The following is a 144,179-nucleotide window of genomic DNA, read 5'->3' on the forward strand; positions in this document are numbered from 1 at the left end:
TCCAAGTCAGTCAGAAGTTTAGGGGGTGGCTCTGGTACAAGAAACATTGTCCAAACAGGGATGGTGATGGCTCAACAGACTCTTGCTCTTTTTGAGAATTTGACTATGAGACATATGTGGAGAGAATTCAGTTCCCGACCACTCTAATGATGATTCTGTTGTGAAACTAGAGATGGCCTGATACCAAACACGGTAGCCTCCGCTTGGTATCTGCAGTGTGGCTGTGTGAGTGGCTCCTGAAAGCCTAATCTTGAGCTTACTTTTCCCCTCCCAATGACTGGATAAGCCGCCTAATATCTGCAGGAAATCCTTTCTAGCTTGAACCGGTTGGAGTGGATTCTGTTCTTTGAAATGGAGCCTTGACTGATACAAATGTAATTTCTGCATTCAAGGCATGCAGCCTTTGGAGGAGATGGGTGCGTGAATGAGTCCCAGAGGATATTTCTATAATTCAAGTGCTTACAGAGGACCTTGGGTACATAGGGAAGCAAATATCTAAGCTTGTGTGTGAAGGAATGACTCACAGGGATGAAATTTGAAATATGTCTAGGAGGTTAGCGGAAGTACAGGAGAGGAGAGCTCACTGAGAAAATGGTGAAGATACAGATGATAGAGTTGAGGGACAAGGATAATGAGAGAAGGGGCTGGTCAGGTTGCAGGCACACGCGTGTTAGAGCTATAAGAAGCTTTAGGCATGTTCTAGTGCCCTCCGTTTGTTTACATATCCAAAAACTGAAGCCAGAGAGGTGACACGACCAGCTGCAGATCAAATCTAGCTTCATTGTCCATGCTAGAGCACAGGTCTCCTGACTCCCAGGTCAGTGTCCTTCCAGGTAATATACACAGACCCTGAATGTATTCTTTGGTGGTGAATGTTGTAAAGAACAGAATAGAGAAAGTGGGTGAGTGACAAAATGTCCAGAGAGCTGAGAAGGGTGAGGCTGGGATACCCTGAGCCAAAGAGGCAGGAACTGCCTGATTTCACTCCTCCATGTAGCGCACAGCCCCTCGCAGGGGACCCCTTTGGCACATTCCTATTGATCAGCCCCTGTCTACCACATGTTTCCAGTGGTCCCATGTGGGTCAATCATCTTGGCTCTGTTCTGTAAACCAAAGACCCCTTGTCACCAGATATAAAGGAAGAAGAAGGGAGAGACTGTTGGTAGAATGGCTCAAATGTGTGCTCAGAACTGCTTCTGGAAAAGCATTGTGGGGATCACACTCTCTCCTTCATCCCCTACATTGAAAATTCACTTATCAATTTCTTTACCATCCATCCAACCGCCCATCTATTTCTCTGTCTATTCTCTCATCCCTTCACTCATCTGTCCTTCCCACCACTTATCTGTTAGTATTTCTACATATCTATTTATTTGTCTATCTAACAGCTACAATGTCAAATATTTCCCCAGTGCTTCCCCTATGTGAGGTCGTGCACTTTATATGAATTAATTCAGTTCCCACGATCTTCACATCCCTGGGATACATTCTTTTTATCTACATCTTACAGTTGAGGAAATTAGACACTGAGAGGTTAAGTAACTTGCTCAAGGTCACACAACTTAGATCTATCTGTCTACCTTCTTTCATGTTTCCATCCCTTCTCCTTCCTTGACGGGTGACTCATCCCGCTGATCACAGACTTTGTTGTTTTTCTTTCTTAGTTACCTCTCAACCTGTCTCCTTCTAAGTTAGTCCTGGCCAGCTCCTGATTTTGGATGACTGCAATAGCGTTCCTGTGAGTCACTCTGATTTCAACCTTTACTTCCTACATCACACATTTCCCCCAGCAGAGGTAGAGTGATGGCTGTGAACAAGCGTTTCTCCTGAGCATTGAGGGATGTCTGGTAGGCCTGGGCTCCAACCACTAAGTTAACAGAGACATCCCTCAGTCATTGTGAGAAAAGAAATGCCCCTGGACATGTTCAAACATCAGAACTGAGAATCTCTGTTAGAAACCCTACATAAGATCATCTTTCTTAAACTTACTGAAAACCCTAAGGTGGGTTTTAACAAACAAATATTTAACAACTATGTGTTAATCTCTTCCCATGTTGGGTTCTGGCTTAGGTGGTGGAGACGTAAGCAGTGAACAAGCCAGACATGGCTCATCCTCATGAAGCACACTGTCTAGAGGGGATGCCGGATGTTGAGCAGAGATGTGTTCAGTGCTACACAAGAGAAGTGCAGGCAGGGGGCACCAGGGGCCCGAGGGACCAGGAAATGTTCCCTGAAGGATATAAGATTTCAGCTACAACCCAAAGGGTTAGCAGGAGGCAACTGGGCAACTCACCACAGCAGGGAGTGGGTGAGACCTTCAGGGTAAAAGAAGAACCACATGGGAACAGTCCTTAAGGACGAGAAAGGCATGTCGAGTCCTGCAAGCAGAAGAAGCCTGGCAAGGCCAGGGCAGAGTGGTTTGGAGAGATTGTTCACCAGTGTGGAGACAAACAATGGATTCAGTGTTTGGCCCAATGACTGGGAGGCGCCATATGCTATGGAGAGGAGATGAGGATAGACGAGTGGCCAAAGATGGGTAAAGGGTCAAGGAAAGACTTGTTTCATTTATACATTTATTTTCTGCCTTTATTTATTTGTTTGAGCAGAGCAAAATATTTCCTTTCTGCTCCCAGCCATCTGCCTTTTGTCCAAGGAGAGTGTAGTCAAACTCGGATGGGTGCCTGGAAGTGGCGCAGAGTGAGACAGCATGTTTTCCATAGGAGTGAAGGAACCAGAAAAGAGGAGGAGGCTGAAGAAGACACAGGAGTGAGGGGAGTCACGGGGGTGTGTGAGATGGGAGAGTGAGAGCACCAATCCTCAGCAAGGCCTCAGGTCCTTGCAGGCTCCGGGGGACAGAATTGGCAGGAAAGTCTCACCAGAGAGATGAGTTGTGCCAATTATTCAATGGCCTGCAATCATGAAACACTGGTATGATAGTTGGTACCTGCAGAGGAGGCTCAGGGGAGGCTGTAATTCAAAAATGAGATCGATTAGTTGAGCTCTTTGATGAGAATCTGATTGACCTCTCCCTCCATTCAGCCGAGCCCTGATCACCCTATAAGTCACCTTTCAGGAAAATTGATTTCACTTGCAATTGAAGGACTTTCAACAGGGAAGGCACAGCCTGCGAGTGCAGAGCTGACGGTGAGGAGCCCTCTTCCCTGCAGGAGAAAAGTCTTTTCTGCCTCCTCCTTCTGCTCCTGACAACTGCTGATCCCAAGGACAGCTTATGGGGCTGTTCTCTTCCTTCCAACGGTGGGAGGAGCACCAGATCCCCAATGCTTCTGTTCCTATTACAGAATAGCTCCGCCAACTTCAGTATATTACACTGTGGACGAGTGTATGTTCTAGACACATAATTATGCAGATGCTGTCAACATGTTAGACACTGAATTCTCTTTCAAAAGGGAATGATGGTAGCTTCTCTATGTCTCACAGCCCTTTGCTGATCTACTTGTTATAAAGCTAATCATATTTCACTTATTTCTCTCTTTTTTTTAAAAGATCTTATTTATTTATTCATGAGACACACAGAGGGAGAGGCAGAGACACAGGCAGAGGGAGAAGCAGGCTCCCTGCAGGACTCGATCCTGAATCTCCAGGATCATGACCTGAGCCGAAGGCAGGCACTCAACCACTGAGCCATCCAGGCATCTCTACTGAGTTCTCTTCTTTCCCTTTTTTTTATCATCCCCAACATTCTGTAAATTTTCCAAGAGCATAATTTTTTCCGAGATGAAATTCTTGACTCCTCCTTTCCCTTTATTTCCATATTCCATCAGTCACCAAGTGCTATGAATTTTATCCCTCCTCTTTTGTGTCTTTATGCCAGGGTGACACTCTGTGTCTTTTATCCCTGCTAACAGATAAAGTTCGGCCAGAATGAGGATTGCAAGTAAGACGAAGTGAGCAAAGTGATGCAAAAATTTTAAGGGAATGCCCCCCCCACCCCTTCAGCCATCAAGATAAATAGTATTTTAATGCAATATCTTTTTAAAAATCAATATTATGCAAAAAAAGTCTATTATGAACAAATGCCAAATTTTAAATAAAGGAGTGCCTTGCTGAGTCACATTAGAGCCTGAGGCAAAAGGGAAATTCAATAACAACCAATACTATCTTTATTTAAGATTTTGTGTTAATAAAAAGAAAAAAAAAGAAAAATAAATAATTAAAATTTTGTGTTAAAATGCTATCTTGGTGACTGACGCTTTGACACCCCTTTAAATTTTGCACCCAAGATAACTAACTTAACAGCCTGGTCCTAGGCCTGGCTCTGGCTGGAAAACTCCTAGACTGTTTAGGACAGCATCCCCGATTTGCTTTTAGGTTTAGCAAATGCCGAGGACCGTAATCTTCTGTCTAGAACACCATCCTTGCCCCTTTTCCATCTCCTCTTTTACAGAATGCTTTAGTCAGACTAAACCATCGGGAAGTCCCACATATTCTTTGCCTTTTCATACCTCTCTCTGGTGTATATGTTAACATACACCTGCTGCTTGGAATGCTCTTCTGCCACTTCATAAATTCCTAGTCATTCACCTGACCCAATGGAACCATCACCTCTCTGAGCCTTCTTTTACATCTCTAATAAGAATTTACTATTTACTTCCTCCTTCCACTTATATTATAGCACCAAAGACACTGCATGGCTGCTATTTATTTATTTATTGGTGTATTTTTTTAATTGGTGTATTAAGAACAAATGCTTGTCTTAAATTGGTTCTAGATTGCCCTTAGGGAGAGAATTGTCTTTACATCCTCTCAGAGGGTGCAAGCCATTTTTACTTAGATATTAAAGGTGAGGTGACTCTGTAACGTTGGACAATCTGGCGATAGACATATTTTCATTTCCCAAAGGACCACGAGTTCTCTGAAGACAGGGACCATGTCTTTTTTTATCCTCTAGTAGGCATGTGGTGAGCTTTCAATAACATTCGACTAGAATTTGGGCTCAGTGTGCTAACACTGCTTCTATCACCCCAATCCTACTGGTTGTTGGTGGTAGATGTACATGAACGGAACAGAAGAAACAAAACATTACTATTAAGAGCTGTTCAAAAGACAATTTCTCTCTTTCTTCAGATTTTTAAAAAAATGTATTTGAGAGTTAAGAGACTAGGGCAGCCCGGGTGGCTCAGCGATTCAGCGTTGCCTTCACCCCACGTGTGACCCTGGAGACCCGAGATTGAGTCCCACGTCGGGGTTCCCTGCATGGAGCCTGCTTCTCCCTCTGCCTGTGTCTCTGTCTTTGTCTCTATCTCTCTCTGTGTCTTTCATGAATAAACAAATAAAATCTTTTAAAAAAGAGAGACAGGGAGAGAGAGAGAGAGAATGAGTGAGAGAGAGAGAGAGAGAGAGAGAGAATGAGCGCATTAGTAGGGGGAGGAGCAGAGGGAGAAGCAGACTCCCCACTGAGCAGGGAGCCCTGAAGTGTGGCCTTGATCCCAGACCCCGGGATCATGACCTGAACCACAGGCAATCACCCAACTGACTGAGCCACCCGGACTCTGCAAAAGACAAATTCTTTTTTCAAAAACTAAGACCTATGTGGAAAAATAAACAAATGTGAACTTGTGGTGGAAGTATAGTTAGTGATAAGGTATATAAACCTTGCAGCAGAGCGGGAGGTCTGGAAGCCAAAGAGACAAGAGGCTGGTTAAGAAGAGGCTACCAGTCTGTGCTCTCTCTCTACAGAGGCAGAGTTAATTTGAGGTGAAAGGCTTTTGGGGTGTAGGAAAATAATCACTGCACTGCTTTCAGTGGAATTCTTAGGACCACAAACCTATTCTTTGGAGGAAGGAAAGGGTTTGCAGCTGACTATTCTCTTTTCCCCTTAGAAGCCACTGGAAAGAAAGAAAAAAAGGAAGGAAAATGAAGTCAGGTGACTCAATCAAATCTCCTTGTAAACAAACATACTAATGATTCGCCTCCTGGAAAGGAAACAAATGGATACTTATTAGTGAGAGAGCACTTACCTGTGAAAAACTTTTTAGCAGGATGTACCTGGTCAATCTAGGATGGCTTATGACAAATACAGGTGGAATGTAAGGATTTATGGGGCACAGCTCCCTGGAAAATGACACGTAAACAATGTAACTATGTGAGCATAAAACTGAGATGTTTTATGAGCCAAGTTGTTCTTTTTGCTTTAGTGATGACAATGCACATGATTTAGCGATCTCATATGTTAAATCTGGACGAGAGCAAATTCTAATGTAGCAAGAAAAGATCCAGAGAGCCTCTTTCATGGACCAGGGTCTCCAGGATTCACCTGTACCGCACAATTACCTGTATTCTCAAAATTATTAGTAACTCTTGTTACTGGACAAGATCTCTAGCTCCTGTGAGTCTGATTTGACAACCTAACCCTTTGTGTTATCTTATCTTCAATATCTAAGTCTAATACACAGTTTATATGTTTTTTATTTACCATAGTTTTTAGAAATATTGCTTTAGGTGAGATATTTATAAAGCCCTGGAGCCTGATACATACTAGAGCACTTAATAGCTACTAGTTTATCCTCCTTGTTCTGTAGACATGTAGGCTTCTCTCCATTATGCTGATAGAAAAATAGGAGAAAAAGAGGGCACCATGTGGTGGTGGCATTTGGGATAGAATTGAAAGATTTCATAAAAACACTCAAGATGAAGGACCTGTTGAGTATTTAAGCCTTCTTTTCCTTTTTGGAGATTTTTTTCTATCAGGAGCTCTTCTCTGCTTGTGCCTAGAGAAGTTCCAAAAAGAAGTCCAGGGAACACAGTCATGGTAAGGCTATAAAGGTCATCCGTGGAAGGTCGAGGCTCACTCAGGTAGGGTGCCTTTCCTCATTCCATGCCTCTCAGTATGGAGCACAGCTCTCAGATCCACAAGCTCAGATACCTGATTTGTTAGTGCCTCAAGACAGAATCCATCTTGAAGGGGCGGACTCACGTTAACCACGCAGAGGCTGAAATCTGCAAACACAAGCATGCATGTATTTATTTATTTGAAAAATAAAGGGAACAGGAGACATCCTTGTCTCTGGAAGGCACATTCTCTATAAGCAGTCTATTTGGAAAACTAGAGTCAGAAGGTCATTTGGTGAGTAGGCATTCATTCCAAAAAATTTATTTAGTCCCTACAAGGGATACCTGAAACCTTTGGGAACAGAGGTTACAACAGTCAACAATATTTACAAATCCCTGCCCATGGAGGGGGCACATTCCTAAGGCAGAGGAGCCAAGAAACAAACAATAGTTAAACCTATCTCCAGATAGAGATAAGTCCTATAGAGAAAATAAAACAAGCTGAGGAGATAGAGTATACTGGGTGACAAGGGGAAGGCATGGTAATTGGGAAAGTAAGACAAGAAAGAGCCAGCCACAAGAGCTGGAGAATTGGCAGGTGCTAAGGTCCTAACACAGACAGAGTTGGCCAGTTTGAGGAACAGAGAGAAGGCCAGTGTGGCAATAGGAAAGTGAGTGAGGGGCAGTGTGGTGGGTGACAAAGTAGAGAAGGAAGGTGGGCTTCAGAGGCTATGACTAGGAGTTCGAGCACTGTTCTATGTGCAGTTGGAAGCAACTGGATGATTTCAGGCAAAGGAGTGACTTTACAAACGACTGTTTGGCAGCTGAGTGGACAAAAAATGGGAGGGCAGAGAGAATGCAGGGAGACCAGTGAGGAGGCCATTGCAGTGGTCCCAATGGGGTTTGGGGTTTGGCGTAAGAGCCATGGTGAAGACAGATTCAAAAAACATTTTGGAGATGTTGTTGATAGGGCTGCTGGATGTATAGGAAAGGAGAGGATCAAGTATGCCTCCTGGGTTTGGATAGTCAGAGAAGGGGTATTAATGATGCATGTTTTGGGATCCCTGGGTGGCGCAGCGGTTTAGCGCCTGCCTTTGGCCCAGGGCGTGATCCTGGAGACCCGGGATCGAATCCCATGTCGGGCTCCCCGTGCATGGAGCCTGCTTCTCCCTCTGCCTGTGTCTCTGCCTCTCTCTCTCTCTCTCTCTGTGACTATCATAAATAAATAAAAAATTTTAAAAAATGATGCATGTTTTTATAGTGTAGAAACCTGCCACATTAGCCTGCTGAATCTCTCTTTATTTCTGCCTCCAAGACCAGGGAGATGAGCCAAGACTGTCCTTCTCTGGGCACAGTGGGGGTGAAGAGGCACTGCCAGTGTTGCCTTTTGATCCTCTTTCCTGTGCAGCCATTCAATTCATTCACCCAGTCCTAATTACTCACTTCCTGCATGGCTAACACTGTTTTAGGTCTCAGGACTATAGCAGCAGGGAAATAACGCCATCAAATATCGCCAGTGCTCTGGGAGAGTTTGTGCTCTGTGGAAGAGAGCTAATCCCTATCCTCTCTCCTCCTTACCTTTCCTTACAACCTCTCACTTCCATAGAGCTTCTAATAAAGCTTTCTTTGGGTCTTTCCTCCATCAATCTGCCCTCCCCTCCAACTCTTCCACCACCATCCTCCCTCCACACTGGGCAGAGCCTCAGCAGGCTTCTGTAGTTGGTTCCCCCATGAGCCCTCCTGGTTCTTCCCCTACCTCCCAGCTGTGGACATTCAGCTCTCATGAGTCTTCCCAGTCCAACCTGGCAAATCAAAGACTGATCATCTTGCAGATGGGGTGAGGCTGGGTTTTCTTCAGACATGATCTAGGAGATGAGCGGAGGGACTACAGGAAGCTGCTGAAATCACCATGAGTTCATGAAACCATGGGGATCCCAAAACACCTTTACTTCTGTGTCCTTAAAAAGCCCATCTCTCTCCTGCATCACATCAGAGCAGTGATTGATGTGATTAGCTCATTTTTAGAATGGGCTCTCCTAGGCACTTGTTCCCGCCCTCTTCTCATTCTCAATAAGAACAAGTCACTTTATATTTGTATAACATTTTGCAGGTTAAAATGTGCTTTACCTATTTGATAAGATCTCACTTCATCTTTAAACAACTGTGGGCAAGCAGATAGTGTAGATACTGACATGTCCTCTGAACATGTGAATGGCTTGTCTGAAGCCACAGAGCCTTTCAGTATAGTGATATATTTACTGTGGCCACATTACTCTTTTACTCAAAGCTTTAAAAAGAGCATGTTCTTTAACAATGCCCATATGTGATATCTCTAAATATGGAAAATACCCATAATCTGAATGTATGTTGCCCATGCTTGCTTTCTCAAAGATATATTCCTGGAAACTATCTGATAAAGTGGATCCAAGTTTCCCATAGAAAAAATGTAATCTCTGAGAATTATGTTGTCAGTGACCCAGTATCAACAGAGTCATAGATTAGAATCAGAGTGTGTAGGAAAAGTAGTTCTATCAAGTAGAAACTTCTAAAGCAATCTGATTCACCACTTAAGATGATAAATAATGGGGGTTTTAGAGCTAGAAGGAACTGTGAGGTCATCTAATGCAGTTCATTTATTTTGCAGATAAGGTCCTTGAGACCCATACAGGCAAAATGAATCCCACAAGGTTATGTACATATCTAAATCAGGGAAGGGACGAAGACCAGAAGGAAGTTTCTGGTTCTTGCCTGGTACTCTTTCCACCACTCCTCTTGTCTCCACTTTATTATTTTTTTTAAAGATTTATTTATTTATTCATGAGAGGCAGAGACATAGGCAGAAGGAGAAGCAGGCTCCTAGCAGGGAGCCCAACTCGGGATTCAATCCTGGATCCCAGAATCATGCCCAAACCAGAGGCAGGCGCTAAACTGCTGAGCCACTCAGGCATCCCTCGTCTCCACTTTAAAAGTCCTAATTCTACCCACATTCATTATTGGAAGAATCCCGGTGTGTGAGAGTGGCGATGGGGGAGGTTCTTGTCTCAATTCCTGGTTCTTTTTAAAAAAAAATTTTTTTTTAAGATTTATTTATTTATTTGAGAGAGAGAGGGAGAGAGAGAGTGCCCACATGAGAGGAAGAAGGGGCAGAGGGAGAGAGTACCCAAACAGACTGTGTAGCAAGTGCAGAGCCTGAGGCAGGGATTGATCTCAAAACCCAGGAGATCAGGACCTGAGCCAGAATCAAGAGTCAGACTCTTTAAGAGATCTAACCACCCAGGTGTCCCCTTTTTTCAAATCTTGGGATATCAGTTACATACAAAGGCTTTAAGTAGATGGTTAGATGAATTTTGACAAGTGTATACATCTTAAAAGACATTTCTAGGAGTTGAATTGGTGGGTAAAAGGATAGATATATAATATGAGAGTTTCAGTTTCTTCACGATCTCACTTGTATGCTCAGTCTTTTAAATTTTAACTATTCTAGGGATGTATAGTACTATCTCATTACAGTTTTAATTTATGTCCCTGATGATTTTCCATCTTATTATGATCAATTTACTATTGCATGTACATAGAATAATTTACACATTCAACCAAATGAATAAACAAGCTAAAGAGTAATAATTTTGTTAGTTTCCTTAGAATTGAGGGCTTCCACAGGAAAGCTTGGAAACCTTTTCTTTTCCTGAACTCTCTAGGCAAGATTCAACTGATGATTTCTTTTCGGTCAGCAAATTATTTGTAGCAAGCAGATAGATTCAAAAGCACACCATTAGTGATTCTTTCTAAAGTAGTTGTCCTAGCAGTTAAATATTTGATGATTTCAGTGAGGACATTAGTTATAAAAATTTAAGAGGGCATCAATGGAGTATAAGGAAAGTGTGGCCTTTGATGTTATAGAGAATTAGATGTTTTAAAGATTTTATTTATTTATTTATTTATTTATTTATTTATTTATTTATTCATGAGAGACACCGAAAGAAAGGCAAAGACATAGGCAGAGGGAGAAGCAGGATCCTCACTGGAGGCCTAATATGGGACCCGATCCCAGGACCCCGGGATCATGACCTGAGCCAAAGGCAGACACTCAACCACTGAGCCACCCAGGTGCCCTGAGAATTAGATTTTGATCCTGACTCAAGTTTCAGTTTTCCCACCCATAAATTGAAGACAAGGATACCTACTGTAGTTGTTTTTTAGGAATACTCTAACAAATTATACAAATGTGGTGGCTTAAAACAAATCTACATCTGTGGAGTTCAGAAGCCCCAAATGGGTCTCACAGAGTTAAAATGAAGATGGCAGCAGGGCTGCCTTCCGGCTTCTAGAAGCTGCCTACGTTCCTCAGCTGGCGACCACTTTCATTTTTATTCATGGCTGAACAAGTATTTTCCCAGGCTGAGGTCCTAGGAGCACAACTGGCTACAATAATAGCAATAAAACAGCATTTCTCTGGTGTCAGCCCCAGTCTGCAAAATTATAAGGCCTCCAAATCTGCCCCCTCCCCCCCACAAGAGGCTTTCCCTCCTCTGTTGATGTGCTGGCAGCCTCAGCAAAGCTGTTAACACTAAGGCCAAGTCCTGAGCCAAGTCTCTGTCAGACCCATGCACACCTAACCTTCTCTAGGTCTCCACTTCTGTTACCTGCTGGGGGTCCCAGGTTGGGGTTTCCACAGTCATGGCTACCACCCAAATGCCAGTTCTGCGTGATTGTGCAGCTCACCCAGGCCTGGTCTCCACTGAAGTCACTGAAGCCATACCTCACTATCCACCCCTCATCTACCCCTTTGACCACACTGCACATCTCCAGAACACAATTCTTCCCCCCACCACAGTACCTGTGCATGTCTATTACAACCTTCCAACAGATGGCAGTCTAGAGCCTTGAGGAAGGTTGTTTTGTTTTGTTTTGTTTTTAGTATAATTGACACACATTATATTTGTTTCAAGTGTACAACATAGGGACTCAACTTCTCTATACATTATGTTTATGGGAGTAGCCGCCATCTGTCACCATACAATGCTATTATAATACCATTGACTAGGGATGCCTTTTCTAAATCACAAAAAGATATTGGAAGGACTAGCAGCAGTGTACCTGCCACGGAAGAGCCTTGACAGCTTATTATCTCTCTCTTGCAACATGTGAGACAGATGCAGCCCTGCAGATCCTGTGCTTTCAAGCCTTGATATCAGCCCAAAGGATCCAGAGAGCAAGTGCTAACATCAATAAGCATGAAGGTGCCCAGCATGTACTTCCCCCCCAGGCTAAAGGAGAGGAGTACCACCTCCCAAGTGCCATCAACCCCTCTCTGTCCCTCTAGAAGAAGGAAGGCCTCTGGCTGGAATGCAGGCAGGATGACACTTCGTACTGTCGCTCTCTGCCCTGCCCCCAGCTGCCAAGGGCGCTGCCTCTCAGACGTATCCGGGTCAGAGGATGGTTTCCTTTGCTCAAGGGAGCAGAAGCTTCTCCCTTTCTACTCTGTGACTCCATAAGGCATGGCAACCAAGGGGAGCCTGTACAGGCCTTAAAAAATGACATTCAAGGGTCCCTCAGGTGGCCTTGAATGTGTTCAGAGTGAAACCAGAGGCCTTGAGAAAGCTCAGGCTGCCTATTTGGATAGAATGAGTCACACGGAGCAGAGGGTGTGAAATATTCAACAGCTCAGCCCGAAGCACTCTGATAGTTTAAATGCCAGTCACTGCCCCAGGAAGCAGCATGTGGGGGTGGCGGGAAGTCACAGACCCTAGGGCTCTGGTGGTCACCAGTTCTGTCAATTAGTGCTTGTGTGGGTGGTTGGAGCGGGTGACACCAGAGGAAGATGATTTCTGCGAAGGACCCAGTCTGTGGGGGGAATGAGCTGGTTTAGTGACTGATAAATAAATTAATGATGAAGTTAATGATGAAATTAGTGATGAACCAGCCATGAACCAGCAACTCAGCAAACATCAGCAAAGAGATTCCTACAATGGAAAAGCCTTCCAGAATTTCTTCCTCCTCCTTCTTCCCAGGACCAGGAGCTGATGAAGATTTGCAGATGGTTCATACACATGCACCTGCTCAATGGAAGTGAGGGGTCTGTGAGATCTCTGTCTTCTTATGTCATCTACACTGTTGTCAGAGAGCAGTTTTAGGAAGATGCCTGTGTTCTCGATTTTCTAGCTTTTACTCTGAAAAGGCTCAGCTATTTCACCACTTTCTAACCACTGCTTTCTGGAAAGATGAATAGCTATAACAGTGATATAAATAAGTATAATAATGGTAATAATGATATAGTAATATCATCTGACTTTCTGTAAATCTGACTTTCTTAAAATCTTTGCTATGCATCATCCCATCTGGAGCTATCTGAAGCATTAGGGTGCTGTGGAGAAACGTAAAGTACTTTGTAAATAATTAAATACCATTCATCGCAGTAGAATTCTTTAAAAACAACAACACTTTTTACATAAAAAACCCCACCATACTCTGAAATTTAAAATATATTTTTTAAGATTTTATTTATTTATTTATTCATGAGAGACACACAGAGAGAGGCAGAGACACAGGCAGAGGGAGAAGCAGGTTCCCTGTGGGTAGCCCGATGTGGGACTCCATCCCAGGACCCCGGGATCACTGTCTGAGCCAAAGGCAGATGCTCAACCACTGAGTCACCCAGGTGCCCCTGAAAATTACAATATTGTTAAGATAAACTGAGAAAACTTTAGTAAATAAGTGAAAATGCCTTATTCATGTTAACATACCATTTCTCTGCCAATTGATCGAGAGCCTGAACAGAATCCCAATCAAAATCTACAAACTGATTCTAAAAGTTATATGGAACTTCAAAGGATCTAGAAAAATGAAAATGACTTTGAAAAAAAAAGTTGAAGAGCTCAGATATTCTGATTTGAAGCTGTAATGTCAAGCTACAGTTGTCAGGATAGTAAGTGCATCACTGGCATATGGATTCATCCTGGTAGTAATTCCAAGGGAAAGTAGCCTCGGGCTATGTTAAGGGCTTTCACGGTAAATAAGCCACCATAAAATCTGTTAACACCAGTCCTCCCTTTAAATTGTCCTCTGTCTTTTAAAAAGGTTGTGCTAAACTGAAAGGAGCAGAGCAAACGTTTCAAAGCAGGTGGATCGAAAGGGCCCCTAACACACTCCTTAGGCAGCAACAAAGAGTGTAAGATTGACATTTAATTGCAGTAACTCCTTCACAGAGTCATTTTATGACAGTGGTCTTTCTCTTGACCTTTTAGCCCACACACAGTCATGCCCCACCACCCACCTCATGCCATCTCACCCCCTGGCAGGAAACTTTACCCAGGAGATTTTTTTCCCTTACCCTTTTAACAACTGTGTAATTAGTACATAATCTAAAAGGTTAAGAACCACCTACATTTTTTCTTTAAGATTTTATTTACTTATTCATGAGAGACACACAGAGAGAGGCAGAGACACAGGTAGAGGGAGAAGCAGGCTCCATGCAGGGAGCCCAATGTGGAACTTGATCCTGGGACTCCAGGATCACGCCCTGAGCCAAAGGTGGACACTCAACCACTAAGCCACCCAGCCATCCCATCACCTACATTTTTATTTACTTGTTTTCCAAAAGAACAAAGGAGGTACAATAGTTAATTTTTGCTGCTTGCCTTCTGGCTATGAGGTAATACTAAAGTTAAAGTTACACATTTGCAGGTTAATGGTGATTCACTCTCTTCAAACAAGTAAAAGTAGTTTGTACTTTTTGCCATTTTTGCTTTTTTTTTTTTTTTGCCTTATTTGGTATTGCCTAAAAACCACTGATGGTTATGTAATAATGGGCAAGTTCCCTTACCCTGAGGAAGGTCACATCCTTAGATATTGAAATGGGCTGTTGGGACTCCTGGGTGGCTCAGCAGTTGAGCATCTGCCTTCAGCTTGGGGGGTGATCCTGGGTATGGAATCAAGTCCCACATAAGGCCCTCTGCGAGAAGGCTGCTTCTCCCTCTATCTCTGTCTCTCATGAATAAATAAATAAAACCTTTGAAAGAAAGGAAGAAAAGAAAAAGAAAGAAAGAAAGAAGAAAGAAAGAAAGAAAGAAAGAAAGAAAGAAAGAAAGAAGAAAGAAAGAAAGAAAGAAAGAAAGAAAGAAAGAAAGAAAGAAAGAAAGAAAGAAGGAAAGAAAGAGAAAGCATTCCCCTAACTGTGGACCCTCAAGATGCATAGGTCAGGGTAGAAGAGATTCCTTAGGACATCCTGGGGCTGCAATCAATAACCTTCTGTGGACCTAGCCACCCTGGCCATGATGTGATGGCTTTCTCAGGGGAAAATGTGTGTGTTTCCGCCTCAGGAGCTATGCCATTAAAGGGCTCTAGTGTTGGCCTGGAGCATCTAGAGTAAACCAGGAGTCAGATACTTCTTCTTAGTGACCCAGGACCCAAAGCTCATTCATTAGTGGTTCAGCTCATCAAAGCCTTTTACGTGGATGGCTCAGACTATGGGGTCAAAAGATATCAGTGGTGAAATCTGCCTACGTCACCACAGATGATCTGACAGTGGGTGGAAAGAGGTTATCAGGTAACTGGCTGGCCCATTTGTAGGGATCATTTTTACCCCAGAGAGGAAGCTTTGAAAATGTTTCTGATGATAGTTTATGGATATTATCAGCAAGTTTGTAAACCATACCAAAAAGTTGTGAATTTATAAGAAAATCAATTAAAATTCTTTTCAATTGACTATTAGCAACAAGTAAATATTTAAAAGCAATAATTTCATCGATTTTGTAAGACTTGTGAGATGCTGTCGTAACCATGGATGCTGGTCAGCTGTTGGAAGTGTCAATCTGTGAGAGGATTTACATGTAGGAAGCATTGAGGGGCCTGGCTGGCTCAGTTGACTCAGTTGATTGGACATCCAACTCCTATTTTCAGTTCAGGTCATGATCCCAGGTTCTGGAATGGAGCCCTGGGATGGATGAGCTCCCACTCATCAGAGAGTCTATTCTCCCCTCCCTCTACCCCTCCCCTGCTCATGCTCTCTCACTCTCCCTGTCTCTCAAATAAATAAAACTTTAACAAAATAAAATAATGTTGGAAGCATGTGAGGTGCCTGGTTGGCTCAGTCGGGCTCTTGATGTCTGGCTTGTGAGATCTCTGGCTTTTGTGGCTCTATACCCCACTTTGGGTATAGAGATTACTTAAAAATAGAAAGAAGGAAGGAAGGAAGGAAGGAAGGAAGGAGGAGGAAGAAGACGGAAGAAGTGAAGAGAAAGAGAAAGAAAGAAAGAAAGAAAGAAAGAAAGAAAGAAAGAAATTAAGAAAGAAAGAAGAAAGAAAGAAAGAAGAAGAAGAAAGAAAAAAGAAGAAAGAAAGAAAGAAAGAAAGAAAGAAAGAAAGAAAGAAAGAAAGAAAGAAAGAAAGAAAGGCTGGAAGGATTTGTGAGTGGTGCTAAGAGAGTGCATGATGAATACATAAAATGACTGGCTGGCTTCAGAGGCCCAGGCACACAATATAGGTCACCACCAGGCAACACTCTGGTTAACATCCCAGATCAGTATATCCTGACAGAGCCTTAAATTCCAATTCCAACTGTCTGTCCCCACTTACAGCCAGCTGCCCTTCCATTCATTGCTGTGGTAAATGTCTATCCAGGGGTCTTTCTGTTTCAGCTATTGGCCTGGGTGCTGGAGACAGCCCTCAGCGAAGTCCTGGCTGATGTGGGAAACAAAGGCAGAAGAGAAATTATTAAATTTCCTTACTACCTACAGCCCATTGACAAGTCCTTGAAACGGGCAGAGTGACCTTCCTCTAGGGACTCAGCAGACTCCATGTGAATACTTTGCTAAGGGCAAAAGGCAATCTTAGCCCGACCAACCCTCCAGGATCCTGTAGGTCTATTTTAACATGTGGAAATTTCTTTGGAAGCTCCCCTTTTCTCCAAAATACATGTTAGGATCATCCTCCAAATATATGACCTACTAATATACATCTGAGGGGGTCTCATGACTGAGAGTTTACTGAACAATAACAAATGAGCTTTCCCAACAATAGCTAGCCCCCTCAGGGTCCTAGAATCTTGTTTCCAAAATACCTTAGAGGTTTGTTTTGTCCCTGACCCCCTCCTAACTTGAAAGTCTATATGGGCCACTCTCATGATCCCGGTGCAGCTCTTTCTGCCCACGGGTCCTGTTTCCTTGCTTTAATAAAACCACCTTTTTGCACCAAAGACATCTTAAGAATTCTTTCTCGGCCATCAGCTTCGAACCTCAACATCTTTCCTACACCACTGACCTCATGTAACTTCTATTTGTAGCAGAACAAAGCAAACAACAAGCAAATATAGTAACATATAACCTAATATCAGGAGGTGATGGGGCTATGGAGAGAAATAAAGCAGGGCAGTAGGGAGGGGCATGTCATCTTAGTATAATCAGAGGAGGCCTCCCTCATGAGGCCACCTGGAGACAGGCCCTGAATTGGTAAAAGGATTCTGAGCAGGAGTGGCCAGTGAAAGGCCCCATAGTGGCCCGGGGAGCTGTTAGGAAACCACTGTGACTGGAGTGAGGTGAGTGGATGAAAGAGCCCTGGGAGCTACAGTGGAAGAGATAACCAAGAGCAAGGTCAGGTAGGGCCTAGGCAGGCCATGGTGAGACACTTGGATGCTATCTCCAGTGAAGTGGAAGTCATTGGAACGTTTTGAACAGGAGAGTGACCTAATCTGTTTTACTTTGTTTTATCAGTTTTCTGGAAACAGTTCTCTCTGTTTGCCTTGAAAGAATGGCTCAAAAGTGGTGGGCGAGGTCAGGACAGGGGGTCTGGTAAGACAGTCGTGACATATCTTGTGGAAGTGTGAGAGTGGAGATGATGTAGGAAACAAGGCAGAAGGAAATGTAAATACAGTGAAATGTCCTTATACCTGCAGCCCATTGACAAATACTTAAGGCAGGCAAAGTATAATGTTCTTCCTGGAAACTCCCAACTCTCTTAATGTTAATGCCTTACTAGAGGGAAAAACAACCTTAGTTTGACAATAGCCAGGCCTCCGGTAACCTGTGAGTCTTCTTTAGCATATGAAAATCCTTTTGGGACTTTCCCCTGACCCCAAAGTATATCATCAGTTGCTCCTCATAATCCTGGGGCAGCCTGGGGGGGTGGGGGGGGCGCATCTCAATGCTTTAATAAAAACCACCATTTTGCACCAAAGACATTTCAAGAACTCTTTCTTGGCCTTTGGCTTTGGATCCCAACAACACTACTCAAAAAAAAAAAAAAAAAAACACATCAGAGATGATGAGAAAGTATCTGTTTTGAAGCTGAAGCCAATAGGAGTTGCTGTTGGGTTGGATTGGATTTGGTGATGGAATCTGGGAGAAAAAGTGTAGAATGAGTCTACAGTGTTTGACCCATAAATAAGCAACTGGTAAATACAGGAAATGGGTAGGGTTTGAGGAGAAGCAGGCTTTGAAGGCAAAGGTAAGAGTTATTGACAGGCTGAACTTGAGACAACTGTTAGATGACAAAGTGGAGATGTCAAACAGGCAGCTAGATGTGGAGGCTGGGGCTGGGGGAGAAATTAGGGATGAGATATTAATTTGGGAATCATAGTGTACGGATGGTATCCAAAGCCCCTGGGCTGGATGACATCACATAGGGAATGGGCTTGGCTACAGAAGATCATGGCCTAGCACTCCCCAGTGAGAGATCATGAAGGTGAGGGGGAGTCAGCTGAGATTAAGAAGGAGAGAGCAGGAAGGTCAGAGGCAAGTCAGGAGAATGCAATTCAGATGAGGGGGTTTCAGCAAGAAGCATGGTGTGACCAACCTTGGCAATTACAGGCGAGATGGATGAAGACTGTGAGTCTACTGAACAGTAGATTTGGCAACATGAGGGAAAAGAGTTTTTTCAGGGTACATAGTGGGAATAAAACCTGATGGGAGGGATCCCTGGATGGCGCAGCGGTTTGGCGCCTGCCTTTGGCCCAGGGCGCGATCCTGGAGACCCGGGATCGAATCCCACGTCGGGCTCCCGGTGCATGGAGCCTGCTTCTCCCTCTGCCTGTGTCTCTGCCTCTCTCTCTCTCTGTGACTATCACAAATAAATAAATACATACCTTAAAAAAAAAATTAAAAAAAAAAAAAAAAAAAAAAAAAAACCTGATGGGAAAGAAAATGGGATGGGATGAAGTAGAGACAGTGCGTATAATCAACTCTTGAACTTTCCTCTGACTAGAAGCAGAGAAATCAGACAAAAACTGGAAGTCAACTGGAGCCAAGAAAGGACACTTTGAAAAATGGGAGATGCTGTGGCATGTCTGTCTGCTGATAGGAATGATTCAGAAGGACAGAAAAAAAGTGATGATGCAAGAGTCCAGATGAATTCTAAAACAAATAACCCAGTTATTCAAAGCTTTTGGATTCCAGGATGTATGCTCTCTTCCTTCCTCGCTTGCTTCACTAACACCTGGGGTGTAAATTGGTAAGGGTCCCAGATGTAGAGTCAGGTAGGTGACGACAGTAGATAATACCTGTATCCAGATGTTCCAGTTTCTCTTGTAAATTATGACCTTATTATATCTTGACATTTAGCAACAGGATTTTACATTTATGTTTACATTCTTCAATCTATTATTTAAAAAAAGAATCTCTTAAAACAATGAGAAAAGGTGAATTGGACTGGTGCAGGGTGGATAACTCAGGTTTCAATAGTGACACCTAGTGGCAGTAAATAGCACTAGCTGAAAAGAATTGAATTCCTGACCGCCAGTTTCCTGGTTTTTAATTCCTCGGGTGGTAGTAACTGAGACGGACCCTTAGTATTAAATAAACGGCCCCAAAGTTTCTTGGAGTGGTCCGAGGAGGGAAAGCTCCAGAAAAGAGAAAAACCTATTTGCCTGGTGGATAGGATGGGGGTCGAGAGTCATAATTTAATTTGAGTAACAAGGATAAACTATTCATCTTCTGAGCTTAAATGCTGTTTGAGTAATTTGGGGGACTGAGTTCTCCCCTGACCTGAATTTTCTGAGGAGTGGTTTGGGCTGTTACTTACAATTTTTTTTTTGCTAAATAAACTGAAAGGAAGGTTAGAGTAGACTGGCCAACAGAAGGTCTCACCTTATAACTTTGAACTGTGGTGTAAGGGCAGCAGTCACAGGTGTTCACTTCCGGTGAATTTTGGTTGGCTCCTAATTTATAGCCAAGACCCCCAGAGCTACAGTCAATTTTATTTTATTTTATTTTTTTATGTTTATTTATTCAAGAGAGTGCGCTCGCTTGGAGGGCGGGGACAAATGGAGAGGGAATCTTAAGCAGGCTCTGCACCCAGGGTGGAGCTCTACTTGGGGCTCAATCCCAGGACTCTGAGATCATGACCTGAACCGAAAGAGTGGGTTGCTTAACTGACTGAGCCACCCGGGTGCCCCACAACAGTCAATTTAAAAGGCAGCTTTAAATTTCATCTTTTTTGCCAATAGCTCGATGCTGCAGAATGTCCTCAAGAATCTATAATTCCCCAGATGCGAGAGCCCATGCAATTTCATTAGTGTCACAGGCATATCATATTCTCAGTCTTTATTTTAAATAATGAAAAGAATAAACTGTGCAAATAGATGAAAACAAAGGGAGAAACTCACACAGCTGAAAAAAGGTTTCTACCCTGAAGTATTTACCATAATAATATCATAAAAGATCATGACACAGATGGGAATATTACAAGGATTAGGAGAGAAATAAAATTCATGGGTTGGGCTTGCAAATCAACTTCTTGTTTGGATTCTGAAGCAAAAACAACAACAAAAAACCATGAAGCAAAGCACCAGTAACTCTAAATTTGCAGTCATTTGGTTTTCAAGCACTTTGTGAAAGCAGATTTCTTCCCATCCTATTCCAGCCTGGTATTTATTTTCATGTTAGCTCTGTTCTTGGCACCTTTATTTATTTATTTTTTAAAAGATTTTTAAAATTTATTTATTCATAAGAGACACACACACACAGAGAGGCAGACACAGGCAGAGGGAGAAGCAGGCTCCATGCAGGGAGCCTGACATGGAACTCGATTCCGGGTCTCCAGGATCAGGCCCTGGGCTCAGCTAAACTGCTGAGCCACCCGAGCTGCCCTGTTCTTGGCACTTTTAATGTGTAAGGAAAAATTTATGTTTCCTTGGAAACTCTACATTGTTTATACAAATTCCATCCCATCTAGTAGAAGTTCAATTGACTTCCTTCTCCTACTTTTAAAAGGGGTCAGTTTTGCCTTTATTTGTACATTCATTTCAATATTCCTGCTCTTTAAATATTTCATTTTTCAACTTCTCCTTTAGACTGGTTGTAAAACTCTTCCCAGCTTCATGAATAGAATAACACCCTTTGGGGCACAACACAACACACTTTGGGGCAGCCCTGGTGGCTCAGCCTGGTGGCTCAGCGGTTTAGCGCCACCTTCAGTCTAGGGCCTGATCCTGGAGACCTGGGATCGAGTCCCATGTTGGGCTCCCTGCTTGGAGCCTGCTTCTCCCTCTGCCTGTGTCTCTGCCTCTCTCTCTCTCTCTCTCTCTCTCTCTCTCTTTCTGTGTCTCTCATGAATTAAGAAAAAGAAAAAAAAAGAATAACACCCTTTCACTTTATATCTGTATTTATGTCATGATGCTACTCTACTTAGAAAACATCATTTTTGAAATTACCAAGTTATTTTGAAAATAATCTTTTTGAAAATTATCAGTTCCTATCTTTTTTCTAAAAGTTCTTATGTTACTTCCTTTTTATATTGCCTTATTATATTTTATATAATTTTTTAAGTTGCCTTAAGTGCTTTATGAAATAAGTTAGGGTATAAATGAATAAAGAACAAGTGTTTAACAATCAAAATGTTGGTTTGCTTGTTTTTTTAACAAGCAAAATGTTTAGGTGCTCTTTAAAGTTCTTTCTTTGATATTCTATTCATTTGGGAATAGGAAGTTCAGGGTAAAGCTTTTTGCCTGATATGATTTTTTTTTTATTGTGACAAAATACATATATAACATACAAGTTACCATTTTATTTTATTTTATTTTATTTTATTTTATTTTATTTATTTTTTTAAAAGGTAATTCCAAGCTTTAACACATCTATAGTGATTTTATTTTTTTAAGATTTTATTTATTTATTCATGAGACACACACACACACACACACACACACACAGAGGCAGAGGCACAGGCAGAGGGAAAAGTAGGCTCCATGCAGGGAGCCCGATGTGGGACTTGATCCGGGGTCTCCAGGATCAGGCCCTGGGCTGAAGGCGGCGCTAAACCGCTGAGCTACCTGGGCTGCCCCACAAGTTACCATTTTAATCATCTTTTAAGGCATATGCTTTTTTAAAAGAAAGATATGATAGCTCCCTGAAAAAATACAGTTGATCTGGGGAACAATGATTCTTAGCCACGTCCCAAGTTCAGAATTTGATACCCCCTGATTTGCCATTGGGGTGCCCCCATTTTCATGATTTGGAACAAAGGGCTTTAATATCATGCTGTGGTTGGGAAGACAGCATTGGTTACACCACTTCCTATTGTCACTGCTGGAAACCACAAATGCTTGATTTAAATAAATTTTTGAAGACAGAATTCAGCTATGACATTTCTTGTAATAACTATGCTTCCTGTGACAATAGTTAGGGGAAAAAAACAGAGTAAAACTTCATGCAGGAAACATGTGATATATGCTGACTGTTGGCTTTGCTGAAGGAAGCTGGGAAAAAATGAGGGAAGGACTAGCTTGCCATTGGCCAGGGTTTAATCATTTGTGTAACTCAAGACAGAAAAAAAGTCTTACTGGTTTTAGAAAAGACTGTTTTATGATCTGTCAAAACTGAAGGTGTTTTCACTGCCTAGGACAGACCCTTCATCATTGTCATCATTGTCATTATTATTTATGAAGAAACTGAAGTGTCAGGACACTCTGAGACACAGGATGGACAAAGGATGCTACTATCCCTTTTTTCATTGACAAAATAGAAGACTGAACTTTATCCCAAGATCATCTGTACTGCTCCTGCACCTCTGCTTGAAGGAGAGTGTCTTAATTATCTGAATAGTCCAGAGCACCAGAATTTCAGGCATATGGGGGTCAGTCACATAGCGATGGGGCTGTCCCGACTCCAGGCTGCCAAAGTGAGCAGGAAACTGTTCCAAAAAGGAAAGGTGTTCTGAAAGCTTTCATTGCTTTCTTTGGGACAGAAAATGTGAACTAGAAGCACTCAATCATAACTCTCAAAGACAATGATGGATGAGATTTTTTCTTTTCCTTAAGAGAAATATTTTTTTTAAATAACCAGTGCAGAGGCACCTGGGTAGCTCAGTGGGCTAAACATCTGCCTTGGCTGAGGTCATGATCCCAGGGTCCTGGGATAGAGTCCTGCATCGGGCTCCCTGCTCAGCGGAAAGGCCTGCCTCTCCCTCTGTCTGCTTGTGCTCTCTCTCTCTCTCTCTCTCTCTCTGACAACTAAATAAATAAAATCTAAAAAAATAAATAATGAAAAATAAAAGAGCAGTTGTTCCTAAACCAGAAGAGGAGGCTGCATAGAAGAAAAAGATATCCCAGAAGAAACTGAAGAAACAAAAGCTTATGGCCACAGGAGTAAATTCTGCATAAAATACATGCAAATGAAAGTAAAAGAAACAACAAAGCAAAACAGAAACAACCAGAATACAGAAAACTTACAGTTTTCCTACCAACCCAAATTTTAAAATTTGGTCATTCCTAATATGAATTTTTCCCCTAATAGGATCTTTTTTTTAGTGGCTCAGTTTTATCACTGTAGGATAAGAATTCTATCCCAAAGAAGTAATTTTATTTATTTATTTATTTATTTATTTATTTATTTATTTATTTATATTTTATTTATTTATTCATGAGAGACAGAGAGAGAGAGAGAGAGAGAGAGAGAGGCAGAGACACAGGTAGAGGGAGAAGCAGGCTCCATGCAGGAAGCCTGACGTGGGACTTGATCCCAGGTATCCAGGATCACACTCTGGCTGAAGGTGGCGCTAAACCATTGAGCCACCCAGGCTGCCCCCAAAGAAGTAATTTTAAAGATGGGAAAGTTTATGCACTAAGATGCTCTATGCATTATCATCCATATTAATGAAAGAAAAATTAGCCTAGGTAAAAAATAATATTTCCCTATTCAAGAAAATACTAAAGGGTTATAAGAAATTTTTATATATATACAATGTCATAGTGCTTATAAAACAAGTGAAAAGAATATATAATTATAAATGGATTATTAAAATTATTTTAAAAACATGTTGAAGAATAACATAAAGGAATTAATTTCAATATTAATGGGAATGTGTTTATTAGAAATTTAAGTAACTTTTTCTTTTTTTAAAAGATTTTATTTATTTATTTATTTATTTGAGAGGGACAGAGCATGAGCTGGAGGAGGACCAGAGAGGAAGGGAGAAGCAGGCTCCCCACTAAGCAGGGAGCCCAAAGCACAATGATGTATGATGCATGAGGCTTGATCCCAAGACCCTGGGATCATGACCTGAACTAAAGGCAGATGTTTTACCAATTGAACCAACCGGGGGCTCCATGATTTATTTTCTTTCTCTTACCTTTATTTTCTTGTTTTCTTTGTGATAAAAATAAAATATTATTTAAAAAACTAACATCTTGGAGTGCCTGCCTGCCTGGCTCAGTTGGAAGAGCATGTGTCTCTTGATCTCTGGGCCATGAGTTCAAGCCCCATGTTGAGTATAGAAATTACTTAAATAAAAACAAAACTTCAAAAAAATTTAAAAGCTAACATTTTATCTTTGTTTACATTTTCTTGTTACAAACGTCTTCCATAAACTGCATATCCTACTTAGAAATGCAGTGATCCTATGTGATAAGCAGAGCATGAAATACTAGTCCCAATTTACAGAAGAGGAAATTGAAGCTCAATGATTTGTCCAATATTACACTTGTCCAAGTGTCTGCATAATGGATGCATGAAAGTAGATAATGGTTTTATTTGTTTGTTTGTTTGTTTGTTTGCTTATTTATTTATTTTTAAAGATTTTATTTATTTATTCATGAAAGACACACAGAAAGAGAGGCAGAGACAGAGGGAGAAGGAGGCTCCATGCAGGAAGCCCGATGTAGGACTCCATCCCAGGACTCCAGGATCGCACCCTGGGTGAAGGCAGGTGCTCAACCATGAGCCACCCAGGCATCCCTAGATAATGGTTTTAAATGTTCATGAAACTTCATTTCAAATTATGTCCATGAATTCCTTATGATTAAACCTGTCCATCAAGTTATTTGAATTATCATCAAACAGGAAATGGCAAGACTTATATGAACAAAGAGCAACCTCTTAACAAATAATTCAACATTGTGGGCTCTCATGTCTTATCTCATTTAATTATCACAACTTTATATGGTGGGTGTAATTATTCCCATTTAATAGGTAAGGAAGTTGAGTTGAGGCAGGTTAAAGAATTGCCCAAGTTTGTACAGCTAATAATTAGCAGCTGGAATTTGATGCTAGATCTTTTGACTCTAAGCTAAGAGGTTATTCTGTTACATGATAGCTACCCATCATAGCCACATGTCTTCTCCTCTCTTCTTCCAAAATACTAGTACTTGGGTTTCCATTATCCAGGCTTATTCCTCTCTATTGAGGGTGATTCCCCTAATCACTGAAGCTGACTCAGAGCCCAGGATGGTTCTGGCATTGGGAAAACATAGGTTAAGGAGAGTATGACCAGCAGTTCCTGCTGACCTGTTTGGTATGGGGCTTGAGGACCTGAACTTGTGGCTTCTAGAGCTACTACAGCCTTTCTCATGCTACCAGGACCTTTAGAGACTCTACTCATCTTTTTATCATCCATGACCTTATTCACTGGGGGCCTCACTTGTAGAGTATATCAGGACCTAAAAAATAATTTTTAATATATTTTAATTATTTAAAAATTACTAAGTACAGGTAATAAGGAATAATTGCTAATACTAATTTATAATTAAGTGCAAAATTTTAAAGTTTAATATAGTTATAAAAAGTAGTATTTATTTTTGAAAAATACAAGCCAAATGTATAAAAACAAATATTAATCCTCTCCAACTTTTCTCCATTCTTCACACTCGAGGTAACTGAAGTTAATAGCTGATATAGAATCTTATACATATACACAAATATGTATAGGCTAATTCATCGTTTGATATTTACAGATATAGGATCATAGTGTGCATATTCGTCAGCAATTTGTTTTTTTCACTTAATAATATTTCATATAGCTTTCTCCAGGTCAATGGATATATTTATTTGGATATAACTTTAGTTGCTATATCAAAGGGATTACAAAATACAGAAATTTAAATGAGACAAAGTTTTATTTACCTAGTCAACTTGATTGGACTAACACAGCTATTATAACTATGCCCTGTGAGCATAAACATGAGGTAAAGGTAAACATATTTGAAATATATATGGAAAGATCAAAGTCCTTAGCAGAGATATAGAAGCTGTATAAATTTTAGAATGAAAAAATAGTGATGCCTGGGTTGAACATTTGCCTTTGGCTCAGTGTGATCTCAGGGCCCAGGGATTGAGTCCTACATCGGGCTCCCTGCGGGGAGCCTGCTTCTCCCTCTGCCTATGTCTCTGCCTTCTCTCTGTGTCTCTCATGAATAAATAAATAAAATATTTTTTAAAAAACTAAAAAATAAAGTAGTATCTGAAATTGAAAACTCACTGGGTATGCTTACTGTCAGGATGGAGAAAAGAACCAGTAAACTTGAAAGTATATCAACAGAAATTATCTAAAGGACAGAGAAAAAAAAGAAGACTAAAGGAAAAAAAAAGCAGATTCAGAAATCTGTCAAAAGTTTGAAAACACATTTCATTGAAGTTCCAGAAGAGGTGAAAAATTTGGCTTAGACAAAAATTTTGAAGGAAAAAGATGGCTGAAAACTTCTAAGAATCGGTAAAAAGACATAAATTTAGAGATTCAACAAGATCAGCCATCCCCAAAAGGGATAAATTAACATATAACCATTCCTAGACATTGCCTACTCAAATTGCTGTGGAAAAAAAAAAAGGAAGAAATATCTTAACAGCAGCTAGAGAAAAAGGACACATTACATACTGGGGAATCACTATGGAATTCTCATCAGAAACCACGAAGGTTTTCTCATCAGAAACCACGGACAATGGAGGAACATATTTAAAGTGATAAAAGAAGACTTGTCAACCTAGAATTTTACAGCCTGAAAAAATTACCTTCCAGAATGAAGGTTAAATAAAAGACATTTGTGAAGGAAGAAAACAAATGGAATTTGTCTCCAGCAGCCCTACTCTAAAAGAAATGTGATAAGAAGTCCTTCAGGCTGAAGAGAAGGGAGCCTACAAGGAAATCTGTATCTTTAGGAGTAAAAAAAAGCAACAGAACTGGTAACTATCTGTTAATATAAATATGAAATATACTATATATAAACAAAAAAAATTTTTTTCTTCTGGAGTTCTTTAGAATATGTGTGACTGTTGAAAGCAAAAATTATAACATTATCTAGTGGGGTTTTCAGTAAATATGCATGCGTTACAAATGACAAGTATAACATGAAGGTCAGTGGAAGGGCAGTTAAAGGAAATATATACATGGTTGCAAGCCTTCTATGGTTTACTTAGTTTGGTAAATATTAACTCTAAGTTGTGTTAGTTTAGAAAAGTATACATAACTCTAGAGTAATTGTTAAAGGGGAAAAATATGAACAGATATAGTCAAAAAGCCAATAAACTAAAATCGAATATAAAAATGTTTCTAATAATCCAAAAGTAGGCAGAAAAGCGGAACACACAAATAGACAAAAACAGAAGGAAAAAAGAGATTATAATAAAATGATTTAATTAATAATTAATAATAAGTCTTAAAATAAAAGATTAAAATTTAAAAATCTTAAAATAAAAAAAAATCTTAAGATAAATAAATCTTAATAATTTAGATTTAAATCCAACCCTGTCAATAATTACATTAAACATAAATGGCCTGAACATGCTAATTAAAAGATAGACATTGTCAGACTGAATTAAAAAACATGGCCCAATTCTATGTTACTTATGAGAAACTCATTTTAAATATGACACATACACAGGTTAAAAGTAAAGGACAGATAAAGATACACCATGCAAACACTAATCAAAAGAAAGCTTGAGAACTTACACTAGTATCAGACAAAATAGATTTCAGATCAAGGGGTATTATGAAGGACAGAAATAGTATCATATACAATGATAAAAGATGAATTCACCAAGACAACAATCATAGCTGTCGATGTAGCTAATAAGGCTTCAAATTGCAGGAAGCAAGAATTGGCGGAATTACAAGGAGAGAAAAAACTCCCCCAACCCTAGCAGAATACATACATACTCTTTTCAACTACACAAGAAACATTCACCAAGATAAACCATTTTCTGGGCCAGAAAACAAATCTTAACACATATAGAAGAATTGAAATCATACCAAGTGTGCTTTCTGACCATTATGGAATTCAAGTAGAAATCAATAATAGGGGACGCCTAGGTGGCTCAGTAGTTGAGCCTTTGGCTCAGGGTGTGATCCCAGAGTTCCAGGATCGAGTTCCACATTGGGCTCCCTGCATGGAGCTTGCCCTTCTGCCTGTGTCTCTGCTTCTCTCTCTGTCTCTCATGAATAAATAAATAAATAAATAAATAAATAAATAAATAAATAAAATCTTAAAAAAAGAAAAAAAGAAATCAATAACAGAATGATATCTAGAAATCCAAAAATCTGTAATTGAAAATTTAATAAATATCACTTGAGTGTTTTCCCAAAGTTTTAACAAGCAAATGCCCATGTATAAGAGTGTTTGTCCTGGAGAGAACTTTTTTCTTCAAAGGTGGTTTGGAGGACAAATGAAATTCAGGAATGATCTCTGGTACAAATATCCTAGAAGAGGGAGTATATTAATAGAAATAGCATGAGGTCTGGGACTAACTGTGTGATATTAAGGAAAACACTTCTCCTCTGTCTCACTTCCTTGTAGTAGAGTCACTACTGAAGACTCTAATGTCTGAATATTGGACTTCCAATCGTGAGGCCATCACCTGCTCATGTGTAATCTTGGGCAAATTAATTGACTTCCCTCTGCTTCAGTTTCATCACTGGTGTAATAATAATAGTAATAACAATAATAGTAATAATAATTCAGGTCATTGTATGTCCTGATTTTTCTAAGACAGTCCTGGCTTATGTTTGTTATTTGGCTATAATTAGTAATAGGGTCCTGATTTTGGTGTTAAATTATATGCTCACTCTAACAATAGTACCTATATATTAGAGAGTTGTTGAGAGGATTGAGTTTGTCGTTATGCATAGTGTTTTATTTATTTTTATTTTAAAAAGATTTTTATTTATTTATTTGACAGAGAGAGAGAGAGCAGAGGGAGTAGCAGGGAGAGGGAGAGGGAGAAGCAGGCTCCCTGCTGAGCAGGGAACCTGATGCAGGGCTTGATCCCAGGACCCCAAGATCGCAATCCAAACCGAAGGCAGGTGTTTTGCCAACTGAGCCACCCAAGTGCCCCATGTGAGGTGTTTTAGAATGGTGCAGGTAGTCAGGCTCATATCCATCTTTTCAGTATATCTGAGTGCCTGCTGTGGTCCAGGTGCTTTCCTAGATGCTAGGCTATGGTGCAGACACCACACCAGAGTTGGGGGCCTGGCATAGTGGTGATTAAGTGCAGACTCTGATGCGAGACTACCTGAGTATGAATCCTGGCTCTGCTTTCTATTAGCTGTGTGATTTTGAGCAAGTAATTTTAGTTCACACCTGTCATATGACTTGTTTGAAGACTGAATGGGTTAATATTTACAAAGCACTTAGATCAATACCTGGTACATAGTAAGTATTTGTTAAATAGAACTTATATTACAAATGTTAGGAAGATTAAATGTGTTGGTATATGCAATGTTGATATGCATTTATACTGGATATTTACCTTTTATTACTAAAGTTTGTCTGTTCTGGTGTTTTTCTCAAGACAAAGGAAATCTCCAAAGGTGAATTGATGGCTCTTCCACTTCTAGAGACAGTAGACTTCCAGGAACTTTTAGAGGACTTTTTTTTTTTTTTTTTTTAGCTTAAGAAAAATATAGTCCTGTTATAGTCTCACAACAACTGTAGTGTTATTTATATGGTTTTTATAAGGAGACAGGCTCAAAGGCTCACCAAGGTCACGGAGCACTGTGTCTTTCTGATCAACTCTTTGGTCAAGCTGTTAAGGCGAGTGCTGCATTTCATTGTGTTTCTAGAGGACAGCAAGCAAGCTTCATTTGCTGAATGAGGCCAGAACAAGTTCAAGGAACACATTATCAAAACCAACATGAAGAAGCTAGATTGTTCCATTATCAGAGATAGAAAAGCCGTAATAATAAAACCTTAATATAAACACAGGCAGTCTAACTCCAGAGACCATATACAGAAAATTGCAGCAAGAGAAAAAGAAGAGATCCTGAAGTTGACGAGTGCTATAAATAGACTAGTCAGCCCTTCCCTGTCACAGGATAGGATAAACACACCCTCCCAAGTGCCACCTGCAGCCTAACTTTCTGCCGCAGTTTAGGGATCCTTCCCACCCATCAACTCTGAGACTTCGGGGGATTTCACCCAACACCGTTTCCGACATCCATATGCCCAGGGAGCACTTTATTTTCTGCTAAGAGACTCCGGACAATTCCAATGACTAATGCATGTGAGTCTAATTCAGGCTTTGCTGGCTGAAACCTGACTACAGTGACATTTATATGCCATAATATACGCAACCGATGCACTCAGCAATGCTCCTTCCTCACCCCCAGCCTCTTGGAATGTGCAAGATGTGCCTGTTAAGTATCATAATCCTTTTTACTTTGATTTCCTTTTCCCCTGGAGCCTTGCAAGTGCTCTCCGCTAATGGTCTATTTTTAAGGATCTCCTTGAGACAGGAGATGACACCCGGGCCTTACATCTAATGGCATCAGAGCCTGTCCCCGTTTCAAACATTTCTAATATGCTCAGAAAGCGGCCCTGAAAAATGGACTATCTTTACCCTTGGTTTCTCATGTGCCCTAGGGAAGTCCTGATTTAGAAGATGCCCCTCTCACTTAAGCTGCTACTGCTGATGGCATATCTGACTGTGAGCTGGTGTCTAATATCCCTGAAGTGGGCCATCAGCCTTTGACCCATGTCCTAGCCTCTTCTGGATAAATGTGTGGTTTTTCAGGGCTCTAAAAGGAGAACGATAAAGAGCACAGACTAAACATTTCAGAATTGTAAAAAAGAGGAAGAATCAGACATTTTATCTTCAAATATTAATCACTTTTATTTATTTTTTTAAAAGATTTTATTTGTTCATGAGAGGCACAAAGAGAGAGGCAGAGACACAGGCAGAGGGAGAAGCAGGCTTCATGCAGGGAGCCCAACATGGGACTCAATCCCAGGTCTCCAGGATCATGCCCTGGGCCAAAAGAAACGCTTAACTGTTGAGCCACCCAGGCATCCTAAATATTAATCATTTTTAAATGTGCAATTCGAAGGATGCATTTGTCCTGCTTGACAGGCCTTGCAAGGAAACCTCCTTTCCTTCCTTCTCTTCCTGGTTTCCCTTCCAGCTATTAGATCAAGCCAGAGGTGAAGCTCCATTGAGTGAAACTGCTAGAAAATCTTATGATTCACTCGGTGAGTGATTCTGAATTAATAGTTAATCTGGTGGTTGGTGTTAGTTTTTCTTTTTTTTAATTTTTTATTTATTTATGATAGTCACAGAGAGAGAGAGGCAGAGACATAGGCAGAGGGAGAAGCAGGCTCCATGCACCGGGAGGCCTGATGTGGGATTCGATCCCGGGTCTCCAGGATCGCGCCCCGGGCCAAAGGCAGGCGCCTAACCGCTGCGCCACCCGGGGATCCCTGGTGTTAGTTTTTCTACCGGGTTGTAAGTTTCTAACTCTTGAGATGCCAGGCAAAACCACTTGTGAGAGAAAGCAAAGGAGAAAAGGATGAAGAGTCTGAGATGTGCTTTCTGTGCTGGGGCCCTTTCTGTTTTCATACCACGGGAAACAGAAGAATCATCAAAAACCCATTTATGAAAATAGTGAAAGGGAATAAAGGGGAAAGGAGAAAAAATAAGTGGGAAATATCAGAAAGAGAGACAGAACATGAGAGACTCCTAACTCTGGGAAACGAACTAGTGGTGGTGGAAGGGGAGGTGGGCAGGGGGTGGGGGTGACTGGGTGGCAGGCACTGAAGTGGGCGCTTGATGGGATGAGCACTGGGTGTTATTCTGTATGTTGACAAATTGAACAGCAATAAAAAATAAATTTATTTAAAAAAAACATTTATGATTAGTGGTAGTGGAACCAGGAGCTTTGGGGGATATCAGTCCTGCACAAAGGCCAGGAGTGGCGAATCTCGATAAATTTTGCAAAAAAAAAAACCCACAGGATTTTAAAAAGTTGAAATACAGTGTCATATATTAGTTGCTAAACTCATATGGCCCTACTTAAGGTAATTTTAAAAAGTATATGTTAGGGACATCTGGGCAGCTCAGTCAGTTAAGCATCTGCTTTCAGCTCAGGTCATGATTCCAGGGTCCTGGGACTGAGTCCTACATAGGCTCCCTGCTCAGCGGGAACCCTGCGGCTCCCTCTGCCTGCCACGCCCCCTGCTTGTGCGAGCTCTCTCTTTCTCTCTCTGACAGATAAATAACAAATCTTAAGAGAAAGTAAATGTTATAAGGAAAAATTCCCTTTAAGTTTAAAAAGACTTATACATATGCAGGAATGAACTTTTTTTGGGGGGAAATTGCCAGAACCACAACATGTTACTGGTCCATGTTATGCTGATTAATGTCTGCTCAATGAGAGAAATTCAAGGGTAAGATATTCAGTGAACTGACCACATTGGACTCGAGGATTTCCCCCAGGACATTAAGTTCTTACTGTCACCTAAGGTAGCCACCCAGGAGAAACTTTTACTATCTGTGCTTCTTCACCAGGGGCAGAGAGGACCCAATGAGAGTACAGATTTCCCTAGCTATCTGAAACTAGAATGTTCTTATGAAACCTTCTGAAAGCAGGAATGGCATAAATTGAAGAAGCTATTACCATTAATTTACATGGTAAATTTATTGAGCATTCCCAGACCAAAAACATAACTTCTCTTGGGCTTTTCTGACACCTGAGAACACATCTTGCTAACAGATGCACAAAATAGATCAAGATAAAGCACAGATGCTCACAGACACCGTTGAAAGAGAGGCGGCTTGATACAGAGAGGTAGCTCCCAGGGAAGGAGCCTGGTGGGCCCTCTCCCTGCTAGGTGCATGCTGCTGCTACACGCCTCACTGCAAAACAAATGCTGAACACTATTTTCACCTTTCACCTTTTTTCCTAAAAGCAAAAATCCCCTCTCAATTACCTTCGATTAGCAAAAACCGGTACTTAACATAGCTCTTTCGTAAAAGTGGTGTGATGTGCACTTTCGAACAGCTGGCAATGCCTGTGTGACAGGAGTGGTGACAGGAGCAATACATGAAGGGGCTTGAGTGGAGCCGGCACGTGAACTCACACAGAAGCCTCCTCTGAGTTTTTTATTAGACTTGCCTTCCTCCTTTGCTCCAGCACATCCGTGATGCAATTTGGTTTCCCTCTTTCTGCAATGAGATCCATCCAAGTGGCCGCCAGGTGTTTATTGCATTTACTGCTCGAAAGCAGACAAATCAATCCATTTACCTGCTCTGCAAATACTGTGACTTAAGAGGTGCCTGGGGGGCTCAGTCAGTTCAGATCCAGCTCTTGATTTTGGCTCAGGTCTTGATCTCAGGGTTATGAATTTGCACCCCACAGTGGGGTCCACACTGGGCTTGGATTGGAACCTACTTAAAAAAAGATAACTGTGATTTAAGGTTGTGCTAATAGAACATGTAAATCTCGGGAGCTTCCTCGTATTCAGAAGCAGAGGAGAAAGTCATGCTATATTTAATAATCATGTTTTTATTATATAGCTCTATACTATTTACAACATTATTTTGGGGGGCTTGCTTTAGCAGTGCATAAATTAAATTTTTTTTTTTTTTACCAGCATCATATTAATTGGCAGGCAGCCTTGTTTGGTGGGGAAGACACGCTTTGGAGTAAAACAGACCTGTATTTTAATTCTGGTGCTTCTATCAGCAACTCTGGAACCTCACGAGCTGAACACTTTACCCCTCTAATCTCTGTCCCTCATTAGTAAATGTGGGTGATGCTACCCAACTATGAGGAGTGAAAGTGATACCACTTTCAAGTTCTCAGTAGAGTGGCTGGTCTGAGGAACACACTTTGAGAAACAGAGACCTAGTGACTATTATCATCATACTGTATTTTGTTTTCTTAAACAGGACATAAACCTCCCATTCACACTGATGTATCTTGCTTTTATTTTTTTATTACTACCAGAATTTAAAAATTACTTTCTTGACAAAATCTCCTGTCTTCAGTTATTAGTGTTTTTTTCTCCCTTATGAACAGAATTTTTATAAATTTTATAAGTTCTGGGATCCCTAGGTGGCGCAGCGGCTTAGCGCCTGCCTTTGGCCCGGGGCTCGATCCTGGAGACCCGGGATCGAATCCCACGTCGGGCTCCTGGTGCATGGAGCCTGCTTCTCCCTCTGCCTGTGTCTCTGCCTCTCTCTCTCTGTGTGTGACTATCATAAATAAATACAAATTTAAAAAATTTTTTAGAAATTCTAACTTGGTATAGCAATGCAGTTGATTTGTGTGGATGTTTCTTATATTCTGTAACTATCACTCATTTTTAATTTCCTCCATTTTGTTGTTGTGTTTGTTGACTTGCCTAAGTATATAAATAATAGTGTAACAGGTACATTAGCTGAAAGCAAGTACAATCAGAAAACAACTGTATCTTTTTCTCCCACCACCTTTTAATCACACTCTTTCCTTCTGTCCCTAGACAAAATCTGTGGCGGGCCTCAGGATTTCTCTGGTCTGTCTTCTGTGAGTGTGATATAAGTCCTTAACCATTGTTGGGGCATGGCCCCAAACCTATCAGGACTCAGACTGGCCCCAAGTGCTAGACCAGGCTTCTGGAGGTCCCCTGTGGGGCCAGGTGTGACCTCTTTAATTTCTGCATCTTGGAACCTATGGGGAGTTCTAGGAGAAGAGCCATGTTGTGTGTGTGTGTGTGTGTGTGTGTGTGTGTGTGACTGCATGTGCATGAGGGAGCTCAGGTTGGAATGTTTACCATCTGCTATAGGAATTCTTATGTATTTTGATGATTGAGTCAGCCATACTGCTGTAGATCGGCTCAGAATCAGCCTTATTCTTAAGTAATAAAAAAATCGACTCTTCATGTTTAATGTCAAGTCACTGATTAAAACTTTATCTGGTATATTAGGGAAAATGCTAAATTTAATTTAATATTAAAGCGTTTCTTCTTCCCCAATTGGGGAAAGAAGGGAAAATCAGCTTCTTTGTTTCCTTGCTATACCTTCTGTTCCCTTCTTTCCCAGTCCTTAGGATGACTCTGGCAACTTCATCATCGACAGGGTAGGGGCCCTGCGGAGGCAACTGATTAGGACCAGGGAAGGTGGAACTTCACAGACACAGATGTAATCTGGCGCTGGGGTCTTTGATGTTGGCAGTATAGAATACTGTCTGCAAAAAATAGATAGCTGCTGCCTATATTTCTAGGACTGTAACAAATCGGAGTGTGTGTTAATAGGGGCTGTGGTTATGAGGATATAGGTGGCAGTCAGGATCGAATGTTGATATTGCCACCAACTGGGCACAGAATGAAATGCAGCACTTTCTCAGAGCAAACTGGACAATATTCTATGCTTCTAAAAAAGACTGTTAAAAAAGGTGGCTGAGGCAACATGTACACACCTTTTAAAAATATTTGGTAAAATGATGAAGAGAGAACGAAGTGTAGCTAAAATGTATGTATGTGTATTTACAATTATCTTCAATGATCAAACATTACCAAGAAACGCAAAGCATATAGAAAAAAGAGAAGAAAACAGAATCCCTCCACCTTTTTATAGTTCAAATTTTGGTATATTTTCTTCTAGAGTTTTTCCTGTAACAATATTAATTACTGGGTAGGGGCACCTGGCTGGCTCACTCAGTGGAGCATGTGACTCTTGATGCTGGGGTTTTGAGTTCAAGCTTCATGTTGAATGTAGAGATTACTTTATAAAAATCCTTAAAAAATTACTAGGTGACATTTAGCAAGCTACATACAATACAAAAAAAGTATTATATGCCAAATATTTTTTAAAAAAAGATTTGATTTGATTTGATTTGATTTGATGGAGATAAAGACAGAGAGCATGACCAGGGCGAGAGGGAGAAGCATATTCCCCACTGAGCAGGGAGCGTGATGCAGCGATGGATCCTAGGTCCCTGAGATCATTCATGACCTGAGCCAAAGGCGGACACTTAGCAGACTGAGCTACCCAGGTGCTCCTATGCCAAATACTTTTAAAAATGCTTTTAAAATATTGTCTCCACAGGGACGCCTCAGTGGCACAGTAGATTAAGCATCCAACTCTTGGTTTCAGCTCAGGTCATGATCTCAGAGTCCTGAGATAGAGCCCCATGTAAGGCTCTGAGCTCAGCAGGGGGTCCGCTTGAGGTTCTTCCTCTCCCTCTGCCCCTCCCCTTCATGCTCTCTCTCTCTCTCTAAAAAATAGATCTTTGTCTCTTCAATAAATGGTGCTGGGAAAATTGGACATCCACATGCAGAAGAATGAAACTAGACCATTCTCTTACACCATACACAAAGATAAACTCAAAATGGATGAAAGATCTAAATGTGAGATAAGATTCCATCAAAGCCCTAGAGGAGAACACAGGCAACACCCTTTTTTGAACTCGGCCACAGTAACTTCTTGCAAGATACATCCGTGAAGGCAAGAGAAACAAAAGCAAACGTGAACTACTGGGACTTCATCAAGATAAGAAGCTTTTGTACAGCAAAAGAAACAGTCAACAACACTCAAAGACAACCTACAGAATGGGAGAAGATATTTGCAAATGACGTATCAGATAAAGGGCTAGTTTCCAAGATCTATAAAGAACTTATTAAACTCAACAGCAAAGAAACAAACAATCCAATCATGAAATGGGCAAAAGACATGAACAGAAATCTCACAGAGGAAGACATAGACATGGCCAACAAGCACATGAGAAAATGCTCTGCATCACTTGCCATCAGGGGAATACAAATCAAAACCACTATGAGATACCACCTCACACCAGTGAGAATGGGGAAAATTAACAAGGCAGGAAACAACAAATGTTGGAGAGGATGTGGAGAAAGGGGAGCCCTCTAGCACTGTTGGTGGGAATGTGAACTGGTGCAGCCACTCTGGAAAATTGTGTGGAGGTTCCTCAAAGAGTTAAAAATAGATCTGCCCTACAACCCAGCAATTGCACTGCTGGGGATTTACCCCAAAGATACAGATGCAGTGAAACGCCGGGACACCTGCACCCCAATGTTTCTAGCAGCAATGTCCACAATAGCCAAACTGTGGAAGGAGCCTCAGTGTCCATTGAAAGATGAATGGATAAAGAAGATGTGGTTTATGTATACAATGGAATATTCCTCAGCCATTAGAAACGACAAATACCCACCATTTGCTTCAACGTGGATGGAACTGGAGGGTATTATGCTGAGTGAAATAAGTCAATTGGAGAAGGACAAACATTATATGGTCTCATTCATTTGGGGAATATAAAAAATAGTGAAAGGGAATAAAGGGGAAAGGAGAAAAAATGAGTGGGAAATATCAGAAAGGGAGACAGAACATGAGAGACTCCTAACTCTGGGAAATGAACAAGGGGTGGTAGAAAAGGAGGTGGGCGGGGGGTGGGGGTGACTGGGTGATAGGCACTGAGGGGGGCACATGATGGAATGAGCACTGGGTGTTATGCTATATGTTGGCAAATTGAACTCCAATAAAAAAATAAAAAATAGATGTTTAAAAAACTAAAATATTCTCTCAACGAATGAATAAATGTGGTATATATATATTTAATGGAATATATTATATATATATAAAATGCAATATTATTCAGCCTTAAAAAGAAAATCTGACACATGCTATAACATAGATGAACCCTGAAAACATTATGCTAAGTGAAAGAAGCAGACACAAAAGGACAAACATCGAATGATTCCACTTATATGAGGCACTTGGGATAGGCAAAATCATAGAGAGAGAAAGTAGAATAAAGGTTGCCAGGGGTTGAGGGAGGGGGAATGGGCAGTTTTTGTTTAATGGGTGGAGATCTTGTTTGGAATGCTAAAAAAGTCTTGGAAACAGATGTGGTCATGGCTGCACAATAATGTGAATGATCCTAATGTACATTCAATTGTACATTTAAAAATGGTTAAAGGGTAAATTTTGTGTTATGTATATTTTACCACAAAAACATGTTCTCATTCAAATCTCTTTATAATACTGGAAGTGACATGATAGATGGATTTGACCCAGAAAATCTGATTACAGAACCTGGGTTCTTTGCCCATATTTTTAAAAAAGAGAATGGTATAAAGAAACCTCCATGTACACATCACTAGGCTTCAACAGTTACCTGTTTATGGCCAATCTTGTTTTGTCTCTTCCTTTCCAATTCCTGTTCCACCCCCTTAGCTAGTTTGATGGAGGTCCGGACATCATTTAATCTGCAAATGTTTCAGTGTATATCCTAAAAGAATAATTTTAAAAGGGCACCTGCCTTCGGCTCAGGTCATGAAGCGATCCCAGGACCTGGGATTGAGTCCCATATCAGGTTTCCCGTTCAGTAGGGAGTCTGCTTCTCCCTCTACCCCTTCCCCCTGCTCATGCTTTCTCTGAAATAAACAAACAAGTAAAAATATTAAAAAAAAATACACATCAGCATGGTAGCACCTAAAAAACCCCTAACAATTGTTTAGTATTGATTATACTGTTATTGTTCACATTTCTCCAATTGCCTTATAAATTAGGACCCAAATAAGACCCACACATCACAACTGGTTGAGGTTTCTAAGTTTTCTAACAATAACTTTCCCTCCATTTTTTGCTGTTGTTCCTGTATGTTTTGTTGTTGTTGTTGTTGTTGTTTGGTTGGTTAGTTGGTTTTGTTTTGCTTTGTTTTATTACGTGTATCATTTGGTTTGTGGAGTTTCCCACAGTTTGGATTTTGTTTATTGTATTTTTTGGAGTTGGTGAATGTGTTCCTTTGTCCCTTGTTCTATAAACTCATGGTTTGCTCTGGAGGCTTCACCAGTTTTAGGATCTGCTGTTTTGAGAAGTCATAGGTGGTGCTGTATACTCTTGTCAGGAGGCACAGAATATCCAGATGTCTGTTGCATTTTTGTGATGTTAGCTATCATTAATAATTATTGCCCAGATCCATTAATTCATGGAAGATTGAGAAATGATGGTGTTCTCTCTTAATATAATAGCTGGAATACGTTTATAAAGAAAAGTTTTCCTTTATCAACTTTTTGGTTCCCAAGGAACAGTTTGTACAGGAAGGTCAGGATGACTACTTGATCATTTCCCTTTATTTATCAGTCTTCAAAATACTGTGCCAGTTTCCTGGCAGTGAGCTCTGTTTGTCTTCAGATCACTTTGAACGTATGCATTTAAACATATTTGGTGTGTTTGAATCTGTTCTAAATAACTGTGGTAGGCCATGTGGCATGTCTATGTCCTGATCCCAGGAACCCGTGAATATGTTCCATTACATGGCAAAGAGAAATTAAAGTAGCAAATGGAATCAAGGTCACTAACCAGTTGGCCTTAAAATAGGGAGATATCCAAGGGCAGCTCCAGTGGTGCAGCGGTTTAGCACTGCCTGCAGCCCAGGGTGTGATCCTGGAGACCTGGGATCGAGTCCCATGTCAGGCTGTCAGTCTCCCTGCATGGAGCCTGCTTCTCCCTCTGCCTGTGTCTCTGCCTCTCTCTGTCTCTGTCTCTGTCTCTCTCTGTCTCTATGAATAAATAAATAAAATCTTAAAAAAAATAAAATAGGGAGATACCCTGGAATACTTGAGTGGAGCCTAATGTACACACAAGGTCCTTAAAAGTGGAAGAAGGAAGTAGAAAGAGGAAATCAAGAGTGATGGGATCTGAGGACTCTACCATTGCTAGCTTTGAAGATGGAAGAAGGTGATCATAAGTCAAGGACTGCTGGCAGTCCCCTTGCATTTATTTCTTGGTCATGCTGGGAAAGAAAGAAAGGAAACAGATTTTCCCCAAAGGTTTCCAGAAAGGAATACAGTTCTGCTGACATCTTGATTTTAGCTCAGGGAGACCCATGTTGGACTTCTAATCTATAGAACTGCAACTTTTGCAGTATTGATTTAACCAATTAAATTGTGGTAATTTGTTATAGCAATAATGGAGAACTAGTACAGTTAGTATCCTTATTGATATTCATGCTGATTCATCTTTGGCCAGTGTTATCCTTTTCAAACTGGTTTCCATATCCTTGAGTTTTCTTTCTTTCTGGTATGACAAGATGTTTCTGGCCTACCTACTGGTAAACTCTTGGAGTTTGGCTTCTACCTAAACTTACCTTGTTCTCCAGTCCTTACTGTTTGTGTCTTCTCTGTAGCACTTAACATTACTACTCCTTTCCTTGCCAAAAGACATCTATCCCTCCCTATGATATGACCACCGAATATTATCCCATTGCCCTTCTTGGGTCTTCCTTCCTAATCCCCTAAGGCTGTCCTCAGGCTTCATTTCTTCTTTCTCCACACTGGTCCTTAGTAATCCCATACATGGGATCCTATGCCAGAGGTTCCTAAATCTATATTTCTCTTCCTCGTCTTCTGGTACCAATACAGGACCTCATTTTCAACTGCTTGTTGTTGATTGCTGCTGTCACCCATACAAATGGCCTGTATCTCAAATTCAGTGGCAAAACTTTTACTGCTATAGTCTCCCATCTCTTTTCTATTTCTGCTAATGGTTGTCTCTGACACTCAGATTCAAATTCAGGGTGCTGTTTTAAAATCTTCCTTGTCTTGTGACCTTCCTAAAACAAGAAATGTAACTGCCACCAAATAATTATATCACTTTTGTTTTGCCATAAGAAATAAGAATTTTATTTTCTTTAAGATTTTATTTATTTATTCATGAGAGACACACAGAACTAGGCAGAGATATAGGCAGAGGGAGAAACAGGTTCCCTGTGGGGAACCTGATCCAGGACCCCAGGATCATGACCTGAGCCAAAGGCAGACACTCAACCACTGAGCCACCCAGGCATCCCAAGAAATAAGAATTTTTAAAGTTTGTTTTGCCCTTGAGCATCTGTTTATGGACACAGACCTCTCATGAGAAGCCAAGTAATCTCCAGAGATTGCTTTGTGAGCATGGAATTAGAGCACGAGGGTTAGATGGTTTGAAGGGTTAATGGTGTTCAGCTTGAATGGTGTGAGTAGATGGGTCTTCTCACGGGATTGCAACATTTGAAGTCTTTGTTTAGTCTCCCTCTTCACTGAGAAAGCTTGTGGGGGTGGGAGCGGTATGCCTGGGTGGCTCAGCGGTTGGGCGTCTGCCTTTGGCTCAGGGCATGATTCTGAATTTCTGTGATCCCTCTGCCTGTGTCTCTGCCTCTCTTTCTGTGTCTCTCTTGAATGAATGAATGAATGAATGAATGAATAAATAAATAAATAAATAAATAAATAAATAAATAAATAAATAAATATTTTTAAAAAGAAAGTACAAAAGCTTAGGGGGTTCCTACTAATACTTCTGCAATCTTTCTATGTCCCCTTTCCTGACCAACCTTCTTTTGATTTCCTTAGAAATATCAGTATCTTTCAGGCATAGAAAATTACAGAATTAACTGAGATGAGTGTCTACTAAACTAGAGGTAGATATAGCTAGAAGCCTCTGTTTAACACTTGATATAAAAAAAAAACACTTGATGTAACTGTTAAAAAAATATTTTAGGGAAAAAAATATTTTAAGGGAAGCAGCAGAGGGAGAGGGAGAAGCTGGCTCCCCACTGAGCAGGGAACCTGATGCAGGGCTCCATCTCAGAACCCTGGGATCATGACCTGACCTGAAGGCAGACGCTTAATAACAAACTGAGCCACCCAGGTGCCCTTCACTTGATGTAACTTGAGGGGCACCTGGGTGGCTCTGTTGGTTAAGAAGCTGACTCTTGATTTCGGCTCCCTACTCAACAGAGTCTGCTCAAGAATTCTCCCTCTCCTGCCCCTTCTCCTCCTAGCTCTCTCTCTCAAATCTGAGAGAGGGAGAAAGAGGAAGAGAGGAGGAGAGAGAAAAAGGAGGGAGAGGGAGGGAGAAATGGAGGGAGAGAGAGAGAGAGAGTGGGAGGGAGAGGGAAGGGAGAGGGGGAGAGGGAGAGGAAGGGAGAGAGGGACCGGGAGAGACTGGGAGACAGAGGAAGAGAGAGAGGGAGAGGGAGAGGAGGAGGAGAGGGAGAGGGAGGGAGAGGGAGAGAGGAGAGGGAGAGAGAGAATCACTTGAAAACTGCTATTTGTACCTATGCCACGATGCTAGTTGCGGCCCTTAGAAGCCTATGCATCATTGTGGAGCTTCGCGCCCTCTTGTGTTCACTATGAAGCCAAGCACAGTGGCTCTCCAGGATTTGCCAATCATATTTTGAACATTATTTTATGGGGAGTGTCTGAGTCTGGCTATCAGTTTTTAAAACGACCTGTCACCCTGAGAATCATATGTACACAGAGCCAGCTCTAGGAAAAACTCAGGACATACTGAGGAAAAACTGAGCTCCTTTATTCTCTCTTTCATCCTATTCTCTCTCCAACACTTTCTTTTGCCCCATTTTATTCCCTCCAGAACTCCCAGATCATATCAGATCTTGTGACTTATTAAGTCATCTAAATTTACATATTTTTAATGCTTCCAAGAAATATTTTCAATTGAGCACCAAACTATGTTATATAGATGGAACCAAAGAGAACTCAGCCGCATCAGATAATGAAGAGCGCTGGGGGAGTAAGGGGTGATGAGGAAGAGGGGAACTGGCAGGCAGTTCTACTTCTCTGTGACCCCAAATAGTGGCTTGTGTTCTGGAAGAGAAGAGAGTCTGGACAATTACTAGACGTAGGTGGGTGGAATGATCCGACAGCCATAGGCTTTAAACCTCCATTGCTATACTCACCAGCTATGCAAACTAACCTTCCTGAACTCTAATTTTCTTATCTGTAAAACAGTAATAATATCTACATCACAGGGCTGTTAGGAGGACTACATCAAATAATGTATGTAGCATATTAATAGTATATATATATAATGCATAAAAATCATGTTGAATTAAAAAAAAAACAGACATAAGGCAACTATAACACTCAAAGGCCAAATCAGGACAATGTGAAATTGCTTATTTTAGTCAAGTTTTGTACTGAATGATTTATAGAGAGAAAAGGACATATTGCTTTGGTAAATGGTTATTTAAAAATAAAGTGTCATAGCTCTAGGCTCCAATGGGAAAAACATTTAACCTCAGGAACAAGCTGGCTTTTTAGTAAAAGGCATGGAACCAACTGTGAAGAAAGGGACAGATTCACAAACTCTTCCGGAATCTCAAATCTCAAAACGGCAATGACAGCTACAAATCAAAGAATAGGACATTTGTACCCTAGCTCAATGTTAAGGTACAAATATCCAGGATACACTAAACAAGATTAAATTATACACAGTCATGAAATTCTTCTGGCTCTCACTTCAGATAACTTAAATAAACATTTATTTTGAACTCCGCGTAAGGCCCTTAACAGACATGCCAGTCACGAGGCCTGGCAGGTCCACTAGTTACTTCCTCCTTGAGAATCCTGAGCTAATTGAAGTGGGCTTTTGCTAGATCATTTGTGGATTAAGAGAAGACCACCAATTAGGACAGAGGTAGGTACCTGGAAACCTATGAAGCAGCTTGGCTTAAAAAGCTCTACATATCAGGGATAGTTAATAAAGTAATTGGATTTTTCCCCCTCAGGTAGTTGAATGGGAAAGTGTAGGCTAGTTGATAACAGGTGTAGACAGGACATAAAAGAGAAGCAATTAAAACCAGAAGTCCAGGGATCCCTGGGTGGCGCAGCGGTTTGGCACCTGCCTTTGGCCCGGGGCATGATCCTGGAGACCCGGGATCGAATCCCACGTCGGGCTCCCGATGCATGGAGCCTGCTTCTCCCTCTGCCTGTGTCTCTGCCTCTCTGTCTCCCTCTGTGTGACTATCATGAATAAATAAATAAAATCTTTAAAAAAAAAAATAAAACCAGAAGTCCTATTAATGGCAGCCTGTTAGGTTAGCAGCTTTAGATCCAACAGCTCTCGCTGGAGGAGCAAACGTGTTAATCTGGCCCTGAGAGCTGCCTTAGACTGAATGGTGCTATTCTTAGAAGCCGTATGATACCAGCCTCCCTCCTTGCAATGAGTTTTTTTTCCCCAATAAACCCCCACTACTTGAGATAGTGCGAGATCTCTGGTTCATGCAATCAAAAAATAGTAATTAACAACTGTGGGAGTTGAAATGAAAGGAGACAGTCTCTGCCATCATAGAACTTAAGCTGTTTTTGGGAAGATCATGCATTCATGCAATGTTAGTTTCCTACTGTGGAGTAGTGTATTAAGTGCTAAGGATACAAAGATATGTAGAACAAAGACCCTCTGTTCCAGGGACTCAGAGACTCCAAAGGGAGGTGGACAGTGTGAAGGGAATGCCCAGCATGTAAAGGAGTTGGGGAGGGGCAAGTTACAGATGGTTGTACCAAGAATCTGGATTTTTTTTTTTTTTTTTTTTTTTTAGAGATAAAAAGGTCCTTAAAGGCCTTCAATCTTCTTTATGTGTTCTCAGCCACTAACTAGTACTTAGGTGTAATATTCCTAAATTTTGTTATCAGCATCTGCAAATGTTCTGTGTGTCACTGCATTTTAGCTGTTCAGTCAGGGTGATGGACTGTTCTGTGTCATCCACAGTCTCACCAGGGGTGAGATGATGACTAGACTGGGCTGAAGTTAGAAAAACATTTTTTGGGATCCCTGGGTGGCGCAGCGGTTTGGCGCCTGCCTTTGGCCCAGGGCGCGATCTTGGAGACCCGGGATCGAATCCCACGTCAGGCTCTCAGTGCATGGAGCCTGCTTCTCCCTCTGCCTATGTCTCTGCCTCTCTCTCTCTCTCTCTGTGACTATCATAAATAAATAAAAAATTAAAAAAAAAAGAAAAAAATTTTTAAAAAGATTTCCTTTATTTATTTGACAGACACACAGAGAGGCAGAGACCTAAGCAGAAGGAGAAGCGGGCTCCGCACAGGGAGCCTGATGTGGGCCTCTATCCCAGGACCCTAGAGCACACCCTGAGCTGAAGGCAGATGCTCAACCACTGAGCCACCCAGGGGCCCTGAGGTTAGAAATTTTATGTGGCATCAAGACACTGAGAATTAGGGGGCAGAGGGCAGAACTGTATTAGAAAGAGTAAGGGCTTTGGACTCAGACTTGACTTTGAATCTTAGTTCTACCACTTACTAATGAGCAATGTAAAATCTCTCAGCTTCATTTCCTGATAAAGTGTATTTTTAACCCTGTCCTGTATAGGACTATTGTGTTAAATGAGACCAGGCATAGAAAATACCTGATACCCATGCAACTGGAGCACAAAATAGCAGAACTATAGAATAGCTACCATTATTTTTTTTTAATAGGGATCTTTGACCTTGCTTACCAACATAGTCACAAAGTGACTCATTTATAATTTATAGAAGAGAATGCAACCTACAAGAGAGGAGGATTTAGAAAGCAGGTAATCCTACTTATTAGAAAAAAACAAAAAACAAAAACAGAGAAAGCCTAAGTGTTATTCGCTCTGGCCTAGGATGCAGAGTAAAGCTGGTGTGGGTCGGGAACTAAACTGGAGTGAGGCACTGTTAGATTGTAGAGAAAGAGAGCGAACACCAGCCTTCTGTCATTAAAGCAGGGCTCAGATGCCAGGCAAATCCTTTACAGGGGCAGGTCACAGGATAGAGCCTGAGAACAGTTCCGAGGCCTGGTGGGCACCTCTCTCACACATGTGGAGCTACAATGAAGTAGATTGCATCTACTGCTCGAAGATAATGGAGAAGCAATCAGGTCTTGAAAAGATAAAATCTTGGAGAAGGGAGAATTTGCGGGAGAGGTGAACCCACAATGTGTAGCTGTGTTCTCTTTCTGGGTAATTACTTAGTTGGGTGTGGGTCAAAACCCCTAAGAATCCAAGGGAAGCGTTTGGGCAGAGGGCCTCTAACAAAAGGTAGAGAAACTTCTCGGGGATGAAGAAATGAAAAGTAGAGAATGGAAGGGTGAATGTCTCAGTAAGAAGGGGAAAAATGTGTACCCAACACCCTGCCCTTAAGCCATTTGCCAAATTTTCAAGCGGACAGTGTTAAGAAGCCAAGCAGACAGGCTCTGAAGAGCACAGCGGAGCTTGTGTCAGTCTAGTAGCGCTGAGCAGACGAGGGTAGAGCTCAAGATTCACCTTGGGATGAGCTCAGTCAACTCCCCACACTCGATCTTAGCTACAAAGCTGAGAAGTGATTTCCTGGTATCCTAAAAGGCTACACTTTAACATCAGGGTAAACCAGACGTAGAAAAAGCCTTTCCAGAATTTCAGCCCAGCCTCAAGACAGCTCAGTCTCTAAATGGATCAAGGTAATCAGCCTCCATTCTGACTACCCCGCAAAGAAAGGGTGAACTACTTCTGGAGAAAGATACATTCCAGAGCTACTATAATTTTTAATACTCCATGTCAGCCTTCAATTAAAAATTACTTGGCATGTCAAGAGAGATGTCAAAATGATTGAAAACTGAAGGGAATAAAAAGACAATAGATTTATAAGTGATCCAGATATTGACACTATTGGTCAAGGACTCTAAGTCTTACAATTAATAACAAAAAAGAGGTATATCTTGAAGATATAAAGTGAATATTGCAATAAAGTAAAATTTACAATGAAGCAAACGATGTTTTTGGTTTCCCAGTGCATATAAAAGTGATGTTTACATTATATTATAGTCAATTAAGTGTGAAATAGCCTTATGTCTTAAAAATATATACATACTTTAATTAAAAATACTTTATTGCTGGGGCGCCTGACTGGGTCAGTAGGTAGAGTGTTTGACTCTTGATCTTAGGGTGTGGATTCGAGCCCCATGTTGAGTATAGAGCTTACTTAAACATAAAACTTTAGGAGTGGCCTGGGTGGCTCAGTTAAATGTCTGCCTTCAGCTCAGATCATGATCCTGGGGTCCTGGCATTGAGCCCCATGTTGGGCTCTCTGCTTGGTGGGGAGCCTGCTTCACCCTCTTCCTCTGCCTGTTACTCCCCCTGCTTGTGCTCTCTGTCAAATAAATAAAATAAAATCTTGAAAAAATATTGCTAAAAAATGCTTCCAGTGAGTTGTAATCCTTTTGCTGGTACAAGGTCTTGCCTCCATGTTGATGGCTGCTGCCTGGACTAGTGGTTGCTGAAGGTCGGATGGCTGTGGCATTTCTTCAAGTAAGACAACAGTGAGGTTTGCTGCATCAACTGATTCTTCCTTTCATGATTTCTCTGTACTGTGGGATGCTGGTTGATGGCATTTTGTCCACTGTAGGACTTTTTTTTTTTTTAGGACTTTTTAAAGATTTTATTTACTCATCAGAGAGTCAGAGACATAGGCAGAGGGAGAAGCAGGCTCCCTGCAAGGAGCCTGATGCGGTACTCGATCCTAGGACCCCAGGATCATGAGATGCTCAACCACTGAGCCACCTAGGTTCCCCAAGGTTGTAGAACTTTCAAAATTGGAATCAGTCCTCTCAAACCCTCCCACTGCTTTCTCAACTAAGTTTAAATAATATTCTAAATCTTTTGTTGTTGTTTCAACAATCTTCACAGAATCTTCACCAGCAGTAGATTCCATCTCAAGCAACTACTTTCTTTGCTCATCCCTAAGAAGCAACTTATCTTTTCCTTTGCATTCATAACTTGGCTATTTGGCACAAGAGGCCCAGGTTTTGGCTTATCTCAACTTTAATGACATGCCTTGCTCACAATTTCAGTTATTTCTAGCTTTTGAATTAAAGGAAGAGACTGACTCTTACTTTCACTTAAATCTTTAGAGTCCGTTGTAGGGTTATTAATTGGCCTAACTTCAATACTGTTGTCTTGGGGAATAATGGGCCCAAGGAGAAGTAGAGAGACAGTGGAACATCCAGTGAAGCAGTCAGATTACAAACACTTCTCAATAAAGTTCTCCATCTTATATGGGTGTGGTTTCTGGTGCCTCAAAACAATAATAGTAACATCAAAGATCACTGATCACTGTAATAAATATGGTAAAAGTGTGAAATATTGCAAGAATTAACAAAAATGTGATACAGAGACACAAAGTGAACAAATGCTGTTGGAAAAATTGTGCCAATAGACTTGCTTGATGCAGGGTTGCCACAAACCTTCAGTTTGTAAAAAAAAAATGTAGTATCTGCAAAGTGCAATAAGATATGCCTGGAGATTTCATGAGGGAATTGGAAATTATAATGATCATGACTGGAGTGGTTTAATATAGGAGGGTAGAGAGACTAGTTTTAAGACTATGGCAGGCTTTCTCAACCTTAGCACTATTTTAGGCCAGAGAATTATTTGTTGTGGGGACTGTTCAATGTACTGTAGGAGGTTCAGTAGCATCCTTGGCCTCTACCCACTAGATGCCAGCTGACAGCACCCCTACACAGTGGTAACAACCAAAGATGCCTCCAGAACTTTGCCAAATGTCCTCCTCCCCTGCCCAAGGTGGCACATTTACCCCCAGTTGAGGACCATTGTGCTACCATAACTGTATGATGAAAGATAATGCGGACAAATTAGGAATTGATTTCAATGACAGTATATAGAAATGAAAATACAAGGTGATCAGTGAAGGATGACAGTGGGGCAAATCTAGGATATATGACTAATTTCACATATTTCATATTTTGGATGATATAATAATCAAGACAGGAAACATAAAAGGTTCAGGTTTTGGGGGAAAAGTTGATGAATTTATTTTGGGATATGTTAGGTTTGAGATGCCTGTATCAGTTTCCTATTGCTATTGTAACAAATTACCATAAACTTATTATCTTATAGTTCTGGAGCTCAGAATTCCAAAATGGGTCTCAGTCGGCTAAAAATCAAAGTGTTGGAAGGGCTGGTTCCTTCTGGAGATTCAAAAAGAGAATCAGTTCATCTTTCTTCTAGTTTCTGGAGGCTGCCAGCATTTCTTGGTGTGTGGCCACATCCCTCAATCTCTGCTTCCATCGTCACATAGTCTTCTTCTCTGACTAATCAAGCCCACCCGTATAAGCCGGGTTAAATTATCCATCTCAAAATCCTTAACTTGATCACATTTGCAGTCTCTTTTGCCATATAAGGTTGTGTTCATAGGTTCTAGGGATTAGAGCATAGACACACTTGGGTGGCCCTTTTTCAGCCTACCACAGTGCCTAGGGGGTAACCCAAAAAAAGATGTCCAATAGGCAGTGGAGTATATGGTTTTTGAGCTCAAGAGGGATTTGGACTGTAGATATAGATAAAGTCACCAGCATGTGTGTGGATATGCCAAAAGGAGAAAATGTAAAGAAAAATATCAAAGACATAATTGTGGGGAGCACTAATATTATATAAGGGGTGGGCATCAGTTAGGATTAGAATTAGCTGCATATAACAGAAACTTAAATTAATAATGGCTTAAATAAGAAGGAAGTTTATTAAACTATTAAAGAAGTCTGGGCTAGTATGGCAGTTTGACCATATCACAAATGTGCTAGTTCCTTCTATCTTTCTGTTGTGCCATCCTAAGGTGTATGGCTTTCATCTTCAATGATGCAAACAGTCCAAAATGGCTGCCAGAGTTTTGCCATCCCATCAAGTTTCTAGGCAGGCAGAGGAGAAAGGGTAAAAGGGCAGTCCTCTGGCTGAGTCAGATCTCTCTAGAGATTTCCTGTTAAGTCCCACCCAATTGACTTCCACTTGACCACTGACCACACCTAAGGAAGTTGGAGAGTATAATCTTTTATAGGTATATTACTACTGTTAAAAAAAAAAAAAAAGACCATCAACATTGTTACTAAAAATGAAGGGGGGATCCCTGGGTGGCGCAGCGGTTTGGCGCCTGCCTTTGGCCCAGGGCGCGATCCTGGAGACCCGGGATCGAATCCCACATCGGGCTCCCGGTGCATGGAGCCTGCTTGTGTCTCTGCCTCTCTCTCTCTCTCTCTCTCTCTCTGTGACTATCATAAATAAATTTAAAAAATTTAAAAAAAAAAGTTAAAAATGAAGGGGAGAATGGGTATCAAGTAGCCAAAAAGCAGTCTCTTTGATAATAGACAATACACACACATAACCAAAAAACTCCACAAATGAGGCTGAGAAGGAATGATCCATGAAAGAGGAAAGGAGCTAAGGGTGGGGAGTTTGGAGCTGGGTACTAAAGGGCAGTTCCCTGTCAGAGTAGTTGGATTCAGAAACTGCTCCTGTGTGTAGAAGGCCAAGGGTAAAGGTATTAGTTGCTTACTTTCAAAATATTCTGCTGGAGAACCAGCATGGGTAAAGAGGACAACTGCTCCAGCTGAGAGGGTCTCTTACGAAATCACACACCTTACCTGAATTCTCTTGTATCTTACAATAGAGAGGCCTCGGTTGTGAACCGCTTCATCAACTTCAGGATGGAGAATAGAAAGAAAGCTAACAGAATTTCAAGTAGGATATCTACAGTGAGAATTTGGCATACACAGGCCATGTTTGGTTTTGTTATGCTATAAAAGAGCACTGGAGTCTTTACCTTGATTTCTAATACTTTATCTTGAGAGAGATCATGTTGGGAAGGGGGCAAAATGAGCAGGTCCTTCCTACTTTTCCACTAAGCCTTGGTTCTTTAAAATTCCTTTCCCCTCTAATATCATGTATGTACCAAGAAACCAAGTATCTTAACCTACTCTGATTCAGGACACTCACAAATTAAAGATCTTTCCCACAGATCTCTTCCCATATGGTCTCTAACCTGGGCACATAAATGTTTGGCTAGTATAGTGATATTTTGTTACATCACACATGACCCATCTGAGAATTCTACAAGGTGCTGGTTTCCAGAATCAAAATTCTTTAAAAATACAACTACTGAATATTGCTCGTGACGTTTAGCAACCACTGTGCCAAGCTGGGAAACAGAAGCACTAGTTCTTCATAGGCAAGGCTCTTATAGGTGGTACCATAGTATGACCTGGATTTAGCCTCCAGATAAATCCTTCTGGGAGGTGAAACAGTGGAGGGCTGGAGTCAGACTCCTAAACTTTGCTCTCTAAGCTGCCTTTATTATTTGAGAGAGAGAGAGAGAGAGAATCTGAAGCAGATTGTGCTAAGTGCAACGAGGGGCTTGATCCCAGGACTGAAGATTATGACCTGAGCTGAAACCAAGAGTTGGATGCTAACCGACTGAGCCACCCAAGCATTCCTTTAAGCTGCCGTTAATGACATGGAACCACTTTGTCTTTCTTGATTAAAGATTCAGAGGTTGGCAGATTGGCATAATCCCAGTAAGTAGGGTACTAACAACTATGTCTGTCAGGATGCCAGAGAAACTGGATACCAGGGTATGAAAATTAGGTGCCCATTAAACTTTATTACATCTCAGATCTCCCTCCAAAAACCTTTCAAGGTAAATGGAATTGATGGATGTTGGACTTCATTGATTTTTTTTCCTGGTCACTAATAAGTATACATTACCGTTTGAGTTATCAAAATTATGGACCAGAGTCATAGATACAAACCTCTAATCCCAGGCACTTCTCATTATATCACTTCAGTTAGAAGTCTTCTTGGTCTCGCTTTTGTGCGATCTGTCCAGCTATTAACAAACTGTACTGCCCACCCAGTTCAAAATTAATGTTTGAGAGTGTTTAGAGTGCCAGGCAATGTGCCAAACACATTCTCTTGTTTAATCCTTACAACCTTCAGGGCTATTGTAATTAATGTCAAATTACAGATGAGTTAACTGTAGGCACAGAAACGTTACTGTGCAGGATTCCACTGAGCAGTGCCAGCAGAGCTCAGGTCCTACCAGTAAGAAATATAGTTTTATGTGACAATATATGTGCCAACTCAGTGCAAGGGACTTAGAAAACCTACAGATTTCCCATATCCTCCCCAAATTGTAATGATTTTTTTTTTCTTAGTCCAGATGTATTACCCAGGCCCAGCTACAATTTCATTATACTAAGAAAAGCTGTAATTTCCAGAACTTACAGTGTATTTGTTGTTGGGAGTATGGTTCCCAATGTTAAGTTCCTACATTGAAATGAAACCGTTTAGCTCTTTGAACTTCTATGGGAGAGGGAGGCAGAAGATAGGGTTGGAAATGGGTGTTATTGACCATGCTAGAGTGACATCTGGAGCTCTTGACATAATTGAACGTTCTGAACGATATCTTAATTAACAAGGTGGGGGATGGGAGACGACAAAACCCTTGCTTGAGAGTCAGGAATAATTCATCTCTGTAATGGGGGGCAAGGTCATTCATCTACTGTGAGAAGAGGGGAGAGAGGAGAGATAAGCTGGAGGAGCATGATTTTTTTAAAACTAACCATGAGGAAGACTAGGAAAAAATGGTTATATAAAAGAACAGTTGTGCAGGGTGTCTGCTGGTTCAGTTGAATCAGAGATTTATAACAGTGCTGCCATTTGGCTGATGTAGGAGATTTTCTCCAGTAATGATCAGATGGGGGTGTGGAAGTGGAGAAAGCAGACAGCTGGGCTACTCCCAGGCTGGGTGTGTGTAGAGTAGATGCCACAAAAAGGAACAGAGGTGACAAAAGTAGAGGGTGCAGGCAATACTGTGACTGAAAAGATACATGGAGAAGTTGGCTAAGGAAGGAATGCCACAAGGGAATGATCAGGAACTGGAATTCCAAGTTCAAGGAAATAGAACAGATTAAGACATGAGATAGTATAAGGTTGTATAACAGGATTTCAAATTTCAGTAGAGTAGTTCTACAGCCACAAGTCTAAGTAGCAACCATGGGAAAGAAGCACTAAGAATTAAAATCAAGTAAAAAATTTTGAAAATTGAACACCAATAAAAAATAAATTTATTATTAAAAATAGTAAAACATTTTGAGGTGATAGTGGTACTAAGGACAGGTCATTCGTTCATTTTTATGTAGCTGTTACCAGTTTAATTTTTTTTTAAGTTGGAACAGGGGCACCTCAGTGGCTCAATGGTGGAGTGTCTGTCTTTGGCTCAGGTCATGGTCCTAGGGGTCCTGGCATCAAGTCATGAATCAGGCTCCCCATGGGGAGCCTGCTTTTCCCTCTGCCTCTCATGAATAAATTAAATCTTAAAAAAAAAAGAATTGGAACAGAGTACATAAATTTTCAATAAATGTAGTGAAGGTCCACTAGTACAGAAAACTGCAAAGGATCCACAAAGATGTCATGAATCTCACACAAGTAGCTCTGCCCGTGTGAGGAAGAGCAGTGACCTGGAAAATGCCAAGACCACAACGGCCTCTGTTGTGGACAGTGGGGAAGGACAAGCAGGCTCTACTTACAAGGGCTGCAGAGGTTGAGAGGTCTGGAGAACATAGTCTTTAGCAAGAAAAGTCTGAGTTCTGTGAAGAGCCCAACAGATAACCAATTTATATGGAGTTTTAGAAGACAGTATAAAAAGGCAAGTCAGTTTATGTGATACTACTCCATAATGCCTGTGTGACCTTTGACAGCAACAACCCCTCTGAGCCTGTTTACTTTTGATATAAAAAGAGACAGTAATTGTTCCATACACCTTATAAGGCAGTGGAGATAAACTGCGAAGTGAATAAACTCTATAAAGCAATCTCAGTTATAGGGCTAGAATTTGGCCAAAATGTCATGTGAAAAAAATGTATTTGGATTGGCAGATTATAGCAACATGTGTAAGGATTCTATGACGCCTATGTGTTTTATTCCACATTGAGTATGAAGCTAACTTAAACCAAGGGAGAATAAAATAAGAAGTCAAGGGTGCCAAAAATCCTAGGGATCATCAGAGCTAATTGAGAAAAGAAAAAAAAGAACACTAGATATGACAATTCAGTTACTTCTTTCAGTTACTTCTTTCGAAGAATTTGATGTGGTTATAAAATGAAAAATATTCCAGTGCTCACCAGTTGAGTGCTTTCTGAGATATCAATGCTCTTACAGCCGTCTTATAGCCATTTATGGCTAAAATTTAGCCATGTTTCAAGGGCTTAATTGCCAAATGTGATTAGTGGCTACTGTATTGGACAGCACAAGTATAATCCATCATCACAGATTTTTCTAGGCAAAATCTAGAGTGTAGGTGGCACTTGGAAGAAACACTCCTTAAAAAAAACATCTGACTCATTTGTGACAGCACCAACCCACCTATAATGGAGCAGTAGGAATGAAGATGTGTTAGACAGAGCTTTTTTTCTTTTGGGCAGCCCGGGTGGCTTAGTGGTTTAGCGCTGCCTTCAGCCCAGGGTGTGATCCTGCAGTCCCGGGATCAAGTCCTACATCGGGCTTCCTGCATGGGGCCTGCTTTTCCCTCTGCCTGTGTCTCTGCCTCTTTCTGTGTCTCTCATGAATAAATAAATAAGTAAAATCTTTTAAAAAAAAGAGTGCTTTTTTTGTCTTCTTTTTTCTTGAGAGCGTATACACCTCAAAGCTGGGAATTTCACTTTTGAATTAACTGTAGGAGCACTTAATGTTATAAGTAACGCACCGGGGGCACTTAGTGAGTACAACTGGACTGGAACACAGCAGGTACTTAGTAATTATCTCTGCCAACACAGGCTTTAGTTAACGTAGGAGGCAGAGAAGTAAATCAATTTCCTGGTCTCCATATCTTCCCATGATCATCTACAATTCTTAGAAGGTAAATCGCTATACTGTCTCTGAATACCACTATCTTCTGCAGTTACCAAGTTCTCTGTTACAAAGGCTTTTCCCTGAATTACAACAGGTTTCCTGATTTCTTTGCTTACTTACAGTTCTCCAATGATTGAAAATAAGATTCACCAATTACAAACTGCTTTGTCAAGCCTTCACAAGCCACCTATTACCCTCATTACCTTTGGAAGCACTGACAAGGCCTTTTCCTGTCTCCTTCTTGTCCCAGGGTTGGCTCTCATCACCACAGGATTTCTTTCACTGAGAACCTCACCATCTCCATTAAAATTTCCAGGGCCTACTCTAAATCTTATGGCATGGACCATGTATGAAATAACTTGGTATATAAATCATACAGTTATATACCACAAAACAAGGACTAGAAGCACGTTATTCTATCTATATTTGGCATAAACACTCCACTCCTCATTCTGGCCAATAGAAATTCTAAAGATCAATGACTGAAGTGTTGTTCTAATTCGCACTGTCCTAGAGGACTAAGTAAACAATCAAGTACTATGGCTAGTAACACTGCTCCACCAGTGCTTAGGATCCTTGTACTCAAAATTTTGGCAGTCATTAAATCAAGCACATTAGAAAAATCATGATCTGTGACTTTGTTTTTAATTATCTTAAACCTTATCACATAATGTACAAATTTGTGCTGATGACGGATCTCCTCTATTTTAACCTTTCTAAGGAGTTGGCAAAAGCACCATTACCAATCATACATACATGGTTAATTCCACATTTGTGTCACTGAATAGCTGTTTAGAAGACAATCCTGAATAATAACGTAGTCTTAGTCAAGAATTCACAAGCCAAGTCTGCTGCTGTATCTCCTCACACTAAATTTTAAAAGCGTCTGACCTTACAGGTGTATAAAACCCAAGTGTTAAAATTTTAATATTACGCACAAACCACACTAAAATGCCTTTCAATTAGCAAAAGGCAACATTTTAGATGCAAAGAATTTTAATTAAATTGGCATAGTTAAGACCAAAAAGATAAAGTGGACACTGCCAGCTTATCTTCAGCCATTGCCTTTAACAGGCTAGGGAACACAACTTGAAACACAGCTGAGTCTTGCTGTTCTGAGAGTGAAGGGATTTCCTCAGTATTTAAATATATTAATATAACCCGTTATATAAATCTAAATATAAAACCAATCTATAAATTTAGAGGTGGCATTTACCATCTCTGTGAAAAGCTACACATCTCTAATCAATTCCAATCATATTTTTTAGAAGGGGAAAACAGTGAGAGCACTTGCTGAACCAGAATTACTATCAAAGTTCAAAAAACTGATCATATTCATTTAACCACAAGCCAATCTTATTTAAATCAGGACTGTCCAAGAGAAACCTTCTATCAGCCACTCATGATCTGAATTCTGGTCAATGAGATCAATTTAAATATGGTACACATAAAAAAAAAGTCATGAGACATTTTTGTTTTGTAATAAATAAGGCGATAGCCAACTATTACTCCTTAGTAGCTTTTTTGAGATAAGCTATTAAGTCTGCTCTTTCCCCTGTCTTCTTAATGCCAGCGAAGATCATTTTTGTTCCAGGGATGTACTTCTTGGGATTCTCCAAATACTCCATCAGGGTCTCCTCTCCCCAGGTGATGCCTAAACAAGGAGGGACGTATTGTTAAGTATCTTACACTCCTGATAAAGGGCTTACCATTGGTTATATTCATGAAATTGTGCTTCTGTTATTTAATAACTGATCCCCCACCTCCCAGACCCTTACCTTTGTTCTTGTTGGCATCCGTGTAAGAAAATCCAGGGGCCTGACCGGTCTTCCGCCCAAATAAACCGTGGAGGTTTGGCCCAGTCTTGTGCTTGCCTCCCTTTTCCACAGTATGGCACTGCGCACACTTCTGAACAAAAATCTTCTTGCCCTTCTCAACATCACCCATTTTTCAATCTAAAAATGAAAGACTCCATTACTTTTTTCCTCCGAGTAAAAATCCAGTGAAAACCAACCAGTGGTCGCTCCAGGGACTGAATTACTAACCCATTGCAAATCTAGAGTATTAATCACCAGGGCGAATCTGGTTTTACTTAGTGTGCTGGCGACTGGCTCTCTAGGTACCAAAAACCACTAGCTGGAACGACTTCCCTAAATACACATCTATGTGTATTCGAGTGATAGAACTAAAGCCCAAGTAAGCAAAGTGGGAACCTAGTTCAAAAACGGTTTCAAAAGTTTGAGGTCAAGGTCACAGAAAGTCACAAATCTGAGTCAAGTCGAAAACCATGATTACATTAAACCAAAACTACCAAACTACCAAAACTTTCAGCTTTTAAGAAAGCCTATTTAATCAGACTGCAATGTGAAGCCACCTCTGATCAGTGAAAATACATTTACAAAACCCAAGTCCTGTGGTTGCTAACAGCCTGCTCGGGCCGGTATAAACGGCCCTGCGGTGCGGGTGGGAGGTCTCCCATCCGTCCGTCCTCCAGCTCTGGGCTCTCTGGAGACGCCCACGAGGTCACCCAATCAGGCTTTCAAGGAGACGGAGGGCACCTGCCTTCCCGAGATGCCTAGGCAGGTTAAGGGGGGAAAAGCGACAAGTGACTCGGAAGAAAAAGGGCTCGTTTTTGCAGGAGCGGTAGTTCCGGCCGCCTCTGCAGGAGGCCGTGGGGCGCTGCGCAGCCCCCCACATTCCCGCCCTCATCCCGGGAAGTCTGTCACTTCCACAGCCCCTGGGCCCCGGCTACGAGACCCCCGGGCCTCGGTCTGGGTTGGATCAGCATCCAGGCGGCTTCCGGGCTTTAAGGGCCCTGATCGAGCCCACTCCCCGTCCCAGCCGGCGTGCCGCCCCGTCTCCAGCCGTAGCCCACCGGCTTCTGGCCGGCCCCAGGCGGGGCGGGGGGGGTCACCCCTGGCCTTCCCGCCCCAGGTGCGCCCCACTCGCCGAACCCGGGCGCCGGCCTCGGCCAGGGCGCGCACCCCTCGACACAGCCGCGCGTCCCCGTGCTGCGGCTTCCCGCCCGGCGCTCACCGCCTTTCTGTCGCGCGCGCGAAACGAAGAAGCCCGCTCGCAAGCCGGACGTCCCGCTCTCTAAGTCCAAGGACACGCCGCTCCGCACCTAAGTACCGGTGTCGGTGCAACCGAACTCGATCCGTCCCTTCGCCGCCCGCCCTGCGGCTGCGCGGCCTGCTACGCAGTGACGTCACCGCGCCTCATTGGCTTCAGTCTCCAGGGCCTGCGTTAACGACCGGCGCGGAGGCCGGCCAGCAGGGTAGGGTGTGCCGCGCGGGTGCCCTTCTGCTCTCCCGCCGGCAGTTACGACAGGCCCCTGGATGTACGACAACGAGGCGGTGCCGGGAAGGGCTGACGTCGCCGTCCTGCCTTTCTGCGCATGCGTATCCCCAAGGGGAGGGTGGAGCGGAGTCGCGTGGTGGATGGAGGGCGTTGTTGTGCTAAGGTAACTGCTCTTGGGCTTGTTGACGTAATGCGCTTTGGGCGGGGGCGGGGGGGGCGTTTTGCCTGCCGGGAGGGGAACGCCCCAACTCTGACGCACGTAGAGGCCTCCTGGCTGCTGTCCGTGCAGCTGGCGGCCTTTCCGCAGTCTCTGTCCTGCTTTCGCGGCTGCCGCCAGCCGCACCCCAAAGCATCGCCTGGAACCCGGAGTTGTGAGAGTTGGACCTGAGCTCCCGACGTACCGCTTCGCCTTCACTCTGCTACTTCGACATCCCCCCCTTGACGGACACCCCGGGTCTGCCGCAGGGAAGCTGCCGTAGCTGCGGCGGAAGCTGGATTGTAGCTCGGGCCCCACAGCTGCCGGCTTTTCCGCCGACACCCGTCTCCCTTGCGTTTCTGTGCGGAACAAGGAGGATGTGCAGGCGCTAGCGAGGAGCCTTGTCAAGGGGCTAGAGCATTGTTGGAAACCTAGAGAGGATTTGCATCTCCTCTAACCTAGGCCGAATGACCTGTTCAAGTAAGATGTAATGCGGTTGGGGTCATATGACAAAGGCAGGTTTGATAACCACAGCTTCCGGGGATCATCCTTTTCCTCCAGAACTAGCTCTCCTTCCAGACATGCTCGGTTCTGTCCCTGGCAAATATTTTTTCTGGACTCCCTTGCCCCCGCTAATTCAGCCCCCGAGTTGTGAATGGGTTTTCCCCCTCCTTTCTCGTGTTCTAGCACTGCCGTTATTCATTCACAAGTGTTTATTGAATGCATATTATTTACCTGGAGTAGATCGTGGAGGACTCTTTCTCTGGTGGAGCTTACATTCTAGCCATCTTCTTCCTACTCCCAAGTTAAGCAGTAAACTTAACTAGATTACCTTACACCCCTTCCAGACCACGGGTACCATGATTTCTGCTCCAGACCATCCATCTCTCTATACGACCGGATTATTTTTTTATTGTTTTCTACGTCCTGATTTCGAGTTTCCTCTAATTGCACACACTAGGGCCACAAAAGCATCCTGTGAAACAGAAATCACACCTATTATGTTTTATAATATCTATGTATTCAAGTTTGGAAGAGACACACAGTATTTGCAGTTTACTCACAATACCTGAGGGAATTAGTTGAGAACAATGATAATTCTGCAGTTCGGTTTTCTATTCTATTCTATTTATTTATTTTATCTTTTTTTTTCCCCCGGTTTTATGTTCTATGTTGCATCTGTTCCGTCTACCTCCATCTTATCCCGTAGGCTTGATAGTGGCTGGTAAGGGGTGTAACTATGACAAAGCAATGCCTTAGGTTTTTCCTTCTACCAACATTATTGATGCCGTATTTTTAAAGTCCCTTCTTTTTTTTTAATTTTTTTTTTTAATTTATGATAGTCACAGAGAGAGAGAGAGGGGCAGAGACACAGGCAGAGGGAGAAGCAGGCTCCATGCACCGGGAGCCCGACGTGGGACTCCATCCCGGGTCTCCAGGATCCCGCCCTGGGCCAAAGGCAGGCGCCAAACGGCTGCGCCACCCAGGGATCCCTTTAAAGACCCTTCTGATGAAAAAGACCTAATGATAAGATACCCTCTTCACCCAGACCAAAACACTTAATGAGGGTCATTAAGAAAGTAAGAGAAATCTGGTTGGAGGCAGGGGTGAGGTGGGGAACAAGAACTGAAAATGAACATGGTAAGCTTAGGAAGGTAACCACAGCCCTTGGATCCCTAGGGGGAAGGGAAGGTAACCACAGCCCTTGGATCCCTTTGTTGGGTGAGACTACTGCGTAATGCTGAAACCCTTGAATCCAAAGCGTAAAACACAGTCTCTTCACCGGCAGAGGGAATAACCAGGTTAGTCTTGTCTGGCTTGGCCTTGGGTACTGAGTAGAAGGAAGAAGTATCCTTTGAGAATTCATAACTGCAGGTGGGCTCTCATGCAGTGTTAGGGTTTGATTATACTTTACCTGCCCGTCTGGGAAACCTCTATCTGGAAAATTAACATAGTAGCTGTGGATGGGCAATGTGTTCTGGTGTCTGGCAGAAGTAAACATAAATATGCAGAGGAATATTTTAACCCAGGCCTTCAGGATTCCCACACTTAAGAAATGCCAAGCATGAGATCATTACGAAAAACACAAAGAGCGAAATTATACCCGCAAAGGGCCATAGGAGTTGGAATTATTAGATATCAATGGAGAAGTAAAAATCTTAGCAGGAAAGAGATGTCTCCTCACTTTACTATATTGCGAAAGTAAACTTGTTCATTATTGGGTAAGCACAATAAAGTGGTTGTATATAGGTAGTCTACAAGAAACTACCAAATCAGAATAAAGTCTCACACAATTTATACAGCTAAATTAATTATAATGCTTTTCTATCATACTGGTTTTAGTTAGCACGTAATAAACATGAGGCTTTATGATCAATAGTAGCCGATTTCCCTTTTGGCCACACAATTATTGCTTGTTATATGGATTAATGGTAACCATTAATGGCTACAGTTTTCTGTAGGAGGACTTGCCATTACAGTTTGTGGCCAGATCCTTCTCAGTTGAGTTTTTTTCACTTTCTTTTACCCTGAATTCCCTCAGGAATTGGGGTAGCCATTTGTTTAATTAGTTGTCCTCATCCAAAAGAATAATAAAACTTGTTTTCCTGAGAAATAAGTAGTTGTACCTACTTCAGGCTCCTGAGGTGAAGCTCTTGTCTTCCTAGGTTCCTAGGTGTTTACATACCAAAAGGGATAAAGCCCAGACCTCTGAGAAACATACATTCTTAAAGGCTAGAGTGAGGACTTTGGATTTTCACAGAAAACGTTCTTAAAAGGGGAAACAATGTCATTTTCCTTTATAAACAGAGAAAATTTTTATTTACCTTTCTAATGTATAATACGAAGACATTTAAAACATTTAGACACTGGAGGGTATTATGCTGAGTGAAGTAAGTCGGAGAAGGACAAACATTATATGTTCTCATTCATTTGGGGAATATAAATAATAGTGAAAGGGAATATAAAGGAAGGGAGAAGAAATGTGTGGGAAATATCAGAAAGGGAGACAGAACGTAAAGACTGCTAACTCTGGGAAACGGACTAGGGGTGGTAGAAGGGGAGGAGGGCGGGGGGTGGGAGTGAATGGGTGACGGGCACTGGGGGTTATTCTGTATGTTGGTAAATTGAACACCAATAAAAAATAAATTTAAAAAATTTAGACAAAGTAGAAAGCAAAAGCATTTGCAACAAACAAGAGACTATCAAAAAACAGATTTTTAAAAAGAGCCAAAGCTAATTTGTAGAAATAAAAATTATGATCACTGAAATACACTGCATATAGTATGATAAGCAGACGTATTACCTTACAGCTTCTGTGGAAGCAGCTTTGCTGGGTTTTGGTTCTGGCTCAGAGTCTCTTGTGAGTTTGCAGTCAAACTGTTGAAGAGATCCAGTTATCTGAGGGCTCAAGTAGACTAGAGAATCCAAGTCTGAGCTTACTCACATGGTTGTCAGGCCTCAGTTCCTTATTGGCTCCTAGCTGGAGGCCTGTGAATGGGACTGCTTACCACATGGAACTTGCTTCCCCAAGACAGAGAAGCTAAGACAGATGCCAGTCTTTTATAATCTTAGAAGTGATATACCATTACTTCTGTTACTAGTCACTGATCCTGGTACAATGTAGAAGGAACCTTCACAAGGGTGGAAATACAGCTGCAGGGATCATTGGACACACTATTTGTCTTTAGATATATAGATATCTGTATGTAGAAATGTATGTATTTCTATTTATAATATCAGGTCAGGACTTGCAGAGGTTGAGAACCTGGTACCTGGCAAACAACCCTTGCTTTCGGTCAGCATTTCAAAGAGCTGCAGGCTGGAAGTGAGGATAAACTGGAGGAAATACTGATCTTACAAGATCTGTGGCCTGATTTCTTTAGGGAAAATCTTAAATTTTGAACTTGGAATAGGAATTCTGTTGCCTTTAAGCATCTGGTAGAATCAAATGAAAATTCTCTCTGGAAGTAGGTAATATCAGCTTAAGTCTCAGATTATTACTACAAATAAAGTTTTTAAGGTGTTCAGCAAAGGGAGAAAGATCATTAGATCCACAATATGAGTGAGAACTAGCATAAGCAACAGTCAAGTAGTAGGGATTCCAGATTTTAAAATCATCAGATAAACTATGAAATATTTATTATGTTCTGTACATAAAAGCCAGGCTTGAACATTTTAGAAGGCGACTGGAAAGTATATATGTGTAAAATAACAGGGGGGTCTGGGTGGCTCAGTCAGTTGAGCATCTGTCTTTGGCTCAGGTCATGATCTCAGGGTCCTGGGATAGAGCCCCGCATAGGGCTCCCTGCTCGGGGGAATCTGCTTGTCCTTCCCCCTACCCCTGCTGTCTTTTTCTCACTCTCAAATACATAAAATCTTCAAAAAAAAAAAAATAACAGATTTGAACAAGAATCAAATAGACATTCTAAAACTGAAAAATAATCAAAAGAGGATACTGAGATAATGTATAATGTACTTTTAAGTGGAGCCCCAGAAGGAGAGAAGAGAGAATAGGGTAGAAACAATATTTGAGTGAAAGATACCAGTTCATAGATTTAAGAAAATCAGTCATTCCTAATACAATAAAAAAACTAACAATAAAGACAATGATAATGTAAAAGCAAAATGAGGAAAAATACTGATATTCAAAGAACTCTTGAACCGACCACTGAGTTCTCTACATCAACAGTGGAAGCCAGAGGACAGTATATGGATGTGCTGGAAGAAAATAACTGTCAAATTAAATTCTTTATCTGGCAAAATATTTCTTAAGAAAGGAAGACATTTCAAAAACTGAGTTTGTCACCAGCATATCCACAAGGAAGAAAATTCTAAAGGGTGTTCTTATACAAAAGAATTATTACAGATTAAGAGATCAAAGATAAAGGAAAAATCAAGAGCAACAACATAGATAAATATGTCATTGAATCTAAATGGACATTGTTCAAATAATGATAATGTTTTTTGTAGCTGATATATATACAAAGTGACACAAGATGGCAGCCACCACGGGCTCAGGAGTAAAAGTCCCTTGCAATTTTTGACTTGGAAGAACTAGAAGGAGGCCAGAAAGGAATAGGAGATGGCAGTTAGCTGGGTCTAGAAGATGATGAAGACATGACACTTATAAGATGGACAAGGATGATAATTAGGCCTCTAGGAACAATTTATGAAAATCTCATATACAGCCTTAAAATAGAATGTGGAGCTAAATACCCAGAAGATTCCCTTTTGTAAGATTTGTAACAAAAATTAATATGAATGGAGTTAATAGTTCTAATGGAGTGGTGGACCCAAGAACCATGCCAGTGCTAGCAAAATGGCAGGATTCATATAGCATTAAAGTTGTCCTGCAAGAGCTGTGGAGCCTGATGATGGCTAAAGAAAACATGAAACTCCCTCAGCCACCGGAAGGACAGTGTTATAGCAATTAATCAAAAAGAGAAACTACAGGACCTCTCCCCTCCAGCCTTTGATTTAAGCAGCCCTTATTTTCCATAGTAGTAAATTTTCTAGCTATGTCTTATAGACCTAGAAGTACTGGAAAGGAAGCTCCCCTTCAAAAGCAATTTAAGATACTGTAAATGATACTAATTTTTTGTCCATTTGAAACACATAAGTTGTGCTATAACAAATCCTGTCAAGTGTAATCACTGTCTACATAGTTGAACTTGTGGGATCAAGAAAGTATAAATAGATTGCCATCGTAACCAGTGGGGCACACCTAACTCAACTATGAAAAGACAAATCACACAGTCACCTTGCTGCTGATTACATGGCCTGGGGTCTCTGCCTTCTCCCCTTCTCGTCCCTCACCCCTCCCTCAATTCCTTTCTCCCTTCTTCCCTTCATCCCCCCTCCCTGCAACAGCCCTCTAGCTTGGGGTGGCTTGCTAGAGTAGGTGTGAAGGTTTTGGGTCACAGCCTGTGGGGCTATAGCTGGGTGTGTGTGGAGTACTCCATCTGCACTCCTGGTTTCTTTCTTTTTAGTCTTAAATGATGCCCTCCCACTTCCAAGCCATTGTCCTTTCTTCACTTCCCACTACCACCCTTGGCCAAAGCATAGATTGTGACCTCCTCTGCTCCCCTCTGAAGTTGGCCTTTGGTGAGGAATTCAGGGTTTTCTCCATAGCTTTCCCCCTACCTTAATGGTGCTGCTCTTTCCTTCCTTCTCCTCAAGTCCCTTTTTGTATACCATCATCACTTAGCACTTTCCATGACACTTCCTTGCTTTGGCTAAAAGCCATCAGGTAAGGTTGGAAAGAGTTTCTGACTTCCCTTATTTAGTTTTGGAATCAATTTACTCATTCTCCAGCAGCCTGGGAATGAATATTAGATCCTTAGCTCTGCCACTCTTTGCTGTCATCATCAGCTGATGGCAGTTTTTCAGCTCAGGTTTTGCTAAAATGAAAAGAACAGCCACCAGGGGCACTCAGACCTGCCAGCTCTCAAAGTTCTTGGTGGTAAAACACGAAGAAAGGCCACAGAAGACATTTGTAAGCACACGTAATTCCTCTAAATGAATTGTTTTCTTTTCCTGTAATTGCTTTTGCTTTTAAAACTTGAGGTTTTAAACAGAGTTCTCATTTGGTCATCTTGGAATCCACGTGGGTCTCGTTTGGAATCTGACAACTGGAACGAAAAGAACGTTGAATTTGGTGCATATTTTGTTTTTGATGCTGCTGCTTTATGATCATGGTCCTCAGCAGAGATTAAGAAAGAACTCAGTGTGCACAGCAGATCCCTGAAATTGGTGGGCTTAACTTCCTGGCAAATTGCTGCATTTTTCCACTTTTCTGTTCAGGACCACTAAATACTGAGATGTGGATGCATACTGAAATAAAAGTGTTAATTGTGTTCTGAAGTTTTTTGGTTTTTATTCAGGCTTTGTTTGTTTTATTCAGGTAAAACCACCTTTTGAAGCAGTGACTATCAAATCTGAAAAGCAATCAGTGTTTTCATTAATCTTTTTCTGGGGGAAACCTTAATTCTAAGGATTTAACATCCTGTAAGTAAAGTTTAACCTAACAGTATTCTATAAGCAGCCTTTTTATTGCCAGACTATTTTAATATAATAAAAAGTGTGCATTAATATTAATATATATGGCAACAACTGTAGCACATAAATCACAATAGTAGAGTTAAAATATTCTATCTATATATTGTGCTATTCAGGAAGAGAGTATATTGTAGTTTCTAGGGAAACTAAGAGAATAATAGAAAAGTTCTATATGTTTTTCAAAGTAATGGAAAAAATGGAATGTGATTAGTTTTTTAAAAAGGCAAGAAAAGGAAAAACAGGAAGGATAACACACTGTAAGATGGTAGGTTTAAACCCAGAGAGATCAGTTACTACATAAAATGAACTAAATTCTGTTGTTATAACACAGAGATTTTCAAATAGGATTTTTCAAAAACTGAAATATTTGCTCTTTACATAAAGAAGATACATCTAAAACACAAGAATACAAAAGGTTTGAAAGTAAGAGAATAGACTAATACAAGAGATAAGTGATAAGAAGGATCAAGAGAAAAGGTACTAAAAATCTATATAAAAAATAAGCATTACTTTATTAAATATGTGGGAGTGTGTGGGCAGCACAGTCAGTTGAGCCGCTCACTCTTGGTTTTGGCTCAGGTTGTGATCTCAGTATCATGAGATTAAGCCCCACGTGGAGCTCCTTGCCATGCATCAGGCTCAGTGCTCAGCAGGAATTTGCTTAAGACTTTCTCCCTCTCCTTCTACACTTTCCCCCATGCTCATGCACTTTTATGATGTGCAGCGTGTGCCCTCTCCCTCTCTTCAATAAATAAATCTTTAAAAGAGAAAGAAAATATAGGTCAAATGAAAAGTTCCTTGAAAAATATTATTTATCAAAACTTAGGCAAGGATATCTGGATAGCTCAGTTGGTTAAGCATTTGATTCTTGATCTTGGCTTAGGTCTTGGTCTTAGGGTTATGGGTTGGAACCCCACATTGGGCTCCATGTTGGGTGTGGAGCCTACTTAAAAAAATAAGAATAATTAAAAAAAAAAACCCTTAGGGATAAGGAGCAAACGAATAGTATAACTGTTAAAGAAATGGAATTCATAACTTAAAATCTCACAAAGAAAACTCTAGACGCTCAGGGCTTCAGTGGTAAATTATACCAAATATTTAAATAAGAGATAATCCCAGTAATTTTAAATTTTCCAGAGGACATAAAAAGAGTATATTCTTACTAGATATGGAATAGTAGTTTTAGTTAGCATTATCACATTTTAAATTTAAAATAATGTATCTTTATTCTCCCAAATTCATGTATCTTGTGAATAGTCCAAATAGGTGATTTAAGTGGGATAAGAAAAATCACTCCTGGATTTTTCAGGTCTTTGATGGTGGGATTGATACCTTTCTGCTCTCTTTACCTCCTTCCCCTAGATGTGTTATTAACTTTATTTTGCAGGGGTGGGGAACACATGGGGGAAGGTCCTCAGATACTTCCACTGGGCTTTTTCTTATTTAGTGGGTTAGGGAGCCACAGCAATGTTATGCCAGTTGCTAAGTGTATCTGTTCCAAGGATACACTCAAGAACTGAGGAAATAGCTATAGCATGTCTGTGTTCCTTTGGCTCCACCAGGAGGCAAACTGGGGTAAAGCTGGCCGAACCTCTCTCCTCTGACCAGTAGATCATGGTGGTCTTCTGAGTCCCAAGGGATTAGTGGATCCCTTTGTGAAAAGCTAGGTGGAAGATTTAGAATGGATCCTTGTTATTTGCAGGTTCTTACCTTATTAATTAATCAGTTTCACCCTCATTAATTGTACTTAAGAATCGTGACTTAAGTCTGAGTTTTGGCAAGAGATTTTGTCTCTTTTGGTGACTGGTTGGATTATTTTTGGTTATTGTAACTTTTTAACTTTTTTTTGGTTATGCAGATCGTACAGACCTTATCTGTCCTGCTTATCTGTTTTGGTCCTAAGTATCCCAAGAACAGTTAGCCACTGCCAAATATCCCTCTGTATCAAACTGCTCTGATTACCCTACCTATTATAATAGCCATTCCCACTTTGCCTCTGACCATTAGGGGTGAGTTTGGCCTTTGCCAGTCAGGTATTCTCTTATTCCTTTTATAACCGGGGCGGGGGGGGGGGGGCGCGGGGGGAGGGCTGCCCAGGGACACCTGGTGGCTCAGTTGATTGTCTAACTTTTGCTTTCGGCTCAGGTCCTGATCTCATGGGTTGTGGGGTTGAACCCCACGTCAGCAAGAGTCTGCTTGCATATTCTTTCCCTCTGCCTCTTCCCCAGGTCATGCATGTGGGTGCGTTCTCTCTCAAGTAAATAAATACATCTTAAAAAAAGAAATTAGGGAGCCCATTTCAATGCAGTCTCTCCCTTTAGAGAACAGTTGTTTCAGGGTTTCAAAGGAGTTTGTGTTCCTTTCACAAATTTCTTTTTTAATCTTTTTGTTGAGTTATAATTCACATACCATAAGTTTACCCATTTAAAGTGTACAATTTAGTTTTAGTTAGGTTTTTAGTATAGTCACAGATATGTACAATCTTCACAATCTTTTTTATTTTTAAAGATTTTATTCATGATAGACACACACACACAGAGGCAGAGACATAGACAGAGGGAGAAGCAGGCTACCCACTGGAGCCTGATGTGGGACTCGAACCCAGGACTCCAGGACCACAACCTGAGCCAAAGGCAGATGCTTAACCACTGAGCCACCCTGGTGCCCTAATCTTCACAATCATTAGCTTTAGAACATTTTCATCATGTCAAGAAAAAAACCTTTATCTTTAATTATCATCCTTCTATCTCCCCCTGTCCCAACCCCAGCCCTGAACAGCCACTAATCTACTTTCCATAGATTAACCTTAGATTTTTGTATGAATGGAATCACATAGTATGTGGCCTTTTGTGCCTTAATATAATGTTTTCAAGGCTCATCCATATTATAACATGTTTTAGAACTTCGTTTTTTTAAATGACAAAATAATATTTCATCGTATTGATGTACTGCATTTTGTTTATTCATTCATCCATTGAAGGACATCTGTGTTTCCAGTTTGGAACTATTATGAATAAGGCTACTATAAATATTCATATGCTGATTTTGGTGGGAATAGAAGTCTTCATTTCTGTGAGATAAATGTCTGGGAGTGCAGTTTGTGGATTATATGGAAGTTGCATATTTAGTTTTTACGATATTGCCAAACCGTTTTTTAGAGCTCACTAGTAATGTATGAATGATCTAGTTTCTCCACATCTTCACCAGCATTTGGTGTTTTCATTATTTAGTCATTTTAACAGGTGTGTAGTGATATCTCATTGTGGTTTTAATTTGTACTTTCCTAATGGCTAATGGTGTTGAACATCCTCCTTGTGTTTATTTGCCGTCAGTATATCTTCCTTTGTGGTGAAATGTTTGTCTTTTATCCATTTTCTGATGGGATTTTTTTTAAACTATTGAATTTTAGATTTGTTGACATATTCTAGATGTTTGTCCTTTGTTAGATATGTGGTTTTTAAAATGTTTTCTTGCAGTCCGTAGCGTAGCTTTTCATCCTCTTAACAAGATCTCTCACACAGCAAAATTTTTAAGTTTTAATGAAGTCCATATCATCAGTTTTTTCTTTTATGCATCACACTTTTGGTGTCAAGTGTAAGAACTCATGTCTGAATGAAACACATTTAAACATTTTCTCTGTAAGGTATATCAAAGACTTTTTGCACTTAGGGACATTAAATAGCGCTTCAGCACTGTGCTTGGGGACCAAAATCACCAACAAAAGATACAGAAATGTGAACAACGTGGCATGAAGTAGATCGTGAAAAGGACACTTTTAAATATGAGAGCTAAAATAAGAGGGCAGTGTGTGGCCTTCCTTGTTCAACCCAGCTGTGAATTTTCTTCTCTCCTGGAGAGTTGATGTATGTCGGTTTTCTGGTAGCCTAGAGTGGAAGAAAGCTGTGCCACTTAGCTCTGAGGAGTTGGCATTTATAAGATCACTGCTGCTTATTTTCTTCTTGCCTGTCTACATCCATTTTTCACCTTTTTTTTGCCTTAGTACATTAGTATCTAAGAACTACATCACCTGAGCCCCCTTGCTCTCTGGCTTCTGGTTGGGTATGTCCTGGGTTCGAGTCCCACATCAGGCTCCAGTGGGTAGCCTGCTTCTCCCTCTGTCTATGTCTCTGCCTCTGTGTGTGTGTGTGTGTCTATCATGAATAAAATCTTAAAAAAAGAAATTAGGGAGCCCATTTCAATGCAGTCTCTCCCTTTAGAGAACAGTTGTTTCAGGGTTTCAAAGGAGTTTGTGTTCCTTTCACAAATTTCTTTTTTAATCTTTTTGTTGAGTTATAATTCACATACCATAAGTTTACCCATTTAAAGTGTACAATTTAGTTTTAGTTAGGTTTTTAGTATAGTCACAGATATGTACAATCTTCACAATCTTTTTTATTTTTAACGATTGGGTATGTGAATGGGAAGCACTGTAACACTGGACCCTTACCTCTCTTAAGGGGTTGGGAGTGGTAAGACTTCCTGCTGCTGCTGCTGGTTCCTGGCTGCCCCACTATTGGAGGTTCCTTTAACCCTGCCCATATATCTTTGTAAATTGTCCCTTTACTGAACTCCCCTCAGTGGAATCCTTTGAGGGGCTGTTTCCTGCTGGGACCTGATTGATCCAAGTACTTATTCCTCCTGGTTTCAGAACAGCACCCAGAATGCCTGGTATTCTCCATGCCAGAAATCCTATTTTATCTTTCGTCAGAAAATTATCCTCTGGACTTCTGCCAGGGTGAGGGAAGGCAGTTGTCTAGCGCTGTGGAGTGAGGCAGGGCAGGGCAGGGAGAGGGTGTAGGGAGCCAGTTGTGTCTTAGCTCTCAAATAGTCTTCCTTATTCAGCAACCTCCCACCCCCTGCCTTTACTACCGGACCCAAAAGCTCTAGGTATTGAGATCCTGAACCTTTTGAGAAATCTACTATGTAAATCAGGCTGTTTTCCCCACTGCCAGTTTAGGGTTCTTAGTGTCTTCAGTCGGTTAGGATCTATCTTTCATTTATCTCTTTTCCAAAATGTTCCTGAGGTCTTGGCTCTGTTTCCGCTATGACCTGGCTGGTTTATGCTTTTGTGTGTAGGATAAAACAAACAAAAAATACAATAAGAAAAACAAAATAAGTCACCAAGTTTTAATGTGCTTTTTAGAGTAAATGAAATTAGATGGATAGATTTGGTATATCTTAATCTGGAAGACTCCATAAATATTTTTCAAAATTAAGCTTATGATGAGCATACTTGGAGTATAGGTATTTGCTGTCACCTAGTAAGGCCTTAACAGAGAATTAGATCTGACATCCTGGTAGGAGTATTGAAGAGGGTGACTAAGATCAATGTGTGGAGAGAAGGCTGTGTTACTTCTGCATAGAGGTGGGTGGAGTGAATGCCCATAGTCCTAATGCAATTCTGTGTCCCTGCAACCCAGGGGAAAATGTGCAATTAAAACCCACAATTCCTATACTGCAGACTTGCATTTTCCAGAATTCTTTAGAATTGTAGTCTGATGATAACCTCTATGATAAAAGGATCAAATTTGTTTGAGAAATGAGTATAGCCTCCCTACCCCACCCCCCACATTCCCAAATATGTTTCATATAAAAGGCTAAGGAGAATCCTGTGATTAAATAATGTGATTGGCTTTGCTGCTCCCTGTTTTCTCCAATGTTATTTTACCATGTAAGTTTTTGTATTCCATAATACCTAACATAATATAAAGTAATGCTCTAAAATAGAGATTGGAAAGAATTCCATAATTTTAGTCCAGAATAGTTTTATAGAAGGTATAGTTAAATGAATATGGTCATGAAACATAAAAATTAAAAGAAATCTCAAAAAAAAAAAAAAGGGCAGTCCTGGCCCTTCGGCCTACGGCGGGATCCTGAGGACCTGGGATCCGGTCCTGGTCGGGCTCCCTATACGGAGCCTTCTTCTCCCTCTGCCTGTGTCTCTGCCCCTCTGTGTCTCTCATGAATAAATAAGTAAAATCTTTAAAAAAAATTAAAAAGAAATCTCAACAAAACACTCCTTATAAATTCCTTATGAACTTTCCATGATAAATTATGTCTAAAATGTGCCTTTTGGCACATTAAATGAGTTGACTTGCATTTGAAGGTTAGCTAAACTCTTGGTAGCCACCTTCCAAAAACGATATTTGGCTTTAGAATAATTGATATCAGGCATCTGCTTTGATTTGCAGGTTTATGTCCCCCCCAAATTCATATGTTAAAATCCTAACCCCTGAAGTTTTTTAGGAGGTAGGATCTTTGGGAGGTGATTAGTTCATGAAGGTGGATTCCTTATGAATGAGATTAGTGCACTTATAAAAGAGGCCCCAGAGAGATCCGTTGCCCCTTCCACCATGTGAGGTTATAGTTGCCAGTGAGGAAGCAGACATGAAATCTGTCAGTGCTATGACTTTGGACTTCCTAAACTTGAAATGTTATTAGTAAACCAGCTAGTTTATGGTATTTTGTTTTAGCAGCCCAAAGAAGACTAACATCCTTTCTTGCCACAATTAGAACTCAGCAGTTATTAATTAAAGCCATTGCTAGATCTTCACAATAAAATCTTTTTTTTTTCCTGCATAAAATAAATGGTTATGTTTCTCTATTAAGGGTTAAAGGAAAAGAAACATCCAACTTTGATGCATGCATGCAAAGCATTTTGGGTTTCATTTTTTCTACTAGCTTTTGCCCACATGTTTACATTAAAAAAAAAAACAGGTCCTATATATTTAATTTCTTAAGTTAATGTTTATAAAGCTGTTTCTCAGTTAACTGGGCATGTGAATTTTGTCTTTAGTATTTGATGTTATTTTGTACAAACATTTACAGAAGGAGACAGTGTTCACATACTTATTTTATTAAAGTACTGTATTTTGTATAGACATCCACCAATTATTTGGCATATGAATTTCTAATACTCGTTTTTATAAAACAATGATGTAAACTTTGTCAAACATTGTTTTTTAAGATTTTGGAGAACTTCCTTGGAGTATAATATGGAAATGAGATTAAAGACTATAAATTTTTCTGGTTCTAATATTTTATTGAAATTCTTAAACTTATCAAGAACAACATCCTCAGACAAGATCCTAATTTAAATTCCTGAAAACATAAATTTCATTAACAAGATTATTATGGCTCTTCTAGAAAAGAGAATCCAACAACATGGAAGAAATTCTGTTATATTTTTACTTTTCTTACAAGAGGCTGGGTTTTGAAGGAAAGGATGAATATCAATTATAGAAATAATAGGAATTATGACCATAGAATTGGTGTTTCATCCCTGAATGCACTTTATCCCTGAGGTCTTTATGGTCTTCAAGAATTGATTTATGGAAACGTTTTTGTGCACCAGTTTTTGAAAAAGAGTTCTTAAGCCCCAGCAGGTCAGTCTGAGGCTTGGCCACTCCAGCTCTAGGAATCCAACCCAGAATAGGTCTTGTTTCCTCGTTTTCTGTGTTCAAGGACGACTGTTCTTCTGGCTTACTTAAAAAATGTTCTAAATCAAAAGCTCCCAAATCTCGTTTACTTTCTAAAATACTAGGCTTACTAAGGCTAACAGAGTTTTGACACATAGTATACTGGTCACCTATGACACATTTAAATTGCTCATATGGAATGTAATGGTTCGGGTTGCAGTAAGGTGTATGTTGGGGTTTTAATGCCAGCTGTCTCCAGTACAAATCTTCTATCTTTTTAGTATCTGTGATTTTTGGAAACGTTTTTATGTCACAAGTGTTATTCAGATCTTTTGTTGGATAACAAGGTGGGAATGCATAGGTAGATAGCAAGCTTTGTTCTTGCTTAATCTTGTCTTCAATTTCCTGCTTTTTATGGGTGACACCTGCCAGTGTGTTATCACAAAGTGCCATCATTTCTGTAGAACTGGGTACAAAGGTATGAAAAGTACACAAAACTCTAGGGGTACAATCTGGACAGGAGGGCTGTCTTTGCTGGACAATAGCCTCTAGAGGACGTCGGTTCTGAATCAGTCGAGCAGTTCGTCCTTCCAAGGGCCTGGAAGGTTTTAAGACAGGATGGAATTTTTCTTGCTGTAGTGGTGGGATAAAAAGGAGAAAATCAGTTAATAAATCTGGCATTGCAAGTTTATTGCTACAAATGGCAGGTTAAATTCATACCCATTTTCACTGAGGAAACACAGGATGGGTGTAGGAGTGCATATTGCAGTGTTTGTTTATAGACCTTGACATTTGTGCTCTAATAAACACGTTTTTCGCTTTGACTGGCTTTTGCTAATATGGAAAGGGGATAGATATTTTTACTGTCTATAGAAATATTCCTCTATATAGGAACTCTTTGCTTTAAAACTTTCAGAGATAAAAAAAATCTCTGAAGCAAAACTGTCATCCCCAATGGATGATGTTAATGGTTATGTGCAGTTGCTTAAATGTCAGTGAAAGTCTTTTTTATTCGGCCAACCAAGGGGTTCTTAAACCTTGGTTGAATCAGAATCAGCTTCGGAGAAAATGACATTCTTAAGCTTGATCCTTCGAGATTGTGATTCAGAGGTTTTGCAATGGGACTCATGAATCTGCTTTTTTAACAAGCATCTCAGATGGTGCTGAGGCCACAGATGTGCTATGCTTAGAGACTGGTCTGTGGGGAGCTTGTCATATCTGTTTTTTGAGATGTTTGACAAATATTGTGAATCCTGCCTCGTAACTGCAAAAGTAATAAGTGTATTTAAAAGGTTATTGATAGATATATGTCTGGAGAGGGGGTCAGGAGGAAGAGGGAGGAGTTGAGCATATGGAAACTTTCTGGGATGGCGGTAATATTCAATATATCCGTAGGTGGTTGGCTTACAAAAGTGTGTGCATTTGTCAAAACTCATTGAATGTATACTTATATTTGTGTCATTTCATTGGGTATGTATTTTGCCTTAACAGAAAAACTGCAACAAATTGAACTGTTCAATGCTATCTATGCACGCTGCATTTTTAAGGCTGAAGTATCCCGTTGACAGCAATTTATTCTGAAATGCGTGAAACATAATAAAGTATTGATGGATGGTTGGAGGGATGGAAAGATGGATAGATTATGTGATAAAAGAAGTATACCAAAAGGCTAATGGTAGAATCTAGGTGGTTAGTCTATGGATGTTAATTGCAAAATTATTTCAACCTTCCATATGTTTGAAAATTTTTATGACAATATGTTGAAGAAAAACTAAAAAAGAATGGGTGGATGGTAAGGATGGAATTGATAGCAGAGATAATACAAATGAGAATGGTGAGAAAATCATAACTGTAGTTTGGGTTTAGGAAATAAAATGGACTTAGGAGTGTCTTCTTGGATCCTAATTTGCTCAGGGTTGGAGGAATTAACATCTGTTATGAATACGTTTTAACCTTTAGCTAACAGGTTTGAGTAGATACTATAAAGAAAAAAAGAAACCTCAGCTCTCTGAAATACTATGTTAAGTTTGTCACAAACAAAAAAGTCTAGGGTGTATCATATCCTACTTTACAGTATCCTTTTATGCAAGAAGCAGTTTTTAGTATCTTTATTTCATTCTACTATAAGAAAATATTTCATCGTATTACCACTAAAACATGCCTTCCCAGAGTCTGTTATTTGTGTTTTAGAGACCAGCAAGATTCACTAAAACTTACTTTTAAACCATTTTAGGCATGTTTTATCTTGTTATTAATAAAAATTTGTTGATTTATTTGCAGAATAATTTTGTTTATAATATACTTGACAGGTATACTTTGTATTACTGTACATGTACTTTTTTTGTAAAAATGGTAAAGCTGCTTCCTGAGGGGCTGGACCCTACAGGATCAAATCTGTGGAAATCTGGACAGCTACTGAACATGCTCGACAATATAAGTATATGTATAGTGTTTTCTAGTCTTAGAGAATATTTGCTGCAAGTGAAACATAAAGGAAAAACCCTTCAGTAAGTGATAAAGTACAGTCTGTGGAACTACTTAAGGTACTATGATATATATATATTTTTATCACCTTGGGAAATACTGAAGCCAATGTAAAATAAATGTGTTCAGTCTAAAAAGAGTTCATACTAAAATATCCTACAGTCACTTTTTATGGGTCTTTCTACAGTTTATATTTTTGAAAATACTAGTTTTGTTTTTAAAGACTTTGTAGTTTTATAGGATAAAATCTAGGCCCTAAATAAAACAATATGTATACTGTTACATTATTTTATTTCATGTTTTAAGTAAGCCAACAGAAGGGCTTGATCATTTCTTTCAGTGAAAGAATGACATAACCAATTAAGAAATCTGTATTGATATTTGTAGAGAATTTATTGGCTTTCTACTGTAATTCAGTCAACGCTCAATTATGGTAGATATCAGGAAGAAGACTTTATCTCTTCAAAAGCAGTGAAAATGTACAAGATATACAAATCTATAAAGATTTCATAGAGTTTATTAAGAATCTCATTAAACTAAAGCATTTCTAAAATGACTCCTTTGTAAATTTTAGAAGAGTAGCCTAGTAGAAAATCTGTTCAAAAAACCCCACAAAACACCAGTGATGTGAATAGGAAAAGAACCCCTGCCTGTTCTTTGAAATAGTGGACAAGCATATTCAAACTGATTAAAATCAATTCAGAATTAACTTCTAAGATAAGTTAAATTTTCCCTTTGCTAACCTGGTCACCAGTTCTCATGAAGCAAAGAAAAAGTGGGCAAAGCAAGAAGGAGCCTAACACCTGGATACCTTCCCCCTAAATAACTGAGAGTTAACTGCAATTACTTACAGGCTCTGGGTCAAATCCTATCTGTCCAGTTAACTCTGCTACCTCCTTTTCATGGTAATCATCCAGTTCAAGGGGGTTCATGGGCCCCAGACCTTAATGGAAACACCACATCTTATTACTTTGTTAGAGCAAATGATGGTTGACACTTAAATGATCTTTTATAGAAAAACTCTTACCCATTTCCCTTTGTAATATAATTAGAATGAATAAACTGAAAACAAATTTTACCTCCCAGTTTCTTACTAGGAGAAGCTTAAGACCCACCCTTATTTGTATTAGTACTTAGATTAAAGAAACAGGGAAAAACACTAGAAGATGCAAGCTTGTAACAGCATTTGCCAGGTATTCCAGTTTAGTTCTTTTTATTCATATTAAAGTAAACTCATACCTGTAAAATCATGAGTGTATGAAGGGATCCAGTGGGACCTCTCAAGATTTCTTTGTATGTTGGCTTCTTTTAGAGAGCTAATAGGGTCCCACAAATTTAAAGAAGTGTTAGGAGCAAAGGTTTTAGGAGGTTTTGGGTAGAATACAGGCTTATTTTTCTCAACACATTCAGGAAACTAGAACATAAACATAAGAGTTTGTTGTTAATGTCATCTAGTAGAGTAAGGGCTGATTCACTATGTCAGCAGGAAGAAGGGTAAAGGAAATTCCAAGCTGAAGTCAGATACTATTTTTTTCTTCATTAATTACTAGTATTCTGCAACTTAACCATATTTAAACACAATATTTTATCAAAGAAATGGTGAGGTCTTTTCTAAAGTTTTTTTGCTTTAGCAGGCACTTTGTCTATAGTGTACGTTGGAGAAATGTCCCTCGGAATACTCTACCTCCAACAACATTTTATTAAAGATATAAAGGGCTCTAAGGTACTCTAAGGAGGAAGAGTTTGATTCCATCTGAACAGGGAAGTAGGGCTCAGAACAGAGAAGAAGGGAGGAGACAAGAGGCCATATTATATCATACTACAGAAATAGGCCTTTAGGTCATGCAGAGATGGGGAGGCCGAAGGAACAGTAAGAGCAGGGATATGGATGGCAGTGGAAAGTATGGAATTAACTTTCTTGAACACTATGCACTTGTCCTGACGGTCAGGCCCACCCTTAACATTTGCAGGTCCTGGGGCTAGAGTATAGCGGGAGAATCCACCTTCTATTAGTCTAACTAGTTTAATTTATGAATCAAGGAAATAAGCTGTTAAAGAAATAAAATGTGTTTCATTCTCCTACTTCGATGAAATACCTTCATGAAAACTTGGAAGACCAGGTTCAAATTTAGACTTCTTAGACTATCCTAATTGTGTATTGGGATATGGTAGTTCACAAAGAGCTAGTTGCTGGCCCTTGGCCTCAACATTCCTTACTGCTTTCTTCCTACCCCCAATTCCATCTCAAATGATGAAGTGTCTTGGATATGAGGGTACCCTGGCCCTCAGTTTCAAGATCTATTGTACCTATTACCTCTGCTTCCAGCAAACAGCCATCACTTGGCCATCCCTTTGGTCTAAAGGTATATACTAGCTTGGAAGCAGTGTCAACCTCTAGGAGGATGGACCTAGAAAGATACCCTACAAGGGCCTGAGTACTGGGTTCAGAGCCATTTTGTAAAGATTTTCTGCAGTTCGACATCAGGCTGGAATTGGGAGACTGGGGAGCATGGGTTCTAGATGGACTTAACCTCTTGTTCCCATAAACATCCTGCGCCATGGGGAGGGGCACAGCCAGAGGAAGCTAGAGCTGAGCCCTAAGGCATGGGGCCTTCAAATGATTCTGGATTTCAGGGTGATGCTGAATATAGCAACCCTATGAAGTTTGAATGATCCCCATTTTCCATATATAGAATAGTCATGGTAAAAGACACTAGACAGAAGACTGTTTCATGTATTAAGTAACCACCTCTATAAACCTTTAACAAATACGTGGCTTGCTTATTCTTTGTTATTATCTTTTTTTTTTTTAAGATTTTATTTATTTATTCATGATAGTCACACACACACAGAGAGAGGCAGAGACACAGGCAGAGGGAGAAGCAGGCTCCATGCAGGGAGCCCGATGTGGGACTTGATCCCGGGTCTCCAGCATCGCGCCCTGGGCCAAAGGCAGGCACCAAACCGCTGCGCTACCCAGGGATCCCTGTTCTCCTTATCTTGATCATGATTTGCAAAGATAGTTTAGAAATAAGGACTTTTTTTTTTTCCCCCAAATACTGTTTCAAGGGGCTGGATTAATCCTGTGTCTTGATCTAGCTTAAATAACAGCAGTGACCTACTGAAATGCAGAGGAAGGAAATGGGAGATTTGAGATTTTACTGTAACCTCTGGTGTCTTGAGAAGAGTTTAAAGAGTCAGGAATATTTGAGAGTGGAGAGCTGGCTAATTTTCAGTATGTTAAGGTAATGCTATTCTAAGAGGACAATGAGAGAGTGGCTGCTGGTGATCATCCACTCAATAGGAATTCATTGGTTAAATGTACTATTCACAGGGTGACATTTGTGTCTGATATGCAATAGAAGTACAAAAGCAGGAAGGAATTCCGGTTCCTGAGATGTTACTATTTAGGCAGACACTCCAATCTACAGTGATATTGGTTGTTTTAAATTTGAAATACATTTTCAGAGTAGTACCATATAAATTATAGTTATACTCCTAGGTAGCCCATAAAATCTATATAACTCATAAGTTGCTTAGTAAACATTTACTGAATAACTATTACATGCAAAGTATGTGCAAATTTCTAAGGGCCCCGTGGTAACTACCAAAACTCTGTAAGTTGCCACAAAATAACAGAGATTAATATTGTTGTAACACATTTAAAAAAAAAAAACAAGAAATTAAATATAGTTTTTGTTGTTGTTTTTAGTCTTGAATGATGGGGCTTAATCAGGTTTAATAGGAAAACAAGAACAGGTTTATTTTGGAGACCCCTTTGCCCTTCTGGAGAGCTTAGTTCTAGGAACACTGGTTCCTTAGTGGGTCGTGTTTCACTTAATTCTTTTGTATCAGCATCATTTTTACATTAAGAAGTTGCGATTAAGAATTTTTTTCATTTACATATGAAACATAGCACAAAGGAGAGAGGGTGTAAATAAGAAATGAAAGACTGGCAGAGATATTTTCCTTTGGTATCTAGTTAGGTCTTGGGAAGAAAGAGTTCAAGGGAGAAGAGGATGCACAATGGGAGGAAAGGCTGCCTGAGTTGGAGGAGGGAAAGTGGAGGGGTGGGTGAGACCATAAATGGGGAAACATGCAGGGTAGAGCAGAAACCCACCAGTTTATTTCTCATTCTGGATACGTTAGTTGTTGCTGGAGATGAGCAAGTAGGGGGTGGGGTCCAGGGTGCTGGTGGTGAAGGAGAGGTGAACTGTGGGCAGCCAATTATTTGATAAGATGTTACATTTCTAAAGAAGGTACCTGTGTCCTTGCCAAATTCATTGTGGTTAGTTGAGGGTGAATGTGGATTATGGGTTATGGATGCTTTTGTGCAGAGACAGAACTGTTTTAGGAATGAGGAATGTATCTCTAGGAGGGGGATGGGGACTGTACATTAGAAATATGGCAGATGGTTCAAGAAAGAAACCACACTCCTCTGTAAGGGTGATATGAGTGGATGCTCTTTCCAAGGAAACCCAAAGTTCTTTCCAAATATTTACAGTTAAGGAAAATTGGATAGTAGGTTCAGTTAGGCTCTGAAAATGGTTTGTTAAAATACTCTAGTCAAAGATAGAGGTTTATGGCATTTGACCTCTGTGGTTATTATAGCTCATCTTACTCAAAAGATGATTACAAGGGGCACCTGAGTGGCTCAGTTGGTTAAGCATCTGACTCTTTTTTTTTTTAATTATCAAAAAATTTTTAAGCATCTGAATCTTGATTTTGGCTCAGGTCATGAGATTGAGCCCCTGTGTTGGGCTCTGAGTTGAGCCTGCTTAAGGTTGTCTCTGTTTCTCTGCATACCCCCGACTCCCTCACACTTTTTCAAAAAATAAGATGATCCTAAGGTAGATTTTATCCTAAAGAGTATTTTCATATTGCAAAAACTAAGAGTTGAGTTCTTGAGAAATAGAATAAAAATCTTAAATAGTTCCAAAAATATATCTCCTGGCTATTAGACAGAAAACCTTTTTAAAAATCTTTGGCCACTTGGGGAGGTAATGACAAAAACAGCCAAAGTATTTTAAGCAATTTGTTTGCCAATTATAAAAGGAAAAGGAGTGTTCTCATTGGCTTGGTAATGGCTAGAAATGGCCAGTGAGAAGAGGTCCCTGAGGGGACCTGTGTATATTTGTAGTTAATATACTATGAATTATAAGAATAGAGTTGGGGGATACATAGTGAAATGCAGCCCTCCACCTTCTTTCAGTGTGGGAACCTTTTTTGTTATACTTGTGGAAATGTTACATAACTGCCAAAGTATGTGAAATCAACTAAGAAAACAAAAACATGTGAATTATGGTCAAAATCTCAAGGTTTTTTTAACCAGATAGAAAATAAAACAATCCATCTTTGGGGTTTTTATAAATGTATAGTGTGAAAACATTTTTAAACTTTGTTTTAAAAACACAGTTTAAAAGATACTTACATCATAATATACACCCTGACCTGGCCAAGTCAAGGCTTTCTTTTTTGAATCCATTGGAAAATCAAGCAGTTCGTATCTGTAAGGATTACCTGAAATTTTCAGGAAAAGCACTGTTATCTGTAATATGCAAGAATAGTTTTCTATGAATAGAGTTCTGGGGTGCAAGAAATAGAAATAAGATGCTAGCCCTGTACTGCACCTCTCTGATTAATGAAAGGGATTCTTAGGTAAGTCATCACTTTTAAATTTAAATTTTCCTGGATCCTCTTTCTGGTCTCTGAAGGCTTGGCAAATACATTTCTATACTACTTGATTTGGGCTTTCTCTGACTAAATATCAAGAAATGGAATTAACACTTGCTTACCAAAAAGGCACTGAAGGAGAACATTTTAAAGATTATGCCGTCTTAGGTATTAGTGGTAGTTTGATAAGCTTTATCAAACACAGCATGGCCTCCTCGGGCCCTATAATAAGTTCCACATTAAATAATGCTCTGTACATCCATCCTTATATGTAATAAGAACAAAGGCTGGCATTTATTGAACATTTACCATATGCCAGTGCTGTACTATGTGTTTTATATACATCATCACATTACAATGAGGAAAGTACTATAATTTCCACTTTAATGAATGAAACTGAAGCACAAAGAAAGTAAGCAATTTGCCCAAGATCACACAGCTAGTTAAGTGGAGTAATTCAAACTCAGGCAATCTGGTACTAGGCCTGCACTCTTAATCCACATACTATCAATTTCTGTTAAAGAAGAGTTAAAGTAAGTGTAAAAAAAAAAAAAAAGAGAGTAGAAATACTAATGCAGTAGTAGTTTTTGGAAAGATATTTTATAAGGGTTATTACAACAAACTTATCCTTTTAAAGTCCTCTAAGAGGGACTTTGCTATGTTTCACGGTGAGTGGTAGAGCGAGAATCCTACCTATGCAGTCTGACTCCATAGTTCTTAAACACTCCATGATTATGTCTCTCAAATTGTTACTGTCTCCTAATAAGGTACTGAAGCTGATGTTGATGATGGCAAACATTTGGGTCCAAATATTTATATACCGAGAAACTGCATTTATAGGACAGTTCTTGGGTCTTGCCTATCTCACAGCTTAAATTCATTCAACAGATGGTTTTCTCTACCTACCATGCACCTGTTCTGTCACCTTCAGTTACCTTTTCTCTAGGACCTTCAATCTGTCTCCATAGGTTTCTCCTCTGTTTTAAGGTATCTAGTGTGGGAGAGTCTTGATGATTAGTGTATGGCCTTACGGTCCTAATAAAACACATCTGGAAAGACTCCAAGGCCTGCATCTGAAGAAGATGCCCCAAATGTTAAGGGGACCTAAACAAACTGTTTCCATTATCTTCTGAGTCTTATTTCAATGACAGTCTTTCAATTTCATCACAACTACTATACCTGTATCTAGACCCTGATGCTCTGAGCCAAATATCATTGTTGTGCTGATCACCTGAGCTAGGGTGAAATCTTTAAAAGCTAAACCATAAGAGAGAACAGGAAGGAAATAAAAATAGGCAATACAGGAAGAATAATAAAAATAATTCTATAATGCCTGGTTTCTGATTCTACCATGGGAGAGACTCTATATAAAGAAGAAAAGCTAAGCGCACATGCAGAGAATCTGATTTACTTAGTCTGTGGTTAGGGCCCTGCATGATTCTAAAGTGTGGCCACAGTTAAGAACAACTTTCATAATCTACTGGTGGGTCACACTTTTGTGACTTGAGTTCTCTGCCCTACTTTCTTTAATTTTATTATTGAATAAAATTCAAATATGAGAAGAATCAATACTGTTCTGATATCAAATCACATTTTACCTCTTGTTTTCAAAATCGTTGTATCATAAGCCTTTGTTGGAACAGTGGGAGGAAATGGCTGTTGGTTTCGGGCTTTAATGCCGGTGTAGAGATCCTTAGGTGAGGTAAAGGTCGGGAACATGGCACCACGTGAGATGTGTGTGTGGTACGGGTGTTCAATTGGATATGAAGAACAGATTTCTCTGAGATTTAGTTGAGCAAACAAAACAGAATAGAAAGAAGTGCAATTGAAAAAATTAATCAAGTATTTATTGGGATTCTTCTTTGTGGTAGGTACTGTTCTAATCCCTGAGGATATGACAGTGAAACAAAGTCCCTATACTCATGGAGTTAGCTTTCTGGTAGAATGTATTCCGTTAAACGTGAAATTTTCTTAACTTTGCTAGACAAATTAATTTTTAAAATAAATCATACTGAATTCTTTATCTGTGAATAATTTTCACAACATGAAATGTAGTTTTTAGAATGCTATAGGAAGAATTTCTAGTTGCTTTCAATTCCTACCTCTTATTTTAAGAGGGTCCCTGTACTTTATTTTATGGGATCATTTTGGGCATTCTGTATGCAAAGTGATCTCTAACCATCTTGCATTAAACTTTTCAACCCAGGCCATCTGTTTCTTTTAAGCAGTCAACAAAATATACTGCCCGTTTATGTACACAGTACTCTTTGGAAATCAAAAAGCCAAAAATAGCTAGTATACTAGCTGATGGGAAAAAAAGTTAAAAAAAAAACCCACAGGGATATAATTTTCCTATGATGTGAAAAACTAACAGTTCTTAAAAGAACTAGCAGAGGTTTAAAAAAATTTGTGAGAGCTGGCCCAGATCTGGGCCTCTATGCTTACTTGGCCCATGATGCAAATCTGTACTGAATTCATCAGCCTTGGCATCTTGATGGGCTCTCTGAAATACCTAGCAGTATAAGATTCATAACAAATTCCTTGTCTCTCATAGATACCCCAAGAAGGTTGATTTATAAGAGAAAAAGTTGACTCCAAGCAAAAGTCATTTATGAGGCCAGCTAGTTCATTTGGTTTTTGTGTAAAGTGATTTGGTTTTCCTGCCTTTGTCACACGCTCTCTCAGTTGAACACATTTTTTTTTTTTTTTTTGCATTGGGTATAGCATCATTTTATTGCTAATCACTAAACACTTCTCTGATTTATTTACTTTGCTTAAAAAGTACCACATCAATTACTACATGGTTTGGTACAAGGCACAAAGTTGTCAACTCTGTGATGACATGAGAACACAGAATCAAGACTTCCTCAAATCTGACTGCTGTCTCTCATGGTCATAAAAACACTAGCCTAGTAACTGCTTTCAGTGAAGAAATACTGGCTGTACCTCATTTTATAGAAGACACAATGATTTCTACTTTTTCTAAATATATATTTCCATTGTCTAATTTGATGGATTCCATAGTTAACTATCTTCCTTGAGTTAACTTCCCCTTACAAATCCGCTTAAAAGTAAGTGATCATTTATAGTTTGAGCAAACTGTTTGTGTGAATAAAACAGGAATGAACACATTTTTGCTCATGGAAACATGTCCAGTCTACGTCGGGAAAGGATGGAGTTTACTGAGGTCTAGTAAAAAGCTCGTGTTCTAGAGGAAGTTCTTATACTTTCAGAGCCTTGGGGGCTTGCCTCATTCACCTTCATGAGACTAGGCAAGAACAATAGAAACTCACTCTTTGAAGAATGGAGATCTTCATTCCCAGAATGAGAAGTGAAGAATGGAATGAGAAAGGCAGGGGTTCAAATATTGTCCAACAGTCAGAGAGATTTAGTCACAAAACATACCAGAAAGAATGACCTAGTAAATAGAGTCTAATGATTGTCTCAGTATGTGCTAATTAACTTATCTGGGAAGAAGATTCATCCTGGTTCTCTTGAATTTTTCCCAGTATGTATCAGATTGAGCAAAGACGTAAGAATCAGTGGGAATGAGAAATCAATAAGGGATTAATTTTTAAACTTCCAATACCATTTCCCACAGACTTGATGCAGTTAAAGGAAATGTGGTATGGAGATTTCACAAAATAGTCACCTTTGTAGTCACTATTAATAGTCACTATTTTGTAGTTCCCTACAAAATATCTCAGTGGGAGGTCCTGAGACATTGTAACTACTGCATGAATAGGAATTATACTCCGAGGAGGTTGCCTTGAAATATTGTTAACCCCAACAATAAATACAACAACAATAAAGCATTTATGTGCCAGGCCTCTGCTAACTGCTTTATCTGTAATCTTTATCAGAGGATCATTCAACAAGCTAAATGCTACTAGCATGTTCCCAGAGGTCAGGGCAGGGTGGCCCCATCTTCTAATAATCTGATGTTGCTAAGGACTTCCTGAAAAGGCCATTACATTGGTTTTCGTTGTATCTTGTTCTCATCACAAAGACATGACCAGAGAGTAGAGACTGACTTCTTAATTTAGAAGACAAATTCTAAAGGCCAAGATCATGTTAAATCACAAAAAAAGAACAACAAAAATTTTAAAAGCCATTTTTTTACCCCCTAGGGATTGGTCCCCTTGATAGGAAGTCAATTTGCAAAATGATTTTATTGGATCCTTCTGATTTTGTAAACCTGTAGTCAGGATTTTGGCTTTGTGAAGAAGGGATAAAAGGTAGAAGTTAGGAAGGCAGGGAGAGGCCCTGATTAATTCTGATCATTTGGGATTGAGGCAGAAATATTTTTCCCCTCAGATTCTAGAAACTATTTCCTGGGTGATAATATTAAGTTATATCTGGCAATGATTTAGCAAAGCATATTTTACTTGAAGACCTGTGAGCTATGGACTCTATGTCTTGAGGAATCTCATATGAGATTTCATTAAAAATTTTGTATGTATTACAAAGGTTATTTTTGTTAAAATCTGAATAAAGTATGGATTTTAGTTAAAGGTAATGCATCAGTATTGGCTCATGAATTGTGACAAATGTACCATACTAATATAGGATGTTAATAGGGAGATTGGGTATGAGATATATAGGAACTCTATACTATTTTTCAAATAATTCTGTAAATTTAAACTGTACTTAATTTAAAAAATTTATTTAAAAAAGCCTAGCAAGGTATTATATAATTAACCAGCCTCCTCCCCCCACTTGTTAAAAATAAAAATCTTTCATAAAAAGGCACATTTATCCTCACACTGAGACATAGAGATTGCCAATATTTCTTTTCTTGATTATAACAGGGAAGGAAAATGTAAGTATATACTTACGCTACTGTTGAATTAGGTGGTTTGGGCATCCTAGAATAAAAACGGAAATAAATCCCCATTTATATTAAAGATTTTTAAAAGCATATGTTCCTATTAGAAGAATAGTGATGTATCTCATTTTCAAACTACAGTGTCTTTAAGATAATATTCTCAATTGATGTTCTGGAACACTGAATATTGACCGGATAGAGAGATAGGATGTCCTCACATCTCAGTTTTAGTGACCAATCTAACTTCAGTCCCATTCAGCACCCATTTGCATTTCCTACTTGCAGCGCATGTGCAAAACTGACTGTTTCTAACAATACCATGGTTTTGGTTCTGACATTCACCCTCGTAATCAGGCAATAGCCAAAGTGCTCTGTGGCAGCCTGACACCATGCATGTGGTGCAGTTACATGACCTAAGGTGACCCGAGTGTGTCCTGATGGGGCAAGATATATAAGTACTATGTGTGCTTTGTCCCTTTGCTCAGGATTGCTGATCTCTCGTGATAGTAAATACTGCCTAGATGCCAGAAAGGCTAGAACAAAATTGAACAAGTTCCTGGAGGCCTGGCTTTTCTGAATCAGCTCATTTGAAAGTTGTGTACTTACTAATTACTCTGAGCCCTGCCTGCCAAGAAATAATACTGTAGCCCGGGAACAAAGTCCACATGCGAGAAGGACTGTCACCTACTTTTGTTGGATTCAACACTTAGTTTCAGCTGATGCAGACATTTCTGAAATATTTCAGGCATGAAAAATAAATACAGTGATATCTGTTGATAGCAAAAATCTATAAAAAGGATTATAAGGTTTAATTTGTACATGTTTATTCAGAAAGTGGTATATAAGCCTTATAATTTTCTGAGTCTACAGTGTATTATAAACACATAATTCGCATTAATTTTAAGGTTTATATATTTATTTGGACTCCCAAGTTTGTAGGCTTGAAATTAAAAAACAAAAACGCAAACATGTCTTCCAGTTATATTTGTGGTTGAGTTGGGGAAGAGGTGGGGGGCAATGAATATGAAGAATCCAGGGGGTCTTGAGTTACTAGATAGGCTATGAAATATGAAATCAGCATCTGAAATTTTTCTCATATGACAAATTAAGCTATGATATTGACAAGTATATACCTAAAATCTGATTCAAAATAAAAAAAAATTAAAAGAATTTTTTAAAAAATTGAGCGTTTGAAAGGTTGAATGAAAATTAAAAATGCTCATTGAGACCAGTTCCTTGATGTGAACGAGTCCATTATTTTACTGCTGCACTCTGCATTTACTTTTCCAAGTTTACTGATCCCAAAGGAATAAACAAACAGGGCCTCACAACTACAGAATTCATGTCTTTTGGGCTCCCTCTCGTGGCTGAACTCTATATTAACATCCTTCCTAAAAGCAGATTCCTGACCATTCTAATAGTTAAAGAGGTGATATTTTCATTGTTACTTCCGTGTTGTCAGTATTTTATTTTTATCTGAAAATTAAAAAGTATGCTTTTGTAATTATACACCAAATTGTTTCAAAGAAGAAAAAATATTATACTAGAAAATAATTCCTCTAAGCAAAGGATAAATTAAAAAGTATTCCTTATCTAAAAAGGAGACTTAGTAATTTTAGTACAAATTATTTGTAGATTGTCATAATGAACCTCTGTCCTCATAAATATTTTTTTTAAGATTTTATTTATTTATTTATGAGAGACACAGAGAGAGAGGCAGGCAGAGACATAGGCAGAGGGAGAAGCAGGCTCCATGCAGGGAGCCCGACGTGGGACTCGATCCCGGGTCTCCAGGATCACGCCCTGGGCTGAAGACAGATGCTCAACCGCTGAGCCACCCAGGCATGCCCTGTCCTCATAAATCTTGATGAAAAAATTATGCAGAGCTGCTGGAGCATTTCCTATGAACCTTTTAAGAAATTTAATGGATTCTTACTAGACTAACTAGGTCAAAGGCAGAGAAATGGACCCAGGTGACTTGTGTGAATTCCTTTGAACATTGCTATTCTGTATTTTGTATTTTTTTCTTTTTAAATGTCACAAACTGTTAGTGGGTTTTGGTTTATTGTTTTATTTTTGTTTCTTTGGTCTTGATTTCTATTATTAATGATCCCTGTTAAAGAATACTTGTTTTTCTAAAAGTTCCCATTTTGGGGATTTTATATTTCTCATATAACTCATTTTTACTTAAGAAAGTTATTTGGTCCAATATAAGGAAAAGAAATCCCAAACTTACAAAGAATCATTTCCATAGATGTCACTTTTTTTATTCTGCGTCAAATAATAGTATTGTTCAATAGGAAGTTTTCTGTAAAGAAAAGATTAAATAGAACATCTTTTCAAATGAACATAGTGATGAGCAGATAGTAAAAGACAAATAGACTAATACAATCATGTATATATGGAAATTTAGTATATGAAAAAGTGGCATTTTAAATTAGTGGAAAAGGATTTACTTTTCAATAAACAATACAGGAAAGATTCCCTAGCCATTTAAGAAAAGTAGATTTCTATTTCATCCTATGTTTAAAGATAATTTCAGATCGATTAAAAATGTAAAGAATTGAGAAAAACATACAAATATCAAAAGAAAATATACAAAAATTATGTTTTTTTCTTCATGGTAGGGAAAACTTTTTTTTCTTAAGCAGGCTCTATGCCCAGGGCAGAGCCCGATTCAGGACCAATCTCACAATCCTGAGATCATGATCTGAACTGAAATAAAGAGTCTGATGTGTAACAGGTTGAGCCACACAGGTGCGTCCCATGTGGTGGGGAAAACATTTTAACTTAGATTTTTCTTTTAAACTCAAAATCCAAAAGGAAATTTGATAACATCAGAAGAAAAACTTTTGAAGATAGGATGGAATAAAAAAGCTCAAAGCAAAGTTTGGAAGAAATTTTTGCAATAAAGATATATAAAGGATTATCTAGAATATAACTAATAATCTATAACTAAAGATAATAAAAATGGGCAAAAAATAAGAACAGAAAAGAGAATGTGAATGTCTTATGTATATTTTCCATGCATAAGAAAACATAAACATAAGTACTCAACCAGAGAAATGCATTCTGATAACCAAGATAACCTTTATACTTATTAGAGCAAAATTATAGTTTGATAATATAACACAGTTGGCCAAGAGTATGGGGAAATGGATACTTTTACATTCTACCATGAGAATATAAAGCATTTAGGCTATTGTTCTAGAATTGAAAATATTCATATATTATGACCCGTAACTTTCACTTAGGATTTTCCCTAGAGAAACATTTGTGTATGAGCTCAAGGAGGCCCATACAAGAATATTCATTACATATAGTTAATGCCAAAAAGTAAAGGAAAACAATATGAAAATGGCTAAATAGTTTATGAACTATTAATCTTTAGCATCTATGTTGTTGAACACAAAGAGAATTAGATAGATCTGTGTTTACAGTCTCTAGATTATACAGAGAAAAAAGAACCAAGTTGCCTACAACTATATATCCAGTGATTCCACACATAAACAATATAATACATTTATTTCCAGTGGGTACATGAATAATTATGTAATTGTGTAACAAAAGGTATGAAAGTAGACATACCAAAGTGGTAGCTGTGATTCCCTTTAGGAAGGAAACTGGGATTGGTGGGGTAGTGGTCTAACGAAACTAGACCTTGTGTTTGGTTTCTTTTTAGAAAGACTTATTTTTCTTCGAGCAGTTTTAGGTTCACAGCAAAGTTGAGAGAAGGTAGAGAGATTTCCCTTTATAAAGTGTACCCTTTATCCCCACACATGCTTAGCCTCCCTCATTATTAACATCTCCCACCGGACTGGTAAATTTGCTACAACTGATGAACCTACATCATTTTCACCTAAAGTTCATAGCTTACATTAGCCTTCACTTTTGGTGCTTGTAATGTTTTAATATACATTGTAGGACTCAACTGTCACTTGGGGCTCCTAGTATCTTTTAAATACTTATCTTTTATCTCATCAACCCAAGACAGATTCTCGAAAACTTGCTTTTTCATCCCCCGAGAGTGGTCCTAGAGTGTGAAGGTTATTTTTACCCCACAAGAATGCTAACCAAGAGAGCCCTATAGTTGAGGATGTGCTTCATAATTAGGTAGCTTAAGTGACCAGCAGTCTGGCTTTCTTCAGTTACTCCAGTGCTTGCTCCGTGGCTTCATAAACTAAGTTATCATGGAGGCAGGGCAGAAATTATGAATAGATTCAGCAACATGAACTTCTCATCAAACTGACCTGGCCACATCTGAGTTTGCCAGCAGAAGTTACTAAACCTACGTATTTCATAGAGAAAAATCTCCCTGGGTGTACTAGTGAGCCAGCTGGTGGGAGGCTGATTACACGGGACCCCTTCCATCATGAAAGAGATGATTTATCCCCACATGAGTAGATACTTAGATGGATTTCCCTTTCCTTTTCACTCTACGTCTGCCACTTACGTCACCAGTGGACTTACTGATTACCTTATGCACTGCATGCCATTTGAAAAAATACAACTTTTGACTAAGGAACTCAATTTACCACAAAAGATGTCACTGATTGGATTTAAAGGATACTCTGGTCTTATCATATTTACAGAATGTAGACCAGCCTAATAATGATTCATTTGTGGCTGAAGCTGTTCTCAAGAGTGTGGCACATGCTCTGAACCAGTGACCAATAAATGGTTTCTCCCACAGTTGGAATGGATGGTTTAAAAAATGAAAAAAAATTTACTTCCTTCTCAACCACTTGAGTTTTGCTGGTTTTGATGTCAAGGGAGAAATGCTTCATCAGGAAACACACTGGCTCCATTGAATTGGAAGCTGAACTGATGATGTGGTCATTGGGGCTCCTTATGATTGGGGAAAACAGGCAAGAAAGGATTATACCAAGTGGCCTGGGATGATTGATCCTGAATGTCAAGAGTAAGAAGACTGCTGTTATTCAATGATGGGGAAAAGGAGTATTTCTAGACTCTAAAGAATCTTTTGGACACCTCCTAGTATTGTTTCTAGTGGCATAAAGTTAACAGAATACTGGAGCAGCCTCACAAAGGCAAAACCACTGACTGCTAGATCTCTCAGGAAGAAAACTAGTGGGGAGGGGGGCTCTACCAGGTAATGAACTCCTACCAGCTCAGGTGCTGGTTGAGGGCAAGGGAACTTGGATGTATATATAATTATATTAACATATAGATAATTATATAGTATGTTTTAATATATTATAATATATAATTATAATATATAAAGATTATAACATATAACACATTGATTATATTTCTATGTACTAACTAGTTTAATTCTTTTCATTCATCCTTTTCCCTTATTTCCTTATTACTCTATATAGGATATTGGTGATGGTTTACTTCATTAAGTGCACAGCTGAGGACTATGAGGACGAGCTTAGGACTGAACTAGAGAGGAGAACATCACCCAGAGATCTTGGACTTGGAGCTGGATGCAGGACCTAATGCATCTAAACTCTTGAGTTTTCCCTTTTGGGGGAGGTGAGCGCATTTTCAGTTGTATGAAAAAGGCTTGCATTTTCTTATATTGGCAGTGATTCTCAAACTTCGCTACATGTTAGAATTACCTTAGGGATTTTCTTGAAATGCAGATTCTGTCTCAGTCAATCTGGGGTGGGGTCCAAGATTTTGCATTCACCATTTCCTAGATGCTGCTGGTCCACGGAACTCATGTTGAATAGAAAAGTGTATTATTTCTGTTGCTGCTGTTATTTAGCATGGCAGTCGACTGGCACAGATGGCTTACATCTTCATCATACCCTCTGTACATTTTGTTAATTTCTCACACTTCACTTGCCCAGGAAGAATCCAGAAAACCTGCTTTCCAGCCTCCTGAGCAATCAGGGTGCAAATGTGTGCCCTAAGTTTTGTCAGTCATCCATATCTGCACTAGACTTTGATTTGAATGTGAGTAGCCTAAGAACACAGGCTTCTTTCTTTAAGAATAAAATAATATAACCAAGTTGTATCTCAATTTCAGTAGTTTCACTCCAATTTTTTTCTGTTACATTGTACATCCTTTTGATTTTCAGAGTCAGCTCTTAATTTCAAGGGAATACTAATAATATTAATACTGTGTATAGATACTTGTATATCTCTGAGTACCTTTTCTGTTAGATTAACTTATTACTTGTTTTACTTGTTACATGCTCTTCCTTTGGGACATAAGTTTTCCTTATGATAATTATGCTTGTTCTTAATAGCTATCACTTTTTTTTTTGAAGATTTTATTTATTAAATAAAGAGAGAGGGCAGAGAAACGAGTAGAGGGAGAAGCAGGCTCCATGCAGGGAACCCGACATGGGACTGATCCCAATCCCAAGGTCTCCAGGATCACACCTTGGGCTGAAGATGGTGCTAAACCGCTGAGCCACCCAGGCTGCCCAATAGCCATCACTTTTTAACTCTTTAATATCCATAACTTTTTTCTCTGCCTTCTCTGTGATTTATTGTCTTTAGCCCATTATATCAATTTTCAGTGACATCTATTCTGTTTCTTGCTGCTTCTTTTTGTACTAGATCTGTGAGTGCTTTTGTGTAGTTGTTTTCTCATTTTTCCCCTTAGCCCTGTGATCTTCCCTTTTATAATGTTCTATTATTTAATCATCTCATTTTTTTATTGGATTCACATACTTATTTTGTCCTTTTGTAGAGAATCTACTTTTGTTTCCTGGGCTGTGTTTTTTCTCAGACTAGTTTCTTCATATGTTTTATATATTAAAAAAATATTTTTTTATATAGATATAATTTTATTATATATAATATAATATATATAAAAACATATTACATATGTAATATATATAATATATATGTGTGTCATATTTTTTCTTTTGTCTTCCTGGTTACAAAATCGCCTTACCACATGCTGTGTATTATGTGTGTTTACTTGGACAGCTCTGTCTAAACCCAGTTATTTGCTATGATATAGTGTGAGTGAATTCTTGATTATGTCATCTGAAATAAGTTTGCCTTTCTGTCTGTGCTAAAAGCTTGATGACTGAATATTGTTGTTTTCATGTTTCTTTAGCTTGATGGCATGGAGGTGGCAGAGAGTAAGTGCTGAGACTGTATCAGATAGAATACAAGCATTTTGGGTATACTCCCATCTAAGATCCTGTTAAATGTCCTCTGTAAGGCTCTTTCCTTTAAGTTAGAGAAGTAGCCATACCCTTGGGCTTCTGCTCATTCCCTCAAGTCAACACAGTATTCTAGAAGAGTACACGTTCTGTACAACTTTATCTCTCTTGAGATCTCGATGTTTTAAAATAGGGGCTTCTACTCTTGAGTCTTTTTTCTATTCTAATAGGATTGCCTACACAGTCTTTTAACCTTCTCTTCAAATTGGAGAATTATCAGGATTTTGTTGATTTACCTTGTCTCTGTATGCATTTGGAGTGTTGGAATTGGGGTTAGATGTAGCAGCTCTCAACCAATAATGTGGCTTCCCTCTATACCTCCAGCAGAGAGTCTGGAAGAATCTGGAAATAGGCATGGCCAGTTTTATTTTGGTTGTCACAATGAATGAGACTGGTATTTATAGGGCAAGGGCCAGAGATGTTAAATATCTTGCAACGTATAGAACAAAGAACTGCCCTGCTCCAAATGCCCTCTTGAGAAGCAGTTAGGAACTGAAATAAACTACACAGAAATTTTCTTTCCTTGGCACATTTAAAATGAATGGCTTTAAGGTTGTTCTCCTTTTACTATTTGGGGGCTGCTGGTAATTTCCTATTTATTTCACTTTTAGGTAACAGGAGAGGGATATTCTGTGATTTTGTTTCATAAGCATTGACCTTCAAGCATTACCACCACCATCACCACTACTACTATCATTATTTCAAAATATTCTTTAGTTCACAGGACACTATATAATCTATTTAGAAGCTCTTTAACATTTGCCAAACATGTTAGAGGAAGATCTAGTTCCCTTTTATTTTCTTTAAATTTTATTCATTTATTTCAGAGAGAGCACAAGCAGGCAGAGGGGCAGAAGGGCAGAGAGAGAGGGAGAAGCAGACTCTCTGCTGAGCCCGGAACCCAATGCTGGACTGGATTTCAGGACCCTGGGGGATCATATCTGAAGGCAGACATTTAATCGACTAAACCACCCAGGTGCCTCTCATTTCCTTTTCCTTTTTCTTTTTTTAAAGATTTTATTTATTTATGAGAGACACACAGAGAGAGGCAGAGACACAAGCAGAGAGAGAAGCAGGCTCCATGCAGGGAGCCTGATGTGGGACTTGTACCCGGGACTCCAGGATCACGCCCTGGGCCGAAGGCAGATGCTCAACCACTGAGCCATCCAAGTGTCCCTCATTTCCTTTATCTTAAACAAAGTAAAAACTATGCTACTTTACCAAGCTCAGTAGTATTTATGGGAGTGCCTGGATGGTTAAGCACCTGACTCTTGATTTCAGCTCTGGTCCTGATCTCAGGGTCCTGAGATTGTACCCATGTGGGCTCCAAGTTCAGTGTACAGTTAGCTTGAGATTCTCTTTCCCTCTGCCCCTGCCCTGGTTTTCACACTTGCTTGCATTCTCTCTTTCTGTCTCAATAAATAAATAAAATCTTAAAGTGTTTATGGAAGTGCAAAGAGTTATAAATTATTACTTCGTAACTTCATTCTTCAAAGCAAATGTACGCTGGTTTAGGTGATGAAAACTTTGCTTGGAATTTCTGATACTTGCACCTATTGTTAAGTAGATACTGTTAAAGTTCCTTCAAAAGAGTTTTATTTAGAGAATGTCATAAAGTGTCAGAAGGAAGAGTGATGTTGGAAGGGGTAGGCTGCATTGGAACATGTGTATATAAATGTATGTGATTATATTTTCATTAGTAAGCCACATTCTTTTATGTTCTTAACCTCAGATGACACATAGTAAGACATCTCACTAGACATTTAACTTAGAAGTAGGTACTTTCAGTTTACCGAGTCCTTTGACTGAGGGGTTGGTGAGGCACAGGAGTGATCCTGTTCCCCATGCATACAGTGGTGTATGTGTGGCGCCACAATAGCCCACTGCACATGCCCTCCATGGAAAGTGGTAGGGCACGACTGTCAGCACAAGCTTTTATGGATCAGATGAGGCCTGACCCCACAGACAGCTGGAGAATAATCTGCTATTCTGTTTAAAAGGCTCTTTTTGGGGAGAAAAGAAAAATACTGTGACAGACGTTATTTCCTAATAGGAAATAAGTAAAACCCTATTCTGTAGCTGTTTGTCAAGGGATATGCTTTGTATCAGAAAGTAGGACTTTGCCTTAAATAAATTTTTAAGAGATAAATATGCCAAAACAGTAATATTTAACATAAAAGGCTGTGAAGAGAACAGAACACAGGAACCTGCATTTCTGAGGTGTGGATGATGGGTGTTCTAATTGGAACAACTACTTCATCTCCCAGTGGCCTTAGGCTGCATTCAATGAGGCACGAAACACAAACCTCCCATTTCAACCTGGGTTTCCCTTAAGAAACTCATCTTTGGCTCTCTTTTTTGCACTCTGGAGTTCCATGAATATAATTCTGATCCTTTTAGAATGTTGTGCATTTTTTAATACCTAAATTTTGAAGATAATAGATGTAAGCTCTGTAAGGAGTCATACCTCTAGTATCTAGAACAATGCTTGCTGTACTCAAATTATTGAACAAATGAATATTTTTATTTTTAAGTAACATTTTGAATATTATTATTGAGTAAACAATGAATGGAATGGACAGATGAAAAGAACTTGCTTGAGCTTTGGAGTCCAAGAAATGTGGACTCCATTTCCCGTTCCACAACTTCACAGTTGTCTGATCCAGGAAAGGTACTGAATCTTCCAGGTGTCTCTGTGTATTGTAAAACCAGGATAACAATAGTCTCTTCACAAAAGTATTATAAATCTATTTATTTTATATTATAAAGTAAGTTCCATGAGAGTGGGGACTTAAAAAAAATCTGTTGGATGAAGCCATGATCTTGAGGCCCTTGCTATCTATAGTGTGTCAATATTTGCATCTTTCCAATTGGACTGACAGGCCTTTTCACTTGTCTGCTTCTTATTGCTTCATTGAGGCTTCAGGAAGGTTGTCGGCTGCCATCTGTCATTATTTTGGCTGTTGCTCTTTCTATGTGCAGCTTGTCTTTCCTAATTTATTTTTTTTTAATTGCTTTAGAACAAAAAACTAGTTAGATTGTTAGTAAACTAGGTAAGCAGGATTGTTAGATAAAGCAGGAGCAGTAGGCTCTGTATGAAGGTTTGATAGATTGTGCTTGAGTAAATTTCATAGTTTTTTAAAAATTTCATATTTTTAGTGAACAATTAATGTGACAATCTGCTGCTCAGATTTTTTTTGCTTTCTCCTCAGTTTTAATGTGTTTTGAATAAAGTTGCTGAGTGACTTTTAAGAGTTACAAATGATTATTGAAATACTTTAATATTTGAAAATGGTGCCCAGCAGATTCTAATGACTACAGATTGATGAACAAATTAGAAATCAAAAGTTCCAAAAACCAACCACATCTGTACAAATTAGGCCAGCTATTTGCGCAAGCAAAACATTTTTAATTTAATGTCTCTCAGGAATAGTCCCATTTAGTTTTAGATAAAATGTGATTAGCAAGGGAATTAATCAAAATTTCTGATTGCAATACTTAAACATCTCTAAGGATAGCAAAGACATCCATAAATGCAGATTTTTAAAAAATTATTTCACAATTAGAAGTTATGTAATTAGTTTTTCCATCTGCATCTTGTCATAAACAGTAAAAGCAGTAAGTGTGGAGGTAGATTTAATTTAACAAAGGACTTACCATAGAAGGAAAGAAAAATGAAAAATAAAGACCTCTCTGTAAAGGGCAGAAAGTTACTTACCTCGGCCAGGTTTCTCCACCAAATCCATAATGCTTATGTCCTTTGCCCATGAAACGATATTTTGGCCTGTGTTCCTCAGGGAGTGAAATGGGTATTATGCCACCATATTCCCTTTCAGCACCCCACGGAAGTCTACATTGTTGAAGTGACTCCCTTAATTCCTGATACCTGTGAAGAAAGAGACTTTTGAAATCATTTCAACATGGAATGCTGTGGTCAGAATATTTTTGTATCCAAAATTCATATATTGAAGTCCTAATGCTCAATGTGGTGATACAAGAAAGTGGGGCCTTTACTCAGTGCCTAGGTCAAGACCCTCTGGGGTCTCTGGGTGGTTCCGTGGTTGAGGGTCTGCTTTTGGCTCAGGGCATGATCCTGGGGTCCTGGGGTTGAGCCCCACATCAGGCTCCCTGCAGAGATCCTGCTTCTCCCTCTGCCTATATCTCTGCCTCTTTCTGTGTCTTTCATGAATAAATAAATTAAAAAAAAAAAAAGAGAGACCCCAGAGAGCTCGCTAGCCCCTCCTGCCATGTGAGGACACAGCAAGAAGGTGCCAGCTTTGAACCAGGAAGAAGGCTTTCATCAGAATGGGACCATGCTGGCATCATGATCTTGGACTTCAAGCCTCCAGAACTGTGAGAAATAATGTTGTTTATAAGAAGCCACCCACACTGTGGTATTTTGTTATAGCACCCAAAACAGATTAAGACAAACAACTAAAATTCCTACAGCTTCAGTATTATTTTTAGATTGCATTTTTAAACAGAATTCTCAGTGCCGAGTAGATTATGAGAGACACTGGTTATTTAGGCATCATCAGATTGCTGAAGGAACAAGGTTAAATTCTTGAGGGCTTAGAGATACCTTTTTTTTTTTTTTTTTTACAGTTGGAGTCCATGTGCGTATTTCTTTTAAACATCTTTATTGAGAGATAATTTACATGCCATACCATTCATCTACTTAAAGTGTACAATTAAATGGTTTTTAGTATATTCACAAATATGTACAGCTACCATCATAATTTTAGAACATTTTCATCACCTCAAGAAGAAACCTTATACTCTGTTTGCCTTCATTTCCCCACTTGCCCTTCCCCCAAAGCCCAAAGCCACCACTAATCTACTTTCTTTTTTCATATAAGCCTTCCTAGTACATTTGTAGTAGTAGCTCTTTATGGTTTTGATTTGCATTTTCCTAATGACTAATGCTGTTGAGCAACTTTTTGCTTATTGGCCATTTGTACATATTTTTTGGACAAATGTCTATTATTCAGATCCTTTGCCATTTTTAAATTGGGTTCTCTTTTTATTACTGAGTTGTAACACTTCTAGATACAAGTCCCTTCTCAGATATATGATTTGCAAATATTTTCTCCTACTTTATATGTTGTCTTTTCATTTTCTTGGTAGTGTCCTTCAAAGCACAAAAGTTTTTAATTTTGATAAAGTTCAGTTTATCTATTTTTTATTTTGTTTCTTATGCTTTTACTGTCAAGAATATAGTGCTGAATCCAAGATCATGAAGATTTACCCATATGTTTTCTTTTAATAGTTTTTATAGTTTTAGCTCTTACACATTTAAGTCTCTGATCCATGTTGATTTGTTGTTAATTTCTATTCATGGTGTGAGATAAGGATACAATTCATTCTTTTAACCAGCTGTTCCAGCACTATTTGTTGAAAAGAATATTCTTTCTCCATTGAGTGGTCTTGGCTAGAGATTTTTTTTTAATTTAAATTCAACTTAATTAACATGTAGTGTATTATTATTTTCAGAGGTAGAATTTAGTGATTCATCAGTTGCATATAACAACCACGTGCTCATTCCATCAAGTGCACCCTCCAGCAAACCTCTGTTTCCTATCTTTAAGAGTCTCCTATGATTGTCTTCCTCTGTTTTCATCTTATTTTTCCTTCCCTTTCCCTATATTCATGTTTTGTTTCCTAAATTCCACATAGGAGTGAAATCATATATTTGTCTTTCTCTGACTTACTTACTTTGCTTAGCATAATATCCTCTACTTCCATCCATATGGTTACAAATGGCAAGAGTTGATTCTTTTCGATGGTTGAGTGTGTATATATATATATATATATATATATATATATATATATATCACATTTTCAATATCCATTCATCTGTTGATGGACATAGAGATTGTCTTTTGATTTTTTAAAAATGGAGAGTCCTGTAAAGGAGCAGAAGCACTTGCTCCTAAGCTTTATCTAGAGATCCCGTAATGGTTCTCAAAGTGTGGACCATGGACCAGCAGCATCAGCATCTCTCTCTCTCTCTCTCTCTTTTTTTTTTTTTAAAGATTTTATTTATTTACTCACGAGAGACACACACACACACAGAGGCAGAGACACAGGCAAAGGGAGAAGCAGACTCCATGCTGGGAGCCCGACGTGGGACTCGATCCCGGGTCCCCAGGATCATGCCCCAGGCCAAAGGCAGTGCTAAACCGCTGAGCCACCCGGGCTGCCCTCTCTCTCTCTCTTTTAAAGATTTATTTATTTGAGAGAAAGAGAGCACACCAGGGAGTGAGGGGGTTGAAGAAGAGGGAGTGATAGAATCCTCCAGCAGACACCCTGCCGAGTATGGAGCCTGATGCTGGGCTAGATCCCAGCACCCTGAGATTATGACCTGAGTAGAAACCAAGAGTCAGACCCTTAACCAACTAGCCACCCAGGTGCCCCAACGTTGACATCTCTTAAAAACTTACCAAAGGGGCACCTGGGTGGCTCTGTGGTTGAGTGTCTGCCTTTGGCTGAGGCTGTGATCCCAGGGTCCTGGGACCAAGTTCTGCATCAGGCTCCCAATGGGAAGCCTGCTTCTCCCTCTGCCTATGTCTCTGCTTCTCTCTGTGTGTCTCAAATAAATAAATAAATAAATAAGTAAGTAAATAAATAAATAAATAAATAAAATCTTAAAAAAAAAAGCTTACTAGAAATATAAATTCTCAGGCTCTCCCTCATAGCTAGGAATCAGAATGTTTGGGGGTGGGCCCCAGTAATCTGTTTTCATAAGCCCTCTAGATGATTGTTATGCATGCTAAAGTTTTATAAAAGCATTGCTCCATTCCACAGTTACCTTTCCTAGGAATCAGGTCTCATCCCTTACAACTGTACCATTCAGTGGACTGGAGATGTGGAAATTTCATAAATTGGCTGGTAGGCCTTAGTTTGATCTTGAAAACTGTTAATTCAGATGACTTTCTCTGGTCTTTCTTAAGAGGGTGGAAGGCAGAGAGTCTAACTGGTTCACTGTTGTAAACATGCTTTGTAGGAAGTAGTGATTGGAGTCTGTTGAATGAGTGAAGCCAAAGAGATGGTTTGTTTCCTGGACTGTAGCCTGTCATACAGGAATGAAAGCTTCTTCCTTAGAAGGAGGTCTCACAAAACACTTAAGAATATGTGGAAATCTGCTTCCTAATTAGCAAGGAAAAAAAATGACTCCCAGTTTCCAGTAATGACAGTCTAGATTATTTGGACTATCCTTTCCACTGAAAACAACCAAAAGTGCTGAAAAGGGAGCTTCTGGGTTGGTAAATACATGGAGATGTGGAGGAGAGTAGTACATTTAGAGAGCATGGAAGCACCATGCGCCTTTCAACATACCTTGCCCTATGCATCTTTTCCACCTAGCTGTTTCTGTGTTACATCCTTTTATAATAAACTGATAATCTATCACCAAGAGATGAACAATATAATACTGTACAGAATAAAGAAAAATTGATTCGTCACAGTTTCCATAGCACAGCAGAAAGTCACCATAGACAAGGACTCTGTCATACTCACTACAGAATCCTCAGGATATAGCATAGTGTCTTGCAAATATATAATGCCTAACAAATATTTATTGACTAGGTTATTTTCCTTGAGAGCAGACAATGAGATGAAAATCTTAAAAAGGGGATTAATTACTTTGGATTAACTTTTCTTGGAGAAGTGTAATTCTATTTCTGTTTGACCTTATTGATTTACCTGGAGAAGACAGACCAAAAGCATGCAAAAAGGAAAAAAGAGAAACATCTTTTAAAAAGCAACTCATTGTTAATAAGTCTGGAAAGAGTTACCAGAGCTCCATAAGAGGAATATAGGACTCCAGAGAGGTAAACAAAAAAAGGAGCCACTTTTGCCATTAGGGCAATGTCAACTCTTACAAATTTCATTTCTGTTGTAAGAGGTCGCTGGGTGAAGGGTACAGAAATCAGCCAGGTGAGAAATCTAAAGGAGACTATCTCCACAATAAGCTCCAAAAAGTTACTCTTCCATATTAAAGATAAGTTAGAAGTAGACCACCTCTCTTGTCTTTTGCCCAGATTTGTGTCAGCCATGACTTGACCTTGGTTTTAAGTGGTCCAAGATAGGTAGTAGACCACGAGGCACCTTGTAGAACCAACAAGATTCCTTTCTGGAGGAAGGACTCTTGAGGGAAATCACTGTCTAAGACGAGTTCTAAAGAATGAGTAGGACATCCAGGTGGGGGAATAACATGTCAAAGGCATAGAGGTTAGAAAGATTATGGAATTGAAAAAATTCCTGACAGTGTTGGCTCCAGAACCCTTCTTTAGAAAGGATCTGTTTTGTTTTATAAAATATTTTGTTAGGCCACTTGGTATAGAGATTGAGAGTCTGCAAGTATGGGTGTTGGTAAGACAGTGAGCCACCTAAGACTGACTAAGCTGCCTTGCAGTGGGAAGGATTTAGTTTTTTGCTCTTGTGAGAGGAAAATGAAAGAAAAGTACAATAAAGGGAGATGAAGAAGGGACAAGCCAGCAAGGTATTAGGAGGCTGGGTACTGCACTGAGTGAAAAGCTCAGTGAGGAACCCTGGTGACAGCTGGGCTCAAGAAATTTTGAGAATACACAAGTGATGGCTAAGAAGGGGCCTTAAGTTATGTGTTATACGGTGTCATGTGATTCTTCCTTTTGACCCCTAACTGATCAGGGAAGTTTACCAGGCTCACAAATGCTGTGTGGATAAGGTCTTTGGAGGAAACTGGAGGATGACTGTGTTTCACAGCTGGGTCAAAGTGTCATTGAACAGAAGCAGCAAAAGTGAAACCAAAGGAAACCAAAACAAGGTTATTAATGCCTACCCCCACCCCTATCCTAGGAATGTGGAAAGTTTTGAGGAAGGCTTTAGACTTCCAGAAGGTACAGAATAAAGATTTGAGTGGAACTTACCTAGATCTTAAGGGCTAAGAAAATGGGTTTGAATTTTGGACTAAATCCATAGAGATGATACAGAATTCAGGAATTTGCAGCATAGCAGAGGAGAGCTCTGGTAAGGGGTAAAGCAAGAGAGGAGAACAAGAACAATAGCTGAGAACCTTAAGAGCCCTTTGGATTATAATGTCTGTGCAGTGGGGAGTCAATTAGAAACATGGGAGAGGAGTGCAGAGACAGGGGTGGTATGGACTGTGGAACATCTTAGTACCAACAGAGCACTTGGTTTAATGTAATCCTCCTGTAAATATCTGCTGAATGGAATAAAGAACTAACACTGTCTTATAAACGGAATGCTTTATCATAGGAAGTCACTAATTAGGAGTTGGCAAACTATGGCTCATAGGCCAAATCCAACCTGTTGCCTGTCTTTGTAAGAAAAATTCTATTGGAATATAACCACAGTCATTCATTATGTATTATCTTTTGTCTATGGCTGCTTTTTGCTGTGCAATAGTAGAGTTGAGTAGTTTGAGAGAGACCAGCCTAACATACAGTTGACTCTTGAATGATGTGGGAGTTAGGGGTGCCAACCCCTCATGCAGGTGAAAATCAGCATATAACTCTGGACTCCCCCAAAACTTAACTATTAATTGCCTACTGTTGATCAGAAGCCTTAACAGATAACATAAATAGTTGATTATACTATTTTGTAATAGTGTACACACATGTGAACACAGGTATTTTGTATGTTATGTGTATCATATACTGTATTCTTACAATAAAGTGAGCTAAAGAAAATGCATTTATATTACTGTACTGTATTTCTCAACACAAATCTACATGTAAGTGAATCCATGCAGTTCAAACCTGTGTTGTTCAATGGTCAACTGCATTTACTATCTGGCCCTTTATAGAAGTTTACCAAGCTCTGCACTTGCTAGTCAAGGACAATCTGGGTGACCATTGATTTAGGGTGCTGTAGAAGGGATGGCAGTATTCAGCTCTTAGACCTCTGAGGTCTTCACCAGCTTTATGGCGATGATCAGTAGACATGGTATGAAGGGCATGACAAGTGAAAAATACTTAAACACATTTGATTTATGACAAGCTAAGCTTTAATATCTACATTTTAAAAAGTTATATTTAAATTAGATGAGTCAATTTCTCAACATCTGACCTCCATATATTACATTGTCCTAGGAAGATGAGCCAGTAGATAATGTTAATCAATCATTTGAGTTGGCATCCATCTAAAGCTAGTCAGTTGCAGGAAACCATTTAAAATAAAAGGCAAAAACATAAAGAAGTCCTATTTCTCCTTTATTTTAGTGTCTCCTGTACCTCCCCCCTTAGCTTTAATACTAATAGCATCTTATAAAGGGAATGAATTGAAATAAATATTGAAGTTTTAGAATTAAATGACTTGAAAGCTTAAATAATGCAGGTCTCCATAACAAAGGAAATAACAAATTGTTAGTACTGCAATTTCTAGCCATACAAAATTATTGTTACTTGTTTTTGTGATAGTTTTCCTATAGATGAAGCATCTTGCTCTGGAGTCACTGTGGAGCATTACATTCTACTTGGGGGGCTGAATTTAGCCATTAATTATTGGAAGGCATGATTAAAGAAAAGCTCTGAACAAATATATTTTCATTTTTAGTTGGCAGAGGACTTGTAATAAAAAGAAATTCAAGAATCTGAAAGCAATGGAATGAATCCAGAAACCAAATGGGAATGTTTGATGAAATCTTAAGCAATTCTTAGGGCACTTCCTTAATTGATGTTTGTTTGCTTAATAAGCTAGAGAACTTGCTAGAGGTAAGGAGATGTCAACCGAATGGAAAACAGAGATAGACATCTGTCATGATTTTGAATAGCCGTGCCAGCCATTCTTAAATTTTCAATGGAAGAAATACAAAAGAATACCACTTACTTATTAATATTTTTAAAGAAGATCAAGTCAGAGTATATATAATAGTGACTACTATAATTGCTCCAAAATACACCAGTGAAGAAAGAAACTACAGTAAAAAGAATAACTGCCCTTTGGCCAATGGGTGAAAGCCAGAACTATAATCCTGGTTTTGTTACTGTTTTCAATGCTTTTTGCTGGTCCAGTGGTTCTCAAAGTAAGCTGAAAACCTGAAAGTCCAGATTTCCTGGACCCACCTCAGACCTTATGAGCCAGGATATCTCCAGATTGAGGCTAGGAATCTCTATTTTTAGAAAGCTGCTCATGTGGTTCTGATGTGTCCTGTCTGCACACCTGTGCTGGGTAACAGTGGAGCTAGACTGCCTATTCTGAAAAGAAAGAGGTAGGCTGATGTGAGGAAGTTATTTTGCATTGCAGTTAAAATGGCCTTCAGAATACCTCTGATATTTAAAAAAGGCATCTCCATAAGTACGGCCAAGTTTAAGAAAAGTAAATTGTTCTGTTACCAAAATGGAAAATTTGTTTTCTTTATGGATGTCCATGACTTCTAAATTATTTAGAGCTAATATACACTAAGATTCACATTCATCCTTACCACTATGAAGAGCAACCCCTAAAGGCCAGGAGCTTTTTGTCTTGTTTTGCTTCTTAAAATACCTTGAGGCTTGAATTGGGAGCTACAGTCTGACCTTGCTCTGAAGGTGAGCCTCAGTACACACAGAGTAGGGGTGCCAATGTTACCCTGATGACCACTTTTCAGAGCAGTTCAGAAGAAAAAGAGAACTTCTATTTTTGTAAGCTGCCCAGCTGCTTTGTAAGAGGGAGTTAACAGGAGGGGTTGTGAGAGTGCATGATCATCCTGGCTTTCCCTTTTGGGGACTAGGATAGGAAAAAATTCACATGGAATAAAAGGGAAAGCAAGTTTTAGTTATTAGGAATCAGGAACATGGCTGAACCTGCTTTTTGCTTGAAGTAGTACCTTATTGTAATTTATAGGTAACTGAACATGTGTTTAATTTTATAATCAGTTAATAAAATAATAAAATATTTTCTCAAAGATGCTTCTCTTAAATTTCATGCCATTTAAAAGGTTTTAGAGCCAATTATTAACCAACCATAGGACTATTTAGGTAGGAGAGATAAACATTTCAGTGAAAAGCCTTACATAGTGGTTTTGAGAGGATAGCGAATTTAATAAGAGAGAACGGCCTTAAATTCCTACTCAGATCCCTTTCGGCCAAATATAAAATTTTACAATGCTTTTGAACCAGGGACAGTTGCCTATCCCCAGATCAGGCATGGTCTGCTAAGAGCTCCCTTTGACTCAGGTAGGAATTTAAGTACTCAAGTAGACTACTTTAAGTAGTCAGTTTTGGGAATCAGGTAACAGAAGAGCATGTGCAGCATGGGCTGACTCAGAAATGTCCTCTTTCCCACAAATATGCAAATATTCCTTTCATTAAGGGAAAATATCAGTTTACAAAAAATATGTTAAATATGATCTTTATATTTTCAAAAATGGGGAAGACACATGTCGAGATGTTACCGGTGGTTACTCTGGATAAAGGAAGTACAGAGGTTTTCTTCCTTGTGGTTTAATTTCATGCTTTTTCTTCTGTTACAAAAATGGAAAATTTGTTTTCTTTATGGATGTCCGTGACTTCTAAATTATTTATAGGGAACATGTATTAATTTTATAATTATGGGGAAAAAACTTTCTTCTTTTTTCATATAAAGAGCATGTTTACAAACTGGATTAGATCCATGGAAGTCTGATCAAGATATTTGTGAAAGCCTACATTTAAGAAAGTGTGAAGTCTGCAGAGAACCACTGTTTAGTCTGAAAAGAGAACTCTTACAAAGCCAAAGGATCTTCAAACTCTTGTTGAAGGGCTGCTGTCATGGAGGTGATAGATTATTCTTATTCCGCATGACTTTGGAGAGAAGAACTATGATCAGCAGGTAGAAATTAGGAAGAGGAAAAAATGTTCTCAGTAGAAAGAAAACTACCTAACAATCAGTAGCATTCAAAATTGGGATGGATTGCCTGTGTGGTAGTGACACTCCCATTTTGGAATTGTAAACTGAGTCTGGGTGGCTTCCTTAGTGATTTCTTAAGGAAGGAACTCTTAAACAAGAGGTTTGGCCGTGTGAAATGATTAACAAAACAACCACATGGGCTATTTTTTCACTGTCCAAGTGTTTTGAGATAATTTTTTGCTTCAAAATTATTCAAGGAAGCTGGCACTAAGATCTTGAAAAATTACTTGCTTGTATCCGTTACTTCATATGTAAAATGGGGATAATAATAGTATTATCTCATAGGGTTGTTGTGAGGATTAAAAGAATTGCTACATTCAAAGCATTTGGTTCAGGGCCCACTCACAGTAATCACTCAATATCTGTTAGGTACAGTTTTAATAATAATTTGTAATTAATGTGTTACAGGAAATTTGGTAAAGCAAAAATTTAGATAGCAACTATGAACAACAGATTCCAGGAGTGTTTTTGAACAGATGGTGTTAGGGGACGATAGAGAACCACTCTGCTACTCTTTATAAAATAAAAAGTTTGACTGAAACAGATGAATTTTCAAATGATGGAAGTGATCGTTTTGGAGTTCTGGAATGTAGTGGATGAAACTGATGTCTGCCTTGTAAAAATACACACCAACTTACTTTTGATCAAGTTCCTAACATGTGGACAGTTTACAGCTGAGTTAATTGTCATGTTATGCCATCCCTCTGATGTGATAAACGGAAGAGCCCCCCGTTTTTCCCACATATAAAAATAAACGAATACATTAAAGCCCCCTTTAATGATTTATGTTCTCTAGTGTTTGTTTTACCTGTCCTCTGAGGCAGTTGGGCGAGCAGTTGTTTGTAGCGGGGTGTGCAATTCATTAGAGTAGAAGGTGTTGGACAGTAGGTCAGCCCCTTCGAGCTCTCTGCAACAATAGGGCCTGCCGTGAATGACCTCCATGGTTCTTTATATTAAGAAGGCACAGGCTGGAAGAGAAAAGGAGGCCACCCTTGGTTCAGTGGTCAGCTTGCCTTGATCACTACCACAGTGACCCTCCCTCAGGGAAGGCGGGAAACATCCTTTATGCTGCTAAATTTGTTCAACTCAACACTGCATAGAAATCACTTCCTTCCTCACCTAGAGGCTGTCTATGGACCCTCAGATGATCACATCAGTAATAAGCAGCAACTTAAATTCTATGGAAATGAGCTTCAACCGAAAGAAATCCACAAAGCAGAAGATGATGTTCCTAAGTACAACCTAAACACCAGGTGGAGGACATGTAGGTTCACGTCCATAAAAGGCCACTCACTACTGCATGGACATCGACTGAAATTAGATTTTTGCCTCAAATTTTACCATAACTATTAAAGTTCTGCTGATTCCCACCCCCTCCCCCCAACTCGCTCCCTACTCCATCCAACAGAATCAGCAGCTGTGCTTCTCAAGGTGTCGGGACCCGAAGGAGAGAAGCCTTCTGCACAGAGGTGGAGAAGCGGCGGCCTAGCCCCAGGGGGATCCCAGAGGGCTGAGAATCCCCCCCCACCCCGGCCCTCGGGCTGGGAGCGGGGAGCCAAGGAGGCGCCCCGGTGGGGCCCGCGAGCCCCGGGCCGTCAGCGCGCGTCCTGCCAAGCGGTGACTCCGGGCTTCGGCCGCACCTGGACATTGGCCTGGGAGCGGCCCGGGACCGCGTCTCCCCTGCGCTCCCCAGAGCTGGTGGCCTCTGCGGGGGCCTCTGCGGGGGATCCCGCGGTCGTCCGCCCCTGCGGCCCGGGGAGCAGGCGAGCGGGGGCAGGTGCGGGGGAGGGAGCGGGGCGCCGCGGGCCGGCAGGGTGGGGTTGGGGTGCCTGTGACGCCAGCCGTGACCGTGGCACCAGGTAACGCATTTCTGGCGGGGGACGGGGGGCGGGGGGCGGCTCCGGGAGCCCTCGGCCGCAGCGACCCGGGGTCCTCGAACCGCCCGAGGTGCGCCCCCTGCTCTAGGGCTTTCCCCTCGTCCGGCCGGCCAGGGCCGGGATGGGGGCCAGCGGAGACCCTGGTGGCCGTCCTCCCCGCTCCCCGCCCCCCCCCGCCCGGCGCGGGCCAGGTGCGGCCGCACCCGGGGCGGCCTCGGAGGATGCTGCGCGCGCTGCGCCCGGGGTGCGCCCCGGGAGACCCTGGGTGCTTCCTCCCCGGGCGGGTGCGGACCCGCGACCCGGCAGGTGGGCCACGGACGCCTCGCGCTTCGCAGTCCCGAGGACCCCGCCCCGCCTGGATGACCTCAGGTTACCCGCCCTCCTACTGCCCGCCTCGCCCCTTTCCCCCAGGAGCAAATGCGAACCCCGTTTCTGCACCTGCAGGGCCACAGTTTCGGGGGCGACTGAGAACTCGGCTCCCCAGAAGGATGGGGGTGTGGGGAGCTCAGGTTTTGGGCGAGGCTAGAGCTGAGCCTGCAGGAGCACGGAAGGTTATGGGGCTAAGAGGGGTTACCACCCTTGAGATGGGAGGAGTGACAGTGTCCTCATTCTCTGACTTGTTTGTTTGTTTGTTTGTTTGTTTACAACTTTTCAGTCAGCTGACCAGTGGGTATTTATTTTGTGCTTGTGCCTTCTAGGTGAATATTAGCCGACATGAGGGAAAGAAAGGTGCATTGGAGTAGGCAAGGTAGTAGTTTTGTATTCTTGGATCAGCTTCTTAGTCCCTGCACCTGTCCCGTGACTCCACTAAGTTTGCAAGAGTAAATACTGCTGGAGACAGAGCTGTGAATTAGCCTTTATCTTTCACCCCTTTATATATCCCCCCCCCCCAAAAAAAAAAACCTTGTGGAAGTCCATCCTAACTTTTTTTTTTTTTTTTTTTTGCTTTTTTGTTGCTCTAGGGTTTTCAGGATTTCCCTTTAAATTCCTTCTCATTAAATTCCCTATCAGCTCAGCCTATTTCCTGTGCCCAGCCTTGCAGTAAATTCCATATTCCACCTTTCTCTTGTGCTTGACCTTTGTCCCTCTTCCTTATGGTTTGATTCTTCCTGGGAAGTAATGAGCATAATAGATTTACTCAGGCATATCTGCTGAACCTGCATCACTAGCCATGGGCTTATATGTACGTGGACGGTTGGGTTACCAGGGAAGTTAGGGCAACAGTGGGTCAATTGGCCAGGATATGTAGTGATCATCTCCAGGTTCTAGTGGGCTTGAAATTTTATTTTCTGTCAAATGGAAATAAAGGGTAGGAGAATATAATTACTTATTTTTAACTTTGCTATTCCCAAATAAAATTTATAGGCAAGAAAAAGATTCATTGTCAGATCTTTGTAAAGCAAGTGTTTTCTTTGGAAATCCTTTCCTATCTGAAAGGTGTTTGAGGATGTCAGGACTGGGTGTACTTGACCGTGTCCCTTATTCTAGGCTTTCTTGACTTAGCTCACACTGCCTCAGCCATCAGGTAATATATATATGTGACCTCAACAACACAAAGTAGACACCTACCTAGAGGTGCTCAAAATAAATTTGAGATTCCTTAAGGTATGTCAGTACCACCAGCAGAGTCACTAAGGTCAGATAACCTACGTTTTGACATGTTAATAATCTCTCCTTCATCACCCCATTTACCTTAATGTATTCTTTGAGTCACCAGTAATCCTTCCAGCAGGGAAAATGAAATTTGGGAATGAAAAAAAAATATGCATAGAATATTGTATCTGAGTTAACAAAAATTTCAAACACTAAAGATAGACCTTTAACCTTCAAGGAAATAATATACAGGAAGTATATGATCATGTAAACTATCAGTTATACTCTATAACCTTTATTTTAAATGTTATAGAGATTTTTAACTAAATGGTATTTGATAATGAACCAAATATGGTTTTGAGGGATCTGGTACTTCTTGGCAGATAGGAGTATTTAAAAAAACTACCCCCCCCCAGTTTTGAAATAATTGACATATAATATTGTATAAGTTTAAGGTGTACAACATAATTACTTCATATATGTGTATATTAGGAAGTGATTATCACAGTAATTTTAGTTGTTAGCATCTATCACCGCATATAGTTACAAAAAAGACTTTTTTCTCTTGTGATGAAATCTTTTAGGATTTGCTCTCCTAGCAACTTCAGATATACCATACAGCATTAACTAGTCATCCTTTTGTGCATTACACGCTAGTACTTGTTTATTTTATAACTGAAAATTTGTGATTTTTGACCACTTTAACTTGATTCTCTTATTTCTTACCTCCTGCCCATGGCTGCTACAAATCTGATCTCTTTTTCCATGGGTTTTGTTTTTTTTTTTTGTTTTGTTTTGTTTTTTTTTTGGATTCCACATATAAATGAGATCTTACAGTATTTATCTTTCTCTGTCTTATTTTACTTAACATAATGTCCTCAAGATGCATACATGTCGTCATGAATGCGGGATGTCTTTCTTTTTTATGACTGAATAGTTTTCCTGTGTGTATGCATGTGCCACATTTTCTTTATCAATTCATCTGTAAATCGACACTCAAGTTGTTTCCATGTCTTGGCTATTACAAGTAGTGCTACAGTGAACATGGGGGTACAGATATCTTTTTGATATATGATTTCATGAGTATTTTTTATTTTATTTTATTTTTTTAAGATTTTATTTATTTATTTATTTATTTAGTTAGTTATGAGAGACAGAGAGAGAGAAAGAGAGAGACAGAGACACAGGCAGAGGAAGAAGCAGGTTCCATGCTGGAAGCCCGATGCGGGACTCGATCCCAGGACTCCAGGATCATGCCCTGAGCCAATGGCAGGTGCTAAACCGCTGAGCCACCCAGGGATCCCCTCATGAGTATTTTTTAAATGGAAAAAGTTTGACTCCTATTCCTTTCCCAGAAGATGGGTTGGGAAGTCTCTTTCAGTGGCTGTAAAATATAAGTTAAAAAAAATCACAAAACTTGAAAACCTCATTGATTAGAATGTATATATCCTACTTATTAGGATGACAATTAAAAATACATCTTTCACTGGCTTTAAAATTTAAGTGATTACAATTGAATTTAGTGACACTTTAATTAATAGTAAATTGAGTTTTTTGCCTTGAGTAGCTAAGGAACTATGTAGTCATTGAAATGACATAGATGCAGACATTTGTAAAATATGCTTATTTAGTAAATAATCCCTAGTTGGCTGGAATGTGTCAGGGATTGTCCCAGGGCCTGTGGTCTCTTGGGGATATGGAACCAGGGACCAGTTAAAATCCAAGGTGGTAGGTGGAGCATTGAGAGGCAAATACTCTTGCGCTTCTAGCCCTAAGAATTATGGAAATGAGGACCTAGCCTAGTGGGGCTGGGTTCCAAAGATGGCCCCCAGTGAACCACAGCTCCTGCTATTAATGCTCATGTGTCCTTCCCACATATCTGTATGGGTTGATCTGTGACTCATGTTGACCATTTGAATGCAGTGAAAATGGTGCCATAACAATTCTAGACCCAGTTGTTAAGAGGGCTAGCAGCTTCCTATTTATCCTTCTTGAGACATTTGCTTTTGGGAACCCTGAACCACCATGAAGTAGGCTTGACTACCTTACCGGAGGGACCCTGTGAAAAGATTACATGAAGAGGGAGACCCTGTTGTCATAATGTCCCTGTTATCTGAAGAGATGACTCCAACCCCACCCGTAATCTGACGGCATCCACATGAGAGGCCCCAGATGAGACCAGCAGAAGAACTGCCCACATGATCTCAGTCAACGCACAGAATCACAGAGCAATAAAACAGTTGTCTTTAAAACCACCAAGTCCTAGGACGGCTTATCATTACATAACAAACACTTGTTATGTAATGTTGTACATATTATGTAGTTTGCTTTTTTTCTTAACTTTTTAAATATTAGAATGTTTTAATATTTTAACATTAATTAGGGTGTTTGTTGGTGGTTGACTTTACAATGTAGTATTTAGGATGCAGAATATTTTAATGGCTTTGTAACTAAATGAGGAGAGGAAGTTAACATCATCCAGAAATAGACATGGTGATTATTAGGACCTTCTGGGGAGTGAGTGATAGGATATTCATTTGTATGAAAAATAATATCATTTTAGATGGAAGCATGCTTTATTATTGTTGCATTGATGTTTAAATATGGGTAGCAATGTGTCTGCGGGTACTGAAGAGCCAAAGGAGTAGACCCTAGGCTAGTTCATGCCACATTAACATATAACCCCCAAACCTAAGTGGCCTAAAATCACAGTGGCTTGTTTCTCCTTGGGATCCCTAAACCAGTACTGCAGGGGGCCTCTGTGCCTTGTCATTCAGGGCTTATGTTGATGGAGAACCCCCTGTCTCATAACTCTGTCATCTCAATATGGGGCCTAAGGTTTGCATCAGCAGAAGGGAGTGTAGATAATTAAGCACCAGCTCTTAACTATTTCTGCTCACAAGTGATTCACACCAGTTTCTAAACATTTCAGTGGCCATCAGAAGTTACAGGGCATGGCCTGGGTTATGTCGTGTCCCTGTGTACTTAGAAAAAGAGGGACCTGGAAATGTTAGTGAGTTCTAGTAATGTCAGTCATAGTGTTCTTCTACTTTGCCTCCCTCCAAGTTTTTAGCTTCATCGTATCATTCTCTACATTGCCATCTGGGAGATTTTTGTAAAATGCGAATCTGACATGTTTCTTACTTGAAGTCCACCGTGGATCCCTGTTATTCACACAATGAAGACTAACTTCTTAATCTGAAAAAAATTTTCATAATCTGATCTTTCTCAATCTTGCCCCACAGGCAGCCCACTCTTTGATTGTACTGAGCTACTTGAAATTTCTTGACTTAGCCTTTTTCTGGTCTCCATACGTTTCCACCTGCCATTCCCTTATATCATGTTTCATTCTTTTTTTATAAACTGTGTCTGTGAGTCAGGGTTCATTAAGGAGCAGAAACCATACCCATTACTTGAGCAGGACAAATTTAATATAAAGGATTATTAGCTAGTAGAAGCTGGTTCACTACTAAAAGAGGGAGATTTAAACTTCTTGGAAGATAGTGTGCCTATCATAGATACACACAGCCTTCAGATGGAGAAAAAACTTGCCGGAGGTGTAGGTTGGCACTGTTCTCTAGAAATGGTCTGGTCTTGGAGGATGTGAGTTTGCCAGAACTGGCTTGCCATTGCGAGGGTATGGCTGGATACAGCTGCTGGTGGAGAGAGAGTGGTCTAATGGCACAGCTGGAACTCTTCTGTGCGGCTACTGGGCTCTGGTGGTTAATAATAATAATAGAGGATCCGTACCTGAAATAGAAGTGTCTTACTGTTATCATTGCCTTGCAGGGTCATTCCAGTGCCCTCTCTTGATGAAGCTTGAGATTCTGCCCCCTGACAAAGGAGAAGCTTCCACTATCACAAAATGCAGGGCAAAGAAGAGTGAATCTACAATGGAGAACCAATAAATTGATAACTTGCACACCTTAGCAATGATAGTTTATTTAACATAGTGCCAGGCGCTATGATAGAATGTGTGTGTGTGTGTGTGTGTGTGTGTGTGTGTGTGTATGTAGGTGTATATCATTTTATTTTATTTTATTATTTATTTTTTTGGTGTACATCATTTTAAATCCCACAGCAGCCCTGTGGAGTAGATAGTATCCTTATTTGACATGTATGAAAAATGATCCATGTTTGTCTGGACATCAAAGCTATGCTCCTCTCTGCTATCCTGATATTCCTTTATTCTCTGTGGAAAGTTAAATGTACCCTCTTGTCTTCCCCCTCAGTGCTTGTCTCTGTATAACAGCACTTATATTGCGGTACCTATTGGCTTAAATGTCTACCTCTCTCAGTAATATGAGTTCCTGAAAAGCAGGAATCATATTTTTTCTATTCATTTTGGGTTCCCAATGCATATCTTTTTTACTTAGTACCTAACAGGTACCTAAGTGCTCATGAAAATAATAATTGTTTGGGTATTCTCTCCTTGAAACCAATGCCAGTGGGCTAAATAATTCTGGAAACACCTACATAGGTGCCAAGTAAGTCTGTTGAATTGGGTTGAATATTTGGCATTGGATTAAGCTAGTTGGTCTGGTTGAGTCTTGAGAATAGGGAAAGGCTTTTTTACTTTTTATTTTATACTTTGATTTATTTATTAATACTATAATGTGGTGGGAAACTGTCAATTCAAAATCTCTTTGATATGTCTTCATGCCTAGAAAAACTTTGATTCCTAAAAAAAAAAAAAAAAAAAAATCCACTTGGTTCATAGTATAATGGTATAATTTTACTTCACTTTCATGGACAGGTTCTGATATTGGCCATTCCATTAAATTTCCTTTAGGTTCACATTCTGTCTCTGTCACTTTTTCAAGTAAGGAACTTTGGACTCATCCTTTGGATTATGTTATAGGTATTTAAAGAATGTTAGGTTTTGTTCTGGCAGGCAGTTAAATTACTAGCATATATGAGGCTTGTTTTTAGGCTTTGTTAGGGTGGGTCTATTTCAACTTCGCTCCTGACTTTTTGCCTCTTTACCAAAGGGCCTTAGCTGAATGGCCAGAATGTTCACCAAAGTCCCTCCATTCTCACTAGGCCTAAACTCCAGTGTGTCCCCAGCACTGTTCAGTGTCCAGAATCCTTGTTCAGCTCTCATGTTCCAGCAGCTACTCTAGTTATTCTGGATTTTGCTGTGTGTTTGAGGCCCTCCCTCATAGATCTGAGTCTAAGATTCATGAGCTTCCAGGACCTGATAACCCCTAATTTTTCCTCTGTTTCCTCAGCTTATTGTTATTTTTTTCTATTCTTGTTTTGCTCTTTCAGGCCTCTAACATCTGTGTGATCACTTTTCTGTAATTCCCTCTGCTGCAATGCCTAGTTTGGTTTCCTTTTTCCTAACTATACATATTGGATCACATATAGAAAAGAAAAACTGTTGAATAACAAAGAAACAATGAGATCTAAAGCACCAAAGCATTTGTTTAAATTAAACATAGAAAAGGTGACAATCAATATGGTGACATCCTGAACTTCAGTTCCCCTATATAAGAAGACCAACCAGTGACTATCCATAGACAAACACCATTGTGAAAATCACAGAAACCAGGGGTGAGGCTGAAGCACCTCCATGTCCACAGAGATTGAGAAGAACCTCATTAGGAGAGTAGGAGTGACTGCATCTGATTGTATTGCCCCTCTGGCTGGCTGTGCTAATGTCCTCTCAGGACCTATGATTTCTCCAGCGGGGAAGAATATAGAGCCCAAGGTGGACATCCAGCCTCTGAGTATTGTGGGATGCTTCCCAGTAAGCCCTCTTGGGTCTCTCCTCACAGAGATCACTGGAGAATCTGTGAGGCTTAACCACTGGGTTTAAGATAGAGATGGGGAAGAGGGTGGGGCTTACAGCAAGCAAAGCTCAGAACTTGGCAAATCACATTCCTGTTTGCAGCAGTGCCTGAACAGGGAACTTGGTTGGCAGTTCTGCTTGATTTGGGTCCCTAGCCAACAGGCTTTACTGGCTGTTGAGCCTGTTCTATGTTGCCTCACCCTCCCAGTAGGGAAGCAAATTTGCATTCCCACCCAGTTGCTGAGTATAGCTTGCAGTCCTGTCTGAACAGGAAATCCAGGAGCCACAGAGTCCATCCTATAGCCATTCACAGGCAAGGAGCCAAGTCAGCAGTTTTGCCCAACTATTTAGTATAATCTGGCCCAATATAACTAGAGAGTGTAAACAGTGAACCTAGGAAAGCATAGAGTCAGCCCTACATTATTGCCCATCTGTGGAGCCCAGCCTACAGCCCAACCCTATTACTGAGCCCAGTCCATGGCCTTGCCCAACAGGGAACCCAGAGACCCTGCCAGACCTCAGCATATACTATCTAGCCCCACCAAACTGCAGGATACAGCTGGGAGGCCTCTCTTGACCAGAGAGCATAGCCAGCAGCCTACCTAATCATGAAGCAGAGCCTGTAGTCTTGTCCAACTTCAGGGCCTGTTGCCTTGCCTGATCATAGGAACCAGTCTGAGGCCTGCCTAACCATGATGTTCTGCCTGCAGTCCTACTTGAGCACAGAGTCCAGTCCAGTTGGAGAGCACAGTCTGAGATCCAATCTGACCAGGGGCAGTTGCAGAGCTCAGCCCATACCCTGCCCAGATATGGAGTCACTCACCATGGAACACAGCCTGTGACTTTGCCTGACCAGAGATGATTACAGAGCCTGGCTAGTAGCCACATTTGACTGTGAAGCACAGCCAATATCCCCACCCAATGAGAGAGTCCACCCAACAGCCCTGTTTGGCATATAGCCCAGCCAGGAGGCCTACCCTGGTGCATCATTTACTTACAACTCTCATTTAAAAGTTCAAAAACAAATATATTAAAAATAATCATAACTACAATAATATGTTATTGGATACATGATATAAAAAGATGTACATTGTATCATTAATAACCTAAAATGTGAAGGTGGGAGAAATAAAAGTATAAAGTTTCTGTATGCTACCAAAATCAAGTTGCTATTAGCTTAAAATAGAATGTTGTAAATATATTTTGTGCAAGCCTCATGACAACCACAAAAGAAAATTGGATTAAATGCATAAAAGATCATGATAAAAGAGTCAAAGTATACTACCACAAAAAGTTATCATCAAGTAACAAAGGAAGATAGTGAGAAGAAGTAGGAACAATAATATCTACAAAGCATTCAGAAAAAAATGAACAAAATGACAATAGTAAGTCATCAAGAAGATATAACAATTATAAATATTTATGCAACTAATATCAGAGCCCTTAAATACATAAAGCAAATACTAACAGAACTAAAAGGAGAAATAAACAACAATGTAATAATAGCTGGGACTTTAATGCACCTCTCTCAGCAATGGTTATATCGTCCAGACAGAGAATCAATAAGGAAACAATGATTTGAACAATACTATAGACCAAATGGATCTAACAGATGTATAGAGAGCATCCCAACCAACATCAGCAAAATAGACATTTTTCTCAAGTGCACACAGGACTTTTTCTAGAATGGATCATGTGTTCACAAAAGAGGTCTTTAAGAAGTTGAATCATTGAGTATCTTTTCTGATAACGATAGTATGAAACTAGAAATTAATAATAGAAGGAAAATTGGAAAATTCATAAGCGTGAAAATTACACAGTATACTTCTGAGCAATTAATGGGTCAAAGAAGAAATTAAAAAAATAAGAAATACCTTGAGGTAAGTGAAAATGAGAACACAGCATACAAAATGTAGGATATGCAGCAAAAGCAGTTCTAAGAGTTTATAGTGATAAATGCATCAAGAAAAAAGCAAGACCTCAAATGAACAACTTAACTAGTCCCCAAGGAATAAGAAAAAGAAGAACAAACTAAACCCAAAGTAATCAGGAGGATGGAAATAACAAAGATTAGAGCAGAAATAAACCAGAGAATAGAAAAACAATAGAAAAGATTAACAGAACTAAGAGTTGGTTCTTTGAAAAGATGAACAAAATTTTTTAAAAGATTTTATATATTCATGAGAGGGAGAGGCAGAGACATGGGCAGAAGGAGAAGCAGGCTCACTGTGGAAAGCCTGATACGGCACTCAATCCCAGGACCTCGGGATCATGACCTAAGCCAAAGGCAGACACTCAACCACTGAGCCACCTAGGTGCCCCCCACAAAATGAACAAAATTGACTAACCTTTAGCTAGACCAAGGAAAAAAGAGGACCCAAGTTAATAAAATTATAAATGAAAAAAGGAGGTATTATAATAGATACCACAGAAATACAAAGGATCATAAGAAATTGTAATGAATAATTATACACCAACAAGGTGGACAACCTAGAAGAAATGGATGAATTCCTAGAAACATGCAACTTACCAAGACTGAATCAGAAAGAAATAGGATATCTGAACAGATCAATAATGAGTAAAGAGATTGAATCAGTAATCAAAAACCTCACAACACTCTACTGAAGAGTTGTTAAGACCAATAAAAAAAACTTTAGTAAAGTTACAGGAAGCAAAATCAACATACAAAATTATCTGCATTTCTATACACTAAAAATAAATTATTTAAAAAGAAAGAAAATGATCACATTTATAACATCAAAAACAATAAAATACATAGGAATAAATTTAACCAACCAAGTGAAAAATCTGTATACTGAAAACTATGAGACAATGATGAAAAATTGAAGAGGATGCAAATAATGGAAAGATATCCTATACTCATGGATTGGAAGAATTAATATTGTTAAAATGTCCATACTACCAAAGCCATGTATAGATTCAATGCAGTCTCTATCAAAATTCCAATGGCATTTTTTACAGAAATAGAAAAAGCAATCCTAAAATTTGCATGGGAGTACAAAAGAACCTGATTAGCCATAGCGATTCTGAAAAGAAGAAAGCTAGAGGCATCACATATCTTGATTTTTTTTTTTCAAGATTTCATTTATTTATTCATGAGAGACACAGAGAGAGGGAGGCAGAGACACAGGCAGAGGGAGAAGCAGGCTCCATGTAGGGAACCCGATGCGCGACTCGATCCTGGGACTCCGGGATCACGCCCTGGCCGAAGGCAGGCGCGCAACTGCTGAGCCACCCAGGTGTCCCACATGTCTTGATTTTTTAACTATATTACAAAGCTACAGTCAAATAATCAAATATAATCAGAACAGTATGGTATAGACATAAAAACAGATACATTGACCAACAGAACAGATGCATATATGTCAGCTAATATTTGACAAAGGAGCCAAGAATAATCAGTTGGGAAAAGACAGTCTCTTCAATAAATGGTGCTGGGAAAACTGGATATTCACAAACAAAGGATATAGAAACTGGACCCTTATACTACTCACAAAAATGAACTGGAAATGGATTAATGACTTAAGACTTGAAACCATGAAACTCCTAAAAGAAAACATTGGTTTTGGCAACAATTTTGTGGATATGACATCAAAAGTGCAAAGCAACGAAAGCAGAAATAAGTGGGACTATATTAAACTAAAAAGCTTCTGCACAGCAAAAGGAATGATCAAGAAAATGAAAGGCAACCTATGGAATGGTAGAAAACATTTGTAAACTACATATCTGATAAGGGGTTAATATCCTATATATATGAGTAACTCACATAACCCAATAGCAAACAAGAACAAAAACAAAGAAACGAAAAACCCCAAATAATCTGATTAAAATGGGGGAAGAGGTCTGAATAGACATTTTTTCCAAAGGAGACATTCAAATGAACAATAGGTACATGAAAAGTGGTTAAGATCACTAATCATCAGGGAAATGCAAATCAAAACCACAGTGAGAAGTGTTCTCACACCCATTAGAATGGCTATTATCAAAGAAACAAGAGATAACATGTGCTAGTGAGGATGGAGAAAAGGGAACCCTCATGCACTTTGGCACTTTGGTGGGAATGCAAACTGGTGCAGCTGCTATGGAAAATAGTATGGAGCTTCCTCAAAAAATTAAAAATGTAACTATCATATGATCCAGCATTTCCACTTTTGAATATATTTTCAAAGGATATGAAATCATAATCTCAAAGAGATATCTAGACTCCCATGTTCGTGCAGCAGTATTTATAATAGCCAGGACATGGAAACAACATAAGTGTCCATTGATGAATAGATAAAGCATGTGTGTGTGTGTGTGTGTGTGTGTGTGTGTGTGTGTGTGAATTATTAAAAAGAATTTTGAGTATTTTGGTCATATACATGTGTCACACACATACACATACACTTTACCAGTATATTCTACAGTTGACCCTTGAACAACATGGATTTGAACTGTGTGGGCCCACTTATATGTGGATGTTTCACAGTACACTACAGTACTTTCTTATGGTTTTCTTAATACCATTTTCTTTTCTGTAGCTTGTTTAAGAATATAGTATATAATAAAAACAACAAATAAAATGCCTGTTAATTGATTGTTTATGTTACCTGTAAGGCTTCTGGTCAACAGTAGGCTATAGTAGTTAAGTTCTGGAGGAGTAAAAAGTAATACTTGGATTTTTGCCTGCATAGGGGTTGGTGCCTGTAGCCTCTGTGTTGTTCAGTAGTGAACTGTGTATATATATTTGTACACAACTCTCAAACATATTGGTGGTAAAATAGGCACATTGAAATGAGAGATTTTATAGGCTTATGTATATTGCTTACCAGGTTTATTTTCATTTTTCCATTACTTCATGTATTCTATAAATGTTAATTGAACTACAGTGTATTCAACATAGGGGATGCAAAATTGAAAATGTCGGATTCATATCACAGAAAGCTCTGTAGTTTGGTAACCTGTTGAATTCCAAAGTGAGGTGAAATTCAAATTCCAAGCTGGCACAAGATGATCCAATAGGGCATGAAAAGGTATTAGAACCTCTATATTTTTTATCCCAACATTTAAAATTTCTATTTTATTTATATATTATGCTGGACTTCATTAATTCTGTGATACACATAAAGTAAATGGGAGAAATAGCCTCTCATTTATTTTTGGGGTAATGTAAATTGGTACAATATAAATGAAGGCAATATAATGGAATATATTGGGAGACAATGTATAATATAAATGGAATTCTCCAACATCTATTAAAATTGTGACTGGATAGCATTTTGACCTAGGAATTCCTTTCCTAGGAATTTTCTCTGCACACATGCATGCCCACAGGGCTTAAGCAGTACAGCATTGTCTGTAACAGGAAAGGATTTGATATCACCCAAATGTCCATCGACTAAGTTATATTACATCCATACAATGCAGGCATTAAAAAAGAGTGGTAAGAGTGATGATACTTTTTTTTTAAAAAAGATTTTATTTATTCATGAGAGAGATAGAGAAACAGAGACACAGGCAGAGGGAAAAGCAGGCTCCCTATGGGGAGTCTGATGTGGGACTTGATCCCAGGACCCCGGAATCATGACCTGAGCCAAAGGCAGATGCTCAACCACTGAACCACCCAGGCATCCCTGATGATACTTTTTATTTATTGTCTTCAAACAACCTCTGAGATATATCTGAAGGGAAGAAAAATCAAAGTATAGAACAGTTGTAGGCTATGTTAACTATTTGTTAATAAATGAAAGAAATTTACATATTTTCTTATTAATTATGTGTTTGTACATACAGGTATACACTCAACATTTCTTACATATGCTTAGAATATTTCTAGAAATATGCACAAGAACCTGGCCACATTACATTGATTGACCTCATCAGGAAGGGGACCTAGTAACTAGAACTCATTGGAGGGTGGGAGGTAGCTGACCATATTCCCTTTTTGCACCTTTTGAATTTTGAACTATATTACTATTTGCTGTGGATGAGGTTTTCTGGAAGCAGATGCTGAGACGGAGTTTGGGGTATAAGATGTTTGTTGAAGATCAACACCCGTGGAAGGGAGGAAAGGAAGCAAGACTGGGCAGAGGGACAAGTCTATCTGTGTCTTGAGCCTAACAGAAATTTGACTAACTCTCTGAGGTGCTTTGGAGCACAAATGGCCTGTCATTACTTCTCTTACCCCTACACTTTGATAAGAATTTGGGTGGATATAAAATCCCAACACTGTGGAGAAAGAGAAATTATTCTTAGATTAGCAAGTCTTTGAACAATGTTCCTTCCAGGAATCTTTCAATTTGTGTAAGTCAGTGATCCCCCCCCTACCACCTCACCCCTGTCTTTAAATTCAAAGATGATTTTTAACTGATACAAATGTATAATCATGCTTTTTTGTTTGTTTAGAAATTTGACATCATATAGAAAAAATCCTGAACGAGTTAAAAGTAGTTGCTTCTGGGGAGTAGAAATTGGGAGTGGATGAGATTGGCTTTGAGACAGTAATTTTTCATTCAGTTGGAACATTTTTATGGGTGAAAGGGGGACACTATTAAAATTATGCTAGGAAAGTAAGTCTAAATTAAAACTCTCCCTGGAAAACTGGGGCGGTGCTGTCATCCTAATACAAATCCTGTAGAATTCTTTTGACTTCTTAGACTTTGTACACCTATTTCTTTCTAAACATAAAATTAGTCTTAAAAGAAGACTCATAAAGTTTGGAAGCCAATTAGTTTAACTTCACAGTCCATGCAGAAGTGATGTCTGTGATATTCCTGATGTATAACCATCCAATCTTTGCTCACACACCTTTCCATAGCTCGTGTTAGATCAACTACTGGGCAGCTATAATTGTGAGAAGTTCTTTTCAAACTTAACAATTTGTAACTTCCACCCATAGGTAATAATGCAGAAGCCGTTCTCTTCTCCGACCAGCCTTGATTTTAGAAGCACGTTGCTTTCCTTAAAGAAGTGAAACGTCCACCCTCTTCTACCCCCCAGCTTTTCTCTACCACTTTGCTGTGTTTGTTAGTCTCAGAGTGAACAGTGCTCATAGGGCTGAAAAGTGGGGAGAGCAGGTTTGCTTAGGGTAAGAAACAGGACTTCAGAAATGATTTAGTGTCTTGGTTAAGGTCATGCATAACCCCACAAGGTAAAAGCCTTATCCGATTTGATTGGCAAGTGAAAGGTTCATGTATCAGAGAAATCGCTGACTTCAGTGATGTATAATCCCTGGCTCCGTGCCTGCCCCATTCCCCCATCTGGAGGAATGCCATTGCCTTCTCACCATCCTATGATGGAGGACATGGCCAAGATTGACAGAGGGAAAAGGTTGAAGGGGCAGTTGTTAAAATGTCACCCACCCAGACTGAAATCCAAATGGCTTAATTTAGCATGATGCATTTTAATTAATGAGAGTGAAAAAGTGAAGAGGTTGTGGTTTCTAATCAAACAAAGTAATGCTTTAATTACTGAAATGCAAATGGCTTAATTGGGAAGGAAGCAAAAGTTAATTAGATCAAAAAGGTATATTAAGAGGAAACTAAAAACATCTTTGCCAGAAGTAGACCTACAGCCAGTTTGTAGTAAAAGAAGGTGCACGTAGAAATTAAAGGGTCTAGGGTTCCCTGGGTAGCTGTGTCAGTTGAGTGTCAGACTCTTGATTCCCACTAAGATCATGATCTCAGGGTTGTGGGATCGAGTACCCCGTCAAGGCTCTGGGTTCAGTGTGGAGTTTGTCCCTCTCCCTCTGCTCCTCCCCCAGCTCATGCTCTATTTCTAAAAAAAAAATTAAATAAAATCTTAAAAAAAGAAATTAAAGGGTTTAATGTAAATATTTTAATATTTGATCAGTTTGTGAATTCAGTGACTATTTCAATTTTATAATAAATACAATGTTTGCATTTCATTGCAGATATATTAACATAGGATCTTGCTGTTTCTCAGTGGGTACTGTTTGTTTTTTTAAGTACCCTGCTTTTCTGGGTGCCTGCCTAGCTCAGTCAGAGGGGCTTATGACTATTGATCTCGGGGTCACGAGTTTGAGCCCTATGTTGAGTGTAGAGGTTACTTAAATAAATAAAACTTAAAGAAATAAAGTACTCTGCTTTCCTTAAGGGATATGAATTCTCTGATGCTAATAATTCTTAACTCATAGCTAGACTGAGCCTGCAAAAATGTTAACCTTTGCTTCCTAAAAACTGTTGAATTGAGGTGATTGTACATTAGTTTAAAAATTTTAAGTTGTTAATTGAGACTTAAGTGTACAGTATACTATACAGTATAAAACAAGAGGCTCTTAAAGACTGTTGTGTGTCAGTGGTGGTGGTGGTAGTGATGATTGTTGTTTTTGGCTTAAGAATTTAAAATTGGTTAAGTTATGCATGTGGAGTATTTTCTGCCCTCTGGTGGTTAAAAGTAATTTTGCAATATTTGTTACAGTTTCGTGCTTTAAATTACATGGGAAAAGCTATATGACATTTCATGATATTTTAAAAGCGATTTGAAAATTATGTGGGCACATTTCTGCAGGTAATTACTATGGTTGTGTATTTTAAGAAAGAGAAACAATAATTTTTGTGTTTTATTAATCACAATTACCAATTCCTAGAAATCTGGTGAGAAATAAATTTTAAGAGAATTTTCTTCAGGATTAAAATAATATTTCTCTCCCTCTATGAAGAGAGTATTAATTTGACATTAATTTCATAATTTAATTCCACTCCTGATTCTAGTAGAGATTTTCCTGTTTGACTCTTTTCATAGTTCCTGTATTTAGGAAGAGGCTAAAGGGATAGGATTATACATATTATCTTAATGTTATAAGAGTAAAATTTCATGATATATGAAAGACAAAAATAGACTATTAAGAAGAATATGTTACATCCCTGAAGTTCAAAGAAAAGTGCTACAAAATAGCAAGCATACAGATGATTGTTGGCCATTCTTTATTTCTTGGGATAATTTTCATCACTTCTCTGAAATAAATATCTCCTCATAGCTGACTGCTAACAGAACTTTACAGTTCCAGGTATTTCCAGAGAAGCACTAGCTCTGGCCCCAAATGAAAGCATTATATTACGAGCTGGTGAGATGATAAAGTAGCTCGGGAGGAAAAAGGATTAGCAACAATAACCCACTTTCAAGACAAGCTTAAAGAGAATATAGAAAAAACCTAATGTTCTGGTGAAAAATGTGACACTCCTAAATAATATGAGTCTGTCAGAGTTGACATCTCTCAAAACGTTAGCCTTGTTGTTAAAGGAATTTTTTTTGGTAGGCAAAATCATGCTAAAGGTTTAGATGTACTTATTTAGGTATTAATAGAATTAGAGAAGAGTGCCAGACTATTTAAAAAGACAGGTGAAATGTACTTATCGCCACTGAATTGTACACTTAAAGGTACTTCAGCTAGTAAATTTTATGTTGTGTACATTTTACCACAATAAAAAGAATAGATTAAAAAGGCAAGTAAAAAATCCCTTTCACTTGGATTTTTTAATACTTGTAACAACAATGAATAAAATGTGCAACATCTAAAAAGCATTTTAGGAACTCAGGGCCAAATTAATGCATAGTAAGTTAAAATAAACATTTGATATAATAAAGAGGGACAGACATTCGCCACATAATGTTTTCCTAATTCAAGCTTGACTCCAAGAAGCAAAGTGATTAGTAACAGACATCAGTTTAGGTGAGAGAAAGGTAAAGGCTATAATACTCGGATATTCCTGCAATTGATGGCGGTGGGCTGGGGCCAGAATTCCTTCTGATTTACTTTAATGCCTTTACTGCTTTGTTACAGTTCACAAATGAGATCTGTGCGAAGCTGCAAATAGCCCACGGAATCAAAGACCTATCAGGCCAAGTTTACATAAATGCCTTTTTCCCCCCACTCTGCTTGCCAATGACCACATATTTTATTTTATGTTTTTAAAAGATTTTACTTATTTATTTATGAGAGACACACAGAGAGGCAGAGACATAGGCAGAGGGAGAAACAGGCTCCCTGTGGGGAGCCTGATGTGGGACTTAATCCCAGGACCCTGGAATCACGACCTGAGCCGAAGGCAGACGCTCAACCCCTGAGCCACCCAGGTGCCCCAGTGACAACATATTTTAGCATCTGTCTTGACCAGTTCAGTTCTCCCACTGAGGCAGAAACTGGTTGTTGAGTTTCATCATCAACAATAACCCTTGGTCTGATATAGGGGGACAAAATTACTAGTTAATGTTTCATTAGAGTTTATTCTGTGATGTTTTAACCTTTTATAGTTGTTCATTAGTGATAACTTAGGCACCTCCTTACTGCTCTTCAGGTAGATACCTTAATGACCAACTAAGTTAAAACTGTCCAGGAATCTGTGGTCTTTGTTTCTTCCTTTCTTCCCTCCCTCCTTTGTAAAATCTGCATCTGCATATAGTTTTCTAAAACACTGAGGCTGGGCTCAGGGCACTAATGTTTTCTTTTTTAAAGGTTAATTCAACAAATGTTTCCTAAATACTTAAAATGTTTGAGGGCCAGACGGGAGGTGGTTGTGTGGTGGTGAACAGGTTGGTGGATGGAGGAGGAAGAGCACAAATATTGAAGTCAGATCTCGGTTTTGTCCACTTCTTAGCTCACATTTCTTCTGAAAGTTTTCTGAGTTTACTGCTCACATATAAAAATGAGCATCACAGAAATAGTTATGATAGCATTAGATGTTAAAACAGACAGTTATCATAACAACAAATCATCCTATTACTAAGCTGGGGAGAGGTACAGAAACATGAGAGTAGTTTGGTATGTTCATTAGATAATAGGATAAGTTCCAAAGGAAGGGTGTCCCATAATGTCTGCAGGAAGAGCTTTACGCCAAAAAAAGAGAAAACACACATGAAGTAAGTGGAGACCAGTGCTCTCACCTTTCTTGCCTATTTCATTTTGTTGGTCACACTTAAGTGAACACTGACCTTTCATTTTTCTCACTGAGAAATTGGTCCCATAGTCAGTACATTTTTTTTTCCATTTTGTATTTCTCAAGGTCATTGTCATAGTATGATGTATGAAATGTGGACCTGAGATCACATGGAAGTTGTTTTCCATGAAAATCGTTGACGTTGTCAACCCCAGCTTTCTCAAAGCCCCTGTGCTTTGTTCACTTTTTACAGGCTGACTGAAGTTTAGGTCAGGACTAATCTAAGTGGAATATTCTTGGGAAAGGGGAGAAGTATTGGAAGAGAGGAGGAAGGGTATAGAATGGCATGTTTTGGGGATGTGCCTAGGGAAGCACATTAAGGAGAAGAGCAAAATTACCGTGTCATTCCCATTTTATGCTACCATAAAAGTCAGCATTTGGAAGAGATCGGGTTAAGCCACTTGAATGACTCTGATTGTTTTGGCATTACATTCTTAGTACTTAATTGTCTAATCAGATAACAATATTCACTTATAAACTGAACTAGATATTCATTTAAAGTAATTCTAGAAATAAAAATCTTCTGTTGCAGTGATTCTTAAACTTTATGGAGATCACAAACCCCACTGAAAGTTTGCCCAAGAGTTTTGAACTCTTCTTCAGAAAGATGCACATATATGTGTAATGATTCAGAGAAAATGTCATTTTTAGCAACTGTAAGCATTCCTTATAAGGAGGATTCCATCATTGTTGCAAAGGATGTAAAAAATGAAGTTTTAGCCAAACACCAGAATTTAACAGACATAAAATTCCAAAGCGAGATCACAATATCCAGACTCTGAAGGAAGCGTTTCGAAAGACATTCCACTAGTCCTCACTCCCCTTACCAATGTGGAGAGTGTGAAAAGGCGGGATTTGGGTTTATGAAGAGATTTCTTTGGAGAGCTTTGTTACCGAGCTCTAAATGCCCTCTACCCATGCCCAGGTGTCAGAGATTACTGCATTTCTTATTCTTCACCTGGGAAGGGCTTCCGTATGATGAAGAAATGGGTTCCATGTAGTTGAGAGAAAAAAGGCCTGGTACCCAACTCCAGGCCAAAAAGCTAAAGCTTCTGGGAGCTTCAGGATAGCAGAAATGTTTTGGAAGTATGGAGAGTGAACGGTGTGTGACCAGATTTTGGTAAAGAGAGGTTTGCAAGAACCATTTGGAGTCCTACTGAAGAGGATCTTCAGAAGAGAAAATGGTCATCCATGGAGTGGGTGGCTGTGTCCTAGGGCAGGAGCTGAGGCCAGCTTGGGGGTTGAAAGGTATTATGTCTTTCATCTCAGATTGTCTTCCATCCCAGCAGAGTCCAACAAAGCAGCCAGAGAGTGAGAAATCAGGTGACCCTAGAAGAGAAGCAGAAGTTGAGTACAATCCTGACCCCAAACTCAGCCTTATATGGGAACAGTGGAGAACAAATGAATGGATGGCCGAACACAGATTGAAATGCTGATCGCAATGGAACTGAGATCCCATGTTTTTGGCTTAGACAGACCAAGGGTCTGACATCACTTGAGAGCTGGGAGGTTCATAGCATCTGTCAAGGCTTCCATCCAGGGCCGGGGGAGAACTGCTGTATGCCCTCTTCCCTGTCCCTTACATTTTAGAGCAGGTAGAGTGGGATACAAAAATAGATTTGCACTGTGACCACATCTTGCAAGTTGTGCAGTCATATTGATACCCACTGTAGGATGTAAGCAGACCTCCCAGGCTCAGGTGACAGGCTGGCCCTTGGGTTTCATGTGGAAAATGGGAGCTGCTCTGATTAATAAACATGGGAAGGGATTGAATACTAGAAGTATTCAAGAACCAGAAGGGATAAGTCTGGAGGAACAGGACAGACTACATAGTTTGAGGGGCCCAGTGTAAAATAAAAATACTGACTGACCCCTTATTCAAAATTAATTGTGAATTTCAAGAAGGCAACAACAGAGCATTTAACCAACCCTGTGTGACTGCATGGATGTGCATGTCCTGGGGTGAGCAAGGAAGAGAACTTACTAGTTGTCCAGTTGAAGAGATCCTCAGGAGAAGAGGCTCATCTAATTGAAACTTTTTCAGTGAAAGACTCTGGAATGTGATCCCCTCCTCAAGATGCCACAAATCCATAGCAAAATTGCAAACTTTCCTGTGCAAATGGTCTCTTGTTGAAGCTGGCAAAGGGTCTGGTGAGTGGTGATGGGCTAAAACAGTGTAAGCCAGTAGGTGAGGGGACAACTGGCAGCTGGTTATTTACCTGACACTTTCTATATATTTCAAGGGCTTAGATAAAGAACTCATATTATATGACAAGAAATTTCCCTATATCGAATAGTATCAAGGGGTCAAATGGCCTTTTGTTTATTTCTTTATTAGCGTATCAGGATGTTGCATGATACTTTCTCTGTTGCTCAGAATTGGCCACTGGGGATCAAACCTGGATGTGAAAATATACCAAAACACCTGACATTATAATGAAAACTGTGAATGGTGGGGGCCAGACACCACTTCAGGGTTTACAAAGAGGTGATAGAGCCATTACAGCCCCTGCATAGGTCCAGGCCCCTCCCAGCTATGTTTGAGAGACTGCCCTCCCCGCCCCTTCAGGAGACCTCCTGCAGCTGCTCCTCCCTCTGAAGCCAGCCAAGAGAGGTTTCTAGAAAATCCCTCATAGAGAGCAGGGTCGTGAAGTGGGCATGGGCAATTCACTTCTGATTGGCTGTTTGCTTAGGCAGTAGACTTACTCATCTGCCCCTGTCCCTCCTAAGCAGGGCAAAGAGGGTTGGAGACACAAGGGGGCAGCATGCAATACAGCCCTTGACACACAAGGATGACCGCATTTTCTATGGATCAAGTGGACGCTGAGATGGTGGTTGGCTCTAGCCTTTCTGTCAGTAACAAGCTATGGGGAGTATAGATGAGGTAGCAGTAGTTGGAAGTAGCATCCAAGTCTCTCAGGTCAGTGACCAGGGCAAGTGCAGATCCATGTAGGGCTTCCTGAAGAACTCACTTGTAGAAGCAGTCACATTATAGACAGACGACAAAAAGGCTACTCTTGATCCCTTACCCCCATCCCAGCTCTGCCCATTTAGAGACCCTGGAGAAGCTAGGAGAAGAGATTGTTTTCATAGGCCTACTGTTTTGCTGCTTACCACCCTACCATTGAGATGAGGAAGGGGAGGAAGAGAGGAAGAGCAGAGACATGCCCCTTTCACCACTTCAGGGCCTCTAGCCACTGGCCCAGCCAGCAATGGGGGAGGGGAAGCTTTGCTTTGCACATGAGGTTGGCATCATTAACTGGACTTGACTGAGATTTTTTTTTTTTAATTCCAGTTAGTTAACATATAGTGTAATATTAGTTTCAGGTGTACAATATAGTGATTCAACACTTCCACACAACACCTGGTGCTCATCACCACACGTGCCCTCCTTCATCCCCATCACCTGTTTACCCCATCCCCCCACCAACCTCCCTTCTGGTCACCATAATTTTGTTGTCTTAGTTAAGAGTGTTTCTTGTGGACTTGACTGAGTTTTCTAATATCAGGAAGTGGCCAAGGAGGTTATAGAATCTGTCCAGGGTATCTCATTAAGGGATCACTACTCAGCAGGGAAAGGAGATGCAACACTGCACAGCTGGGAGCAGGATAGAAGAAAAATAACACCATTTCTTATTTGCACCCTATGGACTTCAGACTATTCAATAAACCAGCTATATCTGATTAAGGACTAAAGTCAAATAACTGTGCATTTGTGTTGTGGCGTACTGTGCTTATAAATTGTTTAAGAATGACCAGATTTTTTCTGCCAATCAAAAACTCAAACTATTAAATGAGGAGAAAAGAGACACACCAGAAGGCAAATTTCCAGATATAGAGAAGAGCCATCTAACACTTGCCTTTTTAAAAATCTTTCTTTTTAGAAAAATTTCAACCTATCATACAATCATTAACCATTGATGTAATGGAAAAAATGAGTGTATAGAAACATGTTTGTAAATGATTTGTTATTTTTGTTCATTTGTCATCCATGTTACTCTCTTAAATTATTTAAATTTCATAATAATATTTTGTCAGGCTACTCTTCTGTTTAATTTCTTACTTCAAATGGGGCTGTGTCCATGATTTTTACGTAAGATGGTGTATGGCTTCAGCCTCCCCCCAAGCCCCTCCATTACCAAAGGCTTCTTAAGTATTTGCAATGTTCTTTTTATTTAGATGAAAATTATTTCATCTTTACATTACAATATCTTTAAATTGTTTTTTAAAAGAACTTTAAGATACTAGCTCTAGTGACAAGGAAAAATTGTCAGTAATAACCCATCAAAATACAGTGACTCTTCATTCATTGGTGTCTTCACTATAGAGTTGTTTGCAGACTACAGGCCACAGCTTTATATCATCTGTAGGGACAAGCTCCAGACTTCTTATTTTTCTTGTTTCAGTTCTGCATCATCTATTTCCTTGAGTCCCAGTCTCCTAAAACATAAGCAGTGCAAGATGTTCTCATCCATCATAACAATAGCAAGATTACATATAAAAATACAAGCCATGATCCTCATTGCTGAGTTATACTTGAGTTGAATCGTGTTGCATTTGAAACGAGTGAGATGTTGATGAGAACATGAATTTGTAATGAGTATGTACTCCGACTTACCAAGTTACCTTTGACTCATCTTTCCCTCAAGACTGTCCCATTGCCAACATCTGGTTAGCTGCCAATTTGTACCTCTGTTTAATATCTTAGGACCTCAGCAGAATGTCAGTGGTTCTCCTTTCCTTGATGAATAATGCCCAAAGTCCTTTACTTGACCCTGTGTGCACTCTCTGCTCTTAGCCCAACCTTCTTGCCTTCTTTCCTTTCCTCTTCACACCTCGGATGCTCTTGCCGAACTGAACCCTGGCTGTGCTTGTCTTGTCTTGTTCATACTCCTCTCTTGGCCCGAAAGTATCTTCTCTCCTCCAAACAGTCCCTGAATGTTCAAAACAGAGCTACCTTTCGAAGTCTAACTCATGAAACTTTCCCAGATTCCCACATGTAGAAATACTCTCCTTTTCTTCTCCCATGGGCACTGGGGATATACAGTGGACAAAAAGCATGGGAATTCTAGTAGGGGAATGGACCTTAAGCATACATCAGATAGGGATAAGAGCCATGGTAAAAAATAAACCAGGAATGTTCTGAAAAGGTCTCACAAGGTTTCACAGCTTGCTGCCTTACTTTGCATACGCCTTAATTAAAGTGTCATGTTCTACATCATAGAAATTTGTTGTTTTTATATATATATTCTCTACTAGAAAATAGGTAGGTTGCCTATTAATGAACCTCTTGCTTTCTGATTTGTACATAGTAGCTAATATTAATACAAGCAATGATCATAATAGAACTCATTTATAAAATGAGATCCAGAAAAAAGAAAAAAAATTTTTTTTTAATTTTTTTATTTTTTTTTTATTTTTTTTAAGAAAAAAATTTGATTTAAAGTTGAGGGAGAAAACCTTCTGTATTTGAGACCTGACATATTGGGATGGCTTCCTTTGTACTTATAGATAGCTCCCTCATGCGAGACCTTTTACGTTAAAGAGGTCAAATGTTGGACAATATCTCATAGGCTTAAATTCCCAATCCTGTCATCGAATCTTCCTACTCGGTATGTGGCTATTGAATAATGAGATAGATGCCCACGTGGGGCTTAGGGAAAGCCATCTCATTACTTTATACCTATGATCATGTTTATATCTGGCCTTCTGTGCTTCTCAGCTCAGATATTTATTTCCTTGTCCCTTTGCTTTTTTCCTTCTAAGAAACTTAATTTTCTTAGAAACTTCTTCTGAAAAGTGGTAATCCTTTTTAGCATTTCTGGACCAGCTATATATAATGGCCCATGCATTTTAACTGGTTTTCAGGTATTTACCATGGGTGTTTTTGATCAGGATTCTGGATTTCTTGAGGCTGGCAGTTCATGGAGTAAAGTAACTCATTGGCAGATGGTGAATGCATGGATTGTTGGAGCAAATCACTCAGCATCTTGGCGACACTTTTGGCTGTTGTTCTCCCAAACCTTTGGGGCAGGTTAGGAATATGTCTTAAGATGCTTTCCTTTATATTTCTTCCAAATCTCAGAGGCAGGTTGGCCATTGCCCCAGTGCTTCTTTTTTCTTCCATGGTCCTCCCAAATCTCAATGGCAAGTTGGCTGCCGAGTGTGGCATTTTGTTGACTGTGGGTGCACTCATCTTAATGACAGTTCTTGGACCCCAGTCATTTAGTTCTTCAAAATTGAGACTTCTTTCCTTTTCCCCCTTAGGGTCTCCTTCATGCTATGATTAGAAATGAATATTAAAAGAAATCATTGTTATAAGCAATAGATTTAAACCTCAAATTAACTTAAATCCAGACTTTAGTTAGCAGAATTGTTAAAACTATAAACAAAGTTTGTGTATTCGTATGCAGAATTTTTAAAGATAAATAGTTTGTATTAGGCTTCTTAAAGCAGTCCAGTTTCAATGTCCCTGGACTACTGTAAGACAACCATAAAATATTAATAAAATAAATACAGTGAATACAGCAGTGTGTTTGAGCAGCAGGAGCGTAATAAAGTATTGAAATGAGGCAAAAGTTTGTTTTACTGCAGTTATTCTCATTCAGTTTTTTTTTTTAAACCGCAATCTATGTGGTTTATGAAATATTTCATATATTTTTATATTTTGATTTTAGAGAAACCTCCCACTGTTTCTTCATGTCTCTTGTGTCTCCTCTTTTTAAACGCCAAAGTGGCCGATACATGGAAACAGAGATACTAGCCGGGTTTTGGGGTAGAGTTAGAGGAAGCTCCACTGAATTTCTTTCTTATCTGCTCATATTCAGAGCTCTGCTGTAGGAAACTGATGGTATTTTTATTAATATACAGATTACATTTTTAGTAAAGCACTGGTTGGCTTGTGGGTTACTGTGCCACTAAAATACGAACTGTAAAGGAACCATTTGAAATATAGCAAATACTTAATTAGATTTAGCTTTACCATGAAAATTCGTCCTTATGAAGATTTTTGAATGACTTTTTTTTATTGTAAAAAGTCATATGTACTCATTTCAGCGAACTTGGAAAATATATAAAATATGTAAAAGCATAAAGAAGAAAATAAAAATAACTTGTAATTCTACCCTCTAGGGATAAATACTTAGATATAGATTACCATAAATTTATGGTAAATCTATGGCTCATCAGTACTTTACAAAGCAGAAAATATAATCCTTATTTTTTTTTGTTTGTAGCTGAAGACAATTCAAATGTTCAGCTGAAATGTATCCAGATCTTATTTCTGCAAATATTTATTACAACTGTGTACTTCTAAGCCAAGTGAAAATTATTAATGCACCTTACTTGCTAAGTATCATATCCTATACATAAATTGTCATTAGAGAGCCCAGACTGTTTGCTGTTGTGTTAAAAAATACAAGTTACATCAATGTACTGTCATGGGAAGGCAACAGTTTGACAAACAATGAAGCACAAACTAACTTATTCCCGACTCTTTACAAAATACAAAAGCATTAGATTTGGGACAAATATATAGTTAATATAGTCATGTTAGAGTTAAAAAACTTACCTCAGAATATTTGTCATAATTTTCTTTGCTGTGAAGATTAGACATCATTAATTCATCTGTACAAAAGATGTTTGATGTTAACAAGCTTGAAGTGGCTAAAATCAATAAAATAAAGCGTTTTGATGAAATAATTTTCATTTTGTTCAGAATCTAGAATTAAGTTTCTATGTGTAGCCTGGTGTCTGCAAGAAGGGGAATCGTGGTCTTTTTATACTGTCTAAAAACAAAGGAAAGTTTGATTTATCAGTGAAACCAATTCCACATGTTTTAAGTACTAGTATTAATTAGAGTGCTTAACTAAACTATGTATTTAAGGAATGTGGGTAATTCTTTCTGGAAAGACAGCAATGTTCCTGTTTGCAAATTCATTAACTTTGAAAATAATTTTCCTCATTATGAAGGAGCGTCTAATTAGATAAGTTTGGGGCCATGGTAATTAAGATTCCAAACAAACAGGATGCTTCTTTTCTTTGAGCTCAAATGAAAAATATTTTGGTGTTTGCGTCAATTCTTGAGAAGGAAAAAAATAGTATTCAGTACATGCTAGCTATGTTAAAAAAAAAATTTTTTTTTTTACCCACACAAAAGAGTTAGGCGTAGTATTTTCAAAATGTCAAACAAAATTCAGAATGTAAAAAGAGTTCTAAGTCACATAATACCCAAATAAAATGACATTAATTAACTTTTTCTAAAATGCTGTTTGGTTATTAAAGCTTCAGGAGTAAATGTCAGCTGCGACGTGAAAGGTGGGCATAAGACCATGTGCTAGGCGTTTTGACAAACTGGCTGTCTCAGGAGAAGCTGGAGGCAGTTACAGGCCTTTTGTATCTGCCCTGTGGGCCTTATTTGGCAAAACTGTATAAATCACTGGGATTGTATTTCCGTGATGATGCTGTATCCTACCTTCCTCTGCAGAGCCCTTAAGAACCCTAGCAGAGGTTTGGTAAGTCACACACATGCTAATTTTGTTGCTCCCCTGGCTCATATTATTTAGGTAATCTTGCACTGCCACAGGCATACTGACATCATGGAATAAAAAAAAAAAAAGAATTTATAGAAATAAATGCTTATTTACTGAAATGCCAAAGCGAATCTCTTTTGGAGCAGATGACTGGTGTTGTTAAAAACCTTCCTTATCATTAGACTGCCTGGATTCTAGAGAAATCATTACTTGTTCCCATCTGCCCATTCATCCCTCTCAGGAGAAAAGACCTTAGAGTGATTGATTTCTAGCTACTTCTAGAGCCACCTCGAGCCAATTCCGCAACTAACCATAATTTGAGGTTTGTGATGGGCAGACGTGAAGACTTTCTCTGTATTATAGATCTCCAGAATAAATGAGAAATACAACAAAGGGTAAACTCTTGGGTGCCCTGAGGTCGCACTTGCCCACAGTCCTCTCTGAAGGCAGTTGACATCATTGGCCTCATTTGTTTTGGTCTGTGCTAGCCAAGAATCCCCACAGTAGGAGGCAATTAATTCAATTCATAGTCTAGGGTTAATTTTGTAACACTGTTATTGGATTATTTGGGTTTAATTTCCCTGAGGATTTAATGCATTTCTCTTTCAAATTGTTCCTTTGCAAACTGCTGATGGAACTTCCTTTTTTTGTGGTCAGTAGATCCAAACTTTTGAGAAATGGGTGAAGCAAGGAGCAAGTTATGTTGGCTGAATTCACATCCTGGAAAAAGTGGAAGGGATCAGCCTGGGTCTCTCTCAAAGTGTGTTTGTTATCTGGTTGTTCCAGACGTTAGCAGGACACCGATTTTCAGTACTGCTACTTGGGATTTTGGCACATCTATGAGTTTTTCTGATTGCAGTCAGCATCTAGTGTAGCCGATATGACTAATTACTCCCCTGCCTCCACCAGGTTCAAACTTCCAAGTTTGGAGCATAATTAGAGTTATCTTATTAACATAGAGCTTGGCACTTTTCAACTGTATTTTCAGTGAGCTTTGAAAACACTGATACAAAACAACATGACCTGACACACACGGTGTGAAATCACTATAAATCTTTTGATGAATTGTGCTCCTACATACATAGCATATTTAGGGATTCTTGATGAGGCATAGGGACATACAAAAAATGAAAAAAAAAAACTATCTTCTGTATGTGTGGCATTTGCATACATGCTTCATTAACGGAGACTTTAGTGACCTGAGGGCTACTCACATCTAAGCTTCTCTGTCCAGCTTGGACACTTCTGCTGAGCTTTAGACCCCCTCCCCCCAACCCCGATCCTTGGCTTCCTACCAGATAGTGCCATAGGGATGCCTCACAGGCATCTCAAGTCCTCTGTGTCCAAATTGGAATTTATCTTTTTCACACCTGTCTCTCTCCCTATGTTTCCCATTTCAATGAGCAATACTGTTTCTGTCAGGGTCTAATCAGGAGATAGAAAATAACATAGTAATTTAAACAACATAAAGAATTTAATGATAATCTGGGTTAACTATGAAATGAGAAAGAATACGTGGAGGGCCAAGGGAGAGTATCCAAGGAAAGGATAAGCTGATAGGAATTCAAACCATATTGGAGAAAGTATAGATGGCAGAGAAGCATGCCAGGTTGCTCCAGGCCAGAGCCTGTCTGTAGTCACAGGTGGGAGATATGCTTCCGGGGTACCAATGGGTCAAGGCTGGGAAGGCTTTTTCTGGGATATTTCTGAGACTCAGTGGGAATCTGCCGCTGAAACCACATGGGGCTGAGTACTACAGATGCCCCCCATGTGCACCACTGATAGCCATGTGTAGGAGCAAAAAGAAGCAAATGGAAACCCATTCGAGCCAGGAGATGTCCCTTCCTCCTGTAGTATACCCCTCTAGTGCTGTTTACTGACGAAGCTTAAAATTATGCCTGCTGTAAAGGATAAAATGCTTGTGGGGTCCATCTCTATTATCTCAGAGCATGAAATGAAGAGCAGATTTGGAGCTGAGAGGCAATAAATAGATTAACTGGCATAGTCACTACATTTGACCAGGCCCAAATTCTTTGAGAGATTCACAACTATTTTCTCCCCTTTTCTCCCTCATCCCATTCTAGAGTTAATAAACAGCTAGTTTCTAGTTTTTGAGCTATCACATTCAATAATAACAGACAGTATTTTTTTTGAGCGCTTGCCACATGCCAAGAACTGTCCTATGTACCTTGTGAATTAACTTGTTTAGCCTTCATAATAGTCCCATAAGTAGCTACTACTATTATTGTTATTATTCCCATTTTCAAGAAAGGAAGACTAAGGTGCAGAAGGATGAAGCAACTACAAATGGCAGAGCCAGGATTATTTGAATCCAAGCATTATGAATGTGCTTTCACTTTGCCAGTCTGCCCGGTCAAGCCTGGTCTCTTCTAACTTTTTTTTTCTTTTTTTACAATTTTATTTCTTTATTCATGAGAGACACAGAGAGAGGCAGAGACACAGGCAGAGGGAGAAGCAGGCTCCCTGTGGGGAGCCCGATATGGGACTCGATCCCAGGACCCCGGGATTACGACCTGAGCCAAGGGCAGATGCTCAACCACTGAGCCACCCAGGTGTGCCTCCTCTAACTTCTAATTAATCTGTTTACGTCTCTCCATCCCCATCTCCAGTACTTGGTTCACTATTTTCTCTTGCCTAGACCTTTTCCTTGGCCCTCTCCAATTCTTCCTCCATGGAGTAATCAGAAGCATTTTTACAAAGTAGAACATATCTGTGATTTCTTTTTTAAAACCTTTCAGTGATTTCCCATTTTTCTTGGATTCACCTAGGCCCACTTTTCATTTTGTATAGTCTCCTTACGTCTCCCGCATTGTCTCTCCCACCACTCCCTACCACCTCTGTGTTTTCTGACAAACTTCTTTCTGTTCTTCCAAATGGATGTGATTTCTTTTGCCTTTGCTCATGATTTTCTGATGCATGTAATATTCGTCCACTCCCTTCTCTCCTTCTTATACCTCTTGATCGTTTGGGTCTCAGCTGAGGCATCACGTGTTACACGAAGTCTCCCTTGACCTCCAGCTCACTTGACCTCCAGCTGCAGCCTCTTGCTGTATTTACTGGTGGTGGCTTTTTCGCTAGGACGTGTCCTACACCATACCTTGCCTCCCCTCCCCCTGTACTGCTCGGGGAAACTATGTCAGGGCAGAGCCTTGCTTGTGTAGAACATAGTGGCATTTCCATTGTCTATCTCACAGTTGCTCAGGACATTTTATTTCTAAATGAATGAACACATTTTTTACTGGTATTAGGAATAAGTTTTTTTGTTTTTTTAAAGATTTTATTTATTCATGAAAAACACACAAGAGACATAGGCAGAGGAGAAGCAGGCTCCTCCAGGGGAGCCCAATGTGGGATTCAACACCAGTACTACGAGACCACAACCTGAGCTGAAGGCAGACACTTAACCACTGAGCTACCCAGGTGTCTCAGGAATAAGGGTTAAAATTGAAGGTGGTTGTTAATTGTTTTCTCCAGTTTTGGCTGTTGACCAGAGTTTCCTTTTCCTGTGACTTATATATTATTAGAGCTTAAGTTTGTTGGGTTATCCAGAAATCTTAACATCTTAACATTTTCCTGGTGAGGATTCACATCTAAGGCTTTCCCAGACTGAGACTCATACACGAACAGTCAGGTATAAGTAGGTTGAATGTGAGCATCGGTTTATCCTGTTACAGTGCAACATGTAGCTTGATTAAGTTCAATATTTTCTGATGGATCTTGCTGTGTAAATGGATCCAAACACCAGAAAGGGTGTGTAAAGGGATGACACAGCTCAAAAGAGGGCTTCCTGATGATGCTTCAGGGTCTTCCAGTAGGCAGACTTCATAGGCTCCCCTGATCCCCTGGCTAAGGATAGAAAAAGGTTTCTCTAATTACTTATTTTTTTTCCTTGCCCATTAGATGCCCCCCAGCCTCTGGCAGACAGTAAGAGGAGGGGACAGATCCTTTCTACCAATCAGGAACTGAGCTGACTTGAGTTGCTTAGGACCTTGTAAGGTTCTAGTTTATCTGCATCTCTAGGACAATATTTAAAGTAAGTGGTTGTTTTTGTGGCATGAGCTGCAAATTTTTTATTTAAGTTTTTGTGCAAAAAAAAAAAAGTTTTTGTGCAGTAGAGCTAGCTTCCTCCACACATTGATCTATACCCCATAAGGCCACGGAGAGCTCTACCAAAGAGGTGGTAAATGTTAAATATCCAGAAGAATTTTGTTAGAGAACCCTGTTCCTCATCCTCAGCCCAGCAGTTGACTTCCAGGGCATTTGCATCTTGATGGTTTCTTTCTTCTCCATCTAAGCATAGTCCAGTTGTTGCACTCTGCAGAAGACTTCATGGGCATTGTAGTCTTATTTTGCATTGCGTGTTTGCAAAGTATTTTGTAACCATTTGTTAACTAATTTCAGGCCCCCTTTAGAGGTGGGTGGTGACATTGCTTTATAATACATTTCAGTGTATTGTGCACAGAGACAAAGAAATACCTGCCTTGGTTCCAAATAAAATATCCCATGCAAATTGTATAACATTACTATTTTAAAAATGCGTGATGGTGCCTTTGTTTCAAGATTTATGGGTGGCTTGTTATAATGAGCTTGTCATATTTTAATAGTAGGATTGTATTTACTTCTCTGCTTTTTTGTTATGACAGAGTACAATGCCAGGGCCTTGGAGGTGCTGATGTGAACGCGAGACAAAGATGATTCCTCCACATAGTAAAAGCAGTTGAATTTCAATTCAAGTTGGAGTCACTTAAAGAATCAGTTTGTACAGGAATACACATTAAATAATTATAAAAATTAATTCATAAGATTTATTCTAGAAGTTTGATTAAACCGCAAAGTCCCTATGTCTAAAGGACATATTTTAGAACAATATACTGAACAAACTTTTCAGTATTAAATCTTTCCAACGATATGGAGTGGTAATGTTTTAAAGAATTTTTAAAGCAATTGTGCAAGGCTGATTAGGAAGCAGCCTCTCTACAGCACAGCTTTCCAATTCGGGCTTTTATGCTTTTTAATGTTTCATTTTTATTGACATTTTTTTCTTTGCAGGAAAAATGTGTGATTTTTACTGGCCTGGCAGGGGGTTATGGTACCTCTTGCCAAAGTGTCAAGAAAACTCAGAATTCTCTACATGAGGGACAAAGACCAGATGTTTAGTTAAAACAACACATAGCTTTTATACAAATATAGGTAATGGAAACCAAGACCTTTCCTGGGATTTTTTTTCCCCTCTTTTTTTGGCCAGTTTTGCCTTTATATTTTTAAAATAAGCAAGTAGCCATCTTGTTATTCTAACCTGAGCAGAATAATTTAATTTTTTTTTTTTACCAAGTGTGTGCCTTTTTAAATAATAATTTCCTTAAAAAAAAAGAAAATTTCAGACTTTAAAAAAAAGATTTTATTTATTTATTCATGACACACACACACACACACACACACACACACAGAGGCACAGACACAGGCAGAGGGAGAAGCAGGCTCCATGCAGGGATCCCGGGTCTCCAGGATCACACCTTGGGCTGAAGGCGGCGCTAAACTGCTGAGCTACCCGAGCTGCCCAAATTTCAGACTTTTAATAGTTTAGGAAGGACCTAGTTGAATCCAGTAGCCTGATTTTTCCACTAGCCTGAACACATCTTCACTGAGGACGAAATTTGTTGCTTAAGCCTACACTGATGTGGGTTTTGAAGGATGTTTTTGAGTACAACTGTTTTCCCATCTCAAACAGGAATAAGGGCAGATGAGCAACTAATAACAATGAGTGTCATCACTAATGTGGACTTTTCTAGATGCTCTTTCATCTCTGTTGAAAAGAGATGATATAGGGGGCTACTAGAGATGTACTGTGATCAGGGGTCCTGAGTACTCCTGGTAGGAGTTCTTGAAGACCCATAGCAGCCATGCAGTTGCTGTTCTTAGCAGAAGCTGCCCTAGCTCTGACCGCTCCTGTGTTAACACATTGACACTTGGATTTTGCTCTTCTTTTTTACCAGTCCTTTGGCTTTGTCCATACTGCCTGCTTCTCTGTTCTAGGTCTGAGCTCATGTGGATACTGTATGCCAATCGGTGCCTGTATCCCTTAGATCTCAGTGGCTGGATTTCACTACTGAGGAGGGGTTTACATTTTCCTTCAACACTGGTTTTTATTGGACCTTTAGAAGGATGTGTCCATGACATAGCCAGGAATTACGACATGGCAGTTCTGCTGGTTAAACTCAACCAACTTCTATGACAAATAAAATGCAACCAATCCCAAGCAAGCAACAGAAATGCCTCCTTCTTCTCCCAAAGGAGCCCTCAAAAGCATACTTTTAAGTCTATAGTGACTTGGGGGTATAAATTTAATTAAAGGAGAAGATTTTCTGGCAATCTCCTGATTCTAAAATATGAGATCTCAACAGAAAATTCAGAACTTACTGGAGGTTAAATGAGCTAAATAAATATTAATGTAATCTTATTGAATGCCTAATGGATTTAATTTTATACTAAGTTTTGTACCAGATGAATTTAAAAAATCAGATATTTACCCTTTGATAAACAGTAATAAAGAAAACAGACAAAGCTGGTAAAAGTTTTAGAACATATTTAGATGTACAAGCAGGCATACCGTCTCTAGGGACAATAGCGTATTGTAAACATAGGCTTGAATGACCCAGGCGATGGTGGGCTTTGGCTGATGGGCCCTGTTGGAGTCCTCTCTGATTCATCTATCTAGAAGCATCCAGCTAGGAGCCTGATGTGGATCTTTCAGTGAATACCACCTCTGTCCATGCCCCATTCCCCAACATCTAGTTCAAAGAGCAGTGGAACTGCCCTTCTTATGCTTCCATATTCTTTGGTTGATTTGCTCGTTTAAACTTACCATTTCAAAACTTCCCTTAATGAGTATCTTAACTTAATCTAACTTGGATAAAAATAACCAAGGAGAGGAGTTCCAGAATCCTGGCCATGATGAGAGATGAAATGGGAGAAAAATCACTGTGGGCTTACTTTGGACCTCCCTGCCTCTTGAGCAGTTTCCTAGTCTTGTAAATGTTTTGTAGTTGAGGCTTTTCATATTGGCACAGCTGCAAAACTAGTCTCTCCTTTACCTGATATATTACTCAGAGCTCCTCAGTTGCACGTAACTGAAATTTTTAATGTGTTTAAGCAAAATGGAGAATTTATTATGAGGATATGGGGATATCTTATGAATGGGATGGGGGCTCGTAGAACATCTGGAGCCCAGGACTTAAATCACCATTGGGACTTTCTCCTTGATTCTCATTTCTTCTCTCAGTGCATCAGTTTCATCATTCCTTTCTACTGCTATCTTGATTTTTCCACCTCTCAGCCCAGCCCTTCTGAGTTTACATATTCTCAATTTCAGCAACCTCATAAAAAACTGCTTTATCTCAGTTCCAGATTCAAAATAACTGGGGGAGGATTCTGATTGGTCCAGTCTAGATAACGTGCCCCATCCTGAACCAATCATTTATGGCCAGGGGTGGGTCACATTGCACTAACGTTGAAGATCCTATTGCAAACCTGTGAATGAGTCGAGGGTAGGTGTTGCTACTGGGAAGACCATATAAAAATGTGTAATACAGCTGGATAGATAGAATGTGAGGGAGAATCTGGACTCTTCCCTTCCTGAATCCAATTCTCCATGCAGAGGAAAACTGCTTTCCAAGCTGGTGAAAAACTTAAGTTCTGAGTTGCAATTAAAGAGCCGCTTGATCATTCTGTTGGTGGGCATTTCTCTGTTTTTCTTTAAAGATGCTGAGGAGGTCTCTGTCCTAGCCCAGTGATACTAGTAGACAGTGCTTTCATCTGTGCCATCTGGGTCTTTGTTTTTGCAAGCAGGTGTTCTTGTGAGATATTTTTGTGGCTCATGTGGGGCTTTGATGGTAAAAACAAAACAAAACAAAACAAATTTGAGATCTTTCCTTCCCCAGGGGCAGCTGAGGGCACAATTCCCAGCTATTTCTCCATATATCCATCAAAAGCAGTGCCAACGTTGAGAGCCTGTAAGATTCCCTTTCTCCCCTGGCAGGTGAGAGCAGCCCTGGCTCAGGTGTTTCTCTTTGGCATTTGGAGGCGCTCCTGTTTCCACCATTATGCTCAGCACCAGATATGAAGCACTGTCCTGAGAATTTCAAGACCAGGTGGTTTGGTCCCTAAATGGTCCTAAACTCTTTTTAACTTAGGCCTCTTTCCTAAATGTTTCACACCCTTTATTTTGCTGTGGTGATACTGGCTTGCTTCATTTCTTCCTACTGTGTTTACCAAGGTTGAGTGAGTTCTGTGACCCAGGGTAGAATGGTTCATTGCTTTTTGAGCAAGCAAGTTTATTTTTCTATTAAGTTGGCAGACTTGCCATTCTCCGTCTGACACTTGGGTCGTCTTTGGAAACAGTCCAAAATTCCTTCTCCTTAAATAATGGACTTTCCTTGAATAATAAGATCAGTAAGTTTATTTTGGAGATAGTAAAAATAAGGCTCTTGTGCATAATTCCAAATATAAGCACATATTCTTTTGATAATTAGCTTCCTTGTTCTCTGTCAATTTTTTGACAATACTTAGACTAAATTAGAAGTAGTAAAAATGGGACATCCTAGTTCAGTCCTACAAATAGATCTGTCTGCAATAAAATATTTGCTTTTAGTGACAGAAAGTATTTTAGAAGTGTTCATTAAAACAATTTGATAACAGTGTATCCATTATTAATAACCCAAGACAGGGAATTACATGTTATGTGACTCATGTAACCAATAAGGAAGCTGCCATTTCCATAATTATAAAGAATTCATACCAAATCCATTTTGCTATTCTGTATCATTTGACCCATTTATGGCTCATTTTGAAAGAGTAAGATTAAAAAATTTATAAAGTTTTTTGAATGAAAAATCTGCCAGGTAATTTCTCCCTGCAGTAGGCGCTCTCCATCTAGGAGGCTGGACAATTTAGTCCCACACCCCTCTCCTTAACTACACACTAGTAAAGGACATTCAAGATGCTCTGGGTTGTGCCAGTCATTCTCCTTCGCCCCCCTCCTGGAAGCCTTCTGAAGGGCAAATTGTGAAAAATGCTGGCGTCAGGGAGGATGATGTAGGTTGGCCCCATTCCGGAATAAATGCAAGCTGTCGGGTGAAGGGCAGCTAGTCAGTGTTCACCCGCTCTGTGTTCAGCTGCCCACGGTTTCTGAATGGCCCATCTGGGGGGAAAGTTGAGCAAATGCTTCAGCAGGGCTGGCGAGTCATCAGCCCCGAATGATCCTCCTAAATGTCAGTTACTGATCACTGCTACTGCTCTGCTTTTATTCTCACTATCCTCTAGAGTTAATGGTGGGGTGGGAGGAAGAAGAGTGATGCAGGCTGGGAGGGAGAAGAGTATAATTGGAAGGCTGGTGGAAGATGATCTTCTATCTCCAAGATTTTCTTTCTGGCACGGAAGAGAGAATCAGGCCTGGTGGGTGATTCTGGGCCTGTTGTTCTTTTCCTTTACCCCAATCCCAAATCTCAAAAGTAGTTGAATTTGGAGCTTATTGTAATTACGGTCAAGGAGACCCCTAGATCTTTGTCACACCTGAGAACTTGGGGCAGCACAGTTCTTGATACACCCTCAAGAGACTCCACAAGACTCCAACTCCTCTCCCACATGGTCCGATTGCATCACCCTCTCTCCTTTTGGTCAGGCCTGTGAACAACAGTTGCCGAAGTGATTTTGATGAAATGTGACATTTGCAGACTGTGGCCACCGACCA

The 144,179-nt window shown here is 39.7% G+C and overlaps 3 protein-coding genes, 2 long non-coding RNA genes and 1 pseudogene across 17 annotated transcripts; 2 read left to right on the forward strand and 4 right to left on the reverse strand.

The window, feature by feature from the left end:
* Positions 1-2,588: 2,588 nt before the first annotated feature.
* On the reverse strand, positions 2,589-52,046 carry LOC100682919. 8 transcript variants are annotated; one of them, XR_005369559.1, is made up of 6 exons: positions 50,415-52,046; positions 6,658-6,957; positions 5,979-6,072; positions 3,067-3,347; positions 2,877-2,967; positions 2,589-2,749 (listed from the first exon to the last, which is right to left on the reverse strand). It is a non-coding gene; the product is annotated as an uncharacterized LOC100682919 (long non-coding RNA). The 8 variants fall into 8 exon arrangements; XR_005369554.1 differs by lacking the exon at positions 3,067-3,347 and having other exon boundaries at positions 2,589-2,967; positions 50,415-50,496; positions 50,594-52,046; XR_005369557.1 differs by lacking the exon at positions 3,067-3,347.
* Positions 52,047-55,304: 3,258 nt separating this feature from the next.
* Positions 55,305-57,840, reverse strand: CYCS (cytochrome c, somatic). Its single transcript, NM_001197045.1, is given in 3 exon segments — positions 55,305-56,332; positions 56,457-56,633; positions 57,715-57,840. Coding segments are annotated over 2 exon segments (318 nt in total). The 5' UTR covers positions 56,626-56,633; positions 57,715-57,840; the 3' UTR covers positions 55,305-56,183.
* Positions 57,841-57,947: 107 nt separating this feature from the next.
* On the forward strand, positions 57,948-113,062 carry LOC102153462. Of its 4 annotated transcripts, none has more exons than XR_005369550.1 (5): positions 57,948-58,141; positions 65,079-65,182; positions 90,979-91,138; positions 93,621-93,769; positions 112,923-113,062. It is a non-coding gene; the product is annotated as an uncharacterized LOC102153462 (long non-coding RNA). The 4 variants fall into 4 exon arrangements; XR_005369551.1 differs by lacking the exon at positions 57,948-58,141 and adding an exon at positions 58,195-58,654; XR_005369549.1 differs by lacking the exon at positions 65,079-65,182 and having other exon boundaries at positions 57,959-58,141.
* Positions 61,311-65,038, forward strand: LOC102153822 (annotated as a pseudogene).
* Positions 72,399-107,458, reverse strand: C14H7orf31 (chromosome 14 C7orf31 homolog). Of its 3 annotated transcripts, XM_038557144.1 has the most exons (11): positions 106,472-106,608; positions 101,703-101,799; positions 96,512-96,679; positions 93,030-93,135; positions 87,873-87,944; positions 85,647-85,676; positions 82,407-82,588; positions 80,567-80,655; positions 76,375-76,549; positions 75,987-76,078; positions 72,399-73,284 (listed from the first exon to the last, which is right to left on the reverse strand). In XM_038557144.1, exons 4-11 carry the CDS (start codon positions 93,044-93,046, stop codon positions 72,466-72,468), a joined length of 1,476 nt encoding a protein of 491 aa, XP_038413072.1. In that variant the 5' UTR covers positions 93,047-93,135; positions 96,512-96,679; positions 101,703-101,799; positions 106,472-106,608; the 3' UTR covers positions 72,399-72,465. The 3 variants fall into 3 exon arrangements, with proteins under 3 accessions (XP_038413072.1, XP_038413070.1, XP_038413071.1); XM_038557142.1 differs by lacking the exons at positions 93,030-93,135; positions 101,703-101,799 and adding an exon at positions 107,304-107,458 and having other exon boundaries at positions 106,472-106,631; XM_038557143.1 differs by lacking the exon at positions 93,030-93,135.
* Positions 113,063-130,217: 17,155 nt separating the features above from the next.
* Positions 130,218-133,638, reverse strand: NPVF (neuropeptide VF precursor). The gene is given in 3 exon segments (NM_001293060.1): positions 130,218-130,322; positions 131,759-132,162; positions 133,453-133,638. Coding segments are annotated over 3 exon segments (594 nt in total). The 5' UTR covers positions 133,591-133,638; the 3' UTR covers positions 130,218-130,270.
* Positions 133,639-144,179: the final 10,541 nt, after the last annotated feature.

Source organism: Canis lupus, chromosome 14 (assembly GCF_011100685.1).
Source record: "Canis lupus familiaris isolate Mischka breed German Shepherd chromosome 14, alternate assembly UU_Cfam_GSD_1.0, whole genome shotgun sequence".
Lineage (NCBI taxonomy): Eukaryota > Metazoa > Chordata > Mammalia > Carnivora > Canidae > Canis > Canis lupus.

Coding starts and splice junctions, on each gene's coding strand:
- C14H7orf31 (XM_038557142.1), bottom strand. CDS start 106,605: ATGGAGGTCATTCACGGCAGGCCCTATTGTTGCAGAGAGCTCGAAGGG. Junction 80,656..82,406: donor AACGATTTTGAAAACAAGAG/GTAAAATGTGAT, acceptor TGAAAATTTCAG/GTAATCCTTACAGATACGAA. Junction 76,079..76,374: donor ATACACTCATGATTTTACAG/GTATGAGTTTAC, acceptor GTTTCCATTAAG/GTCTGGGGCCCATGAACCCC.